Source organism: Clupea harengus, chromosome 9 (assembly GCF_900700415.2).
Source record: "Clupea harengus chromosome 9, Ch_v2.0.2, whole genome shotgun sequence".
In the NCBI taxonomy this organism is placed as follows: Eukaryota; Metazoa; Chordata; class Actinopteri; order Clupeiformes; family Clupeidae; genus Clupea; species Clupea harengus.
In genome coordinates, this window is record NC_045160.1 from 18,729,942 (window position 1) to 18,874,120 (window position 144,179).

At 43.1% G+C, this 144,179-nt stretch overlaps 7 protein-coding genes and 1 long non-coding RNA gene across 10 annotated transcripts in view; 4 read left to right on the forward strand and 4 right to left on the reverse strand.

Annotated features, from left to right (window-relative positions):
- LOC105904806 (extracellular calcium-sensing receptor-like) overlaps positions 1 to 794 on the reverse strand; it is a 3,493-nt gene extending 2,699 nt beyond the window's left edge. The window contains exons 1-2 of the mRNA XM_012832741.3: positions 525 to 794; positions 1 to 358 (exon numbers count right to left, since the gene is read on the reverse strand). The exon at positions 1 to 358 is cut by the window's left edge and continues 392 nt beyond it. Of these exons, the coding sequence (XP_012688195.2) occupies positions 1 to 358; positions 525 to 779 (613 nt within the window). The 5' untranslated portion in view covers positions 780 to 794. The remainder of the gene's footprint in view (positions 359 to 524) is intronic.
- Positions 795 to 24,125: 23,331 nt separating this feature from the next.
- On the reverse strand, positions 24,126 to 24,580 carry LOC116221728. Its single transcript, XR_004164250.2, has 3 exons — positions 24,472 to 24,580; positions 24,333 to 24,395; positions 24,126 to 24,249 (listed from the first exon to the last, which is right to left on the reverse strand). It is a non-coding gene; the product is annotated as an uncharacterized LOC116221728 (long non-coding RNA).
- A 7,802-nt stretch (positions 24,581 to 32,382) lies between these two features.
- LOC105904802 (extracellular calcium-sensing receptor-like) lies at positions 32,383 to 36,152 on the forward strand. The gene is made up of 7 exons (XM_012832737.2): positions 32,383 to 32,397; positions 32,673 to 32,836; positions 33,050 to 33,338; positions 33,563 to 34,384; positions 34,499 to 34,720; positions 34,914 to 35,037; positions 35,251 to 36,152. The coding sequence occupies exons 1-7, from the start codon at positions 32,383 to 32,385 to the stop codon at positions 36,150 to 36,152; spliced, it is 2,538 nt and encodes an 845-aa protein (XP_012688191.2).
- A 3,553-nt stretch (positions 36,153 to 39,705) lies between these two features.
- Positions 39,706 to 43,426, forward strand: LOC105904783 (extracellular calcium-sensing receptor). The gene is made up of 6 exons (XM_012832718.3): positions 39,706 to 39,782; positions 39,949 to 40,237; positions 40,467 to 41,279; positions 41,502 to 41,732; positions 42,048 to 42,171; positions 42,450 to 43,426. Exons 1-6 carry the CDS (start codon positions 39,706 to 39,708, stop codon positions 43,355 to 43,357), a joined length of 2,442 nt encoding a protein of 813 aa, XP_012688172.2. The 3' UTR covers positions 43,358 to 43,426.
- Positions 43,427 to 46,478: 3,052 nt separating this feature from the next.
- On the reverse strand, positions 46,479 to 50,494 carry LOC105904803 (extracellular calcium-sensing receptor-like). Its single transcript, XM_012832738.3, has 6 exons — positions 50,261 to 50,494; positions 49,760 to 50,051; positions 48,678 to 49,496; positions 48,248 to 48,466; positions 47,539 to 47,662; positions 46,479 to 47,426 (listed from the first exon to the last, which is right to left on the reverse strand). The coding sequence occupies exons 1-6, from the start codon at positions 50,476 to 50,478 to the stop codon at positions 46,528 to 46,530; spliced, it is 2,571 nt and encodes an 856-aa protein (XP_012688192.3). The 5' UTR covers positions 50,479 to 50,494; the 3' UTR covers positions 46,479 to 46,527.
- Positions 50,495 to 79,358: 28,864 nt separating this feature from the next.
- On the reverse strand, positions 79,359 to 102,545 carry LOC105904823 (neprilysin). Of its 3 annotated transcripts, none has more exons than XM_012832760.3 (24): positions 102,444 to 102,545; positions 102,231 to 102,327; positions 98,119 to 98,289; positions 97,184 to 97,219; positions 96,852 to 97,013; positions 88,019 to 88,102; positions 87,560 to 87,655; positions 87,346 to 87,464; positions 86,875 to 86,940; positions 85,773 to 85,907; positions 85,562 to 85,663; positions 85,309 to 85,445; positions 85,097 to 85,190; positions 84,743 to 84,871; positions 83,850 to 83,948; positions 83,645 to 83,722; positions 83,296 to 83,399; positions 82,903 to 82,961; positions 82,344 to 82,463; positions 81,755 to 81,888; positions 81,249 to 81,314; positions 80,559 to 80,654; positions 80,385 to 80,461; positions 79,359 to 80,244 (listed from the first exon to the last, which is right to left on the reverse strand). In XM_012832760.3, the coding sequence occupies exons 2-24, from the start codon at positions 102,271 to 102,273 to the stop codon at positions 80,145 to 80,147; spliced, it is 2,307 nt and encodes a 768-aa protein (XP_012688214.1). In that variant the 5' UTR covers positions 102,274 to 102,327; positions 102,444 to 102,545; the 3' UTR covers positions 79,359 to 80,144. The 3 variants fall into 3 exon arrangements, with proteins under 3 accessions (XP_012688214.1, XP_031429595.1, XP_012688213.1); XM_031573735.2 differs by having other exon boundaries at positions 102,231 to 102,239; positions 102,444 to 102,526; XM_012832759.3 differs by having other exon boundaries at positions 102,231 to 102,535.
- A 13,131-nt stretch (positions 102,546 to 115,676) lies between these two features.
- LOC105904782 (probable G-protein coupled receptor 149) lies at positions 115,677 to 122,412 on the forward strand. Its single transcript, XM_031573736.2, has 4 exons — positions 115,677 to 117,121; positions 117,365 to 117,548; positions 118,079 to 118,548; positions 120,786 to 122,412. Exons 1-4 carry the CDS (start codon positions 116,150 to 116,152, stop codon positions 121,401 to 121,403), a joined length of 2,244 nt encoding a protein of 747 aa, XP_031429596.1. The 5' UTR covers positions 115,677 to 116,149; the 3' UTR covers positions 121,404 to 122,412.
- A 6,526-nt stretch (positions 122,413 to 128,938) lies between these two features.
- dhx36 (DEAH (Asp-Glu-Ala-His) box polypeptide 36) overlaps positions 128,939 to 144,179 on the forward strand; it is a 33,653-nt gene continuing 18,412 nt past the window's right edge. Inside the window, exons 1-14 of the mRNA XM_012832752.3 lie at positions 128,939 to 129,589; positions 129,679 to 129,827; positions 130,043 to 130,244; positions 130,345 to 130,383; positions 130,473 to 130,643; positions 130,896 to 130,975; positions 133,339 to 133,413; positions 134,222 to 134,388; positions 134,826 to 134,907; positions 135,764 to 135,904; positions 136,316 to 136,421; positions 138,689 to 138,776; positions 142,623 to 142,678; positions 142,779 to 142,843. Coding sequence (XP_012688206.2) covers positions 129,329 to 129,589; positions 129,679 to 129,827; positions 130,043 to 130,244; positions 130,345 to 130,383; positions 130,473 to 130,643; positions 130,896 to 130,975; positions 133,339 to 133,413; positions 134,222 to 134,388; positions 134,826 to 134,907; positions 135,764 to 135,904; positions 136,316 to 136,421; positions 138,689 to 138,776; positions 142,623 to 142,678; positions 142,779 to 142,843 — 1,682 coding nt within the window. The 5' untranslated portion in view covers positions 128,939 to 129,328. The remainder of the gene's footprint in view (positions 129,590 to 129,678; positions 129,828 to 130,042; positions 130,245 to 130,344; positions 130,384 to 130,472; positions 130,644 to 130,895; positions 130,976 to 133,338; positions 133,414 to 134,221; positions 134,389 to 134,825; positions 134,908 to 135,763; positions 135,905 to 136,315; positions 136,422 to 138,688; positions 138,777 to 142,622; positions 142,679 to 142,778; positions 142,844 to 144,179) is intronic.

Consider the following 144,179-nt stretch of genomic DNA (forward strand, 5'->3'; position numbering starts at 1 on the left):
GAGTGAGCTGTTCCAGTAGGTTATTCATCTCAACGTGTGCTAGAAATGCTACTATCACTTTGGCAGACCCCTCTCTGATAACATCCACGACCTTTAATAATTTATCCGGCTCTGTTCTGTGAAATTTCTCTGAGTATTCCACACAAATGCCCTCCTCCTCGGCAGCCTCCAGAAATATTGACATCCCATTGTTGCCGTAGTCACTGTCACTGTTCACTGCTCCCACCCAGGTCCAGCCAAAGTATTTGACCAGTTGAGCCAGGGCCCTGCTCTGGTAGTAGTCACTGGCAATGGTCCTGAAGAAGGAGGGGAACTCTTTCCTACTGCTTAAACACTCACATGTAGCAGAGTGGCTGATCTAACAGATAGAAATGATTTAAAATACAAAAATTAAAATAAGATAAAGAAAATTTAAAACACCACAAATGAATGCAATATTTTTGATTTTGGTGTATCAGTAACATTATGACCTCACAGTTTGTTTTTCAGATTAAATTGTATTACAATTATTGCATAGTTATTACCACAGGTATTTTGAAGGGTCCTGTTGTTCTGGAAAGTACTATAGTTGAAGAGGACTCGGACTCTCCTATAATGGCATGAACAGCTGATTGTCCTGTACAAGATTCCTCTGATATGAGTCCATGACCATTCATTAGAGCCATTGCAGCTCTCATTGATGACAGAGTTGAACCACAGTTGTCATAGATCCTATAACCGATGGTGACGTTTGGAAGAAGAGCTCCGCTTCTGTTGATTTCCTCAATGGTGAAAATCATCGTCTGAGCAAAACGGAATTCTCTGAGGTTCACACTAGGGAAAGAATAAATGGAGAAAATGGCTAACAACTTTAAAGATTTAAGCATAAAAATCACACACACATTCAAACCATTCCAGAAGTAACAAACCTAGAGCAAGAGAGAGGTTTTGGTCTTTCAGTAAAAGTTATCTGTGGTTGCGTGATTTTGCTGTGAATTGAAAATGCTCCGCCAATGGTCACGTCCCCTTCCTTTGATAGCAGGGGAAACTCTGGAATCCCTCTCAGTCGGCAAACAGGCTTCTCTGCCTTGGCTAGCCAGGCGCAGAACAGCAGCAGTGCACAGAGAGACATTACTGAGAATTGCTTGGCCGGTTAAGTCAACCTAATCGATGACTTTGTTGATTGCATCCGTTATATAGATGAAGGTAGACATCATCAGTGTGAGAATTTGAATGTGGGCAAATCAGAGCGAGAGTGGAGTCCACATGTGAGATGCACAATGACACAAAAACTACTGTCTGGTGACGTCACTTTCCACCTCAGTTATGAATGATAAGATAAATGCAATGCAGTTTGGACGACTATGGAGTTATACCTTATAGATCATGGTTTAGGTTGAATTAAATTTTTAATTGTTAAATGCAGAAAATCTTAAATCTACTCCATCTAATAATCATACCACGTATATGATGGCAATCATTATTTCTAAAGCATATATCTGATTCTGCTCTGAACATACTACTGCAAGTGTATTCTATTTGTAGTAGTTAGTGCATTTTATTTGTCATTGTCATTATTAGTAGTAGTAGTAGTGGAATGTAGTATCCATAAAACATGTAGATAGCTGAATTTAATGAAGTTAATGCAGTCAGCATTTGTGATCCGCTAAAATGTGGTAATCAGAAATAATTTAATTATACACATGGATCATGTTTTCATGATGTTACAGGTTTTATCCACAGTTTAGAAACAATCTTGATATGGATAATAAATCCCACAGTTATGTCAGATACCATCAACTGCATGTGCACCAACATAGTGGGAAAAGCACAACTTTTGCGTCTGAACTTTCAACACTACAAATAACATCAATTGCCAGTCATTCTCAAGCAAAGTGACACAAATGTTTGAACAATTTCGTACCAGTTAGATTGGGTCATGATTAACCTAGTAATTACTTTGACCGACTACTATGATTGGTTGATTGCTTTGAAAGTACTGTTTATGGCTATAAAGCTGGTGTCCATCCAAAAAGTCATTGGCATTTATATTAGGCTTCCATTGGTCTCTGATATTTTATTTGTTGGATGCAATTGGTCTGCAGAGTGACAGTAGTTGTCCAGCTCTTAGCAGCCTTAGTGTTTTAAGGGCCACATATATGAACCTGGCCATTGACATTAGACACCACAGCTTATGTGGTGGCCTAGCCAAATCTGTCAAATGATTCCCTCTTTTAATTTGAATTTTACAGTTGTGTTCTGAAATATTTTTGCATCTCCCATTATTTTATATTTGTAGTAGTTTCAAATGAGTATTGATCCAGTGGATGTTTAGAATTCAGCTGCCCTTAAAGGCCTAACCCAGAGCAGGCACCTGGGGAGAAGATCAATTGTTCCATCATGACCTAAAGACATAGTGTGTGTGTGTGTGTGTGTGTGTGTGTGTGTGTGTGTTTGTTTTTGAATGTAGTGTCTTTATATGTTATATGTGCATGTATGTGCATGTATGTGCATGTATATTTTTAAATATTATTATAATACTTTTTTTCGGAGCATGTCTGACAAATCGGACCAAGAAGTTCTGCCATGGCCTAGAAAGAACGTCATAAGAATGATGACATAGTTACTGAGTGTTTTTTCAGAGCAATTGGATTCACCTTTGTGTGTTTTCAGACCACTTAATTGGTGAATCTCTTGTGATTGTTTTGTCTCAGTTTATCACTTTGCTCTGGGCATTAAGTTACTCTACTTTTGACAGTTATACAAAAAAGGTACAAAATAAACAATTAATTTCTCATGCTTGGTTTGATTGGGACCTGTGCAACTATGTTTTTGTTGTTGCTGTGTCAAAGCAGAATGCCCCATAGATGTCATTTCATCTTATTTTCCTGTCAGTTGAGGTTTAATTAAAGAGCCTAGTGTTTAGGTGTTTTGAAGGCAACCTTTCACAGTTCCTTCCAGGCGACTGCCTCTTAGTCTGTGAGCCCATCTGGCAGCTTGTGCCAGAGAGTCAAAACATCCTTAGGAAACTCTCAGAGTGCAGAGGCCCTGAAGGAGCAGCTGTTAGCCAGGTCCCTAGAGAGCCCCTCACATGTTTGTCTTACTTCACTGAAAGAGGTAACCTCTCAAGCTAATGTCCCCTGTTAAAGCCATGAAACATGAAAATGTGACTTTGAACTTTAAAACTTATATTCTATGCATACAGTATTAGTGTTCCTTTTTTCTCAGCAACATACATTACATGCTATTATTACAAATTCAATCTGCTCCCTCTCAGATATCTGCAAGAGGGAGGGTGTCCATGCTCAAAATGTTTAAACAATCAATCCCAAATCGCCCAAGCACAATACCATCCATAATATCAAACAAAACCCTAGAAATATGCATCTTAAACTAGCTCTCCATAATATATGATTGTTAACATAAAACACAATAATAAAATTGATATACACTCTCTGACTGAAACATGGTTAAAATGGTGGTGAAAGAATTTCTAGCATTGAATGATGCAACCCCTCAAAGCCATTCAAACTGTCATATGCCAGTAGCATCGATGCACCACTGTAACCTATGTATCCTAGGCCTCAATTCAAGTTTAAATTGAATTGAATTAAATTGAAGTTCTTGCCCTTAATCTTATATATAGTATCTAGTATTGGAAACGTACACAGCCAGTCACACTTGTGACACTGTTCAGACCCCCAGGCCCCTACACTAAATTCTTATCAGAAACCTCTAATTTCCTTTCCACCTTAGTAGTTAAGACTGATAAAATGCTTATACTGGGAGATTTCAATATCCACGTGGACATTGAAAATTATACTCTTTTTCTCAAAATTTGAATGCAACCACACATCGCAGTAACCACAATATTGACGTATTGTTAACATATGGCATAACAATTTCACAGTTTTGCCACAACATCCTACCCTTACAGACCATCACTTTAGTACTTTTGATAGGCCATTAGATTATGTGCTACCAAACTCACTTCACCACTATAGCCGTTGCTTATCTGACAAGACTTCATGATAAAAATTCCATCTGTGATTGCTCCAGTTCTGACCTTAGGAACCATAGAAGGCTCCTCCACAAACCCAACCGAACCTACTCACAGACAGTGTCATAAATGTACTACACTCAACCTTAGATTCCACTGCACAGCTTAAAAAAAGATTAGAAAACAGAAAATGTTAGCCCCATGGCCTACTGCCCAGACTCAAGCAATTAAACATACACGAAGACTGGTACACTTCTAAACTAGAAGTATTTTGTCGGGCATGGAAACACAACATTGTAATCTATTAAAAGCAAATGAGCCAAATCAGCCAATTATTCCTCTCTAATTGAAGAAAATAGAAACAATCCAAGGTTCCTGACTAACAAAGAGCCACAATGCAGTTTACCGCTCCATCCCTATAACCGGTGATTGTAACAACTTTATGGACTTTTTCAATAACAAAATTGCGACAATTAGAGAAAAGATGAATAACCTTCTCCTCTCTCTCAACCCCTAAGAAGCCCCCCTCAACATGTATTGAGACTGCAGCAGAAACACCCATGCAACCTGGAGTTGTCCTAGAATCCTTCACACATTGATATCCCAGATCATACCTGCCTAATCTCATCATCAAAATCATTTAAAAATACCTCTTTCAAACTTACAAAGCCCTGAAGGATCCCATAGGGATTTACTAGTCCCATTCTACCTAGCAAGAAGTCTCTGATCTCAAAATGCAGGCCTTGTATTTCAAAAATAATTGTAGGAGGCAGAGCCCTTTGTCCTTTGCCCTTTGCAGAGCCCCCCCCCCCTCCTTTGGAATAATATTCCTTCCTCTGTCTAAGAAGCGGACACCCTCTGTATGTTTAAGTCTGGACTTAGTGCAGAGGGCCAGCACTCATTGCAGAGCCTCTGGTGGAAATGGCTCCCTTTGCTGTTGCCTCTCTGTGACTGGCCTGCCAGTTGTAGTTGGTGCAGTCAGTTTCTGATCATCCTTGTGATGGTGTTGGACCAGCATGCACCATCCCTTAGGTATGCTGCTATAGGCCTAGGCTGCCAAGGACCTGTCGTGTGACATGCCCAACGGCCTATTCTTCCTCCTGCCTCTGTCATTTCTTTGATGTCTGGCTACTTTAAGATGTCATTTTTAATCTGTGTTAATCTGTATTCTCCCTGTAGTAGGGCCATTGCTTGCAACGCAGATGGTCATAACTATGGTTCTCCATCGTTATAACTTGTGTTTACATAACACAATTTATTATAATACCTAATTCCATTCTCTCATGATGCCTACTTTCTTCCCCACTCAGTTCAGACTCTCCACTGGGAGGTGCTGCTGTCCCCTTCTTCCTGCTACCCATTCCCACCTACAATCACGTCCAAAGTTCTACTACACATTGCCTACAATACATCACACATACATTCGCATTGCCAGCCTAACTACCCTTTTCTCTGCTACTATTATCCCAATAATCTGCTCATTCTATTAATAGGAACCCTGTGAGTACAATAATTCTCAATTCTCGATTCTCAATATGTTGTATGACCACTATATTTGTATGCTGCCATTGCTTGGCAGCCTGTTGTACATCTGCCCCATATAAGCCAATATGATGTATGTCTGAAGTATTTACCTGATTCTATGTATGAACTATCTGCCTGCCTCTTCTTTTCTCACCCCTCCTGCCATTAATATTATTATTATTATTATTGTTATTTAGTCAGTTTATGACGTTTTAGTTCTCAAAGTTAAAACAAGTTCAAAGAGTTTTGCTGTTCACATTCACGCCAATATATTATGAATTAGAAATATAGATGAACATTTGTTTGACCATGAATGCTTGTTTTATTATTATCGTTATTCCTATAAGTACCAAGCCTTAAGCATTTTCAGTTCTGAACTAATATTTTTGGTCTTGATATCTGTAAAGCTCCATGTTACACTGCCCATGTGAACTGCATGCTAAATAAACAAATGTCAAAACATTGTCATATAATGAATTATGCTAAATAATGAAATGATGCACTTAAGTAAAGAAACAAAGTTTAACAAGGGCAAACACACAATTAGAATGCAACATTATGGTATAATTAAGGCGTGAAAAGGAACCACCAAGAGAAAATGTATCTACATTCATCCAATGTAATATTCTGTAAAATTATGTAACTGTATATAATTGGAAATGGTTCTATGACATGCAATTGAATGCAATTTTTGTATCAGTGTTATGGATTAACATTGAACTAAGGTGAGCGCAGGGCCTTTCGGCACAGTGGGTTTTTTGTCTTTGAGTGCTGGTCTCCAGCACCCTCTGCTGATGGAACATTTAATTTCAGCATGGGCGCATTGGGCAGTAATGGTTACAGGGCCACAGTGGAAAACTTGCAACAAATAATTCACTATTGGTTTGTTATGTATAACACATGTGCATTTTATTAAAATAATAATATGCAATCAATACAATAATAGACAACTGCATAACTATGAGTAAATATTTTCGATAAATGATAGTTAATTACACATGGTATGAAACACATTAGTCAAGTCAAGTCAAGTCAAGTCAAATTGATTTATAAAGCAGATTTAAAAACAACTCACGCTGACCAAAGTGCTGTATTTGAAATATTAGTTTCCATCATGTGCCTAGATACATAACCAAGAGCCTGGATCTGATCTATCGTATCTAAAGTAATAGTTTTATCTGTGGCCTCCACAACTGAAGATACATTTGAGGCCCTCATGCTGTTGCCAATTATACTCTGAAATCTTTGCAAAATGAATAAATCATGGTATAGTTATGACTCTGACTCTCCACTGTGCTATATTAAAACTGCCACATGTGAAATAACACAAATATTGTAATAATAACATTTCTTTATTGGTGAGATAAAGAGAGTAAATCATGATTGATTTTAAATGTTTATGGTGGATTATATAAGATCATAAGAAAGTTTAACAGACGTAACTTGAAATATGTGGGTTAAAATGTATGATATTTAATGTCTTAACTTTATGAAAACGTATCAAACTAAATACACATCCAAGGTACTTTCCATGTTTCTGTTCACCCCCCTCCCCACACATCTTCAATGCACAGTGGGCGAATCATGTTCCTGTTTTGTAAATACAGAATTAAGAGAACAGTGCCGGTAATTACAATCAAGCAACACCTGAGTCCCCCCCACCCCCTCCTCTTCTACACCTTAGGCTCCCTTTCATCATTTGATTAGGAAACAGTTACTTGTCAGCACATGTTTACCTGCCTCCAACCCTAAGGACATCTCTAAGGACAGGAGGAAAGCAGGAACAATTGGGTAGCCTGGGCCAGTGTTCCCCCCCTGGTGTCTCTACCCCCACTGCAGTTAAGGCTGTGTGGCCGGGGCTCCTCTCTTTCCATCATTAAAACTACACCTCAGGCCAGGTTTTAATTACTGATTGAAAACTGTTGCAAGATGTTGATTTCCTTGAGTTCACAAACAGCTAAGATCAACCCTTGAGACCTTTTTAATTTGTTTGTTATTGTCAGATAACAACAGTTGCTTTGACCTGTGAGAATAGTAGGGATCATAATAAATGTGTTACCACATGTTAACTTCAGCTTTGTTATTTTATCCAAACAGCTGTTTTTATTCAATTATGGATAACAAATTAATTGTAGGCCTTTGCCAATCCTCTTCTGTATAGCTATAAACATAATAACAAATTCCTGTCCATGATCTCCAGGGTCAATGAATGATTTGGATATCTGTTAAACTAATAAGGTTATATTGAGCAATCACTCCAAATGTTGCATCATAGAATTAAGTCAACAAATTGAATAACTGCAATAGATTCTCTATAATAAACTTTCTGTAATGCATTGACTGTGAGAAATAGTCATTATAAATTAAATCATTATGGTATAAACAATACATGTGCTACTAACATTCACATTCACCAGAAATCCAGTGCTTTGCAAACTGTATTTCATAGCTTTTTGAGATACTAAGTGCATGAGTAACTTGGCCTTTTTGTCAACCCCCCACCACCAGTTTAAGCAGCGTGGCACCTTCATGACAGTGTGCCATACGAATTTGTGGCAGTCCACAAAGCTACCCTGTGGTCAGACATAGGACCACACCAGATAGGTGTAAATATCGAATGGGACATGGTGCAGCTTTGGGTTATAATAATTTTTAGTGGTTAAATGGTTAGTGGCCTCACACACAAACCAGATCTCTCTAAGTCCCATGCATAGCTCTAAATCAGCGTTTCTCAACTGGTAGGTTGTGGAATCTTTCTGAATGTATTGCAGAGTGGGTGACTTTTACAGAAAATATATGAGCAGTAACTTTATTTTGAAATGGAAAAGCAGCGTGTTCTCATGTTGTTCTCATGCCTCAATCATGCCTCAGATCTCGGAGAGACAGAGAGAGATCCAACGGCAGATGCATATCCTACTGTATGGGGCTTTTTACACCTGACATTCAAATGGGTTTTGGGTGATCGGATTGCAATTGGATAGGGCTTGATCACATGAAAGTACAGGTGTAAATGCCCTTAAGAATCATTGAGAACAGATAGTGATCCGATAGGCCAAACCGCCTCTGAAGGCAGTCAGAGATGCACTGTGACCACATTGAATACAAGTGTCAATGCAATAGCGTTGTCAATCCACATTTACACAAACGACAATTACATCCACGGATGGATGCATCCACGCACACGAAACAACCTGGAGTGTAAACTGATGGTGGCCTTCTACCGCACCACTATCGAAAGTGTACTAACCTACTGCATCTCAGCGTGGTACTCTGGTTGCACTGCAGCAGACAAGAGAGCCCTCCAAAGGGTCATCAACACAGCACAAAAAATCACTGGCTGCTCACTGCCCTCCCTGGAATCCATTGCCCGCTCCCGCTACCTTAGCAGGGCCAATAACATCTTAAAAGACTCCTCTCACCCAGGCCACCACCTGTTTACTCTCCTGCCCTCAGGCAGACGGTACAGATCCTTTAGAGCAAGGACCATGCGTCTTAAGAACAGTTTTTTTCCCGACAGCCATCAGAACTCTAAATACCGACATGCACTAAACACTAAGCACTATTGACTACAAGTCACATACCATCTCAGTCACCTTACACATGTGCATAAACAAAGCTGTATTAATTGATGTATTTATTGAATTACTTTAGTCTATGCCACCGCACTTTGTTCTACTCTTAATGTATATATATATATTTTTTGGGGCTGTTCCTACTGTTTTTGGATAATTGTTATGTTATATGTTGTTGTTGTGTTATATGTTGTCCCTCGTCACACCAACAGGAGAAGCACTTAACATTTCGTTGTATAAATACAATGACAATAAAGGCTTTTCTATTCTATTCTATTTTATAAATACCACTAGCTCGCTTTTTTCAGCAGCCTCAGACAGCTCATTTGAGTGACCACCAAGGCAAAGAGTTAACCTCAACTTGTTTATTGAACAAACACCCTAATGATTTTAAAACCTGATTATTTCTCCACGTGTAGTGACCCTGTGGTCAAGCTAGTTTTACAACCAGACAGAATATGTTTTTCAATGAGCCAACAACCACATTATCTAGTTCCTTATCGCAGTTCACTGCGATATAACAGTATGGTACATGACACTAGTCATGGGCCTAAATCGAAGCATTTATCCATACACGCCTGAAAGGCCGCGAGATCTGTCAGCGCGCACTCCTGAGCCCGCCCCCTCAGCAGTCCCCACAGATCAGTCTCTTTGAAAACTTCGCAAGAAACGAAGTGCCAGATCCGAGTGTATCCTCTACGCTACCAAAAGTCAAAGAGTTTTGTGTGCTTTTGCTCTCTACGGGTTGGTGAGTTATCCGGGTTCTTTAACCCTCACTAGCTCAGGGCGCTGCAAAATTCGTTGGCTCAACTTAATTTTGGAAGTAGTAGCTGCTATCCTAGCTGCCTAGCTGGCTAAGTTTCTGACTAGCCTGCTAGCTTGCTAACAACGTGTTCGTTGCTGATAGTGTGCTTGTGTTTTAATACTCTTCTCTACTTTCAGATTAAAAGAGATGTCCAGACACTACCCCGACTGCGGGCACACCCGTGTCAAGGGTGACCGCCACCGTCTGTGCGTGACCTGCCTCGGCAGGGACCACGCAGTGGTCGCGCTCTCGGGTGATGACCCTGTCTGTGCCATCTGTGCTAGCCAAACGCTAGCTAAGGCTACCAGGCGCCTTGCGCTATGGGAGCGCAAGGGCGCCGAGGGGGCTGCACCGTCTCCATCCGGGGCTAACGCCCCTGTAGGACCAAGTGCGCCTCCAGCCGTGGACTCTGTGAGTGAGAGCAGCTGCCTTGCAGCTGCAGCTCCACTCTTGGGCCTCTGCCCGTCACTGCTGCCTGCCAGCCCTGGGGCTGCGGGCAGCGAGGCGGAGGAGCTGCCACCGGGCGGTGTCCTGCCCGAACTCGAGCTGGACATCGGCCTGGATGATGATAGTCTGCTGGACTACTCCGATGAGCACAGCTCAATCGCAGAGGCAATGCAGACAAGCCAGGACGTTAAGCCGCGGGTGGATACACCCCCTACTTCGTCACGGATTCTGGGCCAGCAACTCCACGAGGTTGCGCTGAGAGCAGCCAGCTGCCTCGGGCTCCCTCTCCCTCCCCCTCCCAGTGTGCGGTCCTCGCTGCTGGACGGGGAGTTTTATGCTGGACCCGCCGCGCCAGTTCCCAGCTGCATCCCCTTCTTTGAGGAGGTGCACGAGGAATTGCATGGGCGACCCCCTACTCGGGCCGGGCCCCGGTGCCGGGGTTCGCGCCCTACATGCAGCTCCACAGGGCTAGTGAGAGGGGCTACCTCTCCTTCCCTCAGGTGGAGGATGCAGTAGCGGGCTACCTCTCGCCCGCCTCCCCCACGATGCGCCTCGGCCAGAAGCCTCTCCTGCCTACGCGGGTGGCCAGGCACCAGGTTCAGCTGGCAGAGAAAGCCTACTTGGCTGCAGGACAGGCTGCCTGCACAACCAACACGGCTGCGCTGCTACAGCGCTATCAGGCAAAGCTCCTGACTGAGCTTGCCTTGTCGCTGGGGGAAGATCACCCGTCTGTGGCAGAGCTCCGTTGCGCGACGGATCTGTCACTCAGACTGATTTGGTGCACCTCACAGGCACTGGGGAGGGTGATGGGTACCGCGGTGGCTACCCAGAGGTCTCTGTGGCTATCACTGGCTAAGCTCTCAGACAGAGAGAAAGCACCACTCCTCGACGCCCCGGTCTCTGTCCAGGGCGTCTTCGGTGAAGCAGTGGTCACAATGGCTGCCAGGTTCGAGGAGCAGCAAAAGAGCAGAGAGGTATTCCAGGCTTGGATGCCTCGCTCTAGCGGCCCGGGTGAGACGTCCTCCTCAGGACACACCACACCCACACTGGGCCTGAAGCGAAGCGGGTTCCGCTCGCCAGCTCCTCCAGCGAAGGTGCCCACCAGGCGAGGCTGGCAGAGACACCCCTTCCGCCCTCCAGCTCAGCCTGCAGCAGAGCAGCAGCCAGCTGCGCGCCCTGCCCAGGGCGCAGCCCAGGCCCCTTGACAGCTCCAGATCTCGTCCCCCTCCCTAGGCGGAGTGGGTGTAGATCTAGGTTTAGACTCATTGACCATGAGCGTGTTAGTTCCCGACAAATTCAACTCAAAGCACAACCTGGCTGGTTGTGCGGCGAGTTGGCGCGCATGCGCAGTCTCACCATGGGTGTTAAGAACGATCACAAAGGGTTACGTGCTGCAATTCGCCCGTCCCCCTCCGCCTTTCAGCGGAGTGATCCAATCTGTGGTGCAGCGAGAGCAGTCTCACTTCCTACGGGAAGAGATAGTCTCCCTGCTCAGAAAAGAAGCGATAAGCATAGTTCCTCCCGAGGAGGAAGCTTCAGGCTTCTACAGCCGTTACTTCCTGGTCCCAAAAAAGGACGGGAATTATCGGCCAATATTAGATCTACGTGTGTTAAACAAAGCACTCATGCCGCTACGGTTCAGAATGCTGACCCCGCGCCGGCTTGTGCAGTTTATAAGGCCAAACGATTGGTTTATCACGATAGACTTAAAAGACGCATATTTCCACGTTCCGATCTGAGGTTTGCATTCGGAGGAATAGCGTACCAATTCAACGCACTCCCATTCGGCCTAGCTCTAGCGCCGAGGGTATTCACAAAGTGCGTAGAAGCAGCCATCGCCCCATTACGTCTACGCGGCTTACGCGTATACAATTATTTGGACAACTGGTTAATAGCTGCTCATTCAGAGGCTGCAGCGGTGCAGGACGGCCATCTAGTGGTGGCGCACCTGTATCGACTGGGCTTTGTGATAAACAGGGAAAAAAGCGTTCTGTGCCCAAAGCAAATTACGCATTTTCTAGGCATGGTTCTAGACTCCACCTCCATGGAGGTCAGGCTGTCTCAAGAACGAATAAATGCCATCAAAACATGCGTGCGCCAGTTCCGACTGGGACAGTCAGTCTCGTCGCTGTGCTGCCAACGCCTGTTAGGAATGATGGCGTCAGCCGCTATCGCACTTCCGCTGGGGATGTTGCGTATGCGGCCATTCCAAATATGGTACCTGTCTATGAGGCTCAACGCAGTCACAGACAGGCACAGCAGAGTAGTGGTGTCCTCCAGATGCAAGAAAGCCCTGGCGATCTGGAGAACCGCCTGGTTTCTCGCCGCGTCGGGAACTATGGGCATAGTGTCGCGTCGCGTAGTGGTGACCACAGACGCCTCCACCATGGGGTGGGGGGCAGTCTGTGAAGGAAGAGGCGTGAGCGGTCTCTGGTCTGTGACAGAGGCAGCGTCTCATATAAATGTGTTAGAGCTGCGGACAGTAGTCCTGGCTCTACGACACTTTCTGCCCAGACTGAGTGGTCAGCATATGTTAGTGAGGACGGACAACACTGCGGCCTTGGCGTATAAAAACCGTCAAGGCGGAGTGCACTCCCAGTCACTACACCATTGGGCGACTCGCCTGCTCCTGTGGGCAGCGAGGCACGTCCTTTCCCTCAGGGCTGTTCATATACCAGGTCACCTCAACTACGGTGCGGACCTGTTATCGAGGGGCGATCTTCGAGCAGCAGACTGGTGTCTACACCCACAAGTGATAGAACGTAAGTTATGTCCATAACTATGGATCTATGAGACCGAACGATGACCGTCACCACGGTCTACACCTTGGATATTGCCTCTCCTTACTACCTGTCTCGAGACCATAATACCAACAGGGTCGTGTGAGTGACTGGGGGCTGGACCCGCAGTATGAAACACGTCCGGGGACACGCCCTTTTCTCTTGCCTGGAACGCCTCAGCCCGCCCTGAGCGACAAGAGTTGGTGACGGTCATCGTTCGGTCTCATAGATCCATAGTTATGGACATAACTTACGATCTATTTCGACCTCACTCAGACCGTCACCACGGTCTACACCTTGGATGACTAATACCATCAAGGTCGCGAGGGACAAGGAACTGCGCCTTTACAACCTCCTCTGCCTCGCTCAGTGGAGCTGGTGCTGCCACATTGACCCTATAGAAACGTGCAAACGTGCAAGGTGCACTCCATGAAGCAGCTGCACAGATCTCTGCTACAGAAACCCCTCTCAGAGCAACCCATGAGGTGGCCATACTTCTAGTAGAGTGGGCCACCAAGTTACCAGGAACAGGCAGACTCTGACTGTCATAGACTTGTGCAATAGCGTCAACCACCCAGTGTGACAGGCGCTGCTTGGACACGGGATTCCCCCACTTAACACCACCAAAACAGACAAACAGCTGTGAATGCGTATGCCTCAGAGACTGAGTACGCGTTACATAGGTTCTTAACGCCCTTATCGGGCACAGATTTCCCAAGTTATCCCCCGTTGGAGCAGACTCTGGGTGGAAAGAGCTGATCTCGATCACCTGATTCACAGTCTGAGGGTTCACTACTTTGGGAAGGAAGGATGGGTTTGGCCATAGTGACCCACCAGAGTATCCGGCCTTCCACCGAAGACACTGCTCACTAACAGACAAAGCATGTAGCTCGCTGACCCTCTTGGCAGAACAAATCGCCAGGAGAAACACTGTTTTCTGTGTGAGAAACTTAAGGTCAGCCTGATCTAGTGGCTCATAGGGGGCCAGAGTCAGTGAGTGCAGTACAGTGGCCAGGTCCTATGATGGAGCCCTCAACGACCTGCCCGGCCGCAGGCGGTGTGCTCCCTTGATAAATTGGTAAACCAGGGGATGTTTACCAACCGCTTGTCCATCAACTGGCTGGTGAAAGGAAGAAATGGCTGCTGCATGAACCTTAACAGTGCTGGACGCCCTTCCCAAGTCCAGAAGTGACTGGAGGAAGCCTAAAATGCTGTGCACGGAGCAAATGACTGGGTCTAACTGTTTGTTTTGACACCAGTCTGAGAATACGCCCCATTTCTGTCTGTAGCAAGCTTGCGTAGAGGGAGCCCTGGCACTCTGTATGGTGTGCATAACTGCCTCACCTAGTTCCTGCGGGAGGGGCTGAGGAGTGGCCATGCCCACAGCTGTAGAGGTGCTGGTTTGGGGTGCCAGATCTGACCGCCTGCCTGAGACAGAAGATCTGTCCTGACTGGAAGGGGCCATGGCTGCCCCTGAACCAGGCGGTGGAGAACGGGGAACCACCATCTCCCCGGCCACTTGGGAGCCATCAGCAAGACCTTGTAATGGCCTGTAAGGATCTTGTGGAGGACATAGGGGATCAGGGGAAGAGGAGGGAAAGCATACAGCTGGCCTAACGGCCAGTCTTGGGACAGAGCATCCTGACCCAGAGGTGCCCATTGGTCCCTTATGGAAAACCACCTGTCGCAGTGAGTCGTCTCTGATGATGCAAACAGGTCGACTCGAGCTCTGCCAAACTGAGACCACAGCTGAGAGAAGTTCCACTAGGGCAAGATGAACTGCCCTCAGCTCCAGCACATTTATATGCTCTCCCCTCCAGCGGGAATTCCACGTACCTCGAACTGTCCTGTCTTCCCAAACTGCACCCCATAGAGTTAAGGAGGCGTCTGTGGTCCCAACCGCCCTGCGAGATGGGATATTCCCCAGTGGGGCCCCCTGAGATAAGAGGGCCGGGTCTCTCCAGGGACGTAGTGCGTGCCTGAATGGCCGTGTGACCTTGAGTTTCAAGGTCTTGCCGAGGATGAAGGTTGAACGCATTCAACCACCTCTGCAGCGGCCGAGCCCTGAGGAGGCCTAGTGGGACTACTGCAGCTGCTGCTGACATTGTGCCCAGCAACCTCTGATATTGCACCAACTCCAGTCGTCTGCCAAGACGGAACTGGCTCACCAGCGCTAGGCGCTTGGACACCCTCTGTGGGGTAAGCGAGCCACGCATTGTGACTGAATTTAATTGTAGCCCCACAAACATTGTATTCTGTGTGGGGATGAGGTTGCTCTTCTCCAGATTCACCATGAGCCCTAAGCTCTGTACGTGATAAATGACTCTCTCTGTGTCTTTCATGACTTGGACACGATCTGGGGCACAGATTAGCCAATCGTCCAGGTAAGGCAGGCTCTTCAAGCCTGCTGCTCGAAGGGGGTACAGGGCCGCTGCCACCACCCTTGTAAAAACTCTCGGCGAGAGTGACAGGCCAAATGGCAGCACTCTGAACTGGTAAGCCTGTCCTTGGAATGCAAACCTCAGAAAAGGTCTGTGGACTGGGCACATGGGGACGTGAAAGTATGCGTCCTTCAAGTCCAGGGACGTGAACCACTCTGCTCTCGACGGACATTAAAATCTGCTGTGTGTTCAGCATTTTGAACGGTAGCACTTTTACAAATGCGTTTAGACGCCTTAGGTCCAGGATAGGACGCAGACCTCCGTCTTTTTTTGGAATGATGAAATATTTGGAGTAAAACCCAGCAAGCTGTTCGTCAGAGCTTACCCTCTCGACAGCCTCCTTCTCCAGAAGGGTTAAAATCTCTCTGTTTAAAACTTCTGCCTGAACTGGGTCTTTGACCAAGGTCATCTGAACCCCAGAAAAGGGAGGGGGGCGCTGCCGAAATTGAATTCTGTAGCCGTTCGCCACTGTAGCCAGCACCCATTGGTCTGACACACACTCTACCCAGCTGGTCAGGCGTAGCTGGGAGACGGCTTTGGCAGGCGGCTTCACACCGCTAGGTGGCTCTACCCCGAGAGCCTGCAGCTCTAGGGGAGTACTGCGTTTGGGGGGATGCCCTGGGGAAAAAACGCCGCTGATGTGCTGGCTGACGCTGTTGGGGTCTTCTGCCCCTAGAGACGGCATGCTCCACGCTCTGTCCCTTGCCTGCCCCGCTAGCACCGGATCGAAACGGCACAGGGCCAGGAGCTCTGTGTTGGTACGACGAAGAAGCCGTCCTGCTAAAAGTCCGACGAACGGACTTTCTTGTACGTTGCGACTGCTCAGCGGAGTCAAACACACCCTGAGAGTCAGGATGAAACACCTTACCTGGCACTACTGCCATTTTAATGAGGTCCTTCCTAACACCCTCCGGAAGGGAGGTCTGTGCCAGCCAGACTTGCCTACGTGCCAACACCGCCGAGGACATTGCAGCGCCAACGTCCCTGGTGAGCTGGGAGTGGGTGACAAGAGCTGAGTCTACCAACGACATGGTGTCCTGATCTTCTGGACCAAGCGTCTTTCTGATCGCTGCCAACAAGATGGCTAGCGCATTTCCAGAGCGTGCAGCACGTGCGGCTGCATTGTAGGAACGGCACACAAGGGTGTCCGTCTTATGGCACTCCCTGACTGGGCACTTGGGGTTGGCAGTCACCCGAGCTGGGCCAAGCGATGTCAGGGCCGCAATCTCTCTCTCAACTGGTGGCATGTCAGCCAGCCCAGAGTCTGTTTCAAGCTGGTATTTTGTCAACATGCGACACCCAGGGTTAAACTGTGGTGGAGCTGTAGGGTTATTCCAAGACCTTTTAAGCATCAGTAAATAATCTGGCGCCGCCGGGATAGAGACCACCGGCTGGGACTTGGAAATGCCCGCCCAGACCCCCTGTGCTGAAGCTTGGGCTTCAACCGGCGCACTAAGACCAACAACCCTTGCCGCAGAGAGGACCCTTGACAGGACATCAGTGGCAGAAACCTCACCATCTCCTGTGCTCTCCTGAGTAGAGCCAGCACGAGCCAGTGACGACGTGTGCCCCTCCTGCTCAGTCAATCTGCTAGTGTCAAGCAGGGATTCCTGTGCGTACAACGACAAAACATCCTCTTGCCCAGCACTCTCACTCTGATATGCGGGCAAATCCTCGTGAGGGGACTCACACAGTACGTTGAGGCCACTACCTGTGGTAACGTGCTGGGCCTCCATCTTACCAAGCCTCTCAGAGAGGCCCTTTATGGCAGCCAAGATCTTAAGATGAGCCTTGTCCTGGGCTATGGGGTAGCCTACGCGTTGTCTATTAAAGGAAGACTTTGCCGCGTTGCATGCTAGCTCATCCACAGCAGAACGTGTACTTGTGCGCCTCTTTTGCGCTCTCATACACTGCCTGCCATCTCTAACCGAGGGTAATGGAGAAGACTCTCTCGGGGCTTCATACTGCTCTAGTACCTTGGCTCTCTGCGCACGCTCCTCCAAAGGGAGATCCAGAGCGGCCATGCACGAGTTCTCCACATTTTCCTTCACATGTGCTTCCCCTAAGCAGGTGGGGCATTCTCTATGGCCGTCACGGGGGTCCATAGATGCCGAGTGGACCAGCAGGCATGGGAAGCCATCTCAAGGCTATGAAGCTATGCGCTTAATTACTGAGTGCGAACACCCTGCTCACGCAGCCAAAGCACACTACACCCCCACTGTGCCCGAACGCACTGTCTGGGTCAGTAAACAGAAGGACTTTATTGTGCACGAACGCACTGCCTGGATATGACAAACACCGCCCAGGTGAGTGGATGACAAAATGTACTGTGCGCGGACGCACTGTTTTGAAAGGCACTGCTTAGCTGAGGAAGCAGACTTTACATTTACTGCCTGTGAAGACACTATAAAGCTGCAAAGACTACAAAGCTGGCAAACAGAGGAATTACTGGTTAACAATAATACTTCCCTGACTGCATACACTTACCGTGCAACAATTATGCTGGTGACTAGAATGATAGTTATTATTATAAATATTAACTATGCGCGAACGCACTACTTTAAACAGAAAACAAACTGCCTGACGGGAGAATGACTATCTACTAGCAAACAATAGAATACTACTGTGCGCGGACACACTGCTTAATAAGGGAAACAAACTACTGTCTCCTAGAGACTACTACACACAAACAAATCAGCAGGCTAGCAAAGACTCGGCTGTGCGCGCACGCACTGCTTAAAATGGAACTAAAGTATCTTACACAGCTACAGGCTGGCAACAGCAAGACTTACCATGCGCGGACGCACTTGTCACGAATTCCCCTGAATTCTAGTTTGTTTTCATGTGGGTTGTGTTCATGTGTTATCATCTCCTGTCATTACAGATCCGGCTACGCCCACATGCTCGGCAATCTCCTCATCTCTCTCAGCTGTTAATCTCCGCCCATCTCTGCACCTGCAGCTCATCTCCGCATTAGGTGCTGTGTATTTATACCTGCCCGCTATCATCTGTTCTTTGCCAGATTGTCTTGTGTGTTTTGCCAAGCTCTCCCGCGATTTATATGTTAACCATAAGCCTGATTACCCTGTGTTTAGACCTTGGACTGTACCTCGGATTCCGTTTTCTCTGCCTGCCCCTCGTCTGACTTGTCTGCCTGTATTATCTGATCTCCCGGTTCTGACTCTGCCTGCCTGCCCACCGATTACGGATTACCCTGCCTGCTCCTTGTCGGATGGTTTGCTGTACGGACGGATCTCCCGGTTTTGACCCTGCCTGCCTGCCCACCGATTACGGATTACCCTGCCTGCTCCTTGTCGGATGGTTTGCTGTACGGACGGATCTCCCGGTTTCGACTCTGCTTGCCTGTTTCCCGCACCCATTGTAGATACTCCTCCAGGTCCTCCCTTTCAACTCTCAAACTTCCCGTTTTCTCTTGAGCAAATAAAGGCTTCACAAACCTAAATGGATCCTTGTAGAATGCAGCCGTAGCTTGAGCTTACTTCTTACTATTACCTCACCACCCTCAATAGACCACCTCTTGTGAGCACCTCTATTTGTTAGAGACCCAACCCAGATTGCTCATTGGTGGTGTGTGGCTGAAAAAAGGGAGCTACTTTTCTTGCCAATACCCATACACACCTTCTAACTGTCTTCTGCCAACCTATTGACTAAAGTTCTGAGGTTCCCTATCGCAGTGGACTGCGATCTACCAAATGGGACGTGACGTAGTCACAGAGCCAATCGAAGCACTATTCACTCACCCCGAATGGCTGAGAAGACGTCAATTATTCTCCTAAACCCGCCCCCTCAGGAGTGCTTAAATAGCTTTGACTGACGGCATCTCTTCCTCTTTCTATACTTCGCTTGTTACGCCAGTTTTTTTACTTCTAGCTTCTAGCTACTTTCGAGCTTCAACTCCGTGAGCTCTTCCGAGTCAGTGAGTGTGGGTTCTCCCGTCACTGGCTTTAAGTGCCGCGAGTTAAGGCTTTATAGATTTTTTTAAAGTTTGCTACCTAGATTGTTAGCTTGTTAGCTAGCTAGTCCCACTAACTACCCTGTTAGCTAGCTTGCTGCCTAACGGCTATCACCGTTGGGAAGGTAAACAAACTCATTCTGTACTAATTTTTCTCTCGTTCCAGGAATGTCGAGGCAGTTGTACCCTGAGTGTGGGCACAGCAGGGATAAAGGGGACATCGGTGCGTCGTGTGCCTCCGCAGGGAACACGCCGAGGCAGCACTGAGTGGCAAAAATCCCGCCTGCGACTTCTGTGCCGAAATGTGAGACAGCCGACGCCTGTTCAAATTGGGGAGACTCCCAGCTGAGAAGTGCACACCGTCGGCGGCAGGTAGTGGAGAGTCCGGTAGCCGCTGCCCCTCCCCTTCACCCTCCCTTTCGGGCTGGAGACGGAGAGCCTGTTGGATGACAGCGAGGGGGACGTATCAGAGGACGTCACTGAAATGGACACGGCTGACCAACCGCGGGCACCCTCTCCCCGGGTCTCATCCAGGACCCTGGGCCAGCAGCTACATGAGGTAGCACTGAGGGCAGCTGGCCGGCTAGGTCTCCCCCTCCCTCCCCCACACAGTCCTCGCTGCTGGATGGGGAGTACTACAGTGGCCCTCCTGTATCAAACCCCAGCCCTATCCCATTCTTCCCTGAGGTGCATAGGGAACTGATGACGACATGGGCCACCCCTTACTCAGGTCGGCGAACCTGATCGCCTGCCATTGAAGCGGGGGGAGGGGAGGTGGACTCACCACCACCAAAAAAGACCGCCCGCTGCTCACATGCAACCTTCATGTCAAGCACGGTGTGTCAGTCCCCACAAGCACAACACTTACATGTCACAAACGCTGCCCCTGTAGGCGCAGAAGTAAGCCATGCCTGTGCAAATTCCCCCTCAACACATCCACCACTGCACCCATACACCCACATTTTTTCAAGCAGCGTGATGGGGTGCCCCCAGATCATAACCCCCTCCCTAGGTGGAGCGGGCATGGGTCTAGACATAGGCAGATTAGCCATGAGAGGGTTTACTCCCGACCAATTATTCAACTCAAAGCCCAGCCTGAAAGGCTGTGTGGAGAGCTGGTGCGCGTGCACAGCATCACCATGGGTGCTCAGAACAATAACAGTGGGTTATACATTACAGTTTGCTCACCCCCTCCCAGGTTCAGAGGGGTGGTCCAGTCTGTAGTTCCGCAAGAGCAGATCCCCTTCCTACAAATGGGAAATAGACTCCTTGCTGCAAAAGGGTGCAATTCAAGTAGTCCCACATGGGGAGGTAAACGTAGGCTTCTACAGCCGATATTTCCTTGTCCCAAAAAAAGACGGGAACTTTCAGCCAATCTTAGATCTACGCATACTGAACAAGGCGCTCATGAAAAGGAAGTTCAGAATGCTCAGAAAATTCAGAAATGTCTGCGGTTTGCATTCGAGGGGAGGGTACCAGTTCTGCTCACTCCCTTTTGGCCTGGCCCTAGCCCCAAGGGTCTTCACAAAGTGTGTGGAGGCAGCCATCGCCCGCTATGACAGCAGGGGATTCGTCTGTTCAACTACCTGGACGACTGGCTGCTGTGCAGCCGCTCACATGAAGCAGCAAAGCAGGAGTCCCTCCTAGTGGTAGCACACCTGCATCGCTTGGGCTTTGTGGTCAACACAGGAAAAAGTGTTCTGAGGCCCAGCCAAACTGCTTGTCAGTCTGTCTCAGAAAAGGGTAAAAGCCATCAGATTATGCGTGGCTCAATTCAGATTAGGACAGAGGGTGACATCTCTTCTCTGCCAGAGGCTGTTGGGCAAGATGGCTTCAGCTGCAATCGCCCTACCATTAGGGCCGTTGCGCATGCAGCCTTTTCAAATGTGGTATCTGTCTTTAAAGCTCAGTCCCGCCAGGAACAGATACCACAGAGTAGTGGTGAATTCCAAATGCAGGAAATCCCTAGCAATATGAAGAACCCCTCAGTTCCTCAGGGCGGCGGCTTTTACAGGGCTCAAGTGGACCTTTTTGCCACCAGACAGAACACCCACTGCCTGCTTTGATTTTCTCTGGGGGGGCGACGAACCCCCTCTGGGCGTGGACGCATTGGCTCACCCATGGCCAGACATGCGCCTTCATGCTTTTCCACCAGTGCCTCTCATCCCTCATGTGCTGAGCAGGATAATGGATGAGAGAAGAGAACTGCAGTTAGTTGCACCCCATTGGCCCAGCCAGCCATGGGTCGCAGATTTGAACAGGATGTCAGTGCAGCCGTCCTGGGAGCTACCTCTCCAGAATGGAACAATCTGGCATCCCCAACCAGAGTTGTGGCAGCTCAGAGCCTGGCACCTGAATGGGACAGGATACTAGCCTCAGGGTTGTCAGACTCGGTGGTGGCCACGATCGAGAGTGCTAGGACCATCTCTACCAGCTCTCTTTATACACTGAAGTGGCACTTATTTGAACGGTGGTGTTCCTCATGGGGGCATGACCCCACCAGCTGCGCTCTTGGTGTCATTTTAGAATTTTTGCAACAGCCGTTTGATGAGGGCAAAGCTACTTCAAAAACCCCAGGGAGCCATCCATTAGCTTTGCGCTTTATGGCTGGTGTGAGGCGTCTTAGGGTGCATCGGACGTTTCTAATGCCCTCATGGGATCTGCTGGTGGTTTTAGGCGCGCTCACAGGGCCTCCTTTTGAACCCCTCAGTGGACATTACATTTGTCTCATTAACAACAGCGCTACTGCTGGCACTGGTGTCAGCAAAACGCATTGGTGACATGCAAGCCCTATCCGTCAGTCCATCGCGCCTTCAGTTCTCGGTGGCTGGGGATAAAGTAGTTATGTGCCCTAATGCTGCTTACACGCCCAAGGTAGTTGCAGCTCCATTCAGTAATCAGGTGATTGAGCTTGTGAAGCGCACAAGGGCCTTTAGACAGTCTGATCAACTTTTTGTGTGCTTTGGCTCACAGGCTAGGGGCAAACCACTGTGAGGGACTGCATGCTCACTCCACTCGGGGGGTCTCTTCTTCCTGGGCCCTATTGAAGGGGGTCTCAGTGGAAGACATCTGTCGGACTACATCTAGGTTACGACTGTAACCATGGTTCCCATAGCAGGGACCAGATCTAACACTGCGTGGCATTTACCAGTCCCCCCAGGATTTCGCGGGCCTTTTTTGAGATAGTTGTGGCCTAAAATTCCTGATTTCGCGGGAGCCTTTCCAAAAAGTTGCGATGAAAGTTGCTGTGTTTTTTAGGTGTTTGTTGCGATGAAATAATGGGAGCAAGTGAAAGTTGCGATAAAAAGTTGAGAAATTCCCTCTTTTTAATTATAAGAACAGCCTATTATGCTACATTTTTGTAGTCCTGGTAATCTTTTGTTTGGCATGTTGGTAAGGTTATTTAGGACCATTTCTCAATGGTTTTGTTCTTTAAAGAATGTTTGTTTATAAATTATTTTTCAACAAATAACTAAATTATAATTACAAAGAGGGAAATTCGTAACTTTTTAGAGCAACTTTCACTTGCTCCCGCAATTTCATCGCAACAAACACCTAAAAAACACCGCAACTTTTTTGAAAAGCTCCTTCGAAATCAGGAATTTTAGTTCCGCAACTATCACGAAAAAGGCCTGCAAAATCCTGGGGGGACTGATTTGTGCTCAGTATTTCAAGAGGAAGAGATGCCGTCAGTCATAGCTATTTAAGTGCTCCTGAGGGGGCAGGCTCAGGAGAATGATTGACGTCTTCTCAGCCATTCGCCGTGAGTGAATAGTGCTTCGATTGGCTTTGTGACTGTCACGTCCCATGTGTTAGATCTGGTCCCTGCTAAGGGAACCATGGTTACATTCGTAACCTAGATGTTTTGTGAGGACGTCATAGTGGGCCCAACAATACATTTAATGTAGTACATCCAACCAATCTTAGCCAACTCGTCTACTTTCCTTGTGTAACAGGAGCTATAAGGGGGAACTCCACAGCCCTGTTTAAGTAGCCAACTACGCCACCCTGGGAATTGCACCCAGAGAATATTTAAACTAAATGTCCTAATAGGCACATCAGCCCTTGAGAACAGGTTCGAAACACACACCACACAAGAGTCGTGAATTCCACAAGATGTTATTTATTATAAAGATATGTAATTATGAGGTGTATGCTTATAGAGGAAGGGATGGACCTAGACAGACTGAGAGATTAGTCAAAGTAGAAAAGGCATTTATTTAATAATCAATAAAAGGGCTTAAACAATCAGCACCCTGAGGTTCAGGGCTGACAAACACGCTAGGGAAGGGAATTAAAGGGAAACAAACTATAGCAGGCAGAGACTTACCTTAGAGGGGCGGCAGGCTAACTGGGAAGTGTGCTTAAGGACTCACACCACCCTTGTGAAGGCAAACACGGCACAGCACACGAAAAGTGACCAGAGTGACACAGCAACCACACAGCAACCAATGATCACACGTGAATATGCACTGACGGGACTCCACCACCAGGTGACTAGCCCCCCTCCAGGATAGCACAATGCCTGCTCATACAAACAAAAGGGGATAAAGAAAATATGATGGTGACTCGTTGGTGACTCCAGCCCTCCACCAGGCCGGGTTGTGTCTGCAGAACACAAATCATAATTAAAAACCTAACGGAGGTAAAATGATGCCAATAGGGAGATTTAAATAAAATACCCACGTTACTCGGAGACACTGGCTGCCGCGGGAACGTGCGTCCTCACTAAACAATCATGACACGGATATAAGTATGATTATAAAAATTCAATGACCAGGTCTGCTAACCCATTCACGAACAGCGCATACCTGGAACTAGAGTGAACAACCGTTCTCGAGGTCAGCGAAGGAGGAGATGATCACAACACCAGGCTACAATAAAGGACGAAGTTAGTCCACAGTGTGATATAAATTCCACGCAACTGGCTTAGAGGCGAAGACAACCTACCGCGGGATAAACAGGAAGCCACTCTGCACAGGAGGTAGCGATTCACAATCTCCAGATATTGCACACTTCCAGGCTTTTATAGCCACACCCAAGCAATGGCCACTAATTACTCAGGTGTGCTGAACGAGTGCAGTGACGTGAGCATAGGTGAATTCATCTCACTACAATCGCTTAACTTTAGAAAATACTGTTGCTTGTCTCACTTCCTCTTCCTGCTTGTGAATGAAGCTGGTCACCATCTGCCTCTTCTGACAAACGTCACCAGAACCAAACCTTCCTTTTTGTATCTGCCCAATAATATCCTTATGATTCTACTTATACCTTCACAGCTGGAGTGGTGTTTTAAACCACCAAATCATCAGTCATTTCCAGGCTTGACTCATTAGCAGCACCAAAATCCCTTTCCCAACATTGCCTTTTTCATAACCTTATCAAACCTCTCCATCTCTGAAACAGTGACATACGTTGCAACGTAATTGTTATGTTCCCTCTATAATATATATATTAACTATGCAGTGTGTTCACTCAGCACTGTAACGTTCTGGTGGTTTAGTGATCATCACTGGATAGCGTCTTACTGTCTCCTTACCTGTATGCCCAGTCTTTTGGAGATTTGGTGGGCTCAGGAACTTGATAGTCAGGCTTTTGTTGGTGAGGTGTATTAGAGTGAAGTGTGGTGCGGCTATCACTCTGGGGTAGTAACACCGGGGGGCTTACAGGAAGGTACACTGCAGTCTGGTGCAGCTCTGGATCGGGGCGTGTCAGCATCTGATCCACATGGCGTTTCCATACTCCCACATTTACCCTGTACAACACTGGACCTGTCTTTTCCATAACAATACCTTGTGTCCACTTCTCCTCCCCCTTCCTGTAGTCACGCAGAAGGACTGGCTCCCCATGGGCATCCTGTGTTCTGTGCACTGTTCCAGCAACACTGGGTTTCAGGAAATCCATTTGAGAACGCAGCCTGTGTCTGAGGAACAACATGGCTGGCGTTTCATTCGTTGTTGTGTGGGGGATGTTGTGGTATGCCAGTAGAAACGTATCAAGGCGTTGTTGCACCAGTGCTGTGCTTTTGGAAGATTTTAAGGCCTGTTTTTATGTGCGCACAAAACACTCGGCCAAGCCATTTGTAGCAGGATGGTACGGCACTGAGCAGATGTGTTTGACTCCATTGGACTTCAGGAATGCACTGAATTCTTCAGAACATAACTGAGGTCTTGAATGGTCTTACAGAGCATTCACACCTTTGCATTGGAATGCGTTGATCCGTCAGGGTTGACAGATTCCCATTCACTTTGAATGGGGTGACGTCATCCTTTGCCGAACTGAATTGTGGCTCCGTTGGGTTCTGTTGCGTTGCGTTTCATGCATTGCTTGCAGCAAGAGTTGAAAAATGTTCAACTTTTCGTGAGGCAATGCATGTGTCAGCCAATCAAATTGCCTTTCATGCATAACTGACAGCACAGGCACTAGCCAATCAGATCCCGTATATGCTCACGTCTAAAAAGCGGCAAGCTCAAAACAAAAGATGGTGGACCAAACTCCATAGATGGTCGTATTTGTACCTAAAAGTTGTTTGTTTTACTTTTTTTTTGCTTAGATTTTTTTTAAGTTATCGAGAAATAGACACTGTACCCCTTTATTGTAACTGAAAAATACGTCTGATAGGATTTGCGAGGTGTCTGAGCCCCGTATTTAATGTTAGCATAAAAGGTAAACAGCTTGCTAGTGGCGTGATTGGTTTGTTGACCTGTCAATCTCACTATAACGTCTCTGGTATCAACAGAACCCCACGCGCCAGGGTTCCATGGCAATGTTCCGAAAGCCCATTATTCCGACAGCCCGCTTTTCCGAAATTGTGAGCACAGCAACGTGAACCACTATAGCCCACATGCACATCCCAATGAATCACACAATCATAAATGCATTTATTTCACAAGCATGAACTTTAATTCAGAATATTATTATACACACATGGCATTTGCATCGCGATGATAGCCTACAAAAATACTTTTATGATTGTCAACGCATGCATGCTTTGCCAGTGCTTGAAAAGATTTGCGTAATGTCCTGCGACAATCTGCCGGTGATTTCCTTCGCATGAGTGGTACCCTATATTAAAAACCAGAGTAGGCTGTTAACAAATATTGCCTAGGAAAAGTTATATGCGTGATAGCCCGGCGAGCGTCTCCGCTCCGCTGCACAAATTAAATGCTGCATGTTTTGTGCCACTTAAAATATTTCTAAATTTCGCCAGGAGGACTATTTTTCGGAATATTGAGATTTTGGAATATCGGGCTTTCGGAACACTGGGCCGTCCCCACGCGCCAGACTCCTCCTCCGACATCCGTTGGATCAACGCATTCTAGTATTTTTCAGGCATTTGATTTGAAGTCGAACTTACTGAAACGTTGCCCTCCTGGGGCCCGTTCGTCGTAGGGTTGAAGCTAAGTTAATCAATTGGCCTTTTAGCCCGTTAAGATTAGCGAGCTGACTGAGAACAGCAAATATCGGTTCGTTAACGGCTGATCCGCATCCAAATCATGTGGTTAATTTCAAACAGGCTAAACTTACCGGGGCATTTGCGCGTGCACGTCCTACTTCAAAAGGCACGAAAGGTCGATCACCAAAACAATGATTTTCTAACGGTATAATGGTTCTAAACTCAAAGAAAATTGCTCTTTTTTTCTCCGCTGGTGAGCAGGAGATGAACATGAACGCTTATGAAGAATACAAGACCATAATCATGGCAAAATTCAACACCGCCACCGCTGTGAGAGCAAGGTGTGTTGGGATGTTTATAGGGTGATATCTATGTATGAATAACTGGCGGCAAGTGTCAACTGGTACAGAGGATCCCTCTACCGGTTCGAAACTACAAGGTTGCTAGTCCGAATCCCCTCACCTCCTTCCTCGATATAGTTTTACATTTTCTTGTAAGTCAATTTGATTAAAAGCGTCTGTTAAATGACTAAATGTATTAATAACAAATGCAATAAATTGAAGCAGTGAAAATAAATTGTCTGTATTTCTCTCTATTCTTATCATGAGTCCACCTTAATCATTTTCTACAATAACGATATGCTATGGTGTACTAATAACGCTCATATAATTATGAGTGCTTTGTTCTCCGCATCACCGACACTACAAAAATGTACCACTCACAAAAAAGCCACTCACAAGACAGTCAATGTTCGACTGTGGTGTTTGCAATAAATGACTCGAGAAGGTCTTGTAAATTAATGATTCCTTGTCGGCTGAATCGGTAGCGCTCATACAAGAATAATTGATCTTGGCGATTGCAAAGAACTCTCTCCCTCCGCTAATCTTATTAACTATCTAATATCAGTCCTTGGTCAATGGGATCCCTCCTTTTTCCAGGGGTGTGGCAAGCTTATCCAGCTACACTTAAGTTAGCCTGCCCTGGAGCAGGTTAGTGCTAATCGATATGTGACTGTAGCCTGGGCACCAGGTTAGGACTAGGTTCCATTAGTCTCTCTCCTTTGTGCGCTCTCTTCCCAGTGCCAATCACGTCTCTAATTGGGGGGTGGAGTGGGCATCTGGTAGGCCACCTAAATGCCGTAGAGGTAGGCGTGTATATATATAGACACCTGGGGTCCTTAGGCCGGTATGTTATCACTCTGCTGCTGGCACTGGTGTGAGGAAGCAGTGATGTGGGTGCTGTCTCGAACTACGAAGTGTGTATGGGGAAGCAGACGCTGATTGAACCGCGGTGTACCAGTGTTTTGCGTGATCATTTCCGTGGACAAGCACCCGCTGGGTATTGTGGCTGCCGTGGGGTACCTGCTATAAACGTAGCGTTCCTTGCATCCGGTAACGTGAGCGGCAGACTGTTTAACTGCAACCAGCATTTGGAGTGTGTTGCTGTTGCTGTTCTCTATACGTATGATTGTGGTGGTGATTATTGCTTAACTAGATTTTGGTTTGTTTTTCCTCTAGCCTGTTGATTGTAACAAGTATTGTAAGTGAGAGTGCAGTTATTGTACATCACAGGCTAGAGTGGTTTCTTTATTCCTTTGTTTTGTCCCCCCCTCCCTCTCGTGTAGCCAGCCTCGGTGGTGGTGGAGCCAGGGTAGCATACAGGGCCCTTTTGAGAAGGCAATCTCCCTAGTTCCCCCTCTTGCACTTAATGTGTAGCTTAGACATGTGACAGGAAGTTGCTGTGAAGCCTAAAGTCCTTAAATCAAGTTTATCAGAGTGACATTTAGTTGCAGTGTGTCTATAGACAGTGATCACGTGTGATTGGGACCCTAACCCTTCTATTTGTGGTTCTCATTGTCTTCTCTGGCTCCTGTGCCGTTAGCTTGGCGATTCCCCCCTGTATTCACTTGTTATTTATTTTACTGTTGACCAACCAAACCAACACTTTAATACCATGTATTAATAAAGACTATTTTTATACTTTTCTAAGAACCTGTGTCTGTACGGATTATTGAGACAGAGTTCCCCTTGCTCTGGCCTTAGCACAGACAAATTGAGATCAAGGGGTGGCGTAGTCAGCTGTACACTAGGGGGCGCTACATAACTATGGTGATTTATCAAAAGTTGCTTCCACGAACCAAAAAGAGGGGCGTTTTTTATCTTAGCCTTAAAATTAGCTCGCTAAACCGCTTAGCGAGCTACGACGAATACCCCCCTGCTAGAGGCAAAAATGTCCTCAATGCGTGGAATTGGGTACCTATCTACGCAGAGAGCTTGGTTGAGGGTGACCTTGAAATCGCCACAAAGTCTCACTGTGCCATCCTTTTTGTTGACAGGCACCACGGGTGTGGCCCAGTCACAATAATAATAATAATAATGCATTGAATTTGTAGCGCACTCTTCATTCAGTTGAATCTCAGAGTGCCATAGAGCCCGTACATAGTAAAAACATAGTTAAAACATAAACTAGTAAACATAAGCGTAATATAATTTTTTAAAATATTTTTTGCTTCACTGGTGAGATTACCCCAAGCCCATTGAGGCGCTTCAGCTCGGCCTACACTCGAGGTCGAAGAGCAGTGGACACATTACGTGGCAGGCAGAATTTGGGTACACTGTTAGGTCTAACAGTCAATGTGGCTTCAATTTGTTTCATTGGGCCTCTTCTCGAACATTTTCTGAAGTGTCTTCTGAAATGTTTCTTACGGACTTCGGAAGACCAACGTAAGAAAAGATCTCTGCCTAATTCATGAACGCCTGAAAATGGGTTCTTACAGAGCATGCACACGTACGCGTTAGAATGTTGTTAAGAAGCTAGTTAGGAAAGGAATGACATTAACAAGCCACACTTGAATCTATCACTGTTTAATCTATTTGCATCAGACCATTGTTCAAAACCGGTTTTTAAATCTGACGTGAAAAGTTTCAAAACGGTTTTCCCCCCTTTACACGCAAATGTTTTGTTGCATTTGCTGCACGTCGCTTTGTTTGAATCTTTTTGTGCGAAATACAGCCACACTTTGATCGTTTACCTTTCGGCATTTTCTCTGTTAAAAGGTTGATGGATAGCTAGCTACTGTAGCTATACAAACGGTAGGCTGTCGTTACCTGCTGCCAGGGGCGTGGTCATCAGAGTAGTGTAACATTAACTAGCGCAAGTGAGGCGATGCTTATGTTGGCTGTAACGTCCATTTTAGGCCACCAGTGGCAGTATTTCAATCGGCTCAGGCACCGAAAGGAAGCACTGAAATATTTGTTACTTTTCGGTCCGGTAGGCACTGGTCGTATAGGAACCATATTGGCACCGGTTTTCGGTACCCAACCCTAAGGCTATATCCACGCGATTGGGTTTAGTGCTTATTTATTTATTCACTTACATTTGCAGTGTTCGTGTAGTGCTTTTATTTATTTTAGTACATTACGATGCCTCATAGAATCATGACTATAAATGTGAAACGTAATTGTTAATGATACAAATATTCTCGTATTTATTATTATTATAATAATTTAAATCCGAGGATGTCTGTAAAGTTGATGTGAACTAGCCTGACGTTGTCAAACTAATAATTCTAGTCAAAATATGAGTCTGATACTGCTCCATTGGGCTGTGATTATGGGGCGTGTTTCAACCGAACCAGGGTAAAAAAAAATGCCTCTTCGCTCCTACAACCAATCAGAGTGACGTGGTTGATTACATTACTGTTGATCATCTGTCCATCATCCTATAAAGCCCGCCCTGACAATTTGATTGGTCGGAACCAATTTTTTATCAGAGATAGTTTTTCCCCAACGGAGCAATGCCAGACCGAACTTCCCGACCTCAAAAATATTGTGGGCGGGGCTAAGTACGGCTAGCCCCCAGGCTAGATGTGAACGCAATCACCAACGATTTCTCACAAATTCAGCCCTTAACAGCTAACACGCTAGCTCACTAGCTAGCTTCCAAAGTGGTTGTTCTTTTGTCGTCCAAACTTCACCAAACACCGGCACTTTATTCGCAGATGATGAGAAAAGTCTTCAGGACTACGCAACTCGTCGCCAATTTATGTTATGTGGCCTCTAATGTTCTAGCTATATGCAACCATTTCACATGCACACACACAGAGAAACACTTGTAGCTTGTTCTATCACTTCAGCTAGTCTAGTTTATTACGAATGAGAATTTATACATGACACAGGTGCCACCTAGTGGTCACCATAAATGAAGCAACATTCAGCTTCGTACATAACAGTAATAATTGTCTGGAAAACTGTGATATGGTAGCTAGAATGCTCTCTGTGACAGAATGTGTTTGACCAAAGCCCTTTAACTTTCAGTGATATAACAGTTTAGTGGATGGAATGCTTGTGGAACAGATGTTGAACAAAATTATCGTAGTATAGTGGATTCTGCACACATCTTGTGCCACAAAAGTATATATTTTGGAACTGTACTACATGGACAGACTTACTTTTGTCTAAGGAATGAGTTTCTGTTTCAGTTTCTTAGTGAGAAATGCACTCATCCTTTTGTCCACAAAATGAAAAGCACAGTCATTTTAGTGCAAAATACGAGTCATCCATTTTGTTTTCTGTGCACAAAGGGATGTGCTCTCTTTGATATTTTGTGGACTCAATACTAACGTGTTTGTGTTTCTCGTAGGGCCCCTAATACCCCCTTGCAGGATCACTACCAGTACCTTAGTTCTAAAGATCAATTAGATTGGGCTGTGTACCTCAGCTCTTTTCTTTTAGTCTAATTAAATTAAGGCAGTCTCCTGAGCCAAGACAACTCTGCTACTGTTATTACTGTTATTTCCCGGTGCTGAGAATGCTCCCTCTTGAGTGTGGAGTCCTGGGGGAGGCCATCATCAGGCACACTTACCAGGCTTTAGAGGGAGTCTCCTGATAGAATTAGATAGGAAACGTGGGGATGCATTGCCTAAGGCAACAAAACAATTAAACTCCTTTCCTTCCTTTGTCCTCCATCTGTCTGTCTCATATTGCCCCCAGCACTTAAAATAATGAATACTGGTTCAAAAGTACCCAAAACAGCACCGTTGCTAATTTCTCTAAGCAGAGCCCTAATGAGTCAATAATACATTCCCAAGATTCTGGGCCCTAACCACAGGGCCCTCAATTACTACTGAGACTTACACATGAGTACAATTTTCTTTCACTTCTTATGTGTTTCCACAGATGGCTGTCTCAGTTTGTTTTGGGGTAGAAAGGTCTGTCCATTTTGAAGAACTTATCACATTGTTATTTTAATTTTGAAACTCTGAACTCGTTGTGTATCCAGTAAATATACAGCAGACAGCTGGTGTTTACATACTAGCAAAGTGAGTTGTTACTTTGCAGAGTAGCAGAAGAGAGTGACTGTCTGAACAGATTATCTGCAAGAATCCACAAGATGAAGATTCATAATATTATTGCTGATAGGTCTTTCCATTGGGTTGTGTCCCTCGAGACCGGGTCTCTATAAGGATGTCAAACAGAGCGGTAACAGTCCTATAAAGGTGGCTGTCTACAGGATGCAGTATATTTTAGTGAGCACCTGAATTTGGATGTGTGTGTTGTATTTTTGTGTGTATGCGTGTGTGTGTGTGTTTGGTTGCATCTAAAACAGTTTTCAGCAGGGCCAATCCAATGCTTTGCAAGATGCTGGGTGATTTTTTATCTTAAGCTGGTTATCAGAGAGAATGCATTACGGTGTGTTCACGTGTGCTAGGCTGGTGATCATTGCTGGGCTTCTATGGTCACATGTGTCTCTGCAGCCCCTGCGAGCGCAGGAGTGTCGCCCCCTTGGAAACCCCTCAGAGCTCCCGGTGCTAGCGAAGAAGGGAGACGTCGTCCTGGGGGGTCTCTTCTCTCTACACGATACGGTGCTGGAGAACGCGCTGTCATTTACCTCACCGCCAGCTCCTGCTCAGTGCTCTGGGTTGGTGAAATCCAACTATAAATCTCCTTTGTCTTTTTTAACGGCTCTGTTCAGTGTATGCATCTGCGTGAAGCTCTTTTATATGAAGCTGTATTCTAAAATGTCAAGGGAGTGTTTTGTTAAGGTTAACATGAGATGTGTCAAAAATGTGTTAGAAAAGATATGTCTTGGCTCTCAACACTAACTTTGCACTGTCTGCTTTATCCACTTCAGGTTTAACTTCAGGACATTTAGATGGATGCAGACTATGATATTTGCAATAGAGGAGATCAACAAAAATCCAAATCTTCTGCCAAACATCACACTAGGATACCAGATCTATGACTCTTGCAGCACACCTGTCCAAGCCCTTCGCACAGCCTTAGCTGTGATGGGGGGCCAGTCTGGGGAAAACAGTGGGGGCACACAGTGCAGAGGAACAGTGCCTGTGGTTATTGGGGATGGTGGGTCCACACTCTCACTGGTAGTGGCAAGATTCCTTGGGGTTTTTCATGTTCCGCAGGTATGAAATCTTTCATCTTAAATTCAAAACCACAGCTTCAGCCTTGATGGTAATCTATGTCTACGACTGCCACTGTATCTGTAAAAAGATTCTCTAAAATTCTCTCCTTTCCTCTCCTTTCTTTTTGCTGTCTTGTCCTCTCTCCTCCACATCTTTGTTATTGTCCTCTATGTTCCTTTTTTCTTATTTGTTTGATCTCACCCTGTTTTATATTCTCTCCACAGGTAAGCTATTTCTCTAGCTGCGCCTGTCTGAGTAACAAAGTTGAGTTCCCTGCCTTCCTGAGAACCATGCCTAGTGACTTTTTCCAAGTGGATGCCCTGGCTCAGCTGGTGAAGCACTTTGGCTGGACGTGGGTTGGAGTAGTGGCAGGCGACGACGCTTATGGGCGAGGGGGCGCGCAGATCTTTGCGGAGGAGGTGAAGAAGCTCGGGGCCTGTGTGGCCCTTCATGAAATTATCCCTAAGAACCACGACAACACCCAGATGGCCCGCATCGTGGAGCGAATCCAAAAGTCGGGGACTCGGGTGGTGCTGCTGTTTGCCGTTGAGCAAGATGCTGGAGCGCTCCTCAGGGAGGCCCTCAGGCAGAACCTGACGGGCATCCAGTGGTTGGCTAGTGAGGCCTGGATCACCGCTGCTGTGCTCTCCAGCCCACAGTTTCACTCCATCCTGAAGGGCTCCATGGGCTTTGCGATTCGCAGGGCTGATATCGCTGGACTTAAGCCCTTCCTGCTTCGCTTGAACCCCTCATTTGACTCCCAGGACCCATTTATCCAAATGTTCTGGGAAAATCTCTTCAGTTGTTCACTACATCATGGAGATGATGTAGACTCAACAGATAAACCACCATGCTCTGGCTCTGAAGAGCTGGTCAGTACAAAGAACATTTATGCCGATGTAACTCAGCTCAGAATCTCTTATAATGTATATAAAGCAGTGTACACCATGACTTATGCCCTGGAAGCTATGGCTACATGTGAGCCAGGCAAAGGGCTTCTCCATGAAGGGGCATGTCCTAACATGTCCACAATACAGCCGTGGCAGGTTGGACCATCATTGTCTCTTTGTAGATAGTATATTGTTATGTTATCTGAATGAAATGTTTATCTGTTTATCTATTCTTTACGAGTGTCCTTCTTTCCTTCCTTTCTCTGTAAGCTCCTGGAGTACCTGAAGCAGGTGGAGTTCACAAATGACTTTGGTGAGGAAATGAAATTTGATGAGAACGGTGACCCAGTGGCCATGTATGATCTGATCAACTGGCAGCTGACCGCAGATGGTGAGGTGGCGTATGTCACAGTTGGGAAATTTGATGAGACCACACGCGACAAACTGGAGATTGACGAAGAAGCCATCCTATGGAGGGGGAACACTAAAGACGTGAGTCTCAGATATGTGTCAGTGTTCTCACATATAACTCCCTGTTTTTGAATTCTGTTTAATGTCAAATGTTTTTTTAACAGTGTACAGTGTATTTAATATTCAGTTTTCATTGAGTGCAGCAGTAGATAATTAGTGATGGTGTGTGACTGACCCTTTTACTGGTGTAGTGTCTCCCCACTCTGCTCCCCAGATCCCTCTCTCAGTCTGCAGTGAAAGCTGTCCCCCAGGCACCAGGAAAGCCAACAAGCCTAATTTCCCTGTTTGCTGTTTTGACTGTATATTGTGTGCAGCTGGGGAGATTAGCAATCAGACAGGTGAGTGAGTCAGTGTTGTGGGGGTTTCATTCAGATGACAGATTGTGTTTTCTCTTATGTAACTGTATAACCAAAGACAAAAAATTTACACCACTATATTAGCACCACTTTTAAAAAAAAGTTGAGTTCTAAAATTTCCACTTCTATATGAAAAGAATTTCAATGAATCTGATTTGATTCCTGATTCCACTTTTGGTACTTATTTTGTCTTAGATGCCATAGAATGTGAACAGTGTCTGCCTGAGTTCTGGTCCAACGCGAAGAGAGACACCTGTGTTCCCAAGCAGGTGGAGTTCCTATCTTACAGCGACACCATGGGCATTACCCTGGCGGTAGTGGCCCTCGTGGGCTTCTGCTGCACTCTCACAGTCATCCTGATTTTTGCCTGCAACAGAAACACTCCCATTGTCAAGGCCAACAACTCTGAGCTCAGCTTCCTCATCCTCGTCTCTCTGGGCCTGTGTTTCCTGTGTGCCCTGCCCTTTATCGGAGAGCCCACCCCCTGGACCTGCATGCTGCGGCACACAGCGTTTGGCATCACCTTCTCCCTCTGCATCTCATGCATACTGAGCAAGACTGTAGTGGTCCTCATGGCCTTCAGAGCGACGCTTCCCGGCAGCATGGTGATGAAGTGGTTCGGCCCTTTCCAGCAGAGGGCCATGATATCCGCAGGAGTCGCGGTGCAGGTGGTCATCTGTGGGGTGTGGCTGGCGGTGGCACCGCCAACGCCACGTAGGCTGTTGAGCCGGGAGAGCAGGCGTATCATCCTGCTCTGTGATGAGGGCTCTGCACTGGCCTTCTCGCTGATGCTAAGCTACATAGGACTGCTGGCCAGCCTCAGCCTCTTGCTGGCCTTCCTGGCCAGGAAGCTCCCTGGCAGTTTCAACGAGGCAAAGCTCATCACCTTCAGCATGGTGATATTCTTCGCCGTCTGGGCAGCTTTTGTGCCGGCCTATGTCACCTCTCCGGGGAAGTACACCACTGCCACAGAAGTATTCGCTATTCTGGCCTCCAGCTACGGCCTCATGATTTGCCTGTTTTTCCCCAAGTGCTACATCATTTTACTGAAGCCAGAGAAGAACACTAGAAAACATATGATGTCTAAAACTACATAGGACAAGAGATACTGAGATGACACATCAGAGTTTAAGCACTGATGTTCATATTTAAAAAGTAATAAATGTTCCTACGTTGTATATACTGAGCAATGGTAAATTAGACGATTGATTAATAAATGATAATTTTTTGATGATGATACTGTAAAAGTAAAACGAATAACTGCTTGCTTATAAATACAACAGTTTCTCAAAAGTGGAGCTCCCTGCTCATGTATTTCTGCCTTCTGTCCACAGAGTTGTGCTATTGTACAGTAGAGCTCTAAATAAAGCCCAGGTACTATTTCAACAAAGCTCAACATATTTCCAATCGTATTTCAACATATCAGCATAACATGTGCACCTACACCATATAGGATATCCATTTCAAATGAACAAGCATGTCTATCCACATATGGGTGTGTATAAGTTTGATATGGCCACTAGTGGGACTCTCACCTGCATATGTGTGCTCTCTAATGTGTACAGTCTTATTGTTTGTGGAAAATGCCCAGCCGTCTCTGATTAATGAATTCCCAAATTTCCTATCCTGTCAGCGTACAAACATCCCACCTTACTGCGCCTCCCCCGACACTGCAGTAAAAAAACATGGTCTCCCTTCTTGTTCCAAGTCATACACATGACCAGCTGTGACTGATTAGCCAGGAACAATTATTTTTCCGCCCCCACCAGTCAGGGCGGTGAGAGACATGAGCAGTCTGTTGTCCCCTCGTCACACGCAGGGAAACGTGATGGAAAACAGATTGGCCATGGGGACACGTGCACTTAATGAAGCACTATTCAGTCATGATTACACCTCTCAATAGCTCACTCCTAACCACATGTGGATTGCACACTTCAGCATGCCCTCCCTATCACCTTGTAACATTGTATTTGTCCTGAGAATAGGGACAATAGAGGATAATGAATGTGAATACCATCAGATGCAGCTGCAGCTAATATGCTGAGAACATAGTTGTTGTTTTGATTTAATAACCAGAAAAGACAAAAATATAAACGCCAGTGCTGATAGCCCAGCAGTTGGTGATAGATGAACCAACTTGATGCTAAAATGACAACAATAGTCAGAACAATGGTCGCTTGTAAAAGTTAGAATTTTTTCTGGATCAAAATCCTTATCTACACAAAACCCTTGCTAACATATGTAAATCATCTCCAGAAATATGGGGCGCCGTTTGTAAAATGTTGCACGTTCTAAAACCCTATTTTCTATGGGGAAAAAAGCACAACAATATTCAAATGTCACTTTTTCAAACATTTAGAGAGATATTCATGTAAGGATAATGTTTGGCAGTAACACAAAGTTGTTGAATAATATAAATGTTTAATCTAAATGTAAATGTTAAATATAAACGTAAATGTTCAATGTTATATATAAATGTTAAATATAAGTGTTAAATGTAAATGTTAAATGTAAATGCTAAATGTAAATGTTAAATGTAAATGTTAAATGTAAATGTTAAATGTAAATGTTAAATGTTCAGTCTACATGTCAGATTTGAAGGCTGAACCTTACAATATTTACGGTAATTGGCTTTGATAGTTTTCACGTCACGTCAGAATTACCAGCTTGCGGGCAAGAAATACACTCCACAGCTGTCTACCACTGGAATTTATACAGGAACTGACCATCTTTCATTCAAGATTATTTAATATATCCGCTTTAAAATTGTCTGACATAGGTAGTAAAATGCCAAACAGTTGTTGCTCGGTTGCCTGTTCAAATTGGCGAGGAGACAAGCCCGGCTGTTTCCAGCTGATTGTAGACGTCTTCTGGGTCACCTTTTCTCAGGCGGGCAGTAAAGTAGCCTTATTTTTGGAGCTTGCAATAAAAGCAGTAACCCTGTTTTGGTCGCCTCATTTATCAGAATAACTACCTAAAACGGGAACAGATCAAGAAATAAAGTCAAGAAACAAAGCATCAACACGATTAAAATTGGATTACCCGGTTTCTGCTCTGAGATTGTGACAAGTACCTAAGCAAGTAGGCTAGGCTACTGTATTTTGTCATCCAACTGGTAATACTACAATGCCAGTAGAAAATACTTGGGAAGAAAATTTCAGTTGTCATTCGCCAGATCAGGTGGTTGTACTTGTGTTAACCAGGAAATTGTGTCAAATGATAAAGAACAGTGTTGGGTAGGCTAAAGGCGGCTAGCTAACAGCATGTAGCTCGCTAGATGGTAGCTAGCTATTGAATGGCAATCATCTTTGCTCTGATGATGAAGATGTTTATTAGTTTTCACCTTCCAGACGACATCGTTATGAACCCATCCCCCTCTGAAAATTAAATTACTATCTGTGATTTTGGTAGGCTTTCAGTTTTTGAGGTGTGTAGGGGGACGGATTTTCAATTAGATAGATGTAAATATCTCCAAACTGGAGCTCAGGCAGGGACTTCTACGACGTTATAGAAATACAAATATCAGCGGGTGCAGTAAAGGGATCACAGGTTCCCAAAATGTAATTTTTTTCTAGATATCTCTGTCTGACTATTGTGGTATGATCTGTGTTTGATGACGATCGTAATTGAGTAGGCTGCGCTGCTCGACGATGTCCACTGTTGGTCGACATCTTCGCTTTTGCCCGCAAGGTATCCCTTGTAGTGTGACTGAAAGCTATGAATTACCGTAAATATTGTAATGTTCTGTCGTCAAGTCTGACATGTAGACTGAACATTTACATTTACATTTAACATTTACATTTACATTTAACATTTACATTTAGCATTTGATATTTGATATTTGTATTTACATTTAACATTTACATTTAACACTTATATTTAACATTTATATATAACATCGAACATTTACGTTTATATTTAACATTTACATTTAACATTTACATTTATATTTAACATTTACATTTAACATTTAACATTAACATTTAGATTAAATATTTATATAATTTAACAACTTTGTGTTACTGCCAAAAATGATCCTTGGAAAAGTTATCGCATGAATTTACATGAATTTATCTTTAAATGCTTGAAAAAGTGACATTTGAATATTGTCATGCTTTTTTTTCAAATGATAATGCTAAATGTACCAAAACTGAGCAGGATTTTCGAACGTGCAACATTTTACAAACGGCGCCCCATACAGAAAGGCCCCACTGTATGAGGAAAAGCTAACTATTATGCCTTTATGCTGTGTGTTTGAGTTCTACATGTTTGTGTGTAAATATGTGTGTGTGTGTGTGTGTGTGTTGGCATATGTTTCAGTGTACGGTGTGCATGTGTATACGTGTGGGGATCTGCGCATGTGTGTATGCACGAGGCTCTCTCCTTCTCCCCCATTTCATTTCCCTGAAGATGGGAACCTCATTAATTTGCACCAATAAAGGGCCACTGAAGCAAGGCCAGAGTACAGAGCAGGGGGGGAGAGGTCTACAGGTCCAGAGACCCGATGTGGAGATGGCTCTGCTCCCCACTGTCGCACTGCTCCTCTGCCTCCTTTACCCCAGCCTTAGAGCAGCGAGTGGGGGATGCCAGCGCTTGCAGGACCTTGACTCCACCGTGGTGCACAAGGATGGGCAGGTTATCCTGGGAGGGATGTTCCCCATTCACTCGAAAGGAGTTGAACAAAAACTGACTTTCTCAAATAGACCAGGCAAGAGACGATGTCGAGGGTAAACAGCGCTAATCTGCTCAGAGTGACACATACTCTTTTTTTTTAGTTAATCCATTATCTCATTGTTCTGTTGTAATGTAATGTCATTTGTTGTTGTTTGCCTTTGTCTTCATTTGATAGTTTACGTGAGCAAGAGTCATGAAATGAATGAATTTCTCTGACAGGTTTAATCTGCGAGTGTTTCGCTGGTCCCAGGCTATGGTGTACTTCATTGAAGAGATCAACAGGAACCCTGCCCTGCTGCCAAACATCACTCTTGGCTACAGGCTGTATGACACGTGTGGAGTGGAGATGTTCTCTCTCAGAACAGCCCTGTCGGTGATCTCACAGCCCCTGAAGAGGAACAGCACAGGGGTGTGTGTGTCTCCCAGTGTCCCTCTCATAGTGGGGGATTCTGGATCGTCTCTGTCTATGGCCATCTCCAGGGTGCTCAACCTCTTTAAGGTCCCATTGGTGAGAGACAAACACAAACATGTATGAAATCTTTGCATCCATACATCAACAAAAATATATTTTCTTTGTAGCGATAGCTTAAAAAAAGGGGTGATTTTTCATTGAACCTCTCCTCTATCTGTGCTTTATTTGTCCTCACTCTCTCCCACTTGCTCTCTCTCTCTCTTTCTCTGTCTGAATCTCACTGTTTTTGTATTCCTCTTCTGTCTGTTTATCTTCTTCTCTCTAGGTGAGTTACTTTGCATCCTGTGCCTGTCTGAGTGACAAGAGCCAGTTTCCATACTTTTTCCGGACCATCCCCAGTGACGTGAACCAAGCGAGGGCTCTTGCCTATTTGGTCAAACACTTCGGCTGGACCTGGGTGGGCACCATGGGGGCAGACGATGACTACGGGCGCATAGGCATCGACATGTTCACAGCCGAACTAACTCGTCTGGGCGTGTGTGTGGCGTACCGGATCACCATCCCCAAGCTTCCCTCCCGACAGCAGCTGCGGGAGATTGTGGGAATCATCCGGGACTCCACAGCTCAAGTGGTGGTGGCGTTTGCTATCGAGGAGGACATTGAGCCTGTGGTGAAAGAGATGGTGTCACAGAATGTGACAGCAAAGCAGTGGGTGGCCAGTGAGGCCTGGGTCACCTCCACTCTCATATCCACTCAGGAGAACTTCCCCTCCCTCAGTGGCACCATCGGCTTCGCCATCCGCCGGGCTGAGATCCCGGGTTTAAAGCATTTCCTGCAGAACCTCAGACCTCTGGCTAGTCCCTATAACCCATTTGTCAGAGAATTCTGGGAAACGCAGTTCCAGTGCTCCTTCAACACCACACTTCCAGCTGCCTCTATGGCTGAGCCCGTGCATTACTCCAAGAGCTGCACTGGCAAGGAGAGGGTTGAGGACACAGACAGCATCTACAACGATGTGTCACAGCAAAGGGTCACTTATAACATGCACAAGGCTGTTTATGCTGTGGCACATGCTCTGCATAACTTACTGATAGACCAGAACTCAACAATCTCAATTCACAGTCTCCATCCATGGCAGGTGGCGTACAACTAGACTTTTTGAATACTATGCAAATATGTGCTATTCATGATGATGTATATTAATCTAATGTGAAATAGGCATTATGGATTCTGTTCTAAGAATGGAAAACTACTCTTCATTTACAGAAACCTGTTTTACTTATTTGTGTCATTCCTGATGAATTTCATATTTATGTCTCATGTTTGATTTCATATTCTATGTCATTATTATACCCTCCAGGTGGTTCAGTACTTGCATACGGTTAACTACACAAACATCTTTGGTGACGTGGTGCATTTTGATGAGAACGGAGACCCCGCGGGTGCGTATGACATTGTAAACTGGCAGAGGAGCTCTCCCGGTGGGCTCGTGGAGTATGTCACAGTCGGCAGGTTTGACTCGAGTCTGCCTCCCACTCAGCAGCTGCTGCTGAACTCTGACAGCATCATATGGCATGGAGGAACAGGAGAGGTGAGCAACATCTTACCAAAAAGACTTTAAAATTCCCACTTACTGTGGTATGAGAAGTTAGATCTATTGACCTGCGTTGTTTAAAAAAAGGAACGGCATTGATGTCACATTCTCCTCCTCATTGTATCCCACTCTGTTTTGCTTTTATGTGATGTTGTGATGAAATGTATAGATGATATATCTAGAAGAAATGCTATATGTAGAAATGCAGGTAATTCATTCAGTGGGTTCATTAATCAGTAACTATCAATCACAGAGTGAAAACTGTTTACAAAGGAGCAGGGCACTGAGCTGTGTTTGGTGTTATGGGCGCAGGTTCCAAAGTCCGTTTGCTCTGCCAGCTGTCAGCATGGCTACAGGAAAGCCACCAGAGAGGGCCAGCCTGTGTGCTGCTATGACTGTGTCCCATGTGCAGAGGGCACTATCACAAACCACACAGGTAAGGACAGAAACCGTTTATGCAACATTATGCTCCCTGTGCAAAACTATACACACCCTCACACACACACACACACACACACACACACACAGAGTTTATTGAGGAGATATACACATATATAAGATATATTGTATGTTATTGCCTTGTTATTTGACTACATTGGTCTCATACATGCTCTTCCCAGATTCTGCGTCTGTTTTCTCACTGGTCACGCTGCACATGAACGGAGACACCGTCTCTCTCTCTCTCTCTCTCTCTCTCTCTCTCTCGCTCTCTAGACCAGCCTGAATGCACTCCCTGTCCTGATGACTTCTGGTCCAATGCCCTGAGAGACGCCTGCGTCCGGAAGCAGATTGAGTTCCTGTCCTATACCGAGGCCTTCGGCATGGCTCTGGCAGCCACCGCCATTCTGGGTGCCGTGTTCACGCTGGTGGTGGTGGCCGTCTTCCTGCGGCACAGGGGCACCCCCATCGTCCGCGCCAACAACTCGGAGCTGAGCTTCCTGCTGCTGCTCTCCCTGGGCCTGTGTTTCCTGTGCACGCTCACCTTCCTGGGCCAGCCCTCGCCCTGGGCCTGCCCGCTGCGCCGCACCTCCTTTGGCCTGAGCTTCGCCCTCTGCCTGTCCTGCCTGCTCTGCAAGACCCTGGTGGTGCTCATGGCTTTCAGGGCCACGCTGCCCGGCAACAACGCGGCACGCTGGTTCCGCCGGCCGCAGCAGCGCCTGAGCGTGTTTGTCTGCTCCACGGTGCAGGTGGTTGTCTGCGCTGTGTGGCTGTCTAGAGCGCCGCCGTACCCTATTAGAAACACGTGGTTGTACCGGGACAGGATCATCCTCGAGTGTCACATGGGCTCGGTGGCGCTCTTCTGCTGTGTGCTGGGTTACATTGGCTGTCTTGCCGCTTTCTGTTTCATACTGGCCTTCCTGGCTCGCAAACTGCCTGATAATTTCAACGAAGCCAAATTCATCACATTCAGTATGCTGATATTCTGTGCAGTCTGGATCACATTCATACCAGCTTATGTCAGCTCTCCTGGGAAGTTTACTGTAGCAGTGGAGATATTTGCTATTTTGGCGTCTAGTTTTGGTGTCCTTTTTTGTATATTTTTCCCTAAATGTTACATAATCATATTTCTGCCAGAACGTAACACAAAGAAGTTCATCATGTCACAAAAAGGGGGTCGATGAGACTTTAAAAGCCCAAGTCCATTACCTTATTGTCATAGGTGAATATGAATAAATGGCAGATTAACACTATTGGTGAGTGTAAGCATAATTGATAATGTGTTATTTTGTGTCTTTAATTAAGTATCTGCCTTGCTTGTAAGACAGTAAGGAACTGTAGTAGAGTGGTACAAGTGTGCAATATGATAATAATGTAGTCATGGCAATGCATGTATTTGTCTCCTGTGAAGTGTGTGTGTGTACTCTGACCACCAGAGAGCGCTAAAGATCCAATGAATTCTATTAAACAACATTGTCACAATACCACACTTGGAGGATGTGCCCTTTGTAATACCCAAAGAAAAGTCCTGTAAAGAGAAAAAGCTTATTTATATATATACTCTATAGCTGTGGCTCTGCATTCAGTCACAGCACGTAAAGGCAAAGTTGTTTCTCGGCTTGTGTTTCCAATAGTCATTCACCCATACCACTTTTTTCAGACCGAGTACGAGTATTTTACATTTCTGTACATAAGGTAATATCTCTACTATAAGTCATGGACAGTATTTCTACCATAAAAATAACAATTACCATTGCAATGCAAGATTGTATTTCCATCAGCTGTGCTCTGGTTAAAATAAAACATAAATAATAATATGAATACAAAATAAAATGTGTAATAGGAGGCTATTTCCAACCAAAAATAAGCATAAAACCTTCAAAACAGTGGTGTTGGCACATGGTATCTGAGAATTTTTTATGAGTATGAGTAGGAGTATATGAGCACAGTATTGGCCGAATAGCCAACACTGGTATCAGTGGCATCCCTAGTGTCCAACAGCCCCAGTGTCCTCTGGAAGTAGTTGACGGGTTAAGTAAAGAGAAAAGATTGTGATAATAAAAGTATATTTGTAAAAATGGGTTAAAAGTGTAAGGGGAGATTTATAATTATTTATTAGTCGTTTTGCTCCCTTCTACTGTGAATGCAGAGTATTTCCTAGTACAAAGAAAATATGATTATTTAAAGCCAAATTGGCTTTCAGCATCTCTCTGCATGGAATGGTGATTTGGCTATGGCCTCAGCCAAGATCTGAGCTGCTGCATGGAGATTTGAAGCAACAACACCGACTCATTACCACACATTACAAAACCTCCTTTGCATTGTTTATGTCCGCTTCTTCAGAAACCCCTTTGCATGCATTACATGTAACACTTCATCCCCCTCTCTCTCTGTACATCAGACTCCGTGTTGCAATACCAATAGTAGTGGCACACAGTACACAGCCGTCTTTCTTACTCTTCCAACACAGAAGTATGCTATAGTTATTTGCGTGAGCGCTGATCTGTCACTGTCTCACACCTCCCGTAGCGGTGGAGGTGGCGGTGGCCGTGATCGATGCTCTGTGTCTGCCTGAGTACTCCTCTGAGGAGAGGCACAGGCCCAGCGGAGCAGAGGCCTTCCCTCCAGGCATGTCTGAGGCGAGGAGGGGGCCAGGCCACGCTTGTCAGCTCACACCTCCTGATGTGCTAGGAAAATGACTGCTGCTCAGAAAGCAGCCTCACACCGTCTGCATAGCCCATGCCAGCTCTGCTAATGAGGTTTAATAGCTCATTTTATGTCCATTAAGCTTAGCATGCTGACTGCGTTTGTTCATCACACTGTACCCCCCAAATCCCCCCCCCCCCCCCCCACACACACACACTAGGCCTCACGTAACACCAGATCTAACACACCTTGAAGATGATGAAAAAGAAAGAGGAGAGAAAGGTGTGTGTCTGTGTGTGTGTGTGTGTGTGTGTGTGTGTATGTGTGTGTGTGTGTGTGTGTGTGTGTGTGTGTGTGTCAGGTCAGGTAAAGAGAGGAGCAAAAATCCAAGTAAGACTTTCTGTTATTGTTCTGTGCGTACCTATAGCATCACTAATCATTCCCTCTGGGGAAACAAATGATGTTTGTAAATGCACTCCAAAACCTGCACTGACTTCAGTTTTACTTTGCAGTGAGTCAGCATTTTGTTTTAAAGTGGGAAGTTGGTTACTTCCAATATATGGAATTACTCCTTGGAGTATACTCTATGATATGTATGTCTTGGTAATAAGAAGCTATTGGTATTTTATCTGCCACAAAAGCGAGACAGTATTTGTGTGCTACTATTATTCATATCATGTACAGTATGCATACATTCAGGACTGTATTGCCCTGTGAAAATCACTGACTTCAATGATATTTTAATTAATCCTTTTTAAGGACAAGCAGGTTATTCAGTAATGGGCTGGAAAAGTAGAGGCACAAAAGTTAACTTTTGAAGTTAAGCTGACAATGTTTACCCTGGTTTATCATTACTATTTTACTGTATTTCATTAGGTTAGGGTGAAACGACCTTGTTTGTTGTTATCACTACAGTTGCATCTAATGTTAGAAAGTAAAAAGAAAAGCAGTTTGAGTACAGAATGGATTAATTCCTTCCCTTGCTCTTCGAGGGGGCTGGCATTGCTGATTGCCACTGAACACTTGATTCTTCTGTTGTGCGCCCTTATGAGTCCCACCAGATACAGTGTCGCTCCGGGCAGCACAATGGGCTCATTTGGGGCAATTGACTGGGGCTTTTGTCCGGTGGTGTATATCCAGTGATGGCACTGAGGTCATACAAGATGGTGGACACTCACAATAGCAACCAGCTCCTTGGGGAAAGTCAGTCGACAGTGGATTGGCCAGATGAGGATTGAGTGGAGGTGGAGTGCTGAACAAGAGGTCTGTTGTGTGTGTGTGTGTGTGTGTGTGTGTGTGTGTGTGTGTGTGTGTGTTCGTGTGTGTTCGTGTGTGTTCGTGTGTGTTCGTGTGTGTGATTAAAATACATTTTACAGGGGAGGAGGATGAGGGGTATGGTGTGGACAGGATTCTCACGGTGGAAACATTTGCTCTCCAACACACAGCATCAGTTGTTGGAGGGAAGACTTACAGTTCTGGCAAAGAGCAATATTTTCTTTTTCAAAGTTAACATGTGGCATAATTTACAATTGTGGAGAAAGTGTTGGCAGAGAGATCAGAAGGGCAATTGACATTTTCACAAATCATTTTATTTTACTACAGCATTGCAAGTACATGAATTTCTGACAAACACAATCCAAAACAAATAAATGTCACAATGACAGATGAAAGAGACTGAAAGACAATAAGAACAACACAGAGTGCATTGTTATTTGGCCATCATGTTCTTCTTGGTATTTTTTTGTGGCCGGAACAGAATGATGTAACATTTTGGTGCAAAAATGCACAGGAGCAGCCCATAGCTGGAGGCCAGGATGGCGAAAATTTCCACGGCCACAGTGTACTTTCCTGGCGAGCTCACATAGGCTGGTATGAACGCTATCCACACGGCGCAAAAGATCAGCATGCTGAAGGTGATGAACTTGGCCTCATTAAAATGATCAGGGAGCCTCCTGGCAAAGAAAGCGAGTAAGAAACAGACAGTTGCCAGCAGCCCAATGTAGCCCAGCAAAGCAGCAAACCCAGCCAGAGAGAGGGCTGCACACTCCAGGACTACTATGGCGCTGTGGACGGTGGCTTTATTTGTAGTGGGGAGCGGAGGGTCCAGTGTAAGCCACAGCACACACACCAGCCCCTGGATCAAGGTGCTCAAGCAGATACCAATCCTCTGCTGTGCCGGCCCGAAGTAGCGCATCAGGTTGCTGCTTGGCAGAGTGGCACGGAAGGCCACAAGGACCACCACCGTCTTACTGAGGATGCATGATATGCACACCACAAAACTCACCCCAAAGAGGGTGTGTCTCAGCATGCAGGACCAGGACAGCGGTCGGCCAATGAAGGCTAGGGCGCACAGGAAGCAGGGGATGAGGGAGAGCAGCAGAAGGAAGCTCAGCTCCGAGTTGTTGGCACGAACCAGAGGTGTGTCCCTGTGGTGGATGAATGTCCCAAGGACAGCACATGTGAGCATCGCCCCGGAGATCGAGAGCACTGTCAGAATGATCCCCATTGGCTCTTGGAAAGAGAGAAACTCTTCTTGCTTTGGGATACATTCTGTCCTCAGGTTGTTGGACCAAAAGTGCTCTGGACATCTTGTGCATCCTGTCGCACCTTGATTTAAAAAAGTAAGTAAAACAAACCAAACAGCAAAGTCAAACGTTGCATACGATGTGAGCAGTCTAATAAAGTAAGACCAACTGTAAAAGTGACTAAAGAATTGTACCTGTTTCATTGCTGATTTCCCCATCTGGGCATCGAATACAGTCAAAACAGCAAACAGGTTTTCCCTTTTGCAGAGCCCTCCAGGTGCCAGGGGTGCAAGGGGCACTGCATACTGATACAGGCACCTGCAGAAAACCAGCAAAATGCCCTGCTATTGACCTTTAAATATCCTGTACATAACTCCAAAAAGGTTATTGTCATAGCAACTAAGCCCTCGTTCTGTTGTCTCCCCACACCCTGATTAAACACATTGTATAATATGTACATCTAAAATATTGATTTGTAGCAGTGCTATTTTTCTAAAGTGAAAAAAGATTTAGCCCTTTTTCAGTTTCTGCTGAAAAACATCTGTGGTGGTGAACAATGCTGGTAGTCAGCATAATAGATCAGAGGTCTCAGTCTGCAGTGTACTCAATCTTATTATTTAAACAAAAAAAATACAAATAAATCCGTTAACTGTGACCTCCCTCGCACATTCTTTGGACCGCTTCCTCTCTGGAGGGTGCTGGCGTGTTGGCTTAAAGTGTCCACATTGTCTTCACACATTCTAACGTATCCATGCCTTCCTAACATAAACAGACCCTTCTGAGAAAAACATATTTTCAGTGAGTCTCTTTGCTTTTTTCTAACTTCTCTGTGTTTAAGAGACAACAGTATTAAGCATGGTTTCATCACAACGAATCTTTTTACTCATTAGCTGACATTTTTACCTTGTTGGTCCAACCACCACCCCACACAACTTTAGAGAGGTCCAGCTGGAGTTTCTGATGTGAGTCATACTGTCCCACCTTCACAAATTCAGCCGTGCCCCCATGACCTATTTGCCAGTTGATGATGTCATAAGATGCAGAAGGGTCTCCATTTACATCAAAGTTTACAATGTCTCCCAGAGGTGCTGTAAAATTCACCCTCTTTAGGTAGTGAAGGAGCTTCAAAAATAGATTAAAACACACACACAAACATACAGAGAGAGAGAGAATGAGAGAGAGATAAAGAGAGAGAGAGAGCGAGACACACACACAGAGAACACATTATTTTTCATACACTAATCAGCAGGCTACAATCCAAACTAAATCAAAAATGATCATATGACTGATAAGATGGTATGAAAACGTAATAAAGTTGCACTGCATGACCTACTTGTTTTGGCATAATCTTATTGATGTTGGGACACTTCCCATTTTGAAATGGCCCCTGCCCTGGTTGGCAAGCAAGCATGTCTTGAATGGCATGGGCAACAGCATACACAGCCTTGTACACATTAAAGCTCACTCCCAGCTGAGTCACATCCGAGTATGAGCTGGCCTTCTCCTCTATGCTCTCTGTCCCCGTGCACTGGGGCCTGTCGGCCCTGGAGGAGGGATTTCCCTCTAGTGAGCACTCAAACAGCGTCTCCCAGAACTCTCTTACAAACGGCTCAGTCTTCGACCCCGCAGGCTTGATGCGGGTGAGGAAGGGGCCCAAGCCAGGGATTTGGGCCTTCCTCAGGGCAAAGCCCAGTGTCCCCACCAGTGAGGGCAAATTCTGAGGGGTTGAAATGTCGAAAGTTGTAACCCAGCCCTCTGAGCCAATCCACTGCCTGTCACTGATGTTCTGCCTCACCACTTCCTCCAGGAGCACTTTGGCATCTTTGGCGATGGCAAAGATCACCACCACCCTTGCTGTAGACAGACGAATGGTCTCCACAATGTGTCTTATCCGCCAGGGGGTGTGGGCTTTGGGGATGACTTGGCTGAAGGCGACACAGACGTCTGAGCCCTGCAGCTCATCCAAGAGCAGCTGTGCCCCGTAACGGCCATAGTCGTCATCTCCAAACACCAGTCCGATCCATTCCCAGCCCAGCAGCTGCAGCAGACGAGCGAGTTCTTTAGACTGGAAAGCATCGCTGGGGACTGTGCGAAAAAAGGTTGGGTACTTCCGTCTGTCACTTAGACATGCACAGGAGGCAAAGTAGCTGACCTATAGAGGACCGACATGAACATACAAATACATAAAAAGACAGAGATGGAAATTGTACAGCCTACATGAAAAATATATGAGGTATCATTCCACAATGGATTAGTGCTCTGTTACAAATGTTATTTTCCCTGCTCTACATCAGAAATAAAACTGGAATACAACTGGTAGGGATGAGAGTCCTTCATCGTTCCAGAATAAACAACAATCCATAATTACAGAGAGCAGAGAGAATAAACAGTGATTAGCATTGTGCCCTGTCTCACCATGGGGATGTCAAAAATACCCAGAGTCCGAGCAACTGCAATGGAGCCAGACGACCTGGCATCACCGATGATGACAGGCACCTGAGGGGTGCCAGTGCAGCTGGAACCCCACAAAGCAGCGTCCTGCCCCGTCACCATGGCCAGCGCTGCACCAACTGTCGTCTGCTCCTCCAGGCAGGAGTCAAATGCCAGGTACCCCAGGGTGAGGTTTGGCAGCAAGCCAGGGTTACGGTTAATCTCCTCAATGGTAAACACCATAGTCTGCAGCCAGCGATAGTTCCGTAAGATGAACCTGCAAAGAAATAAGGACTTCCAGTATTTGAGGGAAACTTTGTTCATTCTTACTGTACTTAAATACATACTGAAAAGAGAGGTCATTCCTCAGCAAAACTACATACATGCATACATTCATTTATCAAAATATGCAATGTTATAAAAACATGTAGTGTAGAACTGAGGAGTACTTAATGCAACACAGTTTGCGTTCTCAACTCTACTTACTTCTGACATGTAGCGTTGCTCATTTGCCCTTTGAAAGTCAGATCAGGCTTAGGTGCCATGATATGAACAGGAAACAGTCCCCCTATGACCACATCTCCCTCCTTGTAGAGACTATTAGACACAGTCTTCCACTGTAGACGACAGGCAGGCTCCTGGCCATCTACCCAGCCCTGACCACAGAAGACCAATAGCAGCCAGAGCCCAACGCTGATGCCCATCACCTGTACAAGCAACAGAGAAAGACGGATGACATAAGGTGAAGACGCCTGACATCCCCTTCACAGAGTGAGACAAGAGAAATTGAGACCCTGCTTAAGAAGAGGTACATTTGCCCAGAGCAAACTAAACAAGTGAATACACAGGAGCATTCTGGGCGGGTTGGGTGGGGTGGAGATAATTGGACAAAGCGATAATTGGACAAAGTGAGCCACGGCTACAGAGAAACAAAAACACTATACTTAAGAACTATTACTTTACCCCAATTCATGTAGGACCCAGAGGGATATTTCTTATAGATACAGTATGTGAGGTTATTTGGTATTCTGTCGATACTTCAAATATTTTACTATTTAAGATGTTCTGCATGAGAGTTGCCTGTTCATAGGCTTGTAGTTAGTGATGAGAGAGAACCTGTGACATGCCCAAAGGAAAAAGCCTTTTATTTACAATCCACAGGGAGTCGTGTTTAATTATAGCAAATGAGATAATTGTAGTGACTCTGGGGCTAGTCATTCAATCACTTTGTTTTCCAGGGATTTTGAGGACCATTAGCCCTCCCACACTGACACACTTCACTTGCACAAATACAAACAAACACACACACACACACACACACACACACACACACACACACACACACAAAACACGAAACACACACACAACACACAACACACAAAACACACACACACACACACACATACACATAACACACAAAACACACATACAAACAACTAGACTCTCTTGAAGCATCTGCTCCTTGCAACGTCTTGTATAATGTGTTATCAGCTCAAAGCACGTGAACAGACAGATCCAGCAAGAGAAGATGAAAGAGTGGCATAGGACAAACAGCAGCGTGGCTGGCGAGGTGTGGACGAGAGCTGTGCCTGCTCAAGTTCCTCTCACAGAGCCACTCCACACCACTCACTCCTGATCAGAAGCTGCGGTTGGTGTTCAGCTTGACCTCAGGCAATTACTGTCAGCCGTCACCTCCACTGTTCTCCAGCGCTTTCATAACAGTCAACTTCAGGCACATGCTCCTCATATTCCTATGATAAAATCGGCTGGGGTGTACAGTAAAGCAACTCATTCAAATTACTGATTCCAAATCAGTTTACAGCTTGCATATGGATGTATTGCAAGTACATTAATATTACAGTTTTTCTCGATGGCTAACACACATTTTTTGAAAGCATGCCTCGTTTTCTCCAAACTGTAAACACAAATCCCAAAACCACTCACACAAAATGCAAAACCCTTTATATCTCCTGCAAAATGCAACTTTGCTTTCAAAACAGTGTTATGTCAAAAGGGTATTTTGTTTTCAAATGACAAACACAGCCCATTATATGAGTAGACATTCTAAGCATCGATTGTACACTGACGTGCTCAATGGAAAACACTACTATGAAATGGGAAAACACCAGTATGAAGGCCTTATCAGGAGCATTATGTTACTGTACGCTTACTCCTGTAGTAAAATATAACTGTATAATGTTTTTACTCAAATATAAAACAACACACAAATATACAGTAACAACTAAAATACTTCTTTATTTTTTCCAAAAGTGCTGTAGCCTATACATCACAGCAAACACAACTGAATGTGTAAATGATTTGCACAGAACAAACAATAAGATATAGGCCAGTACAGTCAACAAAAAAAAGAAAGAAAAATGTCAAATAAAAAAGGAAAAACAACTACTGCATCCTGTTCTAGCTCAAGACAATATTGACAATGTTGTATCAGAAATAGACCTACACAATGTTGTTGCATTTTGTGTGAGTAGTTTAGGGATTTGTGTTTAGAGTTTTGAGAAAACGAGGCATGCTTCATGTGTGTAAGCAATCGAGAAAAAATGTAACATTGGATTGGATTACAATACAGTACAGTAATGTGTCAGTGCTGATAGGACGCAATCAGTTGTGGAAATGTATATGACTTACTTGCACATAGTCATAGCATAACTGTTTGACTGTCGGAGTTTCTGACAAAAGGCACCCTGTACACCTGCTTTATTCTCAAGGTGTTCCGCCTTAGAACACAGTCCACTGTGGCTAGGCTCACTGTATTGATGTTTAGGAATATGTCTTGGTCATCAATGGTTGCACTTTGTATTTGTTTACGTCATTTTACAGATACAGTACAATGGAAAATACAATACTAGTGTTTTCCTGTCATAGTAGTGTTTCTTACCTATTCCCTCTTCTGAATGTCCAGAGAATGGATGCAACTGAGAAGCGGCTTATATTTGGTTGAACCCTCTGGCCAGCCTCCAGCATGGTCAAACCATGGTTGACCACATGGTTGACCACAGTGGCCCGAATCTCATCAGAGATAATGGCTCTCCTTCTTGCTGTTTCTCTTCATCCTCTTCCTCCTCCTCCTCCTCCTCCTCCTCCTCTCACTCCTCTGCCTTTCTGATCACCTCTCACTTCAATGTTGCCATCAATTGTTCTCCAAACCAGGAGCTAACCTGTGGCCATCATATTGCTGAAGCTTTGATTTCAAATTGCACAACAGCCTTGGAAATGGAAGTTTTGCCAATTGAATAGCAGTGTGTTCTGTCTGAACACAAGGAGGTGTTGGCATTGATGAAGTGTGCAAAGTAGAAAGGATGGTGTTTAGTGTTTTGAAGAAAGTGTGGTTAACAATTGAAATCTGTGTCTAAAGCAGATAATTGTGTGTTGTGTTTTGAAGAAAGTGCGGTTAACAATTGAAATCTGTGTCTAAAGCAGATAATTGTGCTTATAGTTTAGCAGAATTGGTTTAGGGAGTTGGCACATGAGTTACAGGTTGTGGTCATTGTGCCATAAGTTCCAGTTTTTGAATGTAATGGCCTATATCCTATTGTTTGTTCTGTGCAAATCATTTACACATTCAGTTGTGTTTGCTGTGATGCTACAGCACTTTTGGAAAAAATAAAGAAATATTTTAGTTGTTATTGTATATTTGTGTGTTGTTTTATATTTGAGTAAAAACATCATACAGTTATATTTTACTACAGGAGTAAGCATACAGTAACACTGAACATGAAGAGGCATAATGCTCCTGATAAGGTCTTCATACTGGTGTTTTCCCATTCATAGTAGTGTTTTCCATTGAGCATATCAGTGTTCAATCGATGCTTAGAATGTCTACTCATATAATGGTCTGTGTTTGTCATTTGAAAGCAAAATACCCTTTTGAGGTGATGTCATGGTAAAAAGTGACCGGGTGCCAAAAAGAGCCCGGGTGATGTAATATTGGCTTTCGAACGACTCTTGAGTGACAGTTGCTATACCAACGTTCGCATTACGTAACCCGGACACTACGTAACCCGGGCACTTTTTGGTCAGTCTCAAGAGTCGTTCGAAAGCCATCAGCTACTTGTTAGTCACTTAATATTGTGCCTAAAACTATTAAGTATTCCGTTTTAGCTACCCCTGCCGGTATCCTGTACATCAACATTTGCAGTCAATACTACTTTTTGAATCGCTATATATTGTGGCTAAACACATTTTTACCCGGTAAATAAAGTGTTCCATTTTAGCCGTTAACATCATCATTTGCATTTCAATTGAAATGGTTTAGAGTAGATATTCGTTTTTATAAAAAGGAGAAAATATACTGATATACGGTGCTTGTTTATCTACCGTTTTAGCAAGCCAGCCAGTTAATTTGCTAACATCTTAAATAATATACGGTGCTTGTTCATCTACCTTTTTAGCAGGCCAGCCAGTTAATTTGCTCACATCTTAAATAATATACGGTACGGTGCTTGTTCAAATACCTTTTAAGCAAGCTAGCCAGTTAATTTAATAACATCTTAAATAATATTTGGTGCTTGTCCATCTACCTTTTAAGCAAGCCAGCCAGTTCATTTGCTAACATCTTAAATAATATACAGTGCTTGTTCATCTACCTTTTTAGAAAGCCAGCCAGTTCATTTGCTAACATCTTAAATAAATTAAGATCTACCATTATTTGTTGATATAGGCACCTGTGTGAAGTTGGCCCCCCGTCTCGTTCAAAATATTAAAATAGCACTGCTGTTCGTTTGTGCTAGGTTTGTGCTGGTTTGTGCCGTAAAAATTATTGTTTGTGCTGTTAAGGGTTTTGAATAATTCAAAATTACATTTTCTGGCCTGTGACGTCACTCAGCCCCCCGTACTCGCTCAAATCTCATCAAAATAGTCCCAATCGTTTGTGCTACGTTTGTGCTGGTTTGTGCTGTCAAAAAAAAATATTTTTGCTATTATGGTTTTAAAGATATTCCCGTTTTATTTTTCACACGTGACGTCACTCAGCGTAAGTGAGTCAACCTTCAAATCGCGTACAAATGGTCTCTATCGTTTGTGCTACGTTTGTGCTGGTTTGTGCTGTCAAAATAAATTGTTTTGCTATTATGGTTTTAAAGATATTAGCGTTTGATTTTTCACACGTGACGTCACTCAGCCCCCCCTCAACCTTCAAATCGCGTCAAAATGGTCTCTATCGTTTGTGCTACGTTTGTGCTGGTTTGTGCTGTTAAAATAAACATTTGTGCTACTATAATTTTTAAATAAAATGAAAACTTTATTTTGGCCACTTGTTATGTAACCAGCCCATTTGTTATGTAACCAGCCCCCCCACAACGTCCAAATCGCGTCAAAATGGTCTCTATCGTTTGTGCTACGTTTGTGCTGGTTTGTGCTGTCAAAAGAAATATTTGTGCTATTATGGTCTTAAAGATATTACTGTTTTATTTTTCACACGTGACGTCACTCAGCCCCCGTCAACCTTCAAATCGCGTCAAAATGGTCTCTATCGTTTGTGCTACGTTTGTGCTGGTTTGTGCGGTTAAAATAAACATTTGTGCTACTATAGTTTTTTAATTATTCTTAAAACTTTATTTTGGCCACTTGTTATGTAACCAGCCCCCCGACAATGTCCAAATCGAGCCAAAATGGTCTCTATCGTTTGTGATACGTTTGTGCTGGTTTGTGCTGTCAAAAGAAATATTTGTGCTGTTATGGTTTTAAATATATTACTTGTTTATGTTTCACACGTGACGTCACTCAGCCCCCCTTCAACTTTCAAATCGCGTCAAAATGGTCTATATCGTATGTGCTACGTTTGTGCTGGTTTGTGCTGTTAAAATAAATATTTGTGCTACTATAGTTTTTAAGTTATTGTTAAAACTTTATTATTCCCACTTGTTATGTAACCAGCCCCCTGCCAACGTCCAAATCGCGTCAAAATTGTCTCTATCGTTTGTGCTACGTTTGTGCTGGTTTGTGCTGTCAAAAGAAATATTTGTGCTATTATGGTTTTAAAGATATTAGCGTTTTATTTTTCACACGTGACGTCACTCAGCCCCCCCTCAACATTCAAATCTCACAAAATAGTCTCAATCGTTTGTGCTACGTTTGTGCTGGTTTGTGCTGTTAAAAGAAATATTTGTGTTAAGTTATTACCCCAACATCTTTCTTTCCAGCTGAGGAGCTGGAAGACCTGTCGTCCGCCGTTGGGATTTAAATAAAAACATGGCACAACTACGGGGAAATATCTCTTTGAGGAGGTATCCAAATGTGTAGCCTACATTAAATGGGGCTGCCTTGGGAGAAACGTGTGGGACTGACCACAGAGAGGCAAAAGAAATTAATGCCAATGATGTCTATTTTATTTTTGAAATTTGATCCCTGTGTTTATAGGCAATAATAATAGGCCTAAGCTTTAGGCTGCTTGTCCCAGATTCAATAGGCCTATGTTAAACTTAGGTTCATGTTTACATATGAAAAAATATAATATATATTTAATTTTTTAAGGTTCTCGGCATGGGAGCGGTATGAGGACCTGTCCACAGCACCTGAAAAACAGAACGTGCAACCTCATGTTGTGTTCTACACAAAAGAGTAGCAAAAACATTTATGACAGTGCAGCACAAACCAGCACAAACGTAGCACAAACGATAGAGACCATTTTGACGCGATTTGAAGGTTGAGGGGGGGCTGAGTGACGTCACGTGTGAAAAATCAAACGCTAATATCTTTAAAACCATAATAGCAAAACAATTTATTTTGACAGCACAAACCAGCACAAACGTAGCACAAACGATAGAGACCATTTTTACGCGATTTGAAGGTTGACGGGGGGGGGGCTGAGTGACGTCACGTGTGAAAAATAAAACGGGAATATCTTTAAAACCATAATAACAAAACTATTTCTTTTGACAGCACAAACCAGCACAAACGTAGCACAAACGATTGGGACTATTTTGATGAGATTTGAGCGAGTACGGGGGGCTGAGTGACGTCACAGGCCAGAAAATGTAATTTTGAATTACTCAAAACCCTTAACAGCACAAACGATCATTTTTACGGCACAAACCACCACAAACCTAGCACAAACGAACAGCAGTGCTATTTTAATAGACGGGGGGCCAACTTTACACAGGTGATATAGGCCTATTTAGAAAGACTTGGGAAAGTTCATAGTAGCTTGCTAGCTATACACTAAGCAAAATAATGTGCCCCAGCTAACGGAGGAATTGCTAATCGCTAACGAGATGCTAGCGGCGAAACCGGTTGAAATGTACTTACTTTGACACTATAACAAACTTGTGAGTCAACAACTTTCCTAAGTCAAACATCAAGCACATGGTTGTTTGCTTGGTTTATTGCAGGTAAAATACAGGCAAGCTGGTCTCAGGTAGAGAAGTATAATGCGGGATGCTCTGGGGGAAATCACGTTATTGAGGTAGTCTGACTTCCAAAAAGAGCCCGGGTGACGTAATGCTAACGTTGGTATAGCAACTGTCACTCAAGAGTCGTTCGAAAGCCAATATTACATCACCCGGGCTCTTTTTGGCACCCGGTCACTTTTTACCATGACAGCGACATAACACTGTTTTGAAGGCAAAGTTGCATTTTGCAGGAGATATAAAGGATTTTGCATTTTGTGTGAGTGGTTTTGGGATTTGTGTTTAGAGTTTGGAGAAAACGAGGCATGCTTTCAAAAAATGTGTGTTAGCAATCGAGAAAAACTGTAAACAAGGTAGTGAGGTACAAAATAATAAATGATAACCCTTCAAATGAGCCAAGAATGTACTAACCTTTACAAATTGTTTTGTTAACCTCTGTATTTCCCCAAATTCCATGTATGAATTCTTGAAAAGAGAAATAAAATGCTAAAATAATAAATTAGATACATAAAAACAAAATCACCATCACCATTCTTCTTCTTCTTCGTCTTATTATTATTACAGTTTTTTCCAATCATTTTCACTCTTGTCTCAATACCATAAATGTACTGTAATTGTAAATACAGTAAATTAATGTTATATCAGAAACCAAGAATAACAATTTTCACCTTTTGTAATGTAAAATACGTAATATATGATAAAGAAACAAATTACAAACACAACATATTCTTCAGTGTGCTTTACTGTGTTTACTGCACAGGGAAAAAAAATAGAAGTCTGCTGTAGTCCTACGTAATGCTGATCCATGATGTCCTCTGTATTTTGCCAGTAACAGTAAGTACAGTACTGTAGATCTCACTGTTGAGTAAATCAGTACTGTAGATACGACTATTGAGTGGGTACATTTACTGTAGTTGCATTCTTCAATCACTGTCTTTCACTGATAGCCAATGACTTACATATAGAGCAGTACTGTAATAGTGGAAACAACTCTTCAGGAACAGCTACATCTATGTTTGCCTTATGTAGAGATAGTAAGAAGTCTGCAAGCCAAAAAAACTAAATAATCTAAAAAAAAGTTCTGCTAAAATAAGAATACTTTGTCTTTTTCAAGCATATAACTTAATTTGTCTGTCCAAATACAGCATATTTCCATCTACAGTGATCTAAATTACTGTAAGTTAGGTTTTGAACTGAAAGTTAACTGTTTTGAACAGAGTATCTACACATCTGCAAAAAAATGTTGTAGTTGCACAGCGTTTTGCTGGTAGTGAACATTGACTGAGACAGGTATCCATGAATTTGGGAAGAAGTGGTCATTGACTGCATTTGTATCTAAGCATAGGGGCAAGCATCCACAGTTTGGTTCACATAGTCTACTGGTATGCTCGATGTGTTGACTGTTTAGGGAATGTGTACATGGTATTGAGACAAGAGTAAAAATGATTGGAAAAAACTGCATTATTATTATTATTATTATTATTATTATTAGATAATAAGTCCATATATTGCAGAACAATAACATTATTTTACCTTTACACTTTAAGCTATTTTTCCTCTCAAACCTACAAGCATTTTATTTATTTAACTTCATAAAATAGAGATTTAATCTGGTCTGATTTGAAGAACAGTATTTCCATCATATTAAATCAGATTTTGACCATGTTTTCCACCTGATTCATTTATTAAGTTTAAGGTTATGGTTAAGTATTTAGCAGATGTTAAATCCAAATACGTTTATAAAACATCACAGCATTTTTAAACTTTACAAATAACAAAAACTGATAACAACTAAATGTATGCATATGTTTTTTTATATATGTTAATAACATACATGCATATACAGTATATCTTTGCTAGCCACCCTGGAAAGATTAAACTATGTAGCTAAATAATTTTATGATGTAAAATACAATTGAAATCAATTTTGCAGTGGTTATCTCATCAGTCCAGTTTGTGGGGAGCTAAATTGAGCAAAATTTGGAATTCTGCTGCTTTGTGACGCCACAGTCTCACTGGTTGTGCCCATGATGGCAGCATAGAGCCCAGCAGGCAGAATGGGACCTCACTGAAGTCCTCATTCATTTTCCTCCCTAGTCATTAATGTCTGCTTTTGTTCTTTCTAGAAGACACTCAGGGCCTCATTTACTAACATTGCGATCGCAGAAGACGAGCACTGTACTCGGTGTGCTTGAACGATTGGTGGAAATACGGTTTAAACCATACTTGGAGCGGTGATTCTGGGTAAGACCTGGCCGAACAGCTAGCTGGTGGCAATTTTTTGTATATGCCTATATTAAATGATATATCAAATATAAACATTTAAACAAATAACATTTCTGATGTTCGTATTTTTCAAATTTCTCGCACGCACATAGCTTTCATTTAGCAGCTGATATGTCATGCTAAAACACCTCTTGTTTCGTTACTAATACATAATTAGTCGCACTTTACTCATCATCTCCGATCTGTTTGCGACGAACACCCACTTTCCCTTATACCCTCCCAGCAGCGGTAATCTGCGTTTTTACTCAAGTTTCCTTTGGAAATACTGGTTTTATGTCTTTACCCGCAGTATTACGCCTGAAATGTGCGCAATCCTGTTATTAAATGAGGCCCTCAGGGCCTTATTTTAATAGCACAAGGTGCTAGGATCACAAGCAGGCAACCTCAGGGGGCAAGGCGATTTGATATTAATGTGCTGGGTCTATTGGGTTGGGTTTTGTGTCAGGATATGTGAGTTAGAAAAGGGATCATATGATGAAATACCGTAATAATTAAATATTTGACACTTTAACAAGAGCCCAGATAGTCTAAACCATTATGAAAGTGTCAAGTCTATCAACAAGATATATTGTGGCATGTAGCGGGAGTGATGTGTGTGAATGACTGTACCTCATTGTTGTGTTTATTCTGTGGTGTCTCCCAGTGTTCCATGTGTGACCATATGGTAAGTTCCCCAATACTTTGTATGTTACCCAATTAAATGGATTCAAACCGAGGCTGTTATAAGCAATAAATAATTTATTTCAATACAGATCTTGTGTTGTTCTTTACGTGGCAGGAGTAACAAAACACGATGACGATACATACATCAGACTTAAAAGAAAGCAAAAACACATAACATAGGCCCAGGGGGCCAACCCAGAGTAACTAGAGTAACACGGCTAGAGTACCTCTGACCACTATTCAGCCATACGTGATGAATAGCACACTCATGCACACACTAGGGTAATACTGCAAAGTGCAAAACGGTGAGGTCAAGATAAGTCACACAGAGAACAACCTTATACAGGTCATGTCAAACTCCACTCAACAGTATAACTATCTCATCCGTTTAATAATTACAAAATAGACATTTGAAATATAAAAACATTTCAGACACATTAAAAGAGTTACAATATGAAGCACTACAGCAGTGCTCTGCCTACCTTGGCCTTGACGGTCATACAAAAGGAAGGACCCAGGTGGACATGGGGAGGAGGGACCCACGTCAGCTTGGCGTCCCTTGTTAACCCCAGTAGCCAGGGGAGACCTCTTGCAATACTATAGTCAAACAGGGCTACGAGGAGTTAAGCAAACACTGCAGTCAGCCTTATGCGAGATCACAACAGAGAACTGTTTCGGTTTGTTTTACCCCCAAAGCATTCTAAATCAGGCCACGTAGTAAACAAGGCTAACCGGTAGAAAGTGATGAAAGTAACATACCAATGCCTAACGTGAAGTTCCGGCATGAAACTCCTGACAAGGTGCAGCTAGCGTCTTACTCCCACCAGTGACAGCAACGTGCGTTTCAAACAATTTGCGAGAGCATATCCTAGTTTATCTAGGCGGAAGTTACAAGCTCATTATCGCTCAATTAACTTACAGGTGGGTGTAAGCCAGTGAACGTCTACGTGGGCTGACCCTATCACACTCACCCCGGCCATTAATGTTCACCGTCCCGGTGAACCATCTCTAATGTATTAGTAGCTAAAATAGACGAGGTCAGAGTGGCATTCACGGATGCTGTGGGTGTACCCGGATCATGAATAGCAGACTGCTGTAGGTTAAATGGGTTGTGGTGTCGGCCGGCTGTGCTACGACTTGAACGCCTAAAGGGGGGTGTGGGCGCAAGGTCTGAAGCCATACCGGTGGGTGCCGGTAAGGGGGGCGATTCCACAGGGTTTAATGACTCCGAAGGGTCAGGGGGTCTATCCACTCTTCCCTCTGTAGGAGGCGTGGTTGGTGGTTCTATTTGGGGTGAAGGTGGGATTGCATTGCTGGAAAGGGATGGGCCAGGCTGCTGGTTGCATTGGGGGGCTGGTGGCCAACTGGTGGCTTGGGTGGGCATCCTCCAAAGGTCCGCTTCCTCAGATTCATGTGGACAAGTTGTTTCTGTGATCGGCGGGACTGGGTATCGAACTGTGTGAACAGCCGGGGGAGAGCTACAAGCAAGTCCAGTTACTAGGGATGGGCGAGGAGTATCACCATCTTGCGGTGCCACAGTTCTCCTGGGAACTGATTTGATCTCAGTGCGATGAATGACTTTGCACGGCCCATCGTCCTTTTGCGGCTTGATCTTGTAGAGGGTGCCCACCTCATCAAGACATTTAATCACCTTATAGACCGTGGAGTTCCAGATGTCCTGGATTTTGTGCCGGCCATGGAAATGGTTTCGGCAGTACACCAGTGTGCCTTTGGGAAGAACGGTAACTGGCTCTGCATGGTCTTTATTACGCTGGGCTGCAGTGGCTTCCAACTGATGTCGTGCATGGTTGTATGCGGTAGACAGGCGTTCTTTGTGCTGCGCCATCCAGTCACCTAGATCCATGTCGGAGGGGTTTGTTCCGCCATGCCCAGCAACTGATCCACAGGGAGTTGGGGCTTGTGACCGAACATGAGTTCGTAAGGTGAATACTTGGTGGACTGATGTACGGTGGTGTTGTATGCGAACAGGAGCTGGGGGAGCAATTGTGGCCATTTCCTTTTCTGGTCCGATGGCAGTGTTCTTAAGAGGTCATGTAATGTGCGGTTAAAACGCTCGCACTGCCCATTTCCTTCAGGGTGGTAAGAGGTAGTTCGACTTTTTTGGACCCCATAGAGTGTGCATAGCTGGTGCAAAAGTTCTCCTTCAAAACACCGACCTTGGTCTGAATGGAGTCGTTGGGGCCGTAGGTGTAGAACCATTTTTCTGTTATCACCTTCACCACAGACTTGGCTTTCTGATCCAGAGTGGGGTATGCTTGCGTGAACTTAGAGAATACATCAGTTACTATCAATACATTCTCATGGCCGCTGCTTGCACGTTCCAGGATGGTGAAGTCAATGGCTACAATCTCCAAGGGCCTGGTGGCGAGTAGGCTTCCCCGGAATGTTCGGATTTTGGGTAGAGCAGCCTTTGCAACCACACAACGTTTGCATTCTTCACACCACTTCTTGATATCATGGCACATCCTTGGCCAATAACACCGCTGACGGATGAGACTTGTGGTTCGGTCTACACCCTGATGACCATGGTTATTGTGCAAATTGGTCAGCACCTCTCCCCGTAGGGTCGCTGGTAGAAGGAGTTGGAGTGCTGTCGTCCTGGCTGGGGGAAGCTGCACCTCTCCGTAGAGCAACCCGTTCTTTTCCCTTATACGCTGCCATTGTTTAACAAGCCCTCGCACCTTGTGATGCCCTCAATTCAGCAGCTCTTGGTGGTCGGCCCCTCTTCCAAAAGTGCATGAAGGCTGCAATGCAAGAGTCAGCTGCCTGTAGTACCTGCAGATCTTCTTTGCTTCGGGATATTGAAGCTCCAACTTCACTCACTTGCGCCACCCGGGGGGGTGGCCCGGGAGCCACTTTGCCTTGTACTTCAAGTGGAACTTGAATGCCTGGACTAATAGTCCTGCCTGAGAGGGGTATGATTCCCCAGGGGCCTAGCCCGCTGAAGGTGCTAGCCTTCACCTCCTGAACATTTACCATCTGGGGGCCCAGCCCCGAGGTCTCCCTTGGTATCAAACTGGGTAGTGCGGAGGCACTTGGCCGATTTGTTGCAGAGTCTGGGTTGGGGGATGCTGGCAGCCGGGAGAGTGCATCTGCATTGCGGTTTGCCGTGCCAGGCCTGTACTTTATTTCAAAATGAAACAAAGCAAGTTGAGATGCCCATCGTTGCTCAACAGCTCCCAGCTTCGCAGACTGCAGGTAGCTGAGAGGGTTATTATCGGTATACACTATGAACTTGCTGCCTAGGAGGTATTCTCGAAATGTTTCTGTTACAGCCCATTTCAGGCCTAAAAGTTCCAGTTTCATGGAGCTGTAATTGGACATGTTTCGTTCACTAGGGCGCAAGCCTCGGCTAGCATATGCGATTGGGCGTCTCTGCTCATCCTGTTCTTGTTCACAAATGGGTGGGAGAAGTCTGCATACCCCAACACGAGGGCATGGATCAATCCGTTTTTCAAGGTCACAAAGGCTTCCTCACAGTCCCTACTCCAATGTTGTTCGATAGACCCCCGCACCCGAGGCCCAGGCTTCTTTCGAGTCCCCTCAAGTGCCCCAACCAGCTTGTGTAATGGAGCAGCAAATGTAGCGAAACCCGCCACAAACCGTCTGTAATAAGAAGCGAAGCCCAGAAAAGAGCGGAGTTCCTTGACTGTAGAGGGCCTCTTCCACTCGGCCACCGCTCGGATCTTTTCAGGATCTGTGGCCACTCCTGACGCTGATATTACATGTCCCAGATAGGTGACTTCAGTTTGAAAGAATTTGCATTTTTTCAGCTTCAATTTCAGGTTGTGTTGTTGTAGTCGGGTTAAGACCATTTCTAAGCGCTGAAGATGTTGCTGAAAGGTGGTAGAAAAGATCACAATGTCATCCAGGTACAGCAGTAATGCATGAAAGCTCTGATCGCCAAAAATACGTTCCATTAAACGTTGGAATGTCCCTGGAGCGTTACAGAAACCAAATGGCATCCTGTTAAATTCAAACAAGCCAAAGGGTGTGCAAAACGCTGTCTTCTCTCGATCTTGTTCGCGGACTAAGACCTGATTGTAACCACTTGCTAGGTCTAAAGTGCTGAAACATTTGGCCCCACTTAAGGCATCAAGAGTCTCCTCAATCCTTGGTAAAGGGAATGCATCCTTCCGTGTCTTCGTGTTAAGTTGACGGTAATCAACGCAGAGGCGAATGGAGCCGTCTTTCTTTTGAACTACCACTATGGGTGACGCATAGGGGCTACAACTGGGCCTGATGACACTGTGATCCAGCAAGTCTTGTACCTGTTTTTTCACTGTGTCGTATTGGGAGGGCGGGAGTCGGCGATACCGCTGCCGTACTGGGGCCTGGTCAAGCAAGGGGATGGTGTGTTGGAGTAGGGTGGCACACCCCAAGTCCCCGTCACTGAGACTAAATGCACTGCTGTATTTCTCTAACAGTGAACCGGCTTCCTGCTGTTCTTGAACTGATAGGGAGGGCCAGGCAAGCTGTGAGAAGTTAGGAGCGGGGTAACTCTCAGCCCTAGTGGTCTGGATAAGGACTACTTGCTCATGGCAATCGGCTTGAATTTCGAAGTGGACAGAGGGAGTGGGGGCAGATGGTGTAGCCACATACAATTCACCCAGCATGAGTCTGGGCCACAGCCACTGATCCTGACTTCCAATATTGACGACTGGCACCTGGACGCTGCCACATGTAACTGAAAGGTAGGCCGTTGGTATAAGCAGGTTACCAGGAAGGTGACCATCAGTGAACGATACTGGCTCCAACAGAGCAGACGCCAGGGTGGGCCCTAACCCCTGATGACAAGACGCGGGGACTAACTTCATCGACCCGGCGGGTACTCGTATCGCTGGGCCGGACTGCACACGCACCGATCCTATCCGACCACTCTCCAACGCCCGCTCTAGCTGCTGGCACTCGGACAGAGCTTGGCGCCACGCTCTGCCCGCCTGCTGGACATCAGGTGAACGGAAAAGTGCACTGCCATGGTCGGTGAATAATTCTTGGTAACAATGACGGATTATATTCATTCCTAAAAGGCCAGGGACCGACTTCTTATGAGGCTGGGCGTTGGGGTCAGTTGGGGTTTTAACGACATGATACCCATCTTTGGAAAAATTCGGCGAGAGATGGACATCCATTTCCAGGTACCCTTAAGTAGGGTATCTCTAGGCCATTCGCTGCCTTGAGCCAAGTGCAAGGCTGCAGCTGAAGTTGGAGACATGACTGTAACCGCTGCTCAAAGAACTTCTGAGTAATGGTCGTAACTATCGACCCAGTATCCAGTAAGCAGGCCACACCAACACCCCCAATTTGGACCTCTATTACAGGGCATTTCCCAATGAGCAGTGACGTATCGACAGGACAACAACCCGAAAGCTCCCCACCCGACGTTTGGGTCATAACGTAAGGGGGTGCTAGTTTTCCTGCTGCTGAGTTTGGGCATGGGATGCTACCTCTATTCTAGGACCAGTACTAGACCTAGATCGACAGAATCGCGCTATGTGACCGGGCTGGCTGCAGTGTGTGCATATGGGTGTGCCATCGGCTTGGAAGCGCAAGCGTGGACGTGACTGTGGCCCAAGGCTGGAGGGAGCGACAAGCTGGGAAGAGTCAAGTCGTTTCAAGATTGTGTCTAGCTGAAACCTGTTGTTTACGAAAGGAATCTTTCAGCTCTGTCAACTCGTTTGTGGGCTTAGCAGATACAGCATTAGAATCAACGTCATACGCGGGAGCAGCATGTGTGCTAAAAGAGTGGGCACGGGGTCTTTGACTAGTGTGTTCGCCTTCCTGTACCCAGCTTCGCTGTGAATGTCATAGAACACAATGGAGGGCTGAGACCGGACTTGACGTCCCAGCTCACGCTTCAACATGACATCCCTCACATTCTCAATGAATTGATCACGTAATACTATGTCAGGATTAGCAAAACATGCAGGATCTCTTATATTCACGGCTTCTAGCATGTGCATGAGCGCATGAGAATATTCTCTTAAGGACTCGCTCTCAAGTTGACGTCGCTGGACGAATGCTTTCTGAAGACTAATATAAGACTGAGTGCACCCATACATACTTTTAAGTATTTCAAAGATTTTCTCTGGGCTATCACAAGCCGAGGTAGGGCGGAACTTAACTTCTGCTTTGGCCTCGCCATCAAGCAGGTCAAAGATATTTAGGGTCTGTTCAGAAAGGGGCATAGGACGTAGAGACAAATGGCGACGGGCCTCCTCAACCCATTCCTCCACAGTCAAAGAATCATGGGATAGCTTCCCTGAAAACCTTGGGCATTTACGATCACGAGGGATGTACACATACCGTTCTAATACAGGTGGGCCTGGCCTACGGTCATCATTATGTACAGTACTAGAGCTAGAGGACTGACCTGATGACGCACCGCTGTCAGTTGGGGGGGCTTGTCGCTGTGTGACCTCTTCCCTAAGCTTCCTATTATCTGCCTGCAGTTGCTGCACCAACTCAGTCAGCGCTTTAAGCTGGGCGGCCATTTCCTCACCCTCCATGGTGGTCTGTGAGTGAGGTGGGAAGGGGAGGGGAGGTTACAGCAAGGAAATAACACCGTTAGTTAAACAACACTTTACAACGTGCTCAGGGGGGGGTGGAGTATGAAGTTGCTGGAACCTTGAGGAGAGCCTGGTCTCCTGCTCTCCCTTGCGATCCGATGCCCGATGAACTTGGTCTTCAACCACTGTTTTCCTCAAAATAAAAAAATAAACCAAAACACAAAAGAAATGCTAACTAGCATCAGCCACGGTAACAAATGTCCACAGTGAGACAAGGCAATACCAAGAGAAACAGACTAACCAACAGCCTCTAGTTTAGACCCTGCTCGCAGCGCCAAATGTGACCATATGGTAAGTTCCCCAATACTTTGTATGTTACCCAATTAAATGGATTCAAACCGAGGCTGTTATAAGCAATAAATAATTTATTTCAATACAGATCTTGTGTTGTTCTTTACGTGGCAGGAGTAACAAAACACGATGACGATACATACATCAGACTTAAAAGAAAGCAAAAACACATAACATAGGCCCAGGGGGCCAACCCAGAGTAACTACAGTAACACGGCTAGAGTACCTCTGACCACTATTCAGCCATACGTGATGAATAGCACACTCATGCACACACTAGGGTAATACTGCAAAGTGCAAAACGGTGAGGTCAAGATAAGTCACACAGAGAACAACCTTATACAGGTCATGTCAAACTCCACTCAACCACTAGGGGGGTGTTCACACATCAACTTAAGGGGCAGAATAGTACCATACATGTACCAATACAGTGTTACCTTGCCACTCGCCCTGGGTTAGGCACCCGGGCCACAGAAATGGGTGACAATGATACAACTACACGTAACAACGAGACACGTGGCTTCAACTAGGTCAGTCAATACACACAGAACTACATCAAAGAAATAAACAGGAGGAAAACAGTGGCCAGACTATCAACTGTGTGTCAATTGCTGCTGTGATCTACAAAAGAGAGATTGTTTTAAACATTGACAGATATTGCACATTTTCCCTGAAACAGTAGAACTATCTCATCCGTTTAATAATTACAAAATAGACATTTGAAATATAAAAACATTTCAGACACATTAAAAGAGTTACAATATGAAGCACTACAGCAGTGCTCTGCCTACCTTGGCCTTGACGGTCATACAAAAGGAAGAACCCAGGTGGACATGGGGAGGAGGGACCCACGTCAGCTTGGCGTCCCTTGTTAACCCCAGTAGCCAGGGGAGCCCTTTTGCAATACTATAGTCAAACAGGGCTACGAGGAGTTAAGCAAACACTGCAGTCAGCCTTATGCGAGATCACAACAGAGAACTGTTTCGGTTTGTTTTACCCCCAAAGCATTCTAAATCAGGCCACGTAGTAAACAAGGCTAACCGGTAGAAAGTGATGAAAGTAACATACCAATGCCTAACGTGAAGTTCCGGCATGAAACTCCTGACAAGGTGCAGCTAGCGTCTTACTCCCACCAGTGACGGCAACGTGCGTTTCAAACAATCGGCGAGAGCATATCCTAGTTTATCTAGGCGGAAGTTACAAGCTCATTATCGCTCAATTAACTGACAGGTGGGTGTAAGCCAGTGAACGTCTACGTGGGCTGACCCTATCACACATGCTTGAATGTTGATGTCTGCAGAAAATCAGTGTTAATGTTCTCAATTGGAGTGAGTGTTTTCCCCTTTCTGTTTATGTCTACGTGTATTTTTAGTTAGCGATTAAGAGTCAGTGAGGAGTATAAATCCCCTGGTGTGATTTCCCTGGTGTTTTTCCCTTTAAAATATGCCTGACTCTGTGAGATCACTATATTGATGTCAGAAGTAAGATCCAGAGATGACCACACTCAAGAAGACGGGAGAACAGCTGGAAGAGCTGGAGCTGGGCCCACGGATTAAAAGCATTGTTACAAAGCGCCTACTGATTAGCATGAAAATTCAGTACTGCTGAGACCAGGTGGGGCGGTGAGGAGCTGTACCAGTGGAGCCATAAGGGTCTGGAAAAGAATCAGTGATGCCAGCTATGGAAGCTTCTAGAACAGTTCTCCGACATCTTTGCTGCCAGAGACAAAGACTGCACACGCACTAACCTGGTCCGGCACGGCATCGACCCCAGAGACCCACGCCCCACCTGCCTCCAGCCTTAGCCAAGCAGGTAGCAGCAGAGCCAGAGATACAGGGATTGGTGGAGGCAGGCGTCATCGAGCCCAGCATTAAACCATTGGGAAGCACCCGCGGTCCTGATGAAGAAGAAAGATGGCTCCTGCCGAATCTGCATCAATTAGCGCCGTCTCAACGAGGTCACCCGCAAAGATACCTACTCCTTACAGAGGTCCCACTGGCTCAACTCACTCGACCTCTGCAGTGGCTACTGGCAAGTACAGTTGACACCAGAGGCACGAAGACCGCCTTCTCCATTGGTCAGGGGCTTTGGCAGTTCCTAGTGTTCCTTTTCAGACCTCCTTGAGCATGCAGCTAACTTCCAGAGCACCGTGGCAATTCTGCATCCGAAAAAGTACCAGTATTCCGATAAGACACAGTGTTCCTGGGCCATGTCATCGGCGCAGCGACACAGCGAAACCCAGTGACCTAGCAAAAGTGTCAGCAGGGAGAGACCGGCCAATCCCCTATGATGTTGGAAAGCTTCATAACTTCCCGAGGCTGGCATCTTATTACAGGAGCTGTATTCAAGACTTTGATATGATAGCCAGCCCACTACTGACCCAGAGGAGGCAGCCGTTCCAGTGGGGTGAAGACTGCACTGCTGCATTTGACAGGCGCCTGTGCTGCCGTTTCCAGATCCTCAGCTGTGACATGGGCCTCGGGGGAGTGCTCTCAGAAGGGAGAGCACGGAGAGTGAGTGGTTGCTGACTTTAGCCACACTCTTAGCCACCCCAAATGAAAGTACTGCGTCACCCGACGAGAGCTGTCCTGGGAATTCGCCATTTCAGAACCTACCTCTAAAGAAGACTGTTCTTGCTGAGCACTGACCATGCTTCCCTGACCTGGCTGCTGAACTTCAGAGAACCGGAGGGGCCACCTGCTCAACAATGCGGACGCCCTGTCCCGGCAGGCATGTGAAGCAGAGCAGAGCTGGCAAGGTCTGCACAGCAAGGAAAACAGCCCAGCTGTGCTGGTGGTGGCCGCACTGCGAGCTGCCTCTTCAGCGGCAGCAGGCAGCGCTCCCCAGTCTTCAGCAGCAGAGACCATCAGAGAGCAGGAAAGAGCAGCGCACCCCAGTCTTCAGCAACAGAGAGCAGCAGAGAGCAGCAGAGATCAGCGCTCCCCAGTCTTCAGCAGCAGAGACCATCAGAGAGCAGCAGAGATCAGCGCACCCCAGTCTTCAGCAACAGAGAGCAGCAGAGAACAGTGCTCCCAAGTCTTCAGCAGCAGAGAGCAACGCTCCCAAGTCTTCAGCAGCAGAGATCAGCAGAGAGCAGCAGAGAGCAGCAGAGGGCAGCGCTCCCGTCTTCAGCAGCCTGAGGGCAGCGCTCCCAAGTCTTCAGCAGCAGAGAGCAGCCGAGAGCAGCAGAGATCAGCGCACCCCAGTCTTCAGCAGCAGAGAGCAGCAGAGAGCAGCGGAGAGCAGCGGAGAGCAGCGTTCCCCAGTCTTCAGCAGCAGAGAGCAGCGGAGAGCTGAAGAGAGCAGCAGAGAACAGCGCTCCCCAGTCTTCAGCAGTAGAGGGCAGCGCTCCCCAGTCTTCAGCAGCAGAGAGCAGCGGAGAGCAGCGCTTCCCAGTCTTCAGCAGCGGAGAGCAGCAGAGAGCAGAAGAGAGCTGCAGAGACCAGCAGAGAGTAGCAGAGAGCAGCAGAGAGCAGCGCTCCCCAGTCTTCAGCAGTAGAGAGCAGCAGAGAGCAGCGCTCACCAGTCTTCAGCAGCCAACAGCGAGGTCAGTTCTTCAATCATGGTGAGTCCAGGCTCAAGATCCTGTCCTCGCCTGGGTCCAGCCCTGTGTGGGTGTGGATCAGGGACTGCCCTGGACAGCCATCTCTGCTTTGGACCCCGATACCAAAGCTGTCCGTTCCCAGTGGCCCGCCTCCACCATGCAGAATGCGCTGCTGTGTCAACATTGGAACGCTCCTGGGGGTCGACGTAACATCCTGCAGCTGCTGTTGCCTCCCTGCCTGCATGCCTGAGTCCTCCAGCTGGTCCGTGGCTTGGGGGGGCAGGCCACTTCAGACGATAAAGATAAATGTCTGCAAATTGCAACAATATTTAATTACGACAGCGAAAGAAACAAAGGTTTTAATTACTACAGTAGTTACTATAATCCAGAGACCAGGAGCACAGCCAGGAGGGTATTGACTTTCTGAATACATTAGTCTTGGCTTTGTGGAAATGGAACAAAAGCTCACTGTATGAATTGCTGAGTCTAAAGCCAGTTGTTAAGTCGTTAGTCGTGTTAGTTAATCACTTTAATAGCATTACATCACTCTTTGTCACCTGGCTTTCTGCCAATGTTGTGCAGTAGTCTTGACTCTACAGTATGAGGAATGGTGTTCAACATTTGACTACACCTTTTGGTGAGTGTGTCTGTTTTGTAACAGGTAATGACAGGCCATTTGCATGTGGATGATGGCTGATGGCCATCTCGCCCTCCCTCACCAGTCTTTTCTTTCTTCATCCAGCCTGATGAAGAGGCATTTGATCTAACTGCATGCTCCTCACCTTGCTTACTCTGTAGAGAGAGAGTGTTGAAGAAGCTGTTTTCCAGCAAGAGACCATGTGCCTGAGACTCGCTCCAAACACCAGGTCGTATGGTGGGATGACACTGCAATACGTCTCTTGTTGGGGATATAGTAGAAAGAGGTCAGTCATGCAAGATGGCTCGATGACTTTTTCAATAACATGCCTTATGTCAAAGTACTGAACCTTGCCTAATCAGTAGCATGTGAACAAAAGCACATGTGTAGTAGTAGACCTCTAAAGGAGCTTTACATTCCTTGGACAATGAAGTTACTGTAAATAGAACAAGTGCAGGTGGCTATAGAAGAGGCTCTTCCTGTTTAATATTAATGCCCATTAATCAGAAATATTTCTGAGTTTGCTCTAATCATGCACTGATTTCAGACAGTAGATCCTATCCTTTTTTTATTCAGATTTGAAAGTGTGTGAAAGAAAGAAACAGTCAATGTAGACACAATCCAAAGGCCATTTTCCACAGGATGCATCTGATGGCAGGTGCAGACATTTACGTTTAAGAGGGTATAGATTAGATCAGTGGACTTATTTATTGATTTTACTTCAGCTTTTTAATGGCTGTATGATTATACTGATGGCTGCTGATCAGTTCAGTTCTCGTCTCATATATAGATGTGAGAAAAAAAAACAAGAAAACCTACCTCACAAACAAGAAACTCCATATGCAGCCACTTGGATCATAGCATGTTTTTTGGTTAGTTGGACAAATGAACAATAATTCAATGCAATTCGACTTTATTTATTTCAATAATGAGGAAACAATCTATATTGATTAGAAGGTAAGTTGTATTTCTTAAATCAACTTAATAAACATCTGCATTTCTTTGATTCCAAAAGAGTCTACTGTGGCCCACTGTAGTCTCACTTTGGGCCCATAGTCTGGTGCCCCTGATGTTAACATGTAAAAAGATGCAGAGGGGACATGGTGAAATCTCTATAAGCTTGTCCTCATGGCGATCTCGTTGTGGTCCTCATGGGTAAAACTTACTGAGGGCCCAGCTGTGTACTAGCTCACAATGTGTTTGTGTGGGACGTCGGTAGTCCAGCCCATGTGGGAATGTCCATAGTTAACCAGCTGTGGCCCTGTGTGTAATTTGTATCACGTTATCCTCTATTGGGCCCACGCTGGGTCATACTTACTGGGCTAACTCACTTCAAACTAGTGGTTATGCCACCTTCAATTTGAAACTCAAGCCCTTGTCAAGCAGGTGGACCGATAATGTGTTAAAACCTCACAGACTGTGAGTCAGATCCCTAAACATCTGCACATTTTGTTGAGGCAGAACCCAGATTAAGCTCCCTTCAGCTATATGTGGATCCAAATGTACTCCAGATGTGCTTGCTTGTTGTACCCACAGATTCAATTCAGGTCTTTTCTTTTTCTTGCACTGAAAGTCCTTGTATTTGTGGTGCGTATTTTAAGCTTGGTGCACAATAAGTTCAGAGCGTAAAGCTTAGAGACCCAAAACTCAGTGGTATCCGTGAATAATCTACCAAGCATGAATATAGCAATGAATATACTCAATAGATTCCCAGCTGGTCAATTTTAAAACAAAATTAAACGTTGGCCAAAATAAATGATAAAGCTCAGTTAGCTCACACTTGTATACAGTGAATGTCTATGTCACACTGACATTCACAATATAATTGAACTCACAATACCAACTGTAAAAAAGAGGCACAGGAGATGCACAAGATGCAATATATTCAGCAGAATTGATTATGTTTCTATGACCGAATAGTTATTGTTCATTCAATTATATATTATGAATAATAACAATAAAAACGATCTGCATTCACATCCTCTCTTTCCCCTCAGCATTCCACTTCTAAACAGACTGGCCTCTATCCAGTTCATCATGATATCGTTTTTGTGCCCAACTCACTATTTTCTACAGATTCTATACCATAAAATAGCTATTTAACCAGGAAATAATTTGATCGCCAGTGTGATGTGAGGCCAGCTGAATAGCTAAAAAAGGGTTAAATTGCAGCCTGAAAAATGCAGTACTGCATTTGACCACATGATACCGCTGTTTGACCTTTTGTCTGTTGGTGTTCCTAAGAAAAGACAAAAAGACTTGTAGCCTCAGCGCCAAATGCCACCATTTATTTGATTTGTGTTCAGGTATACACACAAACACGAACACAAAAATCAACACTGATTGAAATGAGACAGGAATGCAGCACAGGGACAGACAGACACAGCAGCTTTGCTAGATAGAGATGACACCTCGGTTCTGTTGAGTGTAAATTAGCTTTTTGATGGGTTTTTAATCTATGACTGTGTTCTGTGTAGCTCTGTATTGTTACTTGCACTGTATCCACTTAATGCCATATGCATCCAGATGGAGGTGTGATCCCCTTTCTATTAAATTGTGACAAGAAAGCTGATTTACTAAACACACACACACACACAAACAGATATACACAAAGAAAGAAAGAGATAATTTGAATTTGATTTACTAAACACACACACACACAAACACATATACACAAAGAGAGAGAGAGAATTTGAAAAGGCGCTTGTTCAAATGGCCTCAAGCTGGCTGGAAAAGCATTCTTTGTTCTGGTCCAGAAGTTTATGTCATGCCTAAACTGAAGTTATACTCGTCCAATCAGTGTCTCAAAGGGGACGGAATTGAATATGTATTATTAGGAGTTAGCTTCTACAAAAAAGTTGGCGAGCATGGTTTGCTCATTCAAACGAGTTCCAGGGGATGATACAAGTTTGAAAACACATTATATCATTCCGTTGGAGTGCAACAAGGGGGATAACGGTATTTTGTTTATCAAGGCCTTTTTGTCTTTCTGTCATATTTTCATCCGTGCGCAAGGTCTTTGCTTACAACAGCTGCAAAGCACTGGCCATTTTTTTCTATTTATAATTCCTAAATATAATGTCCAACCATTATATTTAGCTACCGTTAGGTCATACTGCATGTTGCCCCCAAGTGATGTGTGCTGCAGCCTATCTACCTGTCCATCCAACTTTACAGTGGATCATTAAGAGCACAGCTGGCTTTCAAAGTGTGTTTGTTCTCAATACAGGTATGTCGATTGTTGAGATGTGTGAAGTAGCGTGAGCTGTCAAACCTGCCCGCCTGAGGTATGACAGACATGTGGTGGCCTCACATGCCAACGACCCTCCGCAAAACAGGGTCACCCAGAGGTTCCTCGTGGCCTGGGTCGCGCACAAAAGCCACGAGAAAGAGGGGAGAGTGGGATGTCCCTGAGGCGAAGGTGATTTACCTTGGGCTGGAGGGGCTCCACGTGTGTGTGCTTGTGTGTGTGTGTTGGTGTGTGTGTGTGTATTGTGGAGTGGCCCTGCTTGAAACGATGCTGGGCTCGTTAGCGGCTCCTCAGTACTGCTGACTCCTGGGCTGTAAAGGTCACGCTGCTTCAGTGGCAGGCTGCTCAGAGTTTAACCCCTTTGTGCCAGCCCAGCTCTTATTCTCCCCCTCACTGCCTTCTCTCTGGGTGCTCTGTGCTTCCTGCTCCACAAGAGTTTTTTTTCTCTTCAGAATCACTTTCCCGGCTTTACACCCTTCAACAGTTCTGTTTTAACTGAGAATCACACATCCTACTCTCGGTCCTCTCTGAATCCATTAACTACATGTATCATGTCTGTGTTGCTCAGCTTCATTCATTTGCTTATTTGATGCTAAATGAACTAAGCAGGGATATATCAGAGCAAAAAACCCCATACCCCCTTTACCATAATAACCTGGTCTGTGGCCTCCCCATTCTTAAAAATGATTCAGTAGTCACAAACGCTACCAGGAAATGTCATGTCATTGCAAGTGACAAAGTACGTGGTGGTATGAGCTTTGTGTGACTCATTTCTGACTCTCCAGGGGTCTACATGAACGACTCTTTCCAGACACAGCTCCTTCAAATCCCCCTTACATAAGCATGGCCTCTTTTAACACTTCATCCACATTTAGAAACAGCAAATTTCCCCTCAGCTTATGCAACTTTTCATGCAATAAATTATCCAAGCCCCCTAGATGTGATAAATTGCTGATTTGTAATGGCAGAACTCAAACAAATGGAAGCACAATTTGCTTTTGTTTTGTTTTCATTAAAGGCAAAATATGGACAAGGTCTACACTATGTTTCACAATTTCTCTGTAAGGAAAGGTCCTCCTGCTACTCCCCATCATTTAACATCGAGAAACTGAATTCCTAAGGTCCCATTAGCAATCAGTCCAGTCCAGTTTTATTTGTGCTGTTCTATTAACATTTCCAGATTTAGTTGTGCAGAAGTGAAAGTTTTCAGCTAAAGGTTTCAAATGTAATCTCTTGTTTTTGAGATAAAGAGAATAACAAAATGAGATGTTGACCTAGAACTTGCAAATATCAGGTAGCTTGCTTAAATCGGTACAAAAGGTTTGTCACATACTTTTGGTCTTAGGGTTAGTACTAGCCCTCATTCACAGCCGAAATGCACACTGTGTGTGACTGCGTGTTTTCCCTTTGGTAGGTCTACAGTTTGTAATAGCTATCCAGCCTTTTATGAAGGAAATTGGAACTACAGACCGCATGCAGAGCTGAAATAACTCTTCTAAGGACAACAAATGAGATCCTCATGGCAATGCATTTGGAGCTGTTTGTCATCTACTTCTGACGCAACAATTGCAGGGCCAGTCTTTACATGTCACTGTTTGCCACTGGATATATCTGCTGATAATCACATTGATTGGGACAAAGACTTCCAGGAGGAAACAGACTGCACATCACTGACCTGGGACCAGTTAAACAGTGTGAACCAGCTTCAGTGTGAACCAGTGCATGATGCAGCTTATGCGATCTCCCTGTGATCTCGATCCATTGATGAGCCCATGCCAGCTATGGTCTTGGTTGATTTCCTGAAATGTTTGAATTTTTTAATGTAGAGATATTAAACTACAAACTCATGCAAGTTCAGACACACCACCAGGACAGGAGGAACACGGTGGTCACAGGAGAGCTGTAACCTGTTGTTTCCCAAGGGAATACTCACACATATTGATGTATTATATTTCTTCCTTTGGCTGAAACTGTTCCCACGTTCTGGCCTCAGCGTACATTTACTAGAATATATTTTGGTTTCGCATTTGTCCACACACTCATATGGTTGCTCTCATTGCTGATCTTACATGTTTTCATGAATGGTTTGTCCTTAGTACTCATCCATAAACCCCCACTACTGTATGTACAAGAATGCAAGACCAATTATATGATGTTACATTTTGTCCAAATATGTTTCAATTAGAATGTTAGAATTACAATATGTTTCTGTTCTATATAGCAGACCTCATTCACAGTACTGCTAAACATACTCATATATCCAATGCTAAAAGTGTTTGTCGAGGTTTGTAAAAGTGAGTGTAATTTCATTCAAGTCGCAAACATAAGCACCCTTGGTGAGCACCCCCAAGTGTAAGGTTTACTCAAAGAGCCTCTCCTCTGAAGTGGAGGCCTGCTGTGTTTGTTGGCCGTCGGCTTTCTCCTCCAGCAACCACATGATTTACAGAATCATTTATCGACTTGAGTTTCTTCTCATCTGCTGTTCCAGGCATGAATCCATTTCTGATCGGAGGGGGGTTAAGAATGGCAGCAACCCCGCAGAGATTGAGCCTCAATCCCTGCTTTATATTCTCATTGCTCCCAAAGAGGTTGTGCTCACAGGGGACCAAAGCCTTCCCATTAAAAGCATTTGGTAGGTGAACAGCCAGCACAAGTCACATGCACCCAGGACTATGCTACTGAAATATACCTAGAGACAGCTATGGATTAACATTCCAATCGATTAAAAGAGAGTAGCTGAAAAAGAGAATGGCCGCTCTATAGACGTGCAGGGGTAATGCATTCTCATCGATATCTAAGGCCATCTCCATGAAATATTTTATGAGACTGAAGATAAATCCCCCCAATGCTGATCTGCCCCTGGCGTCTGCCTGGACCAACCTGAAATAAAGATGTGAGCACTACAACAGGTCAAAGGATCCTCATTTTTTCTGGTACTGAGGATTTGTTTCGGTATAAAAAACAGTCAGCAGGAAATTACAAAACAAAATGTGTATTTCTCTGAGGAAATTTTATTTTATGCCGTATATTTCTCACTTGATCCACAGTCAGAGAGCCTTCAGGTCAAATACCAACACTCTCCAATTGCAAGGACCTTTCCTCCATTTTTGCAAAAAAGACACACAAAAACACCATCCATTAAGTAGAGAAAATGTGTTTAAAAGGAAGAAAGAGCTGGTAATGTGAGAGGTCCAGATGACCTCTGCAGTGCTCTTGCTGAGAGGGCATACTTCCCCTCTGCCCCATTAAACTGCCTGCTTACACCGACTGATCTGTCAACCCGTCTCCCACCGCCCCCACCACTCCACCTACTCCAACTCCCATCCCTCACCCCTCCATGCAAAACCACAAGAGGATGTGCCAAAAGCCACGAGTCCCACTTATCTGCCCCATACACCAGCCTCTTCTCGCTGAGAAGATGTTGAGATAACTACGTATAATTAGACACAGGCATGCTGAGTGTGAGTGTGGAGTGCGTGAGTGGGTCTCCAGTGCTTTTCACGGGAAATAGGAGCGGCTTTGCAAAGGCCCAGAGTCAAGTGTTCAAACGACTTCACAAGTGTTAAGGAGGACAGCATTCAAGGAATGTTGGTCTTAATTTTTTTTTTGTCAGAATGGGAATTATTGTGGAAATATGTGAGCTACAAAAGGCTAGAGGGAAATGGAATCAAACTGCAGGAAGCCTCTTCCCTTTCAGAAGTACATTTCTTAATACTTTCGATCATATTTAATATAGATAATAAAACATATTATACATATACATACATGGAATACATATTTTTGTATTTGTATGTATGTTTATAACTGTATTTTTGTGTAACTGTATCACAGACCTGGTAGTTGGACTTTGTGCAAGTGTTCATGAGAGACTGCTGAGACTTGCCTGAGTTCTAATCAAGATGTATCTGATGTCCTAGGTCTCAGGTTGCCCATCGGTCCGTTGCCAGAGACACAACAAACGTTGTTTTTAAGAAAGCTGAACTACAGTCAGCACTGCATCAGGATTCAGATAGAGAACTGTGAAAGACTTACACAACACATTAAAAGAGAGCACTGTCCGAACACCAGCATATAACAAAGCGTATTAAAATAAGGCCACAGTTTCTCTCTGTCCAAAGACCAACATTGAATCCCACCAATGCCATGTAAGGGCATTGCATAGAACATGTCATAGTAGAGTGAAACTATATAATAGAGTGCAGTGATGCACTCTCACAGGGCTTGTTCCTGGGCCAAAGCAAACCTGGAGTGGCTCCCTGTTCGCAAGGCCTGGTGTTTGTCCATCCATGCTTTTCAAGTGAAGTAGAACTCCGGGGGCTTTTTACAACAGAGTGAAAGACAGGGAGAAAGGGAAACAAGAGAAGAGAGACACTGAACTGCAACTAATGATTTATTATTAAAACAAGATTTATTTCTTGAGGATGTTCATTATAAAGTGTTCAAATATAGGCATCTGAGGTATATTTGTCTGTCCTCATACAGGTTGAGATGATGTTTGGAAGGAGAGCTGCAGTGGTCATGAAGTAAATCAAAGGCAGGGCATAAAGAAACACACACATAACCACACAAACACACACACTCTCTCTCTCTCTCTCTCTCTCTCTCTCTCTCACACACACACACACACACATACACACACACACACACGCACACACACAGCAAACGTTTTGGAACATGACACAGAAAAAAACCAACACAATGTTTACTCATTAGAAAAAAGGCTGTGCCCAAACATTGGCTGGGTTGAGACAGGGGAAGGGGGGCATTTTGTGTATTCAACACTGGCATACGTCTTATACTCAGTGGGTGAGTCACACATAGATACACACACACACAAGAAAAAATAAGACTGAATGAACAGTATGGGTAAAGCGAGATTACAGTTCACATAAGAATGGCAAAACACACAGATGAACAGACTACACAGAAATTACAAAAAAAATAACAATAACAACATTTCAAATGATTGTCAACTGTATTACTGTCACTTAATTACTAGACTTTCTATGCTTTCTCCCATCATATTTTCGCCAGTGCTTCAAGAGGTGATAATTACTGTTTTTATTCATGACAAAAGAAACGAGCATCGTGGTACACAACACAAGTACTCTGTACTCACTGGCTCTCAGGTTTTCGTATTATGAGAGTATTATTTTTGACATTTAGGTAAAGTAAATGTGGTTTTCAAAAAGCATTTTTGGAAACATCACCTTTTGTATGTAATCAGTGTATTTACACAGGCTTATGTATCTATAGTTCACTGAAATATATCTATGTCTATATTTACTCTGATACATTCTTGGCATTATAACATGGTAAAAATGTCAAATTTTATATGAATCTGTTCATTGATTGATTCCAGCTGATGTGATCTGCTTGTGCTTGTGGTATGACAAGTATGCTACTGAAAATCCCCATCACAGCTTGATGACATACTGCCATCGAAAAATGTTTGATTGACAATTAAAAAAAAATAAAATCACATTACTATCATCTTCCAAAATATCAACAGCAAAACACGCAACTGGATACAATTTCATCAAGTAGACTTAAATAATTTGAATAAACTCAGTGAGGGCAGGCTATAACAGGGGCACATGCCTCTGTACTGCTACCATAGCAGAGGTCTGGTGGGGAGCCCTAGCCTGCTCGGTGGAGAATGGGACCTTCCCATTGTAGCCTTATTGGTCTAGTGTCAAGAGGAAAGATCTTTGTCCTCTTGCTCCGTCTCTTCAGAGTGTATCACCACACTCGACATGCGGTCTGAGGCATCATGGCATTGTTCTTCTTACATTTAAAAGCTCTGGCAAATTCTGGAAAGTTCTGCAATGACCCCATAACTCTAAATGTGGAGGAAGAAAAATCACAAATCTGAAATAGCCAAAGGGGCAAAGTAGACAGAATTCAACAAAGTTGAATCTGAGTTCAGTTTAAGAAATATCTATCCTTTAATCAATGAAGCTTTGTATGCAGTAGTTGTACCTGAACTCCCCTGGACTGTGGTCATCTGTGTTGATAGAGTTGACTGCATTCTCAGGTCTGTGAGTGCCACACCACACCTGACAGGGGATTTGGAAAAAGGGAAACCTGTGAGTTAATATTTAAGAGCTAATATTTAAGATCAGCTCTACGACCAAATCCTTAACCAAATCTCACCTGTGCAAAGTTAAGGAAGAAAAGCTGCTCATGGTTGAGGTGAATACCTGGGAGAGGCTTTTCAGGGCCGTGTTTCTTCACATAGTTCTGATAAGCCTGGAGGAACAGTTCATTTCAACAAGCTGAATAAACAAATAGATACAGTGAGTAGACTGACATCCACTACAGATTTCTCTTTTTCCTTCATTCTGGATTTAAGAATGTTATTTTATTCTTCTTCTTCTGACAAGACAATCTGGGGTTCATTATAGTCTCAGGAAACCAAGTTTGGAACCACTAAATGGATTCGATTCCATCCTGAGGAAGATGCTGACAATGGGCAAAGCCTTGGGGTGATTTCACTGGCAATAAAATGTGTCCCAATTGCCCCTGTCTTTTGCTGCCCTGTAATTAGTGTCTTCACCAAATCCTTTCTGTTTAAGTACATCCTGCATTCCCCCACTGTGGGGTCAAAGAGGGGGGGAGGGGGTCTTAACTATATCTGTCATCACAAACGTTACTACAAGAATCTTCCCAGCAAACCACCGAAAGCTGCTTTGTGTGGGAGTCAATAAAGCCATTCACCAAGTCCATTCACCTAGCAAAACATACATTCACTGGGTTTATGACTGTTAGAAAGAAAGCAGGAGATGATAGGCACAGACATGTCTCTCTGCCAGAGTTCCAGTGAGGGTGATGTGCTGTTCTCACCTGATAGGACTGGCGGATCCCCCCATTATCTGCAATGTTCTCTCCCAAGGTAAGATTCCCATTGAGCTGAAACACACACACACACACACACACACACACACACACACACACACACACACACACACACACACACACACACACACACACACACAAACACACACAGACACTCTCACACACACACACACACACACACACTCTCACACACACACACACACACACACACAGACACACACACACACACATAGACGCGCGCACACACACACACACACACATAGACGCACACACACACACACACGCAACAAAAACAGGGCAGAATAAATGGGTAGTGTGAGAAGAGGTGCAGAGGCCTGAGCTAACACACACCTGTGTAAGTACTATCAATGCCATTGCTTCTTCTTCTAGTAATAGAATTGTGTAAGGAGAGAGCTCAGGGACAGACACATGTGGTCTTGTTCATGGTGGCTCTGTGCTCAACAGTGGTATAGATACAGGGTGTCAACACATACATTTAGCCCATTTGCCAGATCCCAGGAGAAGTTGCCATACTGGTCCACAATGCACTGTGAGAGCTCCTGAAACTTTTGAGAGGATGAGGGACTCCACCAGTCTTTCATGTCCCCATTTTTATCGTAATTCCTTCCTGAAAGAAAGAAAAATAAATAATTAGCAAAGATGCACCAAACACCAGAGCCTTTACGATGAACTCAGTATGAGTTCATATAACTTTGGTAACAAGTCTGAGCTGAATTAACAAATTAATTTTATTTCATGTATGTGTATATGTATGTATGTATGTATGTGTGTATGTATGTATGTATGTATGTATGTATGTATGTATGTATGTATGTATGTATGTATGTATGTATGTATGTATGTATGTATGCATGTATGTATGTATGTATGTAAGAATTCATCCTTTGCCTTTCCTCTGCCCTAATGCCTTTTCAGGATAGTCATAGAGCACCTGGGGACCAAGCCTAGATCTGAGCTCACTGAGTTCCCACCAACATGTCCATATTTTGGCTTGTATGTGTTGAGCCTGGTAAAGAAATGATGAAATCCTGTAGATTACCAGGCTGTAGTTTCCCCTCTTACCACTATCATCAAAGCCATGTGTGATCTCATGCCCAATCACCATTCCAATTCCTCCATAGTTTAGGGAGCGGGCTTGACCTTTGCTGAAGAAGGGAGGCTGAAGGATACCTGCAGGAAACACTACAAAAGAGAATTTGTCCGTGAACAGATGTTCCTCCTCAACATCTTCCTTTGATTTCTTGAATTCAGAGGAAAGAAACTGATCTTATTTTCTTTTTAAATTGTTTTAACACATGCCTCTGTATTAAAATTACTTTTTCAAAACACTTCACAGAGATAGCATAATCTAGCTCACAATATTATGTGGACTAAACCGTGAAACTGCTTTGGCAATTGAAGATTCGGTGACACAACGAGCAAAACTATATAAATACAACACATTAGGTCAGGGGGCAATAGTAAAAAACTGATCATTGAGAAATGATCATTTTACTGCAAGAGGTGGCAGCACCTTTTCCATACTGCAAAACTGCTAATTGAAATATCATTATATCTATATTATTATTATATTACATTAAATATATTTTGTATTCATATTATTAAATATAAATATTATTACCAATTTGGTTTCTGCTTGCTGAATAAAAGGCATTCACAACAGCTGGCCCTGTAATCCACCTTAGAGTAAAGGCATTAGACAGTGCATGAACATTCAATACAAATATTACTATCACATTGCATTACTTATACGTATTTTATCAGGAAAATGAAAAAAGCCTGTTGGCGTAAACCCTACTGAACATGATGAAATAACATCTTACATCCTAAAATGCCTGAAAGGTCATGTCTTGGAATGTTTTGAAAGCTACATTGTTTTTACATCAGACAAGCGGAAAAGCAAGCGAACAAACTAACACCCACCAGAGGATAATACGTGCATTCAAAGACCCACTTGTTCACGTCCTGTGCATATATTGTGTGAGCAGATGTGTCTGATATTGAGGGACCTTACTCGTCTTTGTTCACTTTTATCCGAAGCTTCTTAAGTCTCTTTTTCTGAGTCACCTCTGTGGTCCTCAGTGTGTTTTCAAAGTATTCATCTGCACTGTAGTTTACCTGTTCAAAGCAAAGAAAACATCTAAACAAAAACAAAGTATTCATCTGCATTGTAGTTTACCTGTTCAAAGCACAGAAAACATCTAAACAAGACCAAAAGCTGATAGCTCTTTACTGAAATTCCTCGTATATCTTATTTTTTAAAACTGTTTAGTCTACAAGTCAGAGCAAAACAACATTAGCATGTATGCTTCATGCAGTTTGTGCAATTGACCCCAAATGTTGCTCCTGAACAGCCAACTCACATCTTCATATTCCTTATTAAGGTAGTCGTCATCCATGATATTTTTGGAATAACCAATCTTCTCACTAATGGCCAGTGCCTACAGGGAGAGGAGATAGACTTGAGGGTCAGAGGGACAGAGAAGCCAACAGTGTCAATATCTACTTTTAAAAGATAATACATGATGACAAACTCCAGAAATACGGTGCAGGAACATGAACTCTCACCTTTAGGGCAGCCTCTTTCTTGGTCTCGGCATCCATCCATGGGAGATCATTGAGGTTACTAATGAAAACTTCCCTTATCTCAGCAATCATCTCATCCATCTGAGACAGAAAAAAATACAAAATCATCGGTCATAACATATCACACTTATTTATTTCCCTGCTCTTCATACATTTCAAACCACACACACACACACCTTATAATACATAACTAAATAGCACACATAACTAAATTATAGATAAAGACATTTCAGTTTGACTTTACAACCAGTTCTCATAAATGCTTCTTTTCTGCAGGAAGGTAAAGACATTGTGACTTTTCGAAAATGAAAGGATGTTTAATTTTAGTCCACAGATTGAGACTTGCCCCTGTCTGTCATCATGGCTTCAAAATAGACATGTGCATAGGCCACTTGACACACTGTACAGCATGTGTACAGTTAGAACGAGGCCCACGTGACTTCAAAAGGTGGAGCACACCACAGATAGTGTACAACGTACACAGTATAGAGGCCAGCGAGAGGTCAGAAAAACCCATAAACTATCCCCTACACTACACACAACACACAACACACAACACACACACACACACACACATATATATGCACTGACACACATGTGGTTTCAAGTGCAATATATTTTGACAACCCATTGTTAATACATTATTTTTAGCACATTGTCGACCACACATACACACACACTTTAGAAAGACATGGGAAGAGCGTGGGGGAGAGAGAGAGAATGTAGCCAGTAGTACAGAGGGTCAGTGGGAGCCAGTAAAAAATGAGCAATAGATCTGCAATGACAGGTGCCTTAGACGTGCAGCCCTCATATAGGCACACACATACAAACACCAACATATAAATCAACGCACATGACAGCAACGCTCAGCTTACCATGCTTTTGCTGTCTTTTGAGAAGGCGTCCTCCACATACAGTCTGCCCACTGCATAGTCCATGTGGGTGTTGACATAATTGGCACATTGCTGCCAGATGGCTGCCTCAGATGTGGTCCCATAGATGGCCTGCCAGGGTAGTTAAAAAGAGAGTGTGCTCATATTGATAGTGTCATTAGTTTGTTAACCTGGTGGTTCTCAATTAGTTTTCTCTTATTTTTAGTTCAAAGAAATGAGAGGATTGTAGCAGAAACAGTGAAGGTGAAACCAAAATCAGGGGAGAATGATTATGAACATCCACACATTATTTAACATTCAGTGTTTGTCACCGTGACTCGGTGTCAGGCTGCTCACCTTCTGAAGTGGCTTCCTGGTGTCTCTGTATGCCTTGCTGAGCCCCCCCACCATGCTCATCACAAAACGCCAAACCATGTAGTTCTGAATTTGTCTAAGGGACAAAGCAGTTACTTTACCGCATGGAACTGTACAGCATGCTTGTCATGGAATGTTTCCATCACGTGCCGTTCCTCAGTACTGTGTTGCTGTTGCAGTGTCCTATGACTTACCTGGTAGAGTACTTATCTAGAATAGCGCTGAGTTTTCTGAGGTAGTTTGGTGCATACACAACTATGTCTTCAGCGTCTGTCACAGTGAGATTCACTGTCTCCATGATCTTGTTGGTGAAGTACGTCCAGTTGAACACCTGGTGAGAGAAAATGGCAAGGTTACATGATTAAATAGTTAGCACTTCTGTGAAACCATGCTTTCTCTTCATATCTGAGCGCACGTCACAAAACGCAGTTCCACAATGCTACTTACACCAGATTTAAATTCCAAGGTGAAGTTCATCTTCAAAGCCCCAAGATGCATCTTGTTATAGATAAGCATAGGATTATTTCTCTCCTCTGATGTATCTGTTGCCTTGGATGAAGAAGGAGCATTGTACTTACTCAGCAGAAAGTTGAACAACAGGGAATCTCACACAACACACACACACAAAACATGAATATGACAAGGTAGGAGTGCTTACGTTGGCCAAATCTTTGTCTAGCTGCATAATATTGCTGACTTCCTCTCTAATGGCAGTCTCATTGATATCTAGATTTCTCTCTGCACGCATTAGCTTGGCCACGTCAAAGATGAAGGTCTCATAGGCATCGCAGACCTGAGGAAGGGATAGACATATACTGTTGTTACAATCTGTTACAAAAACATTTCTTGGATTGACAGATTGCATGTTGAATAATCTACTGCAGCCTCCCAAGAGACTCTTGAGATCGTAAAGCAATAGTATTAGTGGCCCATTGGGTGGTACATTAATCTGTTTCCCCCCTCTCACTAAACCATCCCCTATAGTTCCCCCTAGAGACAGCAGACAGGAGAGGACCCATCTCTGAATATTTATGTGTTATGTGCTTGTACCCTATTAAAAGTGGTACCAGAAGGATGTGGAGGTCAACAGGATGTACTTCTGGTTTGGATATTTATTTCCTGGAAAGCAGACCTAGATAATATCCTTGTGAACCTTCAAAAAGTAGGTTTTGTTTTGTTCTAATAATCACTGCATCACATTTGGGTTAGATTACTGGCGTGGAATGGAGAGGGGATGGGGTTGCGCAAATGCTGATGAGCTGGGCAGAACTGGCCTTTCATGCTCATGGACACAGCAGAATAACACAGCTCTGGGAGCTGTTATCTGCATCTCTCGTCACAGCTGGGGGCCTTGAACATGTGCGTGGTTATCATGTTCCTAATGAGGAAACCTGACACTGCTGGTACCGAATCAGATTGAGCAACAAGCTGATGTTGGCTGGGGAGGAATTTCCTATTGCTTATGTGAATGGGAGGCAATAGAGAGCCACAGTTTATACATTGAAATGTTATGATGCATAACTCATTACAACCAGCAGCCTGTTTTACTTTTGAATTGGATCAAACATGTTGTTTTGGTAAATTAGGGCTTCCCTAAATATACAGCATATCCTCCTGTAAATGTGAGCATGCATGCAATTATATTTATCTCACTTGTGTGATTATAAAACCCCAAAATAAGGAATCACATACATGCATGCATATGGGCATATAGGTTTTATTTTGTTTGTCTAAGGTCACTTCTGGTATTGCATACATACCTCTTTGTATGGTCCTGAACACACATAGTAGTCCCTGGACGGGAGGCCTACACTGGGCTGATCAATCTGGCACAAGGAATAAAACCAAGTCACAATCATCCATTCACTGGCGGAGTGAAAAACTAAAAATCTATGCAAAAGACCTGGTCAAAAGTATCGGTGACCACAATGTTGGATTAAAAGCACTTTGAAGCTGAAAGTAGGCTCTATCTGGAAAACCGAACTTATTTTATGATTATTTTTCTTGGCGGAAAAATGTCCACAGGATATGTCTAAATAGTTTCTTTCTCTCAATCTCTGTGTGTGTGTGTGTGTGTGTGTGTGTGTGGGGGGGGGGGGGTTGTTTATCTGTTCAGAATGAGAAAGACAGACAGGGAAAAAGAAAGAGCGAGAACAAAGAGGGACCACTTACAAGGACAAAGGATACACGGTAATGGTTTAAATACTTCCTCATATGCGTTGAATACGTACATGAATAATATGGGAACTGGAGTCCCTGTCATCAGTGCTGACAAAAAAATTGATAAGGACGGCTTTCAAATATTTCTCATTGAGTTTGGCTATGATGTCCTCTGCTCTCCATTGTGATCCTGAAGAGGAGGATAAAACATTAAAATCCCTCTATAATGAGAAACAGGGCAACTACTAACACACATTAAACAACAAAACAATACATCCAGGATACCATATTTGGTGTCCCAATCGTCTGTTGCTATTGGCCACTCGAGGACATCTGGCAGCACTGAGAGTAAAGGTGACCCGCCTCTCTGCTCAATGAGACCTGTCAGAAAAATGCACCAGAACAAAGCAGATGCAGAATCTTCTCCATTGAGAGTTTTCTCATTTAGGTCTAGACACATTTCTAATGAATTTAGCAAGATAATAGCTTACAATTTTCTGTTCAACTAATGTGGTGCTATGATTCCAAAGCACATGGCTGAAATACATACAAATTACAAACAAATAAGCTGAGGTCCAGGATTATTGTAACAGGTAAAACATTAAACAAAATAATACAATACAACAACTAAGATAAAGTGCAGGTGTCCACTGGTCAATATAAAAAACCTCCTTGTTCTTAAGGTATTGATTAATTTTGTATCTTTATGATAGCTGGGTGTACAGAACTATACTGGCGACTTACTTTCATTGTTGCAGGACTTGTAGAGCACTTTGGCTTTGGCCAAGGCATTGCTGCTGTTTCCAATGTTTTGCCTCTCCAGTACTCCTTCATTGAGACAAAAGAAAGAATATGGTATTTAACAATCTTAACTATTTTGGCAATACTATTTATTATGACATTTCTTATAGTATAAGTTATTATTATGCACAGTTTAACCTAACAATCTAGTGTAATATTTAACTGGCAACTGTGTGATGAAACATACAAATAATTTCGTCAGGTGGAATATTGTTCACAACTCTTAAATTTGATCAGAACTCCTGATACTTTTAAAGCAGGTATTAGAACGACACAATGTGTGAATCCACAATGAACAGTAACACTGTAGTGGGGAGTGGGATGTTACAATCTGTTAGTTAGTAACCTGCAAAACCACATTTAAACTAAAACATTTTTAACTCCTTGTAAACTCTGCCTATGAAGACTGTAGCTAAAGGATAAAATATTACACCTTCTCAGTTTCATCAGCTGAAGGTAATGACCCATTATTTCACACAGTGCTGTAGAGTGGTGGTTGTAGGACTTGTATGAATGGTCTTGTATGAATGGTCTTTCAAGGATTATGCGCATGATTCAAGTGCTTGTCTGTAAGAGGATCATTCAAGCAGGGTTAAGGACAGTAAAGATGACTCAGTAATTTGCTATAAAATTTGCCTCTGAATGTACATCAAAAACCCTTATGGTGTTGATAGTAATATGTGAAAGAAAGCATGCAGAGTTTGATTTGGATGCTATCTATCATGTCATGCCTCTGCATAGTTTTATTTAGTGTGACATTGGAGTTGAACGCGAACCAAAGACTAGCAAAAAAAAGAATGAAACATTTTAATTTAGCTGAAATACTGCTCATGTTTTCAGCCCATATACATTGTTTTCTAAGCGTTTGAATGTGGAATATGTGGAATCTAATCAAATGTTGTTGGTGACATACTTAATATATATTGGACAGTGTTTTTGCGTATTTGCATGCATGAGATTGAAGAAGGCTAACCACATTTTTTGATGTGAGATTCATTTATTTGGATGCTAGCCTGAGACAAGACTGTTCGATGACTTTGGGCATCTGGAAAAAAAACTACAAATCTCCGTGAGACAGGGATGACACCAGTAAGGCCATGATGTCCATACAGAGAATACTGCACTAGCTTCCTCCTATAGCTAGTGCATGGGTCTAGTTGTTGCGTTTTGAGGTTTCGAGCCCTGTACCTCAAAGGTACACACCAGGCGTGCTGTGGTAGTGGCACAGACGCAATTCTCCGTATTACAAGTCAGTGTACTCAAAATGATTTTGAAGCTGTTATTTGAAGGTAAAATTGTTGCATAATGTTACCACCAGCAGCAATGGTATAGGCTTATTCTTGGTGATAACTGGTAATCGTGCTTGGATGTTTTTACACATTACAAATAAAGATCCTATCGTCGACCCTACCTTGCATCCTGCAAAGTCTTCTAAACACTTCTGAGTGTCATTATTAATGTGCTACATAAATTCACTTAATGCTCTCGTTGCCTTGAAACATAAAACATGAAACACATAAACTCTCTCTCACACACACATAGTTCAACACATGCACACACAGTGAGCCCCTCCATTCATGCTCCTGGTAAGCAGTATTTATGCTCTCATTTACTTTTAATTGGGGGCAGAGAAAGGGTGAGGGGGCTTCCTGTAAAAGGGCACACATCATGTGTGTGTGATTGGATTACTGACCGCCTGGTGACCGTAAGGCAGGAACCCCTCCAGCTTCAAAAATCCTCAATCCTCTCTCTCTCTCTCTCTCTCTCTCTCTCTCTCTCTCTCTCTTCTCATACACAAACACACACACACACACATACATACCACACACACAAACATAGTAACCCTTATATTTTGTATTTCACACTGGACAACACTAATGGGCTGCATAACTGAAAAAAAAAACATATTTGGACAAATCTTGAAAAAGATTCTTCATGAAAAAGTCTGTTGCTAATATTAGGTAGCCTTTGAATTCTTCTTGGTATTGGTGCCAGACAATGACTTCCCTTAAGGACAGACTGGAGGGAAAATCAAGACTATCATATGTATCCAGATCCAAATTAACACTATCATATGTATCCAAGGGCAAATGAAGACTATCATATGTATCCAAGGGCAAATGAAGACTATCATATGTATCCAAGTGCAAATAAAGACTATCATATGTATCTAAGGGCAAATCAAGACTATCATATGTATCCAAGGGCAAATGAACACTATCATATGTATCCAAGTGCAAATGAAGACAATCATATGTATCCAAGGGCAAATTAACACTATGATATATATCCAAGTGCAAATTATGTCTGTGGATACATTTTTGGGCCTAAAAATCTGTTACAAATATTACACTTTCACAGCTATGTGACACCTAAATACACCCATCATGACATAAGTGTAGTTAAACATGTTCATAAAAGCCATAAAATGTCATACAAACTGTGATTAAATTACAAATTAAATCTCAGACTTTTTCTGTAAAACAGAAAGTGACACAAAAATGTTGCTTTGTTTAAAGCAGGTTTGTGCTAAAAGCCGAATACATTATTTGGCAACAGACAAATAAGGATGCACATATGATCAACCCAGACAAGGGACAACAGACAATAATTATGAACAGGGTGAACCCACACTGTTGCAAAACCCAAAATATATGAATGAGTGAATAATACCAACTTCTTCTAAGTAGAACTCTTTAAGGGCTAGCTATTAATTGTCATCATGATCAACTGATAAATTAGCATCTCATAAAAATCCTTAATTTTGAACACTATGGTTGACATGAGTGCAGCTTAATAGAACCCCAGCTTACGATTGAGCTGAAAATGTGGTAGTGCATATCTCTAGGGCTCATAGCTGCACATAAAAATGTATCCATAGGACAAAAATGTGCAATTGGACCTCCCCAACACCATAACCCCAAGAATACTATCGAAGGCAAAGAAGTACTCAGTGTCGCAGGTGCAAGATACATTTTGTAGGGGGTGAAGAACCCTATTGTCGGCTACAACATTAAATTGATCTTGACCCTTTCTATTTAAGAATTGAATGTCCCCCTTTCTTATGATGAGAATTGAACACACACAATACAGTGTGTAAGGTGCGGACTATGTTAATGTGCAACTATATTTGAGTGTAACTGTAGTGCGTTTGTGTGTGTGTGTGTGTGTGTGTGTGTGTGTGTGTGTGTGTGTGTGTGTGTGTGTGTGTGTGTGTGTGTGTGTGTGTGCATGTATGCCACCTAAATCACAACATTAGGCATAATATAAAATAAACAGTTGCTTTGGCATAGGCTTACTTGTGGACCACACTTAATTTGTTCAACTCTAGTATCAGGACCTCATGATCAAACTGGCAATCCAACCATAGCAGCACCCAGAGAGGGCAAGCATATGACATACTGCATCAACCAGGACAACAGACATATTTTCTTTCTCCATTCTCCATTTGCCACTGTCATTTACACTGTGTGTGGTCTTAGAACACCAATGGAACAGAATTCTGCTGCTGGTTCTTCCAGATATTCTCCTACGGTCAGAGCTGCTATCTGAGGTGCCACATATATGAGGTTGTTGTGGTTAAGCCTCTTTCACTACTAATTCGGACAAAGATTTACTGTTATTATTACTGTGATTTACGAAATAACGGGCGTTATTCCTGGGGTTTTATGTTATTAAAATAAATGATTTAAATTTGACACTGAATTTGTGTTTCTCAATGTTTATTATTAGAAAACATCAACACATCCACACACATTGTCCATGTCACAAGAGTCTTCATATCATATCTATCTGCCATGGAACAGCACCAGCTATAACAGTGCTCAGCTATGTTCAGGTTCGGTAGCCTACATCTACTTCATGCTGGCTCAAGCAAGCATACCCTCCACTCCGCTTTTCGCTAGATTATGCAATGACCTTGCATGACATGATAGCATTGAATATGTAGATGTTTAGTGCACAGAATAACGTTTGCAATGATGTAAGTTGCGGTTGTTGATCACGTATGGTTAATAACATATTAATTGTAGAAGGGACATGATAAAATCAAGATCTTCCCTTGGTGAAAAAACTTTCGCCGATATCTTCCTACGAGAGATGGGTTAGGTGCTCAAATTTCCCTGGATCAAAGAGGACGTTAGTAGGCATGTCCAAACAAAAAATCACGTCTCAGGATTGCTGCGCACATAAGTTATTTCTGGTGCATCAACTGTACTCAGTCTACCCTACCCAACAACTGACTACGATAGCCAAACGCGTGCAAAATTAATAAAACGTTCCACGAAAGTTCTCCAGCGTTTAAAATAAACGTTGAAGAACGCTGATCTCCATGAGAACTTTTGTGCATGTTCAAAACTTTTTTTTTGGACGAGCGTTCTCCTCCGATCACCGACGATTACCGACGAATACAGCGTTCACCAGCTTTCACACAAAGCTCTTCTGGCGCTAAGCTCGTATTTTTGTGATAAAGGCCTCATTCAAGTGGCAAATGAAAGTGGGTATTGATCATTCAGACCATCTCTTGAACTTACACCCACTGGGAATAAGAGGTTTTCCTGTGCAACTGTCTTTTAAAGACTCTGTTTTCAGGTCCAGCATCTTCACTACTGAGGTAACTTGATACACAAACCTGCTGCCCACATGTTGTGGCCTCACACGACCCTGAGTCTTGGGCTTCTCTCTTCCTCAAGAGCAGACAGGAAACCTTTCTTTCGCCATCTCCTCTATGCATATGGAAAAGCCTTTCAAACCGTATAATGCCCTTGGCACTCTACTGAATGCATTCCACATTAATATTACAATTTGATCTGGCAAGGGTACTCATCCTCTATGCATGCTTCAATGGGCTCTTTAAAGAAAGAGACATGACAAAAATAAGAGACAGTACTTGTCTTAGGACATATTTTTTTCTTCTAGCTATTATATTTTGCATTCTGAGGTCTCACTCTCAATCATAAAACAAACAAAATAAAAAGGTAATAGTGTTCATGTTCCTTGACTCACTTTCATGACTCTCAACACAAATAATCAAAATTATTTTTTTCTCCCAGAAGCAGTTGTAGCTCAAACTGGACAGTCTTGAGACCGTGTGCTAATACGGGCCAGTATCACTAGGGGGAGCTCCAGAGACCATTCCGTGAACGGTCAATGTGTTCTGTGACTGGTCAATGCCTCCGGCACGTTGCACTAACTGCTGGGGGCCCTGGTACACAGAACAACTAAGTTGCAGTGACTTTAGAAAGCCAATGTAATGTCAATGCAACATATAACTAAAAACATAGACTACTATATACAACACTGCAATGTTGAAAAAGGGGGAAACATTTGGAAATAAAACTTTTGTACATTTAAATTCATGTAATCTCTATTTTATGTGTCACCTTGATGTAATAGGCTAGACACACATAACCTACTTGGGCTTCTATTGCAGAATGTTTGACTATCCGGTAATTACTGGCAAGAGTAGGTTAGCTTGTCAGCTAGCCCAAATGCTCAAGTTCTTAAATGAAGATATACATGGGTCTGTTTGCTTTCATTAGGTTAATGCAACATAGAAACAACAATCAGTGTTGGTATAGACACTAATGGTTGCCTAGTCATCTTTTCACATAAGTGTTTTCATGCTATATGTATCCTTAGCCTTCACTATCCTGTAGTTAGCGTTAGCCTGTCAGCTAGCTCAATTGCTTAGATGAAGATATACAGTGATCTTTGCCTCGACTAAGTTAATGTAACATAGAAACAACAATTACTGTTGATGTAGACACTAATAGTTGCCATAGTCATTTTTTAATCATATAAATGTATTAACGACAATCAGTGTTGATGTGGATACTAATTGTCGCCTAGTGAGAAGTAGGAGGGCTTGCTGTGAGGCCATCGGAGGCGTGCCTAGTATGTGAACCGCATAAGGGACCCCCGGTTAGGTTGACCCCTATGTGAGGAACCCCAGCGATGAGTGAAGCACTAGTGTTTGGGGCACCCTGGGATGGGATTAGTACGGTTGGAGGATGCGTCAGGGATGCCTGTGGACATGAAGAACATATGAGCCTGGCATTGCGGTCAGAGTGCAGGTTTGGTGCCATAGTCCTGGGTTCAAGGCCAGGTAGGGTGACTGCTACAACCGGTTACAACCACCATCAACTTATGACTAATAATTGAAACTTCAGTAACCAGACACTTCAGTAACCAGACAAAACAACTGAGTTGGCCTGTTAAAAATGTTTCTAACTAAATGCTGTGAAACGATTTTAGAAAGGCAATGCAAAAATGCAACATATATTTAAAAGCACAGATAGTACATACATTCCACTGTTTAAAAGGGGAAAAAACATGGAAGTAAAATAAAGTAGTGATTGCACAGGAGTCAGGCTTTTTGGCTCTAGAAAAAAGATTGACATTTTTTAAATTACATCCTGATAATGCTTGCCTGAAAAACAGGGACAGAGCTACTACATGTTTCTATGGCAAGTGCCAATGCCAACATCTGGTAAATTACTAGTTTGAAGTCCTCTTCCTGAAATGATCAGTGTTAGTTATAAGTTGACCACTGACCGGTCACAGAACAGACTCTGGAGCTCCCCCTAGTGGCACTCTCTGGCAGTTAGAGTGAGGTGTCGCAGGCATTGACCGGTTACGGAACACATTTACCGGTTACAGAACAGACTCCCCCCTAGTGGCACTATAGCATTGACCGGTCATGGAGGCCATACCAGAAGCATTGCCTGGTCACGGAACAGACTCTGGACCTTGGCGCTGATGACATTGACCAGTCACGTAGACCATGCCGCAGTCATTGACCAGTCATGGAATAGACTCTGGAGCTCCCTCTACTGGTACTAGCCAGTATTAACACACGCCCTCAAGAATGACCAGTTTAAGCTACAACCCCCTTTCTTTTTTTACTGCCTATCTTTACATGTTGTGTTTCTGTGATACCTTTCCTTTCTTTATTATATTCTAGTATTGTTCTGTTGTTATTAGCACTATGTAAAGTTGCATAATGTACAATAATCCGTGATAATGGTATGAAAATGAATTTGCATAAAATGTCTCTTTCATTCAGACACATACACACACAAACACATAATTAGACACACACTCTCTCTCGCTTTCTGACACGCGCGCACACACACACACACACACACACACACACACACACACACACACACAGACACACCACCCTACACTTACACTGCAATCAACCACAACATTCCTGGCATTTAATAGATATTCTTCCTTATCCACAAGTTTGGAAACTTGTTAGAACAACAGAAAATGGAGCCAAAAATATCAAACCTCTATCCTCTCCCTCTCACGCCAGCCCTTTATGCTGTGAAACAGCAATTAAAAGGCACACAGACCCCAGGCAAACTATAGCACAGTGTGCCAGCCTTAAGGGGGTGAGTTTAAATGGTTTGTACAAGTCACATTTTTGTGAATCCTTTGGTCGAAGTTGTTCTTCTGCAACATTGAAATGCCATCCAAAATGTTCTCATGTTGGTAGCATGACATTTGTATGTTTTAAGCAATTGTCTCATGTAAGTAACAACAGGCTTTGGCAGCTGTCGTAACATGTTTATAAGGTTATGTGAGTCTTATGAAGGAGGGTTCAAGTAAACACTTGTGCTTACTTTCTGAATTGATGAGTAAATCTAATTAAATCTGATATGAAATCATTAAAAACAGAATATGTTTTAAATGTTCCCTTAGTACTTTCTTTTGCTCTGTCAACAACAATCACTGAGGTCAGAAAAGTGGGGTTAAAGTACAATTTTACTGTGGGAAATCATTATTAAATACAAGCCCTCCAATGCCCTCGTAATCAAGTGTGGTTGGCATACAATATCTTCCATTAAGAAAAGAAAGAAAGGGCTTGTTGCAATAATTGTGATTACGACTTGTTTTTCTATTAAAAGACACCCTGGTGTTGAGAGAGGGAGGCAGAGGGTGAGAGAGATGAACAAAAAGGTGCAAATTATATGCTAAAGACAGAAAGAACAAAAGTGGTTGTTCACTACAAGGACAACAGGAATGACCGCTGGCATGGGGAATTACAAGGGACAGAAGTATGTGGAGGTCTCGCCCTTTGCACTCCTGTGCTTATATAATGGCTTAGCGCGTCCCTAAGTGATAGCCCCGCCTAGGCTAGGCTGTGACCAGCTATACACACTGCAGCATACCACCAGCCCCACATTGGCATGAGCTCAGCATTGCTCAGTCAGTATGCCCTGCATGTTGCTGTCCTTTCCTTTCCACAGAAGCTTGAAGCCCAAGGAGCAATCTCACACCTCGTGTCACATGTTACCCTTTCAAAGCCATCCCCACCCCCCTCCCAGGGGTGCAACAGGACCCAACCCCGTAAATCAGCATGTCAGGCTAGTGGCTAACGAGCTACTCTTTCCTGACCCCAGCTCCCTAGAGCTCCTACTGCATCCAATAACGTTAAGGTGCTGCGACCCTTCTGAGGTGTTTTGGCACATCTATCCTTCGACTGCCATGTTCTCCTTTGTCTTTCCGAACAGATTTTCGTTTTGCTGGTCAGTGGATCTGCCTTTCAATCTATTTCTAGAACCCATCTTTTTATCCAGACAGATGTGGGTCAAACAGAAAAATAACCCATAATAGGGGTTATGAATAGCCACAGGGTAATTGAGTAAAACATATTATAGTGCTACACAAACAGACACACAAAACAGACAGACAGAGAGTGGCAGTTTTGAAACAGATATTCACTAAGTGACACATGTCAAACATTTGCATGACTGCTCATTACCTTTCAGCACTACAGCAAGCTCGTGTCGGAGGATGTCAAAGGTGCTGTATCTTGAGCTGGTCTCTGGAATGATGTTCTTCTTCAACCAACCTCCACAGGCATACTCATAAAAATTTTCACAAGGGTCCACTTTCGAGTCCATATTCGCAATGAGGCGAGCAGCTGCAGGGGTAAGTACCAACAGAGAATCCAAAAGCAACTGCACTGAGTGCAAACAAACATCATGGAACATGTAACAGAATATTTAAACTATGAACATCTGCAGGGAGTGCAAGATCACAACTATGCAAGGAGTTCAAAGGTCACAATTCAAACACAGAACTACATCTTACCAGACTGGGTACAATCTGCAGTGGTGCATATGCCACCTAAAAGACAAATAAATACCAAAATATGCTGAAACATGCAAATCACTAACGCACACATATTACTAAGATTAAGTTTTTAATGCTTTTTCCATGATCATGTATTTTTCCCTGTAACAGTATATGTACTTATATTTCCATTTTTGAAACGTCTTTACAATATATGAATGCATGATAAGATGAATTAAACTATTATTATACTATTACTTAAGTAGTGATTTAAGAAAATCATGTTTTAACTACAAATAACTTATGTTGAGTTTTCTGAAGTTATTACCACAACCCCATTCCTCCAGCTGCTAAAAGTAAATGATCATGTAGTGATATATTTTGCCTATTTGCATTCTGCCTGGTAAAGCTTCTCAATCATTAATTCAGGGTGGAAACTGCTGATGAGCCAGAAGTCAGGGCCTTGGCAAACTAAAGATCAGTGTTGAAAGGGCTGCAGTGCACTATAACCTTGAGAAAAATGTGGACACTTCAATTTAAATTGAATTGAATTGAATTGAAATTGAAAATTGAACTTCAATTCAAATCAAAAGATAAATTAGATTTATTTTACTTAACAATTCACAGGGAATGGCAGGTGGTTCATACCTTTTAACCCTTCCCAATCACATGCCCCGTTACACAGACCACTAACGCTGCACTTTTTAACTAGAATAGATGATTTACACATTTGACAAACACACACACAACAAGTGTTCAATCCCCCTTCGCACAACCTATTTTCCCAAGCTATCACTCCCCATTACTAAACCTCAGTTTCTACTCATATCTCGGGAAAAACACACCTCACACCTTACTAAATTACCCTGGAATAGCTGCATAGGAATGACAATTAACTTGATTGTATCCATGCATCCATATTATTGTTGATGCTGTTGTTTTTTTTTACTCACCATTGCTTTGTGTTGCGAACAGGGTGCTAAGGGCTATGACAATGGTGAACAGAAGACATACAATTGTGATGAGGCCAATCTCCAGTGATGTCCACCGAGGCTTTCTCATCGACTTAGGGGTGTTGTCAGCCATCATCAGCAGTCCGTCAGGCGATGCCTGTCCCAATTCACCTGTAACAGAAAAAGGGATAGAGAGAGAGAAAGGTGGAGAGAGTATTTAGACAGGCATTATGGAGGTCTGTGTAAAACTAGCGAGGTAACAAGCTAACAACCGAAAGACTTGCAGAAATCAGCAACAGCACTGCTGCCTTTGGTAAAAGGTAGCTAGTTCACTCACCAATGTATTTGGTGATATATTTGGCAATGTCATGCTGCAAAGTCTGTTCTCATTGGACTTGTGAGCCAGAGCACAAGACAACATAGTGAATAGCTTGGGTGTGTTTTGGTTTTGTTGTCTTGTGCGTTTATCTCTCCTTCACATGACCATATACCATAAAATGAATTTAAGGGGGGGAAAAACTAGCTACCTACAAAAACATTCTGATTTGTGAGAGCAAAGACTATTGAACACTGACAAGAATATTCAGTCTCTAAAGATTTTTATTTAGTATATCTTCTTTAATGCCAATGCTGGTTTGTTTCACCCTTTTCAGACAAATTAGAGATATGCAAAAAGTCTTGCTGTTTGCTTAAAGTTTGTCTCCACAGGCTATTAATCCTTGAATCTGCAGTGACAAGCACACAGGCTCTCTCCCTCACACACATTGACTGTGGAGCTGTAGTGCTGACACAGCTTTGCAGAGGGACAGGTCTTGCTGAGTTTTGGCCGGGATGAGAAGATCCCGACCTGGGGTCAAAGTCTTACAATCTCTCTTTGATTAAGGCCTGCTTTATTCCATAAAATGTACTGAGAAAAGAGAGGCACATTTTTGGCCACACAGCAGTCCAGTCTGAGCTGTTTTTAGCAGTGTGTAGATGCTCAAGACATTAGCAAGGCTTATGGATATTAATATCTTGAAGTCTGTCTTGTCAGAAACTCTCAAAGACATCCTCATAAATGCCTTATTAAAAGTTGCTGTTTGTTGTAAAGGTGTTTTTGTAAATTTAGCATTTCAGACATGTATGCAAAAGTGTGACTAATCCTTTGGAATGAAGACCATGCGTGTGCCTTTTAATACAGAACACATTTTGGTTCTCCATGGTTGACTCAATGAATGACTTAGCAAGGGTTGTTTGTTTAGGTGGTTTGATTAGTCCGTCTGTTGTTGTTCACATGGACATTGTCATTTTAACCTCCAAGATACGACAAGTGGTTGTTGGTCACCTTGAGGAAGTCCTCCCACTTACTGTGCTGTGGCTGGTATGATGTCAGCCCTGGCTTGGAGTCTTCCTTGATGAAAGAAGAATGATGGCTGTTTTGGTGGGTGGGTCAGTAAAAGAAAGGCTCAGTTTATCTTAAAAGAGCCCTGTGATTAAGTCCTCGCTATTAATTAAATACTGACTTTAAACGTTCAGCCCATATAATGGGGAATTCACCTTTCTCAAAGAGGACACTGACTGTATCGGCATTCAGGATAAATAAGGTTTCTAAGGCCAAAGTGTAATTAAAAAATGTGTATAAAACATTTAAATGTTGATGCTCCTTTGCTATCTAATTGAGCCAGGGCTGTGGCAATTGCTCCATTTCTTTGCCTGAATCGTTGAAGATTTTACAAAGAAACTGATAACTTCTGTTTACAGCCTAAACTTAAACTTCTTTAAAACTCATTGGAATGTGTCATGCTTCAGGCATTAGCATGCATTAAATGGGAACTGTTATTCTCAAGATGATTAGCCAGGTGAGAGTCTGGTGGCACATCAACTTCCTCTTATCTACTAGAGTGATTCATTTACGAGTCCTTTGGAGAAAACATATTACCAGGCCATTTTTAAAGGACCATTCCTGATATTCTAGAGGTAAGCAAAACAAACTGGCAGGCCTGTAGATAAAAACAGGCAGATTTGATATACATAAGTATACAACAGAAATAACTACATGCATGAACACCTGAGTAAAGGAGTGTTGGCCACACCACTGCTCATGTACCTCTGAGCCTTCATCCTTCGCCAACTTGGTTAAGTTTATGTTCAACCATAATAGTGTAATGATTGTGGCCTCTTTCCTTGTCTTCCACTCTGATACACTATTTATTAAACAGAGAGGTGACAGGAGTTGAAATACAAGCACTGATGAGGTGTTTTTTCAGAGGATTTCCTCCAGTAAGTGGGCTAGGAACCCCACAGGCCTAGACTCAAAAACACTAGTTAACTGCAATACAGAGCCCAGCATTGACAGCTGTTGGCAGTATGAACTCACCCAGTGAGCACACTCTATGAAGCCAGACCCTCTCTCTCTCACACACACTCTCTCCCTCTCCCTGTCTCATTCTCAGTCACACACACACACACACATACACACACACACACACACACAGTATCCGGTCTTTTCTAAATTATTCATACATACATACATACATACATACATACATACATACATACATACATACATTTGCCCACACTACCATTGATCTCCCCCTGTCATTTCCAAAACTGAAGAAGTATGATTAGGTTTGGGTGCTAAGAGGCGTTCATGGTTTTGCAATAAATGAGTAGGACAGAATTAAATACTGTTTTCTACTGGGTTTCTTTCCTGAGATGTCAATTGGTTCTGCTTCTTATCACCCCCTACCTCCTTAAAGAGATGAGCAGAGAGAGCAAGTAACCACACTCTGATGAGAGTATGTAAAGGACATATTTGGTGTGCTCCCATTTTTTGCTCATCTGCCATCCATTAACGCTATGTTTGCAGAAGGCCACTTTAACTGCTAATTGGAAGAACAGTGTACCTGACCTGAGGTGGGTAGTCTGCGTAAAGCTGCCCAGGAAACAAGCAATGTATGTTTGACCAAGCAAAATGGCCAGTTTATGGACAGCACGTAAACGTCCACACAAACCCAGACAAAAGTTCTCAGACAGAAGTGATATATTAACTATACACTTTAAAAGCACGTTTCTTTGTTAGTTGTTCTTTTCAGAAAAAAGTCCCAAAGGCCACCCCATGAGTATGATCAAACAGCCACTATGATGTTACAAAGTTCTAACCATTAGAGTCCAACTAGAAAATATACATAGTAATAAACTGAGATTATACTCAGAACCTATAGCGAGCTATCTAGTATCCTTAAGCGATTTTCAAGTCATAGTTTCTTCATAGTTCGGAAATGTGTGTGGTTGACTACTATTACAGGGCAGGGTGTGTGTGTGTGTGTGTGTGTGTGTGTGTGTGTGTGTGTGTGTGTGTGTGTGTGTGTTTGTGTGTAGAAATGAGGCAACAGCCTCACAAAGCCACAAAGCATAACCCTGACATACTCGATGACACCTTAGGTGAGGGTAGAAAGGCCTCTTAATAAGTTCATTTAGAAAGGCCTCTCATTACCTAAGAAACTGATCTCTTTACCCCACTATCTGGTCTTAATGTGTGAACCAGCACATTATTTACTTCAGAATGCTGCTCTGTACAGCAAGCAGCTTCATTACAGATCAATCAATATATCCAATATTGGTCAAACACTTGTAGCTTCTGTGGCCGTTGCCTTCACAATCATGCCTATAAGGAATCACAGTTCGTGGTAGTTCAGATCTTCCAACCCTGGAAAATGTGGATTCTTAAAACTAAGGGTCACTTTCAGTGTTATTCAGTTATTCAGAGACATTCATACTTTTACATATAAATGATTCCTGTCCTGCGGTCTGTAGCGGTTATCTGAGTCCGTGAAAAAAGTTCAAATACTTATATTGTATTATTTAGACGAAACAATGTATTATAGTATGTCCCGGTGTTAAATTCTGAGCTGATCACACTGCACGTAAACAACTGTTACGCTTTGACACTACATTTTATGGCAAAGCTTCAACAGTCCACGGATAGACGCATGCAACAGCAGGCTGTAATTACAGTGCATTAGACACATTTTTAACAAGGAACATCTCTTCTACACCTGCAGCGGGCGTACAACGCTGTCTTTAATTACGTGCGAATAATACACTGATTCGGTGTATATACGCGGACTTACCAGGTGTCTCTGGAAATTTTCGGTCGATGATGTAAATGGGCATCACAAACCAGTCAAACGTCCATTAAATCGATAAAGATAACGCCTCGTAAGACCACTTGGCATGTAACAAAAAGTGAATTGATAACGGTAACAGAACAGTCTGGGTCGCCGTGGTTAAAGAAATACACCGCGTTCTGCCCAGCACACAACGAGGGGAGGAAATTCTCCTACCTGTTAACAGCGTGACAACATCCCTAACCTCTAATCACAGTGTCGCTGTGTTAATGTTGCGTGTGTTTGGAAACAAAATACTACACAACACAACATAACTACGTCGAACGATAAGTGGAGAGGTGCCTTTGCAGGGAAGTATTTAAGTTCTCCCGGTGACTGATGCCGCCTCCCCCCGAAAGGCGGTATTTGGAAGTAATCCTGTCAACGGGCTGGAGCTGCCTCAACATTCAGTGCGACCGTTAGTGTTTGTAGCATGACAATCTGTGTGGAAATGCTCCTCTGGCAATATTAGCAAGTCTTAAAGAATATACTTTATGTATGGCAATAGGCAAGTAATTGTTTTAATATGGTTTCTCATCTATGAGCATCTTTGGCCATGATGTTAAATTACATGATTAGAAACAGAAAAATCCACAGCATTCTTCTTGGTGAAGACTGAAGGGTAATTCAGGCCTATTGTAAAATTGTCATAGAGGGGGGTTGGGTTGGAACAATTTCCCCTGTGTGACCCTTATTCAAATATGAGAGCTATATCTGTGGCTAAAGGTGGAACACTGGAAAATTCCAAAAGTGAAAACTGGCCGTTTCATATCTTTATGTTTCTCGTGCTGAGTAGATGAAAGGTGGAATTTTAAGGATACAAAAGAGATAACAAGCATTTCTTTGATTTCCTTGGGATTTTAAAGCAATAAATCACACCTTGTGAAAGTGAACTTCATAATAGTATTCAAACAGAAAGCAGAATGGGGCGTGTCATGCTTTTGTCAAGTTGAGGGCAGGTTTCAGTAGGACAGCCAGTTTACCTGCAGGTCTTGACATTGTCAATACCAAAACTGAAAGGAGCTGTTTCCAGATGTTTCCTCTTGTCATGAAGTGCCATAGTCAGCTGAGGCCTTAAAATTGGTAAATGTAAAGAACAAAGCTGTGATAAAAATGAAAATGGTTATGTGTGACCATACATTTAAGACAGTTAGTAAATGAGCCAATAAAGTTGCGTTTTACCTAGAGACGTATATTTAGAACAAAAGTTCTCTTTTCTAGCCAAGTTAGTGTATAATACCCTTGATCAACTAAATTGTCAGTATGCGATTAATCAAGAGTGCCATTGAAGAGTTCAGTCGGGTATGCAGAGCATGCACGGACATTTGGAAAACATGCCGTCCAAGGACTGGGGGAAGTGTGGAACTGGGCATGGGGTTGGGCGGGCGGGCGGACAGAAACAGGATGTAAACCCTCTGAGTTTAGAATAGTTGTGCCAACAGAAGTCAGGTTCATGCAGAAAACTACAGGCATATGCCATCTTTTAGTTGTGATATATCTGATGTGTAATTCATAAAAAGTATTTGCATACAGTCTTGATGTATGAATGACTCACTGAATGATAACTCATTGACTAGCTGATTAGTAACTGATTGGCTGAACATGGTGTAAATAGAAGCTAGATTTAAGAAGTTTGTAATAATAGTATAATATTATATTATCTTAATGATACCATGGAAAAAATGAATATTTAAGGCAAAGACTGAAGGCTTTTTTAACTTATCATCATGAAACTGAGAGGTCGATCATGGCTGTTAAACAGCTTCTTCCAAACAGACCTGCTCTGCAGTACAGTTACTGGAAATACTGAGCATCTCAATGGAACAGCAATAGGACTTAAAGTTTTATTGAAACCTCTGAATTTAAAGTCCTTGATTATAATGTATTAATTTGTTTGTGAAATTTAGCTAAATTCTCCTCACGTTGCTCTAGCTGTCCGTCTGGTGTGTGTGCTGTGTTTGTTCACAGTCCTGGCTCTGTAAATGGGAAATAAACAAAGTGGCTCAGGCCGAGAAAAAAAACACTTTAGGATGCCCGTGCCTCAGAAGCACTGAAGGGAGGGGTGTATTTGATTGGCTGTTGAAATAAACTATGAACAATCTTTCACCAGCATAAAGGACTACACCTTTAATTAAGTTATCATCTTATCTGTCCTTGGAGTACAAGTATCTTAGAAGTCAACTATTTCCTAATTGAGAATAATGTTGACACCTACACATCTGATCCCAAAAGATGTCATTTCTCATAAGAGGAACCAATTCTCACTCATATCAAGCTAGGGAAGGACAGATCAGTCATTCGAAATATCCCAGACTCTCAAATATGTGAGGGATTTGTGTCTGTGTCAATCTGGCCATGGCAGAAAAAGTGAAGAGTTAACCTGGACACAAGAGAGGAAATGTAATTCATCATTAGTTAATATTAGTTAATTCATTAATAGTATATAAGTTAATGGTTTTCATTATTACCAGTTTGGTGTGTGTGTGGGGGTATGATGTAAGTATTGTGTAGGTTGTATGCAAAGATAATACCTTTTAAATGAATGTAGTCCATATTAAGAGCAATCTTGTAATATGTACTATGAACCACTATAAAACTTATTTAATGGTTAATTTCCCTCTGGGACATGAGGAATACATGGGAAAGACATTCCTTGGTTGAAGAATTCCATTAGTGTTTATTTTAGCACAATCACTCATTAGGCTGTTTGTTAAGAGTTCATTAGGAGCCTGGTAAAGTAAAATAAATACGTAAGCAATTCCATATGGAAATGAATCTGTCAACCCCATTTCCCCAGTCCTACAACTGGTATTCATTTTCATTACACTGGGGTAAATCTTGGCATGACTCCAACAACAGCAAAAATGTTTCCCATAATTTGCACCATCTTTGCCAGAGAGTTTATTGACAAAATACTGCCCTCGAGTGCTTTAAGCTGCCAGACTGACTACAGAGCAAATACATGACAGAAATCACCAGAAGACACCCCACCATGGAATCATCGGCGACAGTGGTACAGGAGGTAAAGAAGTCGTTTAGTAAGCAGAAGGTTGCTAGTTCGATTCCCTGTCGAAGCGTCCTTGAGCAAGACACTGAACCCCTAATTGCTCCTGATGTGCAGTGTGCCATCAGTGTAAATGTAAAATGTCTATACATTGTAAGTCACACATATGTAAGTCGCTTTGGATAAAAGCGTCTGCTAAATGACCAAATGTAAATCATCCATATAGTTTGTATTTCCAACCTCACCTTATTATCCACAATCTTCTGTTTTTGCTGTTTGCATTTCTAAAAGATCTCTCTAAGGACCCACAATCAGCAAAATTTCAACGCCAATATGCGACGCTGCCAAATCAAGAAACTTCTAAAGAGACCGACACTCCCGCTTTCTAATTGTTTTATACATGTGCATGATCAGCAGAATGGAAGGAGGGGGCTTCATCTGGCAGAGCTCATATCAATATTCAATATCTACTTAAACTAATGCTATTGAATTAAATATTCATATTTCCTCATATCCACTACCTGTCTCTGCTCTCTCTGTGCATGCCTGCATCTGATGATCCTGTTTAGCATTAGCATTCTGGCATATCCTTCCCCTCCTCAGGCAGCACACTGGAATATTTGTAAGTGAGCATTTCCTTCCCAGCAGTTACAGTCAACAGTTAGGAAAATCTGTGCTCTCACCCATTTGTTATTTGCTGTTGCTTGGACATGCACTATATCACTTGTTGAAATTCCTGAGATTTTATGTGAGGGCAACACACCAGTGAAGCACACAGCAGGGACTTCTCCTTCTTAGTAGAGGTGTCAGCCAGGCTCTTTAAAAAAAAAAAAAATTTAAGTTCAGCCGTTACTCATCATGGATAGACAGGAGATTCTCTGTTCACGTTTTATGGATAATAACTCAAATTCTTTTCAGACCTTAAAAGGGGATTCCCTGGAAGTACAGACTTGTTGGTTGAATGATTTAGCTCTGCTTGACAATATTTTAATGGGATGTTTACTGTCCTGTCTCAAATGTGGACATATTGTTACAGTGATATCAAGGCTTTACCTCGGTATTTCATTACCTTATGGTTTAGTCATGAGGGTTAGCATAAAGCCCTTGAAGGAGCTTCCACCTTACGGCATCTCTCCCTTGTCTTTATCCTCACTACATTACAGATGGAACATAAACACGTTGGTCATTTAAGTGAGCGGCTGTTAAGCTACATCTGTCGATACTAGTGTATAAGAGACAGAATGAGTGCTGTGGAAATAATTAGTTTTTTATGATCAAATCGAACGATCGTATCATAACTTCAAGGATGCTTTTCCAAAGGTAGCGTTCCATATCATAAAAAAAAAAATCCATGTGTCTTGATATTTCTTTTCAGTCATTTTCACCTTATCTCTACAAACTATAATAATAATCATACAAAACTGGCCTTCTTCCATTCTGAAACCACCATCCATGTTCCTTCTCATTCAGTTACTGTGTTCGTTGATGCACCCAAGTATCTCCTCTAGATCCTGAGTGTCTCAAACCTCCCTCCAGTTTTGTGGCCTTGGCCAGACACACTGCTGTTTCCTATGTTCATCAAGATCTTTCTGAACAAACCCCCCATGTCTGTTGCAAGAAATAAAGCTGAAAGTCTGTACTAAGGGGCACTGGGTCCTGAGGGATAGGACAGTGTGCTGGGGTCAGCTTTAGTGCAGAGTTATCATTGTGATTGGTATGCTACCGTACTACTGCAGATCTTCTGACAAGAGTGTGGGTGTGTGTGTGTTTTGAATCTCTATTGGGCTCCACATCACACCATACTCACATTCCTGCTAGAGAGCAGAAATGAGCAACCACTATGGAATATTAATTTTCCTATCTCTCAATTCGGAATTCCCCAACAGCAAATTACCCTAGTGGCCGTTGAGTGCAGCAGACTTCTCCAGAGCTGTTGAAAAACAGATAAGGAAAGCAGTTGATGGCTTTACAAATATGCCGTGCTGCTCTCATGATGAAGTACTTTACTGCCATTACTGTTTCCAATTTAGTTAATTTACCTTTACATTCATTCTGAGGCTGACATACCTCTTCCATTTGTATAGGTTATAGGGCATTTGTAATAGGTTACAAAGTGCAATGTTTAATGGATATTTAAATGTCTACACATGAATCACATGAATGGGCTTTTTCATTTTAAGTGACAAGGCTCACATGGCATTAAGTAAACAAGAAACAACAGTTTTAACTGAAACCCAACACTAAATTATTCCCTTTTTTTATTTTGCCATCATTTATTGAAGATTTGTTGTAACGTCAGAAAGGTGTGAATCATGACGTTTGTATTGCTCTTAAGAGACATCTCAAGCTATAGCCTACTTATGCTGGTACAGACAACCAGTTTTATGCTAATTACACCCCAGGAGTACTGCAGCAGAAAACAAATCGCCCAGGGACTACAAAGGATTCAGTAATGACTTACTAATTGCACGTTTAACAGGCTATGGGGATTGAGGGGTATAATTGGAATTCACCTAGCTGAAGGCCTCCCCATGGGCTAATTCCGTGTGATGCACTTGTGGCTTGTAGGAAACACATCTTTGCTGTCTCAAACGATAATGTGAAATTGGATAAGGAATTTGGGTGTATCCAGCTAACTAGCAAACAACTAACAGAACTGCCTTACAAGTAACAGTCACTGGTCAGAGCTGGCAAACTTTCTAACTGCACGGTCTTGCTGAAAAACTGTTAGATTGTCCTTTAGTGCCCTTGACCACAAAGCTAGGCCCCAGCCCAGACTAGTAATATGAGGATGTAAACAAAAAATAAGCTTGCCACAAACTATACATTTAAAACTGTAAAACAAGACAAGCATGGACATGATAGCTGAACGTGTAGTTGCATAAAGCTAATTTAAGACACTTTGTTTGCTTATATCGTAGCCTATTTATTAAAGCTGATTACTCAGACGGACAGGCTTTGCATCCTTTAAACATTGATTAATCTGTTCTGCTAGCCTACCGTTGATTGTTGTTGTCCTTGGGATTTTATCAAACTAACTGAGAACATAGGAAGCCTCACACGTCTAGAATATTTTAAAATGATGAGATCGGTACCCAGGAGAAATTCTTGAATTGTGTGTGTGTGTGTGTGTGTGTGTGTGTGTGTTTGTGTGTGTGTGTGATTCTGACCGTTTGTGCAATGCAGGTGATGGTGGATTTTGACTGTAAATCATCTAATAACTTGCGCGTCATGCGGTCATTTTCACAAGAACAGTTTGTAACAACTTCCGTTATTACAGCACCCCCTCAACAACTGCTGCCATCATGCTTACGTTTCAAATTATGATATCGCGAACCAATCGTTTTCACTATTCGTTGCCAAACAACCTAAAGGACCACAATATTTACGCAACGTCGAGAACGTTAGCTGACAGACAGTGAACATCTGGTGGCTCAAAATGGCTCAAGAAGGTTCGGTGTACTGAACCCTGGTCAGACAGTTCCATCTAGTGGCTTTTGTGTAACAATTTAGTTTTACTTGTGGTTGACATGCCACTTTAGTAAAGGCAGTAGGCTAAACGAAATGATGCTATGAAATGGATTACAAGCTAACTAGTATTCAAATAATCCCACCCGGGTATTTTCACATTAAACAATCAAACAGCTTCTCCTACTAAAATGGTGTGTATAGGATGAAGCCCAGAATGTCCCACTTTAAAAGTATGATGAGATATTCAGAATTGTATCTTTATGCAGACATGTAGAGATCTACTGACCAACCACACCTTTTTGTTTTTAATATGTTTTAGACAATAGGCCTATTGCTGACCCACGATAAAAAGGGAACCAGTAATTTGTAACCCTCCTGGTGCCCCCCTGAATCGGTGAGGCAGCTCTGTGCATTCAATCTTCTATTATTCTGTCCAAAATAACTTTAGTTTGTTTTCAGACATTTCCTTTAAAGCCAGTTACTAATTTACATTGATTCAACAAATGTACCATTTGTCATTTGTGGTGACAGACCATGAAAGTTTGTTATGATAGAGTCCATCAGAAGCCTGAGCCTGTTCAGTAACAAGAACATTGAATCAATAGAATATACAGTGAAGTACAATGAATGCTAATGGATGGAATCAAATACTTTGGATAAGAGTTGGCCTCATTAAAATAAAACTGTGTTACTTTACTGTCAGTTTTACTCAGAAATGGTTTACAAGTACTAATACTACTACTAGAGTTCACTGACTCTTTGATTTCTGATTTTGACTCTCCATTTTTACTGCATTTATAGAGCACAGCACACTGAATATACTGTATTTGATCTGTTCAAAGACTTAGTGCTTTCCATCACTATGGCAGGCATGGTGACAGCACACAGCAGTATGGTGCTCCCCTGTCAATTTCACCCCCTCGTTTTTATCTGGTGACCTTTGCCGTCTCTGTGGTAACAGATCATCTGGTGTGTGTGTGTGTGTGTGTGTGTGTGTGTGTGTGTGTGTGTGTGTGTGTGTGTGTGTGTGTGTGTGTGTGTGTGGGTGGGTGGGTGGGTGGGTGGGTGGGTGTGTGTGTGTGTGTGTGTATGTGTATGTGTATGTGTATGTGTGTGGCCACAGATTTGTCATATTGAATGCACTGTTAGACACCATGCACACACTTTGGACTATAAGATTATTTCATTTCTGTACTGGACTGGACACATAAACCATTTTTCAATATTCCTCTCTGTATTTATAGAAGAGTGTATAATAGCAAAAATATTTGTCATAACTTACATTAACACTATATTATCACTCATATGCTAGAAAGCTATGACTGAAAATAAATGATTCTGTTACTCACCAAAACTGTGGTGCATAGATGATGTTAATAATTGCAACTGGACAGTCTTGCTGACTTAAAAGCACAGCTTCTCATGTTGGATTGCCGTAAAGGCAGAAATCCAGAAGCCATGGAAATATTTCCTTTTTCCCCTTAAACAATCCTCACAGACAAAACATAAATATAGTAAAATATATTAGCAAATGGGATGGAGAGGCAAGGAATAGAGATAGAAAGAATATTATTGCTGGGAAAACGTGTGGTTGGGAGGAAGACATTTTAGCATCTCTGAATACAGCCATTTTAAAAGTGTGTAAATGTCTATGAGTGTTCTGCATATTTATTTGGAGCAGTACATTTCTACTGGTGTTATCTTCCTCAAGTGTTTTCTTTCAACTTATTCTAATGTGATTGTAACATCGGAGTGCTCCCATGAGATTTAACCATTTGTATCTATCAAATTCTCTTACTATCCATCTCAGAGCCCACTCTCTTGCAGACAGCCAGATACATAGTCATACACTATAACCTGCTCTCAAATTTTCACTAATGCCCACCCACACACATCCTCGCACAATGCGTGCGGGAACACACACAGGCACCCACACTGTGACCTGTGAGAACATATGGACGTCCAATGTTGGTTGAAAGGCATCCCAATCAGCCAAGCTGCTGAGTCAGTGACGCAGACCAGTGACTCTGACGTCAGACATCATGCCTGCTCCTTGCTCTGAGCATGTAATAACACGTAGATCTGCAAATACTTGCAGAAAACCCCAGCCGCACAAAAATAAACGCTTGCCCAATCTTCACACAAACACGCATAGCGGAAAAATATACATACACAAAAAGATACAGACAAAAGAATTCTCGGCACTCTTTGTTTACATAATTTAATACATATTTCAGTGGAGTCAAATAGATAATGGTGTTACTGCAATCTTCTGTTCCTTTGATTTTACAGAGTATTTTTATTTGAATGTGTATGTCCAAATATGTGTCTGTGAAGGGTTTGGGTGGAAGTGACACGAAAGAGAGAGAGAGATTTGGATTGCAATAGTTCTGGGTTGGTTTATATTTCATGTTGAGGACTAGGACAGGAACACAGGGCTGGGAACAGTGAGCTGGAAGGGAAACTGCCGCTCTGCCATGCGGAATTCCAAATGCAGGACAAAGCACTCAGGGGACCAGCAGAATCAGCAGCGTGTGTGTGTGTGTGTGTGTGTGTGTGTGTGTGTGTGTGTGTGTGTGTGTGTGTGTGTGTGTGTGTGTGTGTGTGTGTGTGTGTGTGTGTGTTATACACAAGAAGCTGAAGTCATTTTTGCATGCGACCTCACCTTGCTTGTTTGTTTGAGACTGATTTGAGAGAAGAATTTACTGTTTACGCCACATTTCACTGCTGTGACTGATGTGTGTTGATTGGGTTGGAGTCTAGTTCAAAGGCTACCTCACAGTCATGCACCAAACTTTGGATTCCTGCTGGGTCTTGTATGCCATCACCGTTTGTAGCCAATAAACTTCTAATCTGAAAATTGAATTTGGCCACCCAGGAGACTTCTTTATTCTTACATGCCTCATCTACTGACTCTGTTTTCCCATGCGCCATGTAAGGCTGAATTTGATAATTCATCACTAAAGAAAAATTCTTGTCACAGTCTATGACAAAACATATTTGTGCGTGACTACATGTGTGTGAGAATGACATTGATAGGGTGCAAGAGAAAGACAATTATTAAATCATTTCCTTGACAGCCTTAGACAACCTTCCCATATTCTCAAATAGACTGTCAGGTCTGTTACTAAATATCTCACAGAAACGACGTTGATGAAATGTGTGTTTAGGTGTGCATGTGTTTGGTCCCAGTGCCATGGGCAGGCACTGGGGGGCTAGGCCCACCAACACCACTTCCCGCCAACCACCATTATAGTTCTGTATATAGGCTACATAACCCCTTAAGTGGAAGTGATCTGGTTGTGAGCCAAGTGGCTAGCTAGTTATGTTATGAGGTACAGTAGTCTTCTTAGTCTATTGTTATATCAGTTATATACTTCAGTCTAAACTCCGTCTTCAGTAGTGTCAGTGAATAGAAATTTTGATTGGTAGACACATCATGGCGACCAGCCCATGAAATAGTAATCTATAGTCCATATTCCGTAATCTAACGGAAACATCAGCCAAAGCCGTCTAGGTTTCTCATAACGAGACCGTAAATGTTAGCAACCTTAGTGACCCTATTCACTTCACTTCTATTTGGCCTAACCATGAATGGCTGATGCTGACAAATAGGAAACAGGATTTATAGTATTTATCTCAACTCAGTGCTATTGCTTCAGTAATAATCTTGTTTAGTTGTAGGCTGTTAATCAAGTACAGATAGGGTAGCCTTTTTGTTGTGCAAGAAATATGGATTAAAAATGACCAATCTAGCAGCAGTAGGCTAAACCATGTATTTCTGTGGTCCTTTTTTGTCTCAAAATGTTTAAAAAACATACAAATGTTTGCTAACACAGTGTTTTCCTCTGTAGTGATACCCTAGAACCTCCTAACTGTTAAAAATATAGCCTAATATTTTAGTTTTAAGTGTGAGCGTGATGTGAAGTGGCAACTGTAGTCCACACTTTGACAGACAGGTTTTGAACATTATCTGTTACTATAGAAGTCATTTGCCGACCCTATATATCCAAATGTCCACCCCTTAGATGACATTCTTGTAACACCACTGTCTATTGGTATTCTGAAATAATGTGACTCCTGCTGTCTATACGGCACAGTAAAAGAGTGATTCTACAGTGCTTTTGCTCTCTCTATATATCTGTTCAATTCAAATACTCTAGATACTGGCTTTGCAGGCTAAGCTTCACAGAAAACTGAACTGGTTAATAAAAAGAAAATGTTTCATGTGCAAAAGAACACAGACATCAGTGGAATCAAAGAGGAGAACATACAGTACATGAGATGTAGAACAAGTGAGATGTGGAAGATGTGGTGCTTGATGCCTTTTCGTCAAGCCTGGTATGGGGCTGCTTCAGTACAAGGAGATCAAGGATCAGTGAACCAGCAATGTTACCATGCTGGCTTGGGGCTATTTCATTCATGCAACAGAACAGCAATCTGACACAGGCTTGTACGCTCTGGCAAAACATTTTGGTCAAAGAACAAGAAGGCCAAATTCTGCTTTTCATGGACTGGCCTACCGCCATCACTAGATGTGATCCCTATTGAGGTCTTCAACAGAAGGTCAAACAAGAAGAATTCTGTACAAATTTGTCACACCTCTCTAGGAAATTGATCAAAAGGCATGGGATGAAATTCCCACTGAGTCTGATATCTAGAATAACAAAGGACCACAAAGTTTAAAAATGTAGCAAATGGAGATCTCTGATGAACGATGAAATTCTATGAAATAAATAGTTTTTATTGTATCGGTAGTGTATTGATCATGATTTCAAGTGACATTATTGCTACAATGTAAATACACAGGCACAAAAACAAACAAAGCAGCCATCAAAGGTACCTTACATACTCTCCATCCCATCCCACCTGTATCTACCTACATCTATTTTCTCTTCCCCTCATTCTCTTTGGGCATTTCATAAATCTCAAGGTCAGATGACCGGGTGCCTGTCCATGTGATTCTCGCTGTTACATCAACCTCCCACATGTCCCCCGCCCATCACTTATGGGAGTTCAATCATCTTATCCCGCTAAAATCAATTATCTAAATCCAAACTCAATTTCATATGAATTAATGAAATCCACTTACGGGTAAGTGAATCTCCTGGCAACAAGGTGAAATGTTTCAAAGAAATAAGCCTGCTGAATGAGTTCTGGGGTACACCTCGTTTTGAAAACACCTATTGTGGCACACATATCCATAGGACTACTTTTTATTTGTTTTCTCATGTGACTTCATTGGACCTCTATCCTGGACAATTAATCAAAGCTATAAACCACTGGGTGTTGAATCGGAGCAATATATAGCTATGTTTGCCTCAGGTCAGGCCTTGAGAGGGATCTATCTTTTACAGCGGAGTCCTTGGACATGACAGGGAAGGATAGTGCAAGGCCTCTCTCTCCATCAAGCACATACGTCATTTGCCAGAATTGTCCTTGGATAGCCAAACCAACAAAGGAGATTCATTTTTTTCATCTTGGAAGCTCTCCGTTTGCAATTCTTGTCTTCATTCCAATAAATACTTTATGATCATACATAGGAAACTGAATATTAAATGCTGGATTCAGTCTGACAATATGCTCATATGCTGATATAATTATGTGTATGCCTCCTTATCTTCATGCAAACAAAAGAGTATTGAGCTTCTATTTTGCCTTGTCCTATACTGAGGATATTAAGCACCAGTGAATCCAATTCCATTGATTTTAGCCGAGTAATGCAAAGATCAGAGCTGTCAATTTGTGTAGACTTTAATTTAGAAATGTTTGCATGTATACAGCCATACAGTAAGGTACCCACTGAGGTGGGAACATCGGTCTATGTGTGTGTATTGCTGAATACAATGTTGTTATACTGTCTGTCAAGGACAGTTGGAAATGCACATTGATTCACAGAATTAAAATAGAATACCACGTGCAAACTTGAGACTCATACCTAGTTATTCTCAAACAAAAGGACTTTTGTTTCAAACACAATGTGTGGTCTGTTTGTGAGGAGTGTGTGTGTGTGTGTGTGTGTGTCAGAGAGAGAGAGAGAAAGAGAGAGAGAGAGAGAGAGAGAGAGAGAGAGAGAGAGAAAGAGATAAAGAGAGAGTGAGAGACGAACATGTGTTACTAGCTTGAAGGTATAGTGTTAGGAGAAGGCACAAAGGGGCGACATAATAACATTGCACCTTACGGTACAAAAAGGATTCTAGATTTGTCCAACACCCACCAGCCAAAATTATGAGTGATGGTCCAGAGCATACATAATTTATCATGGTACAGATATTATTTGTATATTCTGCAGATATAGTGTCACACACATAGCATCTGTATCTATTTGGGGACTTTTTGGGGATAGCTTTAGAATAGGACTAATATTGTAATAATATCACTTGATGATAGTACACACTACATTTTCTGAAGTATCTTATTCCTTGAAGTGTTTTTGATATGACAATTCATGTAATCACTTTGCCCTATTAATCTCACCCTTCAGCTTTGCCTGCAACAACTGTTGTGGGTCTCACTTGATATGGACCGATACAGTATACTTTAATAGTATGCTACTGTGCTTTTCCTATGATTACATATTGGTACAAGTTGCTAGCCCTTCACCTAACCCATAACACCACATGTAGTTATGCCATGAGGATAATGCACTAAGACTTCGGTTAAGCACACAGTACCATAGGACATCTACTATAAAGTGCGACTGTATTTCATATCTCTCAGTCACGACTGGAAAGGTCAACATAGGCCAGAAAGAAATATGGCAGAGTCGGTCAGTTTTTTATGCTCGGTTCTAATATTCAACACAAGTAAAGTTTTCTTGCTTACAAAACGTTACATGAATACATGGCATCGGTATTCTTTTTTTTTTAGAGGTGAAAAATATCTTTATTATGGCTCCTGCGTGTTGATCCCGTTTGATTGCGTCGGAAGAGGAGAAAGAACGCTCCTCCCTCTCTACAACCCGCTCTGAAGACTGGGACGCGCCGCTCATTCATGCTTTGGCTATTGGCTGCGTGTGGGAGGCTGAAGATTGGCTCTCGTACAGCTGTGATGAACATATACAGTATATGCACGCTGTAATTTATTTCTTTTTAAAAACGATATCACCATCGTATTGAATGGCACAACGGTCGGGGACGAAAGACTGATATGAACATTAACTAAAAGCTCTCGGACACATTCAGCACGAAACGGCGAGCGCAAGTCATGGGAAGACAGACATAAACATATTTCAGGTTCTTCACTTTCACTGGATTGCTGTGATCCCACACCGGAATGTACTGTGAATGCGCGCAGGCACATTTGCAATCAAAAGTAGCTCGGTGGTAAACCAAACTTGCAACAGACGGATAATATTTCGTCTCTCGAAGTGGAATGAGGCAGGACAAGTGGATGAAGTTGAAAGAACATGTCCCATACGGACAGCTCACCATCACCAAACAAAAGCAGCCTTTTTTTGGACAGCTATGAAAATATGAATAACATGGATACTGACAAGGAAACTGATATCGTTCTTTTTGGCCTTTGTTTGACTATTGCCATTGTGACTGGTGTGGGAGGTGTATACTCTCTTATAACCTTACTGAGAAAAAGATGCAAGACTTCTCTTTGCCTGATTGTGGCTTCCATGTCAATTGACGACCTCGTTAGCCTCGTGCCTCTTTCCTTGTTTATGTACTTGCAGTGGAAGAAAGACGACCACAGCAAGTCAGGAACCATGTGCACCTTGTCTGGACTCCTTTACGTTTTTCAGGGGTTGTCTAGCAATATAAAGGGGTTTGTTATTGTTGCGTACACTTTTTACATTACCAAACGGTCTGGAGTTTACCAGTCCAGCAGCCGACCACTGAGAATGTTGTGGGCTATAGCCCTGGTGTGGATAATCAGTCTAATTGTCAGTATACTACCTTTATGTGGCTGGGGTCGATTTTCACCTGCCTCCCTTGGCTGTCTGCCGGACAGCAATAATGTTTATGTTTTACTGCTTTTTGCCACGTACTCACTGTGTGTTTGTGGCTTGGTGTTTTTCTCATCTCCTCTCATTTATCGGCTTTTCTGTTCTACAGAGCACCAGAAGACGTTTTTCCCTAGTTATTTTGAGATCGCTGGACCGCTAGTTTCAGAAGGATCGAGGTCCTTATGTGAAATTCCGTCCTTATCACGGGTTAGCTTGGAGAAAAGTTTTAGTGTATACAATGAATTTAGTTCAGGCCCAGTGTATTTGCAAGGCAACGTGGTCACACGTTCCAGCTCCAACACTACGGACCGTTTGCGTAAGGATGCAGAACAGCACCCGAGATACTCTCCGGTTTTCTTTGCTCAGAAGCGCTTCTCTGTGATTCTGGCAATAGCTCGCATAGTTTTGTGGATGCCCATGATGGTGAGTTACAGAAACAGAAAGTAGAATTTAGCTAACGCCTTCGTTCACCCCTGAACTATGTATTTAATTTAGGCCTGGATAATGTATATTACATTCCGTTTACTTATTAATTGATATATTGGTGTTATTATACATTCTCAGATCAAATATTGTGGAGAAAAAAAAGAAAAGCAAACAAGCTTTGTGAAAGCACTTAATGAAAGTGTATTGTTACTGACACTGTGCCCTTTTATCACTTTTCAGACACAAATGGTAGTGAGTCATATAGTTCATGTTCGGAGCACTTCCATGGAGACACTGAGTTTCTTCCTAACCTTGCTGTCAGCTGCAGTCACACCCGTGTTTGTACTCTCCGAGCGCTGGATCCATCTCCCTTGTGGCTGCTTTATCAATTGTCGCTCAGGTGCGGCCAAAGAACCCTCTACTGGTAAGTGCAACATCTGGAGTGAGCAAGTGGAGTTCTGTAGTTCAGAAGGCTAAAAAAGTAGGCCTACGCTATACTTTAAAACAGTAATAATACAGTGATACAGTCTCTTTGGTCTTATGCAGCCCTGAAGGCAAGAGCAACTAGCATAGGTGGAGGATAGCCTACTCATCAAGGCAGTTTATTTCAGAGGCCAAAATGAGGTCAACATCTTAATTGGTCGATCTATACGTTGACGGCACTAACCGTTATCATAGACCCTTTGCCAATATTATCAGGCACCCCGAGTCACTGAAAAAAAAGGTGTGTGCAATTGATGCAAGCATTTGACCTTGGAAGATCCTCAATCCCCCCAAAGCCACTGGGCAGCTCGAAGAGAGTAACAAGCAGTAAAGTGCATGACCAGTGCCTAGGCTGGCTGTATTTACATGTTCGCTCATCTGGTCTGTATAGGCTACCATGGCACACACGGCATGACACAAGACAACAACAAAACATCAATAACTTACTGTGTGTATTCGTTTTGTTCACAGTAAACAAACGGAAGTTTGATTTCAACATGTCATTCCAGCACGGCTATGGTTTCTATAAAATTTCCCATACGAAGTCGCCGTCGACAGAAAAACCTTCATACAGCAATTTGTTCAACTACGACCTGAATGAAAGTAGAGTCGCAGTGCTGGACAGCGGTCAGATAAAAACCCTTGCAAACCACGAGTTCAGAACCACCACCAGCGAGAACAGCTCCCTGAACAGAGACGTGTTATTAGATGCAACCCTCTGCCCTGAGGAAAGGCCGGCGAGCCAACGCCATAACTCCGACCGCAATGGCCTGTGCCTGGGCTCACCGCCTCCATCACTGAGCGGAGAAGGGGACATGAATCTCGACTCTTCCTCCGTTTTCGACGGGCCGGAGAGAAGACTATCACACGAGGACTGCCGTAAAATTGAACTTGCTGACTGGGAATGGTGCAGAAGCAAGTCGGAGAGGACCCCAAGACAGGTACTGAAATGATTCAGGAAAATCTATAGTGTCCATTGACAGAAAAATACAACGATTAGGCTCAATTACAAATTGAAACGAATCGAAATATAATCGACCCCATCACCCCCCCCCAAATAACTGAAAGTACCAGTTTAAGTCCACAATTCATGAATTTGAAGCGTCTCAGTATCAGATAGCAGAAAATAACATATAAATAAAATCCAAAAAAATAATATAAAGCTATCCTAGATACAGTCATTTAGTCTCATTGGTGTTTTTCAGCACTGAAGGCAAACCTAAATCTACCAAGACCCAGGGCCCTCACAGATACCAGTCGTTGACCCACAGCTTTACGCAATGGAAGGGTTTCTAACTCTATCTCACTCACCATCTCAAATCAGCTCCCAATGTCCCGCTACTCTGTGAGTGTAAGTTTCCCTTATTGATAGAGATAGTATTAATTATCATAACTCAGCCACTATATTTGTTGCTATTAGCCGCTATTTTGTGTGTCCAAACACATGGTGAGTCATGTCGGAAATTACTGGTTTGATAGTGCCCTCCATTTTCTTTTACAGTTGTTAATTTCTCTTTGGTGATGGCTTGTAGTGTTTGAAATGACTCCATTGCTGAGTTAAAAATATAATAAGCAAACCCTGTGTTCTCTTTGTCTCTAACGTTCTTCCTTATTTTCCCATAAGAGAGAGAGTCTTTTGTTCCTTTCAGACATGTACGTTTTCTTATCATGTTTGGCTGGAATGTAGGATAACATTACCACATCTGACAAAATGAAAAAGCATCATGCAAAAAGCCAAACAAAACACAAGCAAAACTATTTTTTGCTGGGATTATACTCCCTTTGAAACACACACTCATTTAGAGCTGTGTAAGATGGTGGGCCCCAATGTCTTGGAGAATTCTCTGTGGATTTCAACATTAGCTTCAATCTGGAAAAATACTCCCATGTGGTTTACATGGTACTTATAGAGCTCAGTGAGAATAGATACCATGCAAAACACTGCACAACTGCAGATCCCCATTAACAGAGCACATGGGGTTGCTTTGCTGTCCTGTTCTGAGGTCATCAGTGTAGGGGAGGTCAAGATATTGGCTAGAGGGGGATGAAGGTTTAAATCCCAGGTTGTATGTCCTGGATAGGAATAACTCTCAAGCCTTGTAACATAGTCTGTAACATTGCCAAACAAGCCAAATCATATTCTCTTGCAAGTCATACAGCCATACATTATAGGAATACATACATCTTGTTGTGGTTGGATGATTCGCTAATTGCCCAGACATAAGGCTTGAATGTTTTATGGGGCACAGAAAATAATTGGACTTTTTGTGTTCATGCAGTAGAAATGGGAATTGCCTCTGGCATGTATTCAGTCATGGAAGGACAGATATGATGGGAAGCATTGGAGTGTAGCTGTTAGTTATTAACGCAGTGTTTTTCTCAGCAATGGTTGCCTAATGTTTCAATAACTATCTCTTCCTGTTTGCCCTTGCTATCATTAATGTTTTGGAATATTGTAAAAGTGTTAATTATCTTTAGTAATCCCACGAGGATCACAGGAGTGGCTTGTGTATCGCTTGTTTCTCCTGTGCCTATAGCTCAGCTGCAAGCCGACATCCTGATAAATGTAGTCATTAACTGCACTGAAAACCACATTAGATGAAATTCTGTGCTAAATATATATCTAAATGTCATACAAATCAAGTCCTACTTTGCATTTCATAATGTTGTCCACGGCATGGAATTCTCTCAGAACCTACATTAGCATGTCTGTGTAGCTCTGTGGAATACATTCATTGTAGAAACATCATCATCTCACCCTCCTCTTAATTTGCCTCCCAGTTACTCCTCCGGCATCTTATTGATCTGGGGCACCACTATCACAGAACTCCATTTGATTAGGGACATTTTCAGGACAGCTCACAAGGCACAACGTAAGGCTGCTGATGCCTTGGTTTCTTGAGAAGTAAAGTAGAGATGGGGAGTGGTGGGGAAAAAAACAAATTTATTTTTTCTGCCTTATATAGTTGTGATCAGAGCCTTTGAATAATTGATACCAGTAAAGTGGTTCATTTCAATCTGATTTTTGTTTTATTTTATGTGGTTCTTACTGTGCCTTGTTGAGAGAGAAGATTCAGATATTGTTGTTTAGATGGAAAGTGCAGATTTGTGGTTTGATAATCATGACAATAAGTACTATTCCTGTGGTCCTTATTGAATGGTATGGTTTCCTTCTTAGAGATCCACTGGAGGCTTGTCCATCCCGCTGTGTGCCTTCCAGGGCACTGTCTCCCTCCAAGCTCCCACAGGCAAGACCCTCTCTCTCTCCACCTACGAAGTCAGCAGCGATGGCCTGAAGATCTCCCCCACCACCAAGAAGGTGGAAGTGTACCGCTCCAAGTCTGTGGGCCATGAGCCCAGTGCGGATGAACCCCACTCCAACAGCTCAGGGAGTGGCGGGGGAGCTGGTGTCAGTGTTGTCGGTGGCGTGGGCGACACCAATGTGAGGATCCACCTGGAGGTGCTGGAGATCTGCGACAACGAAGAGGCCATGGACAGCGTATCCATCATCTCCAACATAAGTCAGTCGTCGACGCACGCCCGCTCCCCGTCGCTGCGCTACTCGCGCAGAGAGAACCGCTTTGTGTCGTGTGACCTGGGAGAGACGGCCTCCTACTCACTGCTCATCCCCACCATCAACCCGGACGCAGACAGCATCAACTTCCACATCCCTGACACGGTGGAGGCTCACAGACAAAACAGCATGCGGCAGACGCAGCAGAGCGGTGGCTACCATGAGGATATTCAGCTACTTAACGAGGCCTACAGGAGGCAGTCCAGCGGCCAGACGAACTGAGGGGCAGGTGATGGGTCTCAGGAAGGAACACCAACGAAGGGAAATGGGAAGATTGACTCCTTGAAGGGAAGGGAAGAATACATCTGAGGGTCATCATAGGATTTTATCATGGGATTCAAAGACGTAAAACGCGCAACATACAGATAGAGAATTGTCATTTGCAGGTCAGTCATAAAAGGAGGGAAAATCATAGCCCTTACAAAGAGTATTCAGTATAGGTGAATGTGCCTTTGAAACCGGATAGGTAAGCATCACAGGACAGAAAAATAAATGAACGATGATAGATGCACATCAAACATTCTGACACCTCATTTTGCTAAAAGTCTCTATTGTTTTCAGAAGTATGGAGGGTGTTGTGATTATTAGGATCTATAAATAGAACTAAATAAGAGATTGAAATCATGAGTCATAAAAACATCAGGGGAGCCACCAAGAAAAGGGGATGTGATCATATAGGGTGTGACAACGAGTGCAAGACAATGGAAAATAGGTTTGTATGTCTGCACAGGCCCACACTACATGGCAGCTCAGATCATCAGTGTCATGCAGGCATCAAATTGATAAGTGGAGATTCTACTGATTAGCACAATCACTCAGTAAGGCTCTGCATCCAAAAGTTCTTCAGTATTGTAGTTCATTTGTGTTTGTCTCTTTTCATTCCCTCATCCACGCACGTGTGTGTGTGTGTTTTTGTGTGTGTGTGTGTGTGTGTGTGTGTGTGTGTGTGTGTGTGTGTTCACAAATCCACTCAGCATCATTTTGGTGTTTTAGGCATACTGTGCGATATAATTGTCAACACTTGTCTGTGTAGGTCAACGTGTAAGTACAGTGTCTTTGTGTGCTGATGCATGTGTGTGTGTGTGTGTGTGTGTCCGAACGTATTGTGTCTATGTGCTGTTGTTTTATCAGTCAGGAAATATACGAAGCTAAGCTGATCTGTGATCTGTGACAGTACTACAGCCTCTTTCAGCCTCAGTAAATGCTTGATCCATGGAGTCAGACAGCAACGGGGGGAGCATCCCTCCGCGTCATCGGCATTTCATAAATTCCATAAAATTTGCTGAAGTGACAGTGTGCATAGTATTTTAACTTAAGATGAGGGCACAGATGAATGTTGGTTTTATAGCCACTTAGGAGTCCTTTTCCAGTCATTTTCACCTCACTGCATTTGCAATCTGGAATGTGGGCTAGGCAATTCAGTTACATTTAATTATTCCATAAATTTAGCTCTGTAATGGAATGTTTATAGCTTAAAAAAAACGTAATGGAAAAAATATGCTAAAATGAATGTGATGTTTGAGATGAGATTCTATTTTGAAAAGCTTTTCTAAGCAAACATATATAGACATGAATACACATGCACATATATCTAGACCTGTACAATTACAAAACACACATACACACAAACACACACACACAAACACACACACACACACACACACACACACACACACACACACACACACACACACACACACACACACACACACACACACACACACACATTGTACAAGCACTTACACAGACAGGGTACTGAATAGACTGAATTGAAACTTAGCTTGCACTACCTCCCAATTATTTTTAGAGCGCAAATATGAATACATATGTACAATCTATTTTAATGTTCACAATCTATAATATGCCTATGTTTTCTGGGTGACAGAGCCAAATTATTGTGTCTTTATGCAGTAAAATTGCTAAGACAAGTTGTGACATGTTTATCCTTCATCTGAATGTATTCATTAAATATTTATTTACAGACAGTGGCCTCTTACAGTGGTGTTCATGCAATACGTGCACAAATACACAAAGGAGAAAAGCAGGAAGGGCCTGCATATAAAAGACTTAGTACGCAAGTAGAGTGCAATCAGCATTCTGGTATTTTTAGTCTTTGCACTTGTAAAGCATTCAGCTGGAAGTTGGCCTTCCTCTTTGCTCAAGCTAAAAAAGAAGTGCAGTAAGTAAAAAGTGACTCATGAGCAGAGTTCATACCAGGAGAAGTTAAGATCAGACCCCAACGTTTATCGATGCCTGAGTTTTAAGCCCTCATTTAAGATAGATGGTCATTTTCTCTCGCTCATTCTCTGTGTGTGCGTTTGTGGGAGAGGGAGCTTCAAAGAGGGGAACTCTGAACTCTCATTCAATATCTGCTCAATGGCTGATTAAAGTGAATCCATTAATTTTGGACGTGAGCTACCCACATTATTGTAAAGTAGCACCAAATACTATTTTTCCTGTGGAACACATGATTCGATAGATAGATAGATAGATAGATAGATGGATACTTTATTAATCCAGAGGGAAATGTAGGTAAATTATAAAAAATTCATACAATTATATAATTTATCCAGTATACACGAATCGCTAACAAATACCATACATTTATTTATATTATTATTAATTATACATTATTCATGTATGTTGCGTCTCCAGTGTAAATATCTGATCACTGCTTCGTAGTAATACACAGTACTACTATTTGTGTGGCTTGGGAACACTGTATTATCATGACAGCCAGCTTATAGCGGACATCAAGCAATGATGATCGATACATCTGAAATGATCAGTCTATGACATGCTGCTAAAGCCTCTGCTCAACATTGTTTCTGTAGGCAGACAGCTCAAGTGTCAACAGCCACCCAGCCCTAAGGTGTCAGGACCAAATGAGATAGCAGGATTAATAGTCACTGACATGAAGTCTATAATTCTGCAGAACATTATCAACATTAGAACATATTGCAGAATCGCTTTCTGCATCCCCATATTTTTCTTTGGAAAGTTCAGTAATTGTACAGAGCTTATATAAGGGAAATCATTATTGAAAGCATTTTTTTTTTAAGTCTTTCAGCAAGTTGTGTTTGTTATGGGTGGTTGGACAAGTGTGGGAGGGAGAGAAAGGACAGCTAGAGGAGAGGCAGAGAGAGAGAGAGAGGGAGAGAGGGAGAGAGAGAGAGAGAAGGGAAAACAGAGAAAAAGAGTGTAATCTAAGCTTCACATCTCTTGCTTAATCCTATAGCATACAGCACTTTCCATGATGTTCAGTGCACCATGTGTGTGTGTGTGTGTGTGTGTGTGTGTGTGTGTGTGCACGTCTGTGTGTGTGTTTGTTGTGTTTTTGAGCAGGGGGGGGGGGCTCTGTGTGAAAATGAAATAAATCTTTCATGAGGGGGCTTAGCTTTGCTGATTGAATGTCTAACTTAGAAGTGTGCTGCACACACATTACTCTTCTCTGTGTGCTGCAGAGTCTTAATTATCAACCACTGCTCTTTAAATTCTCACAAAGGCTTGTTGTGCTTCCTTATTAGTGCCTGACTCTGCCCCACAGACAAGAAACAAGAGGGTGACGGCAACCTGAACAGAGTCCAATTAAATTGGCAGCGTTAGGATATGTGGCCCATGACTTGACACTCTGAGGAATTGGATGTAGCTGGAGCATGGCTCTTTTGTAAGCGTACTCCACTGCCTCAGACACCATAACTGCAGATAGATCCCCTAACACAGAGGTTAAAACAACAGCTGGTGTTCCTCAAAAGACGAGAATGCCCTAAGAGCACTATTGTAGTCTTTTGCTTTTCTTTTACAAGAAGTCACCAAAACAGGTTAACATTTTCTAAACAATACATCTCTGACATAGTTATATTGTGAGTGTAAAGATGAAAGCACCTGATTGGGCAGTCCATATGCCTTCTGTCCCAGCCAAAGTAACATGCAAGATGAGGATCTTATGTTTTATGCACAATCCATTACATCATGACCATGGGAGATGATCAGGTTAGTATTAGAGGTAAATATGATATAAGCTTTTCTATCTGCCAGCACTGAGGCAGAACTTTCTGGGGGTTTGTATCTATAACAAAGACATTTACATGGATGACTGTGGCTGCTGGCCTTTCAATATGAAAGGTTAGCATTTGTTCCTTCAACACCATGTGATTCTCACAGTGATACAAAACCACTCATTAGGTTGGCAACACTATCTGAATCACTATTTTCCCGATTTCTTAGTAAGAAGTCATGACTTTCCCAAATGTATAGTCAAATACATGTATAATGTATTTATAAATATATATATAAGTACAATAAATCATAAAAAAGCATGGAGAATAAAATTCACATAGCATACTTTGTTGCTGGACTAAAAAATGTTTTATTGAACGAGGCGTTAAAGGAATATTTAAAACCTTAATAATCTCTACTCTGACACTCCTGTGGGCACACTAATATGTAAGTGAGTATGCCATCGCAAGGATATAAGATAAAAGATTAAGATCACATATAAAAGTAGCAGTTATAGTAGTTACAACAGCGAAAGACAGATAGAATGAGCCCTGTTTCCTGAATACATTGTAAGCCTAAGTGCATAGAAGAATTTATCTTACAAATGATCTTACATTTGGTCTGTTCCCGACTCACATGGAGAGTTTCAATGAAATGGTAGAACAGTGAATGTATCCTAAGCGCTTGTTTGTGAAATGTGCATAGCAACTGTCAAACATTGGTAAAATCGCTCGGAAAACACTTGTAACAAGCAATCTTGATCTAGTACACATACACAGTTTATCTTGAGCCAGTTGACAGGAATGTGTATGCATTTTTACAGTTTTTCACAGTTGTTAACACCCAAAAAGGGAAAATTCGGCACAATTTGCACAACCTTCACTTCATGTACCAATCGCTCGACCCAATTTGGCACTACTTCACACTGCCTTATCTGCATTAGACTCTGATTTTCTTTGTTAACACTCTGATGTCAATTACACATCACCTTGTTGTCAAAACACAACACACAATGTTCAGTTGTTGCACACACTTCTCAAGTAAAATCTCAAAGCATCAACCTACAACACACAAATAGTCAAATCTCTAAACATTCAGGTCTGTTGAGCAATTTGCAATCCGGACTGCAGCATAAAAGTGCCCTGAGCCTCTGTTTTGTTTGATGAGCAATGGAGAACGTGGCAGATAACGACAACCAGAGAAGGAGAGGGGTAAGAGTGAGAGGAGGAGGAGGAGGAGGAGGAGGAGGAAGAGGAGGACAAGAAGAAGGAGGAGGGAGAGGAAGAGGAGGCAGAGGAGTACAGAGAGAAGTAAGAGGAGGATGAAGAGGAGGACAAGAAGAAGGAGGAGGGAGAGGAAGAGGAGGCAAAGGAGGAGGAGGAGGACAAGGGGGAGGAGAAGGACAAGGAGAAGAAGGAGAAGGAGGAGGAGAGAGAAGAAGGAGAATAGTGATCTCAAATGAAATCCGGGCAACTGTTGTAGACCATGTTCTCAACCATGGGTTGAGCATGAGGGAGGCTGGCCAGAGGGTCCAACCTAACCTCAGCCGCTTCACAGTTGCTGCCATCATAAGTTGAGCAGGCCGGTTTACAGTATTGTACTGTTCTACTTTCTGTGTGCCAGAATAAACCTTTTTTTGCTGCATATTTGTGTGCTGTTTGACTATGAAAAAAGTAGGCGTACACTGAGACATTTTACAAAAGGAGAAATGGCTCATTCTCCAGAGTCATTGTCATTCGTATGGTGTGTTCCATTTCGATGATTGTGTTTTCAATTTTGCCCTTCTGTGTGCTGTAAATGCTTGGTAGTGTGCAGCAAATGCTTAGTTGTGTGTACTCAATGAATGTATGTGTGTGTCTTTTGAAAAAATGGCTGTGTGTACCAAATGAAAACACGAGTTCCATTTTGTGAACAGTTAAGAGATTTGATGGCAAAGAGTCATCTTGCAAAGGGAGTGTCAGGTTTAGCTCTTTGTGTGAGAGGTTTTCAGTTTTCTGTGTTCAGTTTTGAGAAATCCGTTGTTGTTTTGAAAAACGTGTGTTAGCAATTGTGAAAAACTGTAATATTAATACAGAAACATTCCTATAGTTTTTACATTTACATACAGCAAATGTTATCACTGTCCAGCCATGTGAAATGAGCCAAACAAAACAGAGAAGACATAATGACAGACTGTGCAATCGTATGTCTTAAAAATGCAGAAAAGTCCTGGCAGATCAAAACATAGATGAACTGAAAAAAAACCCAGTAATTATCTTTACCATAATTAAAATCTATTTCTATAATTTTACAAGAAATCTTCCTATAATTATTTGACTTTTAACATTTTGTGTCATATACCTGAAACATGAATAATTATCTTTAAAACAAATTATAATGAAAAGCTTAAGTGCAGATACGTTGGTGATTAGAAAAAGTACCATGAATCTAAGACCATTTATATATAAAATTCATACAATTATTTTATATATTTTTATTCAAATATATTAAGGAACTGTCAAAATAAAAGCATTCTTTCTCCAAATGTAAATTGACTATACTTTTACATTGTGTTAAGCTTAAACTGATAATATTCCACCACTCTCGGGTGTATTGTTCAGGAAGCTGAAAATGTTGGTTCCAATCTGTAATACCTCAAGTACATAATATTAAAAAGTCAATAAACATATGAATATCAAATATAACATTTAGACCCGACCACAGATCAACCCATCACCCACATACACAAACATGCATGTACAACACATATTTGTACACAAAGGAGACATACATATAGGCTACAAGTAACCTACCGACTTCATGTTCAAGAGGTCATAGCTGACTTAGCGTAGCCTTTGCCCCTTCCTGACGCAGTATGGGCCAGTAATTGGATAAGCTTTTAAAGGGTTCTGTCGCATGACTGTACAAAAACAAACATTTTAACAGGATCTCCAACTTTGACCAAAATCAATAGTCTTCAATGTAACACAACAGCTTGACTGAGAACATCATCCTACCATCATTCTCTGGAACTGGTGGCAAGGAACCATGTTCATTCATTGTTGTAGACATTTTCATTATCTTTCGGACGATAATAAGGAAACTTTTTCCAAAACTCTGTGTCAAACTATAACCCAGAATGAAGTACAGTGATATTAAAGGGTTTAAATATATCTATAAATAATTGTGGCTTTGTTTAAGCTATCTTTACTATAAAGGGATAATGAGTGTGGTTAATGTTTCTATTTTAAGGTTGTGGCAGCACACTTACACAGTAGGCCTATACTAAGCCAGAAGTCAGAAAACCGTGGTGACCACGGATGGCATGGAGGAGGAAATTTGGACAAAATGCAGTCACAGGAGGGACCAGCTATCTACCAGTATGATCTCCACACGACATCTTAACCAGATTGTAGCCCACTTTATGTTGTTGAATATTAGACACTGTTCACACAACGGCCCCGCAAAAGAAAAATCATAATTATGACGAGAAAATAGTCGATTACATCATTACAACAATATTTGACACGGTCATTTATTCAGAATATCAATCAATCAATACTTCCATTTAAAATAACATACCCAGAACATCTGGTGTACCGTTTAGGCTGAAAGGGAGACTATTTTGAAACCTTCCTTTAGCTTGCACATTATCAGTCTCGTGGGCTACAGACATTAGAAATGTACAATAGCTTGGCGTTACAGCGGTTAAAAAGGTGCGTTTATGCTTACTTTTATTTTGATACAATTTACAACAACGCGACTTAAAAGCAAATGATGTCATCACTGTGCGATTTTTCTACTGTCTCTTTTCCAGAGAGCTAGTCAGAAGTAAACACATGATTTAGCCTTTACTATTGAATTAAATTATTGGAATACTTTTTTTTTCATTCGAAAACCAACAATACCTCAATATACACTCTCTTTTTTTCTGCTCAATCCTTTATCGGCGTCACGGATGTACGTCTCTCTGTCAAGCGTTTCATCTTGTTAGCAAGGTGATGAACTGTTTAGGCAGCAAACAGGCGTGCATACCTGTGAAGTTAACTCTTGAACTATCTTGAAGCTAACTGGTTATCAACAGAATTCGGCCAAAGATAATTCATGCTAAGGGCACCTCACGTGTACTTACGAAAAGGAAAGGGAGCCGTTGCACTGCTGTGGGCGGTATGAGTTATGGTCATGGTGGCAGAAGAGGCCGAAGAGGAGGTCGCAGGTTTGGCGATGGGAGTGATGAAAGATGGGAGCGAGGAGCAGGGCAAAGTAGCGGAGGTTATCAGAGGAACTCCGGCTGGGAATCACGGGAGGATCAGGGCCGTGGAGGCGGTGGCCCACGGGGTAAACACCCGCCACATCTGAAAGGCAGAGAGATTGGCTTATGGTACGCCAAATCCGGTGGTGTCAAAAGATCCGAACAGGAGAGGAAATCAGTGAGTATTTGCTCCCTTTTTAGAATAAACATTACCTATCGTTTCGTGCTTGCCGTGTTAACTCTTGATTTTACGCTTGACATGTGAAGAGGGCCGTGGTTCAGATGGATCAGTCAAGAGAGCAACACATCACTGAACTACTAAACTCAGTTCAACGAGTGCCACCCGGAGCTGGCATGAAAACGGACGCCTCCACATCACAGTGCTGGAGATCTAAGCCAGAGGAGAGCAGCCACAGGTGAGTAGCCTCTCAATACTCGGCTCCTCTCTAATTTTAGTATGATTAAGCTACACTTTATTTACCAGGTAGTATGATGCCTTTGGGGTACTGAGCTGCATGCTGTAATACATATTTTCATCAATGTTGTCAGCATAAATGTTTTGCATAAATAAGCTTATATAAACATAATCAAAATAAACGTATTGTTAATTACTTTGTCCATGTCTACTCAGTTACTTTGATGGGGATGAACCTCCGGAGGAAGTACCTAAGATAAAAACCGAAATTAAAGAAGAAAAGCAAGAAACTGAAATGATCAGCGCCAAAGACCTTGAATACCTGTTTCAGGACATTATACGCAAACCAACCCTTGACCAAGAGCTCAAGAAAGACTTGCAGCTAAAAAGGGCTGACTCTAAGTATTTGGATATGTTGGTGAGAGGCTGTGCTGTTCCTTTTTCTCTGTGTTATTCCCTCTGATGTGTAGATGTCTGCGCCTCAAACTGATAGTATGACTTTTTTTGTTTTGTTTCAGAAATTCAGGGAAAAACTTCCATCATATGGAATGAGAGAGGTATGACTTACACTTTGGTCAACCGATGGGTCGCTGACAGCCCACTGAAGAGCTAACAGCTAACAGACCTGTGTCATATCCCCATTCAGGAGCTGGTCCAGCTAATCCAGGCCAACCAGGTTGTGGTGGTGAGCGGTGAGACTGGATGTGGGAAGACCACTCAGGTCACACAGTTCATCCTGGACAGTTACATCGAGAGAGACATGGGGTCCCTCTGCAGGGTGGTGTGCACCCAGCCACGCCGCATCAGTGCTATCTCGGTATGCTACCAGTCTGTCAGTAGATGTAACATCAGTAACTCCTTCAACGTTGTAAACATTATCCTTTATGTGTCATTGGATGTCTCGAGAGTCTATTAAGCCCTTGGCTTTAGTTTGACCTTGTAAGTCAAATTTCAGAGTTGTGAGCGTTAGGACGAATGGCGGTTGCAGACATCTATAACTCAGACTAGCTGATTGAGCTGTAACCTTTACATATAGATATTGTGTCACTAACAGCCATTTTCCATGCAGGTTGCAGAGAGAGTGTCTTCAGAGCGTGCTGAGAGTGTGGGCAATGGAAACTCTTGTGGATACCAGATTCGACTTCAGAGGTAAATTGCCTGAGTATGGCCTATGAATATTGAAGTAATGAAATCTGTTTTGTGCCTTTGGTCATTATTAAGGGTGGGGAAAGGTGATGATGATGATCAGATTATCAGCAGTTTTAGGTTCAGAATTGTTGTTGTCATCTATTTCCATATAGCACCCTTCTACTACATATATGGTGTTATATAACCACAACAGTGGATATGTTCCCACTTGATGTTACTTTTTGTTTAGCTTCAGTGTGTCTTTGCATGTTTCTTCTTTGGTGTCTTTGTCTCAACCTCACCCAGAATCGTAATTTCTCTTCTGTCTAGTTTGTTTGTATGAAGTAGCTTCATTATGGTCTGACGGTGAAGGGAGCTTAGTGGGGCCTGCTGTGCTTTGGAGTGTTTGGTTCCTCTCAGGGGAGTGTGCCTGTGAAGAGGTTCCTGATTATGTGCGCAGCCCTCTTGACCTTCAGGACAATCGGGGCCATTCCATGTGCAATCAACCTCCCAACTCACTGTCTTGGATTTGCTTCATACTTCATGCTTCGTAAATATATAAGGGCATGGCCATAATTTAACTGCCAAAAAACGAGTGCTGCTAAAAAATACCATGTCATTGCTTTTGAACCATTCATGCTGTATGCTTGAAATGTAAGGGATTGTTCTACAGTATTAGATGTCTTTAACTTCTAAAATAGTTGGTCCAAAGTTGCATATTTGGCTTGCTGAAAATTGGTAAAGTGGTACAGTGGTTAGTGTTAATGCCTGTAAGCGGGTGACCGGGGTTCAATTCCCAATTTCTGCAGGTTGTGGGTAAGTTGCTTCTGCTAAAACACATGATCTTTACCACTGACTGTTACTTATGGACCTTTAGCAACTCTCGTTGTTTGCTGTAAAATCAGGGCCATAACCCCTCTTTGAAAAAACTCAGAAATGAAAGAAGATACAAGCCGAACATTTTGCACACTAGTTGTTAGACACAATGACATCATTAACATGAAGTATGAAGAAAATCCAAGATGTTCAGTCGGGAACATTTTCTAAAATCTTTTGATTTGACATGGTATTTGCCAATATCCCCTTGACTTCAACCAGTGCTCTTCAGACTGTCTCTTTCTCAGATGTTTCAGACCTTTAAACTACTGGCTTTTAATCTGTGACTCCTATGTTCTGCCTGCCAGGTTTCTCTTTTCATGTTCCCTCCTTATGCCTACTCCTCGTCCTCCTCTTTTTGCAGCTGGGGTGTTCCTTGAACCGAGATTCAACTCTGATGGTCACAGTGTTCCACTGACTTATCTTAACATCCTGTCTTCTCATCAGAGACACACTCAAATCTCTCAAATCAATCTCTCAGCATAATCCCTCAGCGTCCTTAATTACCCTGCAGTTTCTCAGGCTTTACAGGCTCAGAAGGCAGAGTATGTGTTGCATTTTAGATTTGATGGGAAAGCTGTCTGCTGCCAGAATCAGGTTCACATCCCTCCATTTAATTTCTGGCTGAATAGCCGATCATTTCAGAGCATTTGTGAACAGCCCCAGTCCTAAAGAAGCTCAAATCACAGCCTAGTTAAATCAATAGTTGCTGTTTTTCTGTTTAATTATTATTGATAATCGTCACCATGGTTTGATCTTGTTTTAGCTTTAGCTATTTTCATCGCTGGAAAATTCCACAATGTTCACATTTATGGACAGACAGTGTGGATTTAGCTTACTTATTTATTTATTTTCAGAGGGCAACGTTTGTGGTTGTTTCCACCTGGGGCCTTATGCAGCTTTGGTTGGTTTGGCGGGGACTAACAGGGTCCAGAGGGAGGCAAGAGGGAGTAGAACATCACAGCCTCCAGTCTCCTATGAATGAGGAGGAACACATGGCTAGAGCAATAGCTTTACTGATGAAGGTGGTATGAGGATGGATCGATGTGAAAGGGTACAGATCATGGTAGGGAGTCGAAAGAGTGACACAGTTAATCTGCGGCAACGGAGGCCGAGCAGATGGAGAAGGTGAAGGTACAGAGAGCTGAGAGGGGTGCAGGGTAGATGAGGGTCGGAGAGTTAATAATAGATGATGACAGAAGGAATGGGGATGTGTCTGTGAAACCCTTAGGGGTCGTGTGTGTCGTCTTTTTGGTTGCTTCCTTCTGTCGGTCTGTCTCTCGTTCTCTCTATATCCCTCAGTTTTCAAAAGCAGTTACACAGATATGTTGTTCATGTTAAAATGTGGGTTTTTTATTTTCATTTGTTTTTGTTTATAGGGAATGTGAAAATATATAAACCTGAAATAATTTGTGTTTTATTAAATTCTTATGTCCTGTTTTTTTTTTTCTTTTATCCCCCCCCCCCCCTTCCCTGCCCCCTCCCCTACTCTTGGCTCTGCTTTTCAGCCGGTTACCACGGAAACAAGGCTCTGTTTTGTATTGTACGACGGGCATTATTCTTCAGTGGCTCCGCTCCGATCAGTGAGTGTCCTCCTCCCATTCATCGCTCTCCTATTCTCCCCTTCTCTCTCTCTTTCACTCTCCTTCCTTCCCTCTTTTCACCTAGCTTTGTCATTCTCTCTCACTGGCGTCATTGATGAGGCTTTGGTTTATCAGGCCACTGCAGGTCTGTATAGACTCTAAGCAGACTTACAGAAAGCCCAAGGTCTGTAGCTGCCTTTATGTTCCTGCAACCTGCAGAGAGACGATACCTACACTTCCTGTCGCTTTCTTTGACACAAATGACATGAAAGCCTTCAAACAAGCCTGGAGATAGTAGGAAAACATTTCCTGTTGTATATTTTTTTATGAGCAGAAATTAGTTCTAACTATTTACAGTATAATGGTTTTTGTTTTTATGGAATGCACAACTTCCTGGTTGTACCGAGTAACATGACCAAGAAAGCTAGGATACTAAAGCTAAGACTACAGACCAATGTGATTTTTGTTTAGGGTTCCCACAAGTCTCTCTCTCTCTCTCTCTCACACACACACACACACACACACACACACACACACACACACACAATCTCTCTCTCTCTCTCACACACACACACACACAAACTCTCTCTCTCACACACACACACTACTTATTGTAAATAAGTAAATGCTAAATTGATTTGAAAATGAATGAAATTACATTTCACTGTAATACTTGTAATAACCCGAGGGCTAAATTAGTAATGACTAAAATGAAATTGAATGCATAAATGTGGCTGTAATTTTCTTTCCCTTGAACACTTGATAATACCCAACCTGATCCTCTTTATCTGGTTTCACCTATTCTTAGACACCTGTCCAGCATTAGCCACCTGGTTCTGGATGAGATCCATGAGCGGAACCTACAATCTGATGTTCTTCTCACTATTGTGAAGGACCTGCTGTCGGTCCGAGATGACCTGAAGGTGGTTCTCATGAGCGCTACACTCAATGCAGAAAAATTCAGCAAGTACTTTGGTGAGAAGAGACTGTAATGTGGAAAGTGTCATTTGGACTGTCGAATGTCATTACTAAAGAATGGAAATGTAACATCCACTGACAGTTTAATGCACGATCCCAGTCAGTGTAGTAACTCATGCTTGACATGTTCTCCATTTGGAAGGCAGCAATTGAGAATTTCCACAGTAGCCAATCAACAAATTGATATAGCTTCCAAAGAAAATGGACACTTGTACCCAGCCATGAGATTTCTCCCTGCTTCAAAGCAAGTTTTGTTTAACATTTTTAAAAGCCCACTTAATCTCCTGGTCTGCTGTTTCCTCACACATATGATTACACAGTGCTTCACATTTTGTAGGATGCACAGCCAACTAGCTGAAGTGTTACAGAAACATGATTGTGTTTATCAGCTTGCTATCAAGACCTCTGACTTCCTTTGCCCTCCCCCCCTGAAGGTAACTGCCCAATGGTTCATATTCCTGGCTTCACATACCCAGTCCAGGAGTACCTGCTGGAGGACGTGCTGGAGATGCTCAGGTAAGTTCCACTGGACGGCATTTGCTTCGCCCAGCCAACCACATGTGGGCTGTGCATATCCTCAGCAGCATACATTGATTGATCAGACATTTATTGTATAGCGACAGTCACTCCAAACCTCCTTAGACTACTTGAAATAAAGCACCGGAAAGGAAAAATGGCTGAGTGACTGGTATGTGGGTGGGTGGGAGGGTTTTGGCGTCACCGTACAAAGGTTGTCGGGTCAGATATTTTCCTCCTTTTGCCTTGATCTGGTAAAGTTATGTAGCTTATTGCACACAATGAATACAGACTATAAACTCTTTTTGAATAGTGTTTTATTAATCATAAACTCTACTCTGTGCTGTATGCTCATGTGTTAGGGCTGTATAGTCTGTCATTTGCTGGGCAAGGGTTAACAATCCTCTGCTACTGTTAAACAATCACACTTCACATCTTCTTGTGGAAAATGCATCTTTAGTTTTATGGTTGTAGGTGTTTTTTCGAAGAAATTCAACAGCCTTATTTGTCTTTAGTTTAATGGTTGTACCGGTAGTAGTTTCTATTAGAACAAATAAGACATAAAGGACTAGACTACATATGAAATAATCATTCCATGTTTACATTTGGATTTTACAGAGAGATGGTTATTACTTTGTGCTGCTTAGCTATTAACATGCACAAGATCTGAGATTTTCTAAAGAAAGGGAATCTCATGGATAAAGATGAACTAGCATGTGCTAATTGAAGTGTGAAGTGTGATTGGTGAAGTTGTGTGGCCCTCTTCAGTCAATTTCCTCATCGCACATACTCACTGTGCAAGCTGTGTTCATTCCCAGACTGGGCCTCTCTGTGTTTTGCGTGTGTGTCTCCTTAGATACCAGCCTCAGAAAAAGGAGCGCAGGCCCAGGTGGAAGCGGGGCTTCATGCAGGGCCAAGTGTCCCGCCCAGAGAAGGAGCAGAAGGAGGCCGAGTACCGGGAGAGCTGGCCCTGCTACGCACGCACCCTCAGGGATAAGTCAGTCACAGACCCCCTCTCACTTCCACCCGACACACACAGCAGAGCTCAAACTCTCTGGCCTTTCTGATAAGGATATCACATTTATGAGGATGGTTGAGAAAGATTGGTGTCAGTGTCAGAATCATGTTGGCGGCACCATTGTTCATTTAACCAAACATCATTGAAGATGATTTTGTATTTCATGTTGCCATTAACATCATGAAATGTTTTCAAATGTTTGACTAGTGTTGTTTGTTCTATCAGCAGTACATTAACTTTTCTGACACCATCTGGACTGTGGAAATGTTGTTGTTCACAGTGGACTGTAGTTGTAGCTCATGAAATAAAAACAAAGTGGGTTGTAGCTGAGCTTCCTAAAAAGGTTTATGAGCACCAATGCTGACTCTCGTGATTGACTGTGATTGGCAGGTTCTCAGACAGCACCATTGACGTGATGGAGATGATGGATGACGATGACAAAATCGACCTGGAATTGATCGTGGAACTCATTAGACATATTGTGATGAAAGAGGATGTGAGTACTGAGTGTGTGTTTGTCTCTCTGTGTCTCTGTGTGTGTCTGTGTCAAGTGTGTTTGTGTCTCTGTGTCTCTGTGTGTATGTGTTTTTGTCTCCTACATGCTCACCCTGAGTGTAAATGATGGCTGTGTGTGAGAGGGAGTGAGTGAACAGAGACAGAAGGGGTGTAGTGGGGGTGAGGACTGCCACAGCAGGAGCTTATTGGCAACTAGATGGTTGTTAATAGGAGAGCTTAACAGATGATACGCGTGTGATCTGCCTATCTGCCTTTCTCTCTCTCTCGCTCTTTCTCTCTCTCTCTATTCCTGCCAGTCCTCTCCTCTCTTCGGCAGCACCCTTCTTCTTCCTCCCTTTCCTTTATTCTACTGCTCCCTCCCTCCTCTTCCTCCCACTCTTTGATCAGTGGTGCTCGTTCTTATCTGTGAGGAGATTCCGGGGCTTACGGGTGTCTGCTCCGACGTTACGCCCTGCCTTAATGAAGATGCACTGCAGGCCTCCCCTGGGCGAAGCGAGGCAAGGCTGTCCCATCCCCTGCCAGAGCACTGCAGCTGTGCAGATGCCACTTCATCTCATTAGCTGAACCGACGCCAGGCCTGCTGCTTCTGCCCTTATTGGATGGAAGCCCAGAGTACTGTACCCTTGAGAGTAGTCTCTCTCTGTAAGATAGACTTATTTATATGAATCGGGAATGAGTTGTCTACCCTCTACACTGCAGACATTATACGACTATTTTAGCACTATGTCTGTGCTCAGTGTCTAAATTTCAAGAGCTTTGCGATATAGTGTTTTGTGTGTGTTCACTTTTCTCCTCCTCTGGTGTAATCAGATAGACAGAGTCTGTCTTGGCAGCGCTTGAAGTCTTGCCTTTAAGGGGCCATTTGTCATTTCATTGTTTAAGTAAGATGCGTGTTGGGGAAACGTTTTTATGTTCAGCAAGGAAGAGGGTGTGTGAGTGTGTTAATGTGGCTTCAGTGCGATGTAAAATGAATTAGCCATTCTTGTGTGCACGTGTTTGTGAATGGAGCACCCTTGTGTGCATAAGGAAAGGCGGCCAGGTGAAGGCCGAGTCTTTGTTGAGGAGATTGTACGTGGGCGGGCGCTCTTTCGCACAATCGCCAAAAGGGCCCTCACGAGACTCTCTGCCAGCCTTTTATCTTCCTCTTGATCTCGCCAGCTTTCACCCCCTCGGCCGCCTGTCCCGACAGCGAGAGCAAGGTGTTGGCTGGAAGGAAGGTGTGAGGCAGGAGAAAGCAGGGACGCAGTGAGGAGGATGTTGTCCCCACGTCACACACCTCGTGGCCCTGGGGGGGATGATGTATGTTGTGGAAGCCACAGATTAATGGTCATTAATTAGGCATCGCATTTGGGAATTGTGTGCCTTTTAATGTCAGCCTGGCTCCACAAGGAAGAGGAAAGTGGGTCAGGAAGAGTACTGATGTGTGCACTAACATGCTCGTATATGTGAACACACACACACACACATACAGTACTTACTCATTCCCCTGCACATTCATCTACTCCTTTGTGGCTGTCACAGACATGAGCTTGTGATAGCTGTGTTTTAAATGTTGCACAGCATCTGGTCTAAAGTGAAGGATAAATTGAAAACAAGGCTGCCGTGTCCCTCAGCTCTCCGCTTTGTTTCTACACTCTCCATCCTCCGCCTTGTTCTCCCCCCCATCCCCCCGTACTTCTCCATTTCCCTTTCTCTCTCTCCCTCTCTCTCTCTCTCTCTCCCTGTCCACTACACTCTGCCTCCCTCCTCTCGACTGCGTGAGAGGTGCTCCCCTGTCTTAGTGAGGTCAGGTAGACGTCTGCGTGAAGGCTCCTGCACATATAAGAGGGCCGTTGCCCAGGAGAGGCAGTTTGTCTGTCTGCCCATTTGACTCACGTTGCCCTTTTGCTCTGAGTAATATTTTCCTCTCTCACTTTGAAGTGCACACGCGCAAATGCAGCCATTACGCGTGACACAAGTAGCAGCCCTGCTTTGTCATAGGGGGTTGTCAGACATCTCGAGCGCTACCTGAAAGTCTACAACATTTATTTCCGCAAAGGCTTTTACCCACGGCGAGTGCTGTACAGGTATACATTTTAGCAGGTTCTATATTAGAGGCTGATTGAGAATATATGCTGTCTTGTTGTTGTGTGTCTGTAAGAGAGACAGAGAAGCAGAGTTAGTGAGTGATTGAGTGAGCATGTCTGGGTGTGTCTGTGTGTTTTAATGCATGCTTGAACCTCATAATGTAGTGTTTGTGTGTTTCAGGATGGGGCCATTCTGGTCTTCCTGCCTGGCTGGGACAACATTAGTGGTCTTAATGACCTTCTCATGGCTCAGCAGATGTTCAAGTCAGGTACACACACACACACACACACACACACACACACACACACACACACACACACACACACACACACACAACAAATAAACCTTTGCACACCAGTTGTCAAGTTATAAATCATACCTCAATTATGATGTACCTGAATACAGATATGTTATTCAGGCAAGTACAAATAATGTGATGGAAAGAAATATTTGTTTTTCCTGAATTTGCTCTTTGTTATTCATGAAAAAATTCAGCTCCATGATTGACATGTCTGTGCGTCAGCCGTTTTGTTTCTTCAAATTGATCTTTGTCAATGGCCGCAAGCTAAATATGCCAATTCTCTTTGCAACGTAGGGCTTACATTAACTTGTTGTTTCATTCACTACACATTATTGAAAAGTGATCGTTGTATTCTGTAGTCCCTCCCACCTAATCGGTTCACAGCAGGCAGCAGGCTGAGAGCTCACCGCTCCCGGCTATCACTCAGGGAAAGCTAGCAAAACAAATGCCTTGTGAAGCAGCTGGTTTTCATTCAAACCGCAGCAACCTATACATCACCCATCATTTTTAGCTGTATGTGTTCATTTCCTCCATTCAAACCAACCCAGTTGAAATATTGGAGAAACTGATGTTTAACCTCGGATTTCAGTCAATATTCATCCAGTTAAGACGTAACATGCTGTGTGTATCAGCCATAGGTTTCATGGAATTTTGACTTGGCGTCAACTAATGCCCTACCAAGTATTTCATGGGTATTTAAACAAACATCAACAAGTTCAAGTGACAGCAATGCCTGTAACCAGCTATAAGGTCACCGAGGTCCACACTTCTGTATTTTTTTAGATCTAAAACAAAAAATGTAAGCTAAATACAACTAGTTAAAAAAAACAGCGTTTGAGAACTTGTCCCCCAAGACGAGTGCATGCTAAATTCTGTTTAGACACTATGTGTGGGAGAGTTGTGAGAGGGGGTATGAGCACAGCCCTTTGCGTCTTAAGACGCATGTTAGCAGCAGCTGGTAGCTTGTGTGTGAACTGGCAGCTGGCATAATGACACTATTCAATGCCCAGGCTCGTCGTCTCTGACGCAACATGTAGCCTAGGTATTATGCAGGTAGGCTAATGTGTTTTATTACCCTGCCCGCTGTGGCAAATATGATATTGCGTGTTTGGAATGGGGAGGTTGGACAGTGGGGTGACTCTCCTGGACGGTGTGTGTGTGTGTGTGTGTGTGTGTGTGTGTGTGTGTGTGTGTGTCGGATGCTTTAATTGACTGAAGGCTAATGGATAAAGAATCACGTCTGAGCTTGATTTTTGTAGGCCCCTATTTACTAGGCTGGTGGTGAAGTGTCCACTGTATTCTTGATCTGCCCTATTAACACTGGTTGAAGTTGCCCTGGGAGATTCTCTCAAGTTTGGTTTTGACTTCCAACAACGTAAACCCGATAGCAGCTGGTTTCCACCCAAGACATTTGCATATTTTAAGTACATTCATGAAAATTCAGCCAAGACATGTCTGTGCCCGCTTAAATTAGCTGTGTTATGCGGATCTAAAAATGTACACTCTCCTCGTCGCGGGAGGAGCTGTGAACAGCTGGGGGTGTCAAAAACTAGGGACTACAAGGGAAACTTGAACAGACACGGATAAAATTCCCTAATGGATACAATTGCAACAAACCCCCTGTTGATGCAACTATCGACCAGTATCATTTTCACCTCTCAGTATACAGCGATCACTTCTATCACCTCTTTCCAGTGAATAAATTTCTTATGCAAGTTAAAACATTTTATGTGAAGTTTAAGCGTTAATTTGCATTAAATAATTTGATGGAAACTCAGTTAGTATTGTGACAACTAGGGGTGTAAAAAAGAACCGATACGTATCGTTATCCGTTTTTAGCGTGTAAGATACGACTACATCGATTCGAAGTCCTGTATCGGTATTAAAATGACATGAACCGGTCTTTGCCCGATTTAAATGTTATTAACCGGTTCACAAGCGCTTGTCTCTCCGTTAAATTGCTACACAAAACCTGTTGCATTGAATCTGTCAGAACATTGACAGCCTGTCATTGGCCAAAACCTGCATAGCATAAGCCAATCAGGCTGTATTCTCACAAATAACGCACCGAGGTACATGGAGGTATAATATAGACCTGGAGAGAATGACAGATTACAACTCCCATTCATTTCAATGGCCAATGCTATGCTAGCTATGCTATTCATTTCAATTGCCAATGCTATGCTAGCTATGCTATTCATTTCAATGGCCAATGCTATGCTAGCTACGATTTTCATTTCAATGGCCAATGCTATGCTAGCTACGCTATTCATTTCAATGGCCAATGCTATGCTAGCTCCTTGATTGCGTTGATTGCGTGAGAACTACAGACATCCTCGGATTTAAATAATTATAATAATAATAAAAAGGGGAATATTTGTATCATTAACAATTAAGTTTAACATTTATAGTCATGATTCCGAGACCGAGCCATCGTGATGTCCTAACATAAATAAAAGCACTATACGAACACTGCAAATGGCAGTGAATAAATAAATAAGCACTAAACTCAATCGTGTGGATATAGCCATAGTGGAATAGAATGGACACATCTACAATCTGCAACAGTACCTCCACTTCTGCACCGGTGAAATTAGGTCTGGGTTTACCGGTGCTGGCTTTGACATGATTTTGATCAGTCTGAAGTTGCTTTTGCGTTGCCTGTGGAGTGTGCACACATTGCAATAGCATGCCCTTATAAGGAGCTGGCGGGGCGTTTCTGTATGCAAGTTCATGTGCATGAGAAAACGAGTTCAATTAAAGAATCAGTGCACAGCTAAGAAAACTTTGGCGGTTTAAGAACACATTTCCAGGCGTTCATGAATCCGGCGGAGGTCTTTTCTGAGGTTGGTCTTTCGAAGTTGGTAAGAAAATATTTAAGAAGACACTTAAGAAAATGTTCGAGAATGAGGTCCATTGTTTCCTCACAACGCAGTGTTTTCATTTATTGAACTGCATCGAATCGCATTGAATCGAATCGCATCGAATCGAATCGCATCGAATCGCACTGAATCGTACTGAATCGTTTTTTTATCAACATGCATCTTTTCTTGTATCGTATCGTGCCCATGTATCGAGATACGAATCGGATTGTCTTTTTCATGAAAGATTCACATCCGTAGTGACAACATTATATTGTGCTCTTGTTGTGACAGGGCATGCGTTTTACACTACTTCTGGTTAAAGTGTGCTTGAATAAAAAATGAATGAATAAAAATGCGGTAGTTCTGGTAATTTGTCGTTTAGCCTGGTACAGATTCCGTTTCAGTGCAAACAAAGAATGCAAGATTGGACTGGTTTGGTTACTGAGTATGCTACAGTTGCGATACTGGGTGTCTGGCCTGTCATTCAGTTCAGCAGTAGGTTATAAAGAATGTGTAGGTTAGTGATGAGCCAAAAGTCCTGCCTTCTCACTTTTGCTGAGCCCTGTCAGAAAATAATTTTTGGTATGGACATACATCTCATATTCATTATATGCCAGTATTAAATCGGTTTGGTGTTTTAAAGGCATTCATTGCATTGCCAATGACTATTAGGTTAGAAAATACAACAATTGCCAGTGACTTTCTGTATAAACAACGCACCCTGCCTGTCTTTCGAACATAGATATAAAAGCAGATCATTCCATTGGTTGTAAAGATGCATTTACCTCTAGTATAGATGTCCTGCAGAAGTAGCTGTCTGTGGTAGATTTTTTTAAATGTCAATCAGAAGGCATCTAGGTTGCCAGTTAGAAACCCTGTAGCATGTCAAGTGAAAATCTATCTTTTGTCAGTATCTGATAACATGGATGACATTTGTGCTTTTTTCCAGATAAGTTTGTGATAATTCCACTCCATTCTCTCATGCCCACGGTCAACCAGACAATGGTGAGTCCTTCCTCCCCCCTCTATGCACCTCTTCTCCCCCAGAAACTACTGAGCGCCCTGCAGAATTTCATGGATTAAAATATGATCTTTCCCCACTCAGGTCTTCAAAAGACCTCCACCTGGAGTCCGGAAGATTGTGATAGCCACTAACATTGCTGAAACCAGGTGAATATGTGAATATGTTGTTATGTTATGATGTGATGTGAGAAGGTGTTCTCCTGGGTAAATGTTGAAATACTGATACTGGCTGGTTCTGGTTCTTGTAGCATGATGCACATATGTAAGAGAAGTCAAACAGAGAAAACTAAATAGACACAGTATGGTGAAACAATACAGCTGATTAATATACAGAATATAAATATCAAGTGTGATCAAATTATAATAAAAATAAATTAAATAAATAAACAAGTAATATAAAGAGTAGTAGATCCAAAAAACAAATAGTAATATCACCTACGTATCACCAATATCACCTATGTATTCCCAATATCACTTGCGTAATGTGTAAGTAGTGGACATGGAATGTCCTTTTGTCACAGACATCGGTGTGCAGGAAGGGCTCTCTTTGGTCTAAGATTAAAGTGGGCTTTCAAATCCATTTTAAAAGCAAATACTTTTACTGTTCATTCAGGGAAATAAGTCAAAACCGCAAATGAGGATGCCATTTCAGAACATGTAGTGTACTGTGTTTGTGTACTGTGTTTGGGTATGAAACCCATAGCTGACGTCCTTCCTGTGAGTGGTGAAGCAGGGGTGTGATTCATTTTGTCGGTCACATGGAGCGAAGCTGTTTGACAGGCCCGTCATGTTTCGGGGTTAATTATCACATCCGAGAGCTCTGTCAGCACTCAGTGCTGGGCACACAGCATGGCTAATGAGTCTACAGCAAACGCCTTTAAACAGGCTCCAGCAACCTCACCCAAAATACACACAACACTTCCACTGCGCTTCACATCCAAACTGATGGGCTTTCATGCCCACTGATGGGCTTATTTATAGCTCCCTGTGTGTGCGTGTGCGTGTGCGTGTGCGTGTGCGTGTGCGTGCGTGTGCGTGAGTGCGTGTGTGTTAGAGTCTTCATTTGCCTTTGAACTAAACATATGTCCCTGACATTGGCAATAAGTATCTGTAATGCAATAGCAGAGGTTCTCTCTCTCTCTCTATCTCTGTCTCTCTCTCCGTCTCTCTCTCCGTCTCTCTCAATTTTCAATTTCAATTCAAGTGTTTTATTGGCATGACAAATCACGGATGGACAAAAAGGAATCTAAGAAATAAAATCAAAATGTCTATGTGTAACCTTACGTAACCTCAAACCTACAGAAAACAAACACAGATATTAGAGGGGGAATAAGCTAGTGGCCCTCAGGTAACGACATAATTGAATATATTTTGCTGCCAAAGCTGCTGAAGGTCTCTCTTCTGAGAGGAGAGCCATGTTTTTCTTTTCATTTTTGTGAAGGTCGTCAAAGTTTGGGTGGATGCTTTTAAATTGACAGAACAG

Coding starts and splice junctions, on each gene's coding strand:
- LOC105904802 (XM_012832737.2), top strand. Junction 33,339..33,562: donor GGGTTTTTCATGTTCCGCAG/GTATGAAATCTT, acceptor TTCTCTCCACAG/GTAAGCTATTTCTCTAGCTG. Junction 35,038..35,250: donor GGAGATTAGCAATCAGACAG/GTGAGTGAGTCA, acceptor ATTTTGTCTTAG/ATGCCATAGAATGTGAACAG.
- LOC105904783 (XM_012832718.3), top strand. CDS start 39,706: ATGTTCCCCATTCACTCGAAAGGAGTTGAACAAAAACTGACTTTCTCA. Junction 40,238..40,466: donor ACCTCTTTAAGGTCCCATTG/GTGAGAGACAAA, acceptor TCTTCTCTCTAG/GTGAGTTACTTTGCATCCTG. Junction 41,733..42,047: donor GGCATGGAGGAACAGGAGAG/GTGAGCAACATC, acceptor TTATGGGCGCAG/GTTCCAAAGTCCGTTTGCTC.
- LOC105904803 (XM_012832738.3), bottom strand. CDS start 50,478: ATGGGCATCAGCGTTGGGCTCTGGCTGCTATTGGTCTTCTGTGGTCAG. Junction 50,052..50,260: donor AGCAACGCTACATGTCAGAA/GTAAGTAGAGTT, acceptor ATTTCTTTGCAG/GTTCATCTTACGGAACTATC. Junction 47,663..48,247: donor GTGGTGGTTGGACCAACAAG/GTAAAAATGTCA, acceptor GGTTTTCTGCAG/GTGCCTGTATCAGTATGCAG.
- LOC105904823 (XM_012832760.3), bottom strand. CDS start 102,273: ATGCCCATTTACATCATCGACCGAAAATTTCCAGAGACACCTG. Junction 97,014..97,183: donor TGCAGATTGTACCCAGTCTG/GTAAGATGTAGT, acceptor TTACCCCTGCAG/CTGCTCGCCTCATTGCGAAT. Junction 81,889..82,343: donor ACATGGCTTTGATGATAGTG/GTAAGAGGGGAA, acceptor TCTTTCTTTCAG/GAAGGAATTACGATAAAAAT.
- LOC105904782 (XM_031573736.2), top strand. CDS start 116,150: ATGTCCCATACGGACAGCTCACCATCACCAAACAAAAGCAGCCTTTTT. Junction 117,122..117,364: donor TTTTGTGGATGCCCATGATG/GTGAGTTACAGA, acceptor ATCACTTTTCAG/ACACAAATGGTAGTGAGTCA. Junction 118,549..120,785: donor CGGAGAGGACCCCAAGACAG/GTACTGAAATGA, acceptor TTTCCTTCTTAG/AGATCCACTGGAGGCTTGTC.